The sequence below is a fragment of the Muntiacus reevesi genome, chromosome 10 (genome assembly GCF_963930625.1).
Source record: "Muntiacus reevesi chromosome 10, mMunRee1.1, whole genome shotgun sequence".
Classification (NCBI taxonomy): Eukaryota; Metazoa; Chordata; class Mammalia; order Artiodactyla; family Cervidae; genus Muntiacus; species Muntiacus reevesi.
This window is the reverse complement of record NC_089258.1, coordinates 21776073-21917940: the sequence shown is the minus strand read 5'-3', so window position 1 is coordinate 21917940 and position 141868 is coordinate 21776073. Positions and strand designations below refer to the sequence as shown.

Genomic DNA, 141868 nt, shown 5'->3' with positions numbered 1-141868 from the left:
TCTTTCTGGCCCAGGAATTGAACCCATGTGTCTTATGTCTCCTGCGTTGGCAGGTGGGTTCTTCACCACTAGCGCCACCTGGAAAGATCACCTGAAACCTTATTATATGTGCTTCCAGCTCTTGTTGAATATAAGGATTTGAATATAAGAGCTTCATGGGAGGTGTTCATGGAGGTTTCCCTACCCTGAGAGGAGTCTGGATTTTCTGTTTCCTTATGAACATTTGAGTCTCCAGGAAAATCTAATACATGGATTTCAGCAAGCTTCCTACAGCGGACATTCCACAGGGATCCGACCCTCTGGATCTCTTGTGCCTTCCTGCCCATAAGAACTCCTGAGACTTCTTCTGGATGCTTCCTGCCTGGGCACAGCTCTCTTTCTGACTCAGGGTGCCAACTCGACAGGCCTGAAATGGCACAGCTTGAACACACAGGGCCTGAGATGGCTGGTCTCCAAGGGGAGTGTGGAGATGAGCTGCGTGGAATGGTACCCAGTGGGAGTGCCATGGGGTCACCCTGAGTAAGACTCAGCATGGAGTCTCATCAGGAGAGCATGGCGGGGAAAGGGAAGAGCAAGTGGCCAGGATGAAAGGCTGTCCAGGGGAAGGAAAGTTTCTGGTGTTGGAGAGGCACTCAGGGATTAACGTGATTGAACAGAAACAGAGGTCCCTGGGCCTGGAGAACAGGTGGAGGCCCGAGTTAGAGGCTTCTTGGTCCGAGGAGCTGGGGACATGGTGGGAGGAGCCTCTTCCCTGCATGGCTGGTGGGCTGTAGTAGGTGTTGCTTTACACTCTTGCAAGGGGGGATTTGACAAGAGTTGATGAAAGCTGCCTTTCTGAAGGAACCTCCCCAGGTGGCTGCAGGAGACATGAGGAACAAGCTGCAACCAGGAGCCTCCAGTGCCGCCAGGAGGGCTGGGCAGGCCAGGCTGAGGTGGGCACCTGCAGCTCACAGCCCTCCCCGGCCCCCATGATGACTTTACAATGCTGCTGCTGTCCTTACCCCAGGGCTTTATCAATACCCCACCCCCCGGGCTCTCCCTCCCAGCTCAGCCCCACGCGGCCTGTATAGGATCTGGGAAGAAGAAGAACCCGGGAGAGAAGGGGAAGATACTTTACCTTTGCAGAGGTGAAGTCAGGTCCCAGATCTCTTCCAGCTCTTCCTGGTAGTGTCTACAAGCTAGAAATCAGCAGACCGGGTCATGGTGCTGAAGGCAGGGGTCTAGGGGTCTCACGGGAGGTTAAGTGCAGTGTCCCTTTAAGGGGACACCATTGAGAGATTGGAACCCAAGGCCACATGATCCCTGACAGTGATGGTAAAGTTGATGAAAGGGTTTATCATTTACAAAGTGCTTCCATATCCATTACCCTTTGCTGTCCTTACAACCCTGATATGGAGGAGAGTGGGCAGGAGTCACATTGCAGATGAATCTTAGCAGAGTTAAACACCTTGTCTCTTTTTATGCGGAGTAATATTCCATTGTATATAAGTACCTCATCTTCTTTATCCACTCATCTGTTCATGAACACAGTTGTTTCCATGACCTGGCTATAGCAAACAGTGCTGCAATGAACACGGGGTACTTGTGTCTTTTTTGAATTGTGCTTTTCTTAGGTTATATGTCCAGTAGTGGTATTCCTGAGTTATGCGGTAGTTCTGTTTTTAGTTTTTTAAGGTACCTCCATGCTGTTCTCCGAAGTGGCTGTATCACTTTACATTCTCACCAAAAGTGCAAAAGGGTTCCTTTTTTTCCCCACACCTTCTTCTTCACTTATTATTTGTAGATTTTTTGATGATGGCCAATCTAGAAAAAATGTTACAGATGAACCTAGTTCCAGGGCAGGGATGCAGATGCAGAAGTAGAGAATGAGCCATGTGCACACAGGGGGCCGTGAAGGGGAAGGTGGGATGATTTGGGAGATTAGGTCTGATGTAAGCACACTGCCATGTGCAGAATAGATGGTAGTGGGAACCTGCGTAGAGCACAGAGAGCCCTGTGTGACCCAGGTGGGTGTGATGGGGATGGAGTGGGAGAGGAGTCCAAGAGGGAGGTTCTGTATGTTTATATGTAGCTGATTCACTTCCTTGTGCAGCGGAAATTCACACAGCATTGTAAAGCAATCATACTCCAATTAAAAAACAACAGGAGCAATTTGTCCACTGTTGGACCCGGAGTCCCACCTCCCAATCTAGGCGCTATTGGTTCAGTGCCGCCCACAGGCTCCTGCTCGGCCACACCCTTTTCCAGGCCCCTCGTGGCTTCATTCTCCACATGGAATTTCAGAAGTATCTGTGTTCTGCTCTTCATCCCAGGAGTCTCCCTGAGGCTTCTGTTTCCTGAGTGACAGGTACTGCCACTGGCCTCCTCAGAGTCCATGGACCCGGGCCCTCAGGGTAGGGAGCCATGGGGGCTAGTGCTTGGGGCACGCAGGGCTGAATGGCAGAACTCCTCTTTCAAAGCTCTGTTTCTTTTCCTGCTCCTGCTTCTCCCCTTCCGCTCTATTTGATGCTGAGAGAGAAAAAAATGAGGACCTGGGACCAATTCTCACTCTCCCCTCTCGAGACAAGCATCGCTCAGAAGCCATACATAATATAACTTCCTGCATTTTACTAACAGCTCTGTGGGTTTTTCTTCCTTTCACTCATTTTGAAAGAAGATACAAGTGTTTTCTGTTTTCCTTCTTTGAAGAACATAAAGGATTTTCAGTGTGGGATTCACCCTGAATTTCTTTTGTCACGGTTCCTCTGCTGAAGACACACACACATTCTCAGACATGTGGGTGAATCTGAGCTCCATCAGGTAGGTCTCTGCTTCCTGAGACCAGGCCCTCCTCCAGCCCCTGCTCTGAGGCCCTGGGGGCCTGAGCAGTGCGCTTAGACTAGTCCTGGTCTGAGATACCTGGTCAGGTCTGATGAACCGATGTTCAAGGGCCTCTCCTCTGGCTGAGAATGAACTCAGTATCCAGTCCTCAGACCCTGGTCACTATCTTAGGGACTAGTCCTGGAGCCCTCTGCCACACCTGGCCGACTGGTCTGAGAACTTCGGATAGAAATCCTAGTGTTCACTGTATCCCCTGCCCCGCCTGGCTTGTCCCTAGAGGGATGATGTTCTGTTCTTCCTTGAGAATAGTTATCCTGTTTTTTTCCATCCCAGGAGTCTCTCCAGTTGATATAGAAAATGGAAATACATATGTAAAACAGATAGCCAATGGGAATTTGCTGTATGGCGCAGGAAACCCAAACAGGGGCTCTGTATCAACTTAGGAGGGGGGATGGGGAGGCAGATGGGAGGAGGTTCACAGGGAAGGGATATATATATACCCAGGGCTGATTCATGTTGAGGTTTGACAGAAAGCAATTATTCTTCAATAAAAAATAAATTAATTTAAAAAAAAGAAAGTGGAAATAATAATAGAAAAGAAGAGGGAATCATGTGCTTGTGAGTCTGGGCCAAGGGTTTCTTACCCTCCTGATCAATCATTAATCACTTCCACAGTAGAACTGGAGTTCAGCCAAGCATCAAAAGTGCTTTGCGGAGAACAGAGAGGGTTCTCCAGCATCTGAATCACAGTGCTGCCCTCCGGCAATTGAGCACAGGGTGTGCCTCGGGGAGGAAAGTCCCAGATCCCCATCTTAGAGCTGTGGTCTGGTCACAATGGGCTCCTGAGGGTGGGGAGGGGGTCCTAGAGGAGGGGGCTGGACCACGGCCCCTCCCTAACCATCCAGACCCACAGCTCCATTCATCTCCCTCCCCTGAGCCTTCCCATCCTGCCTTTTCTGCTAGAGAGACACAAGTCAAGTTTCAGTTAATTCCTCTTAGAACTCAGACAATACTTGATTCCTTTGAGATCTCCACTTGAGCCCCATCAGTTGCTCTGAAAAATCTGGAGATGTCCCTGTAGTTTTGGTTAATCCCAGGAATTTTTATTCCCAGGATGCCCTTGACTGTAATTGCAAGTTTCCCACATAGTATGTTTATGCCTTGGATCAACCCAGGCACAGAACTTAAAGTTATCTCATACTTAGCCATGTGAATTTTGAAAGCATTAAAGAAAAATTTTAAACATTATGTTAATCTTAACTGTATTCAGCTACAAGGGTTGAAATAATTATTTGAAATTTACAAAGTTATGAAGTATAAAACAAGTTGAAATAGTTAAACCTCACAAATAAATATAAGTAACACTAATACATTTTATACATATAAGTCTTAATAGTAAATCTTTTTTTTTTTTTTTAGGAGTTTTCTTTTTTGTTTGTTTTGCCTCTTTTTTTTTAAACTTTATTTTTATTTATTATTATTTTTTTAAATTTTATTTTATTAGTTGGAGGCCAATTACTTCACAACATTTCAGTGGGTTTTGTCATACATTGACACGAATCAGCCATAGAGTTACACATATTCCCCATCCCAATCCCCCCTCCCACCTCCCTCTCCACCCGACTCCTCTGGGTCCTCCCAGTGCACCAGGCCTGAGCACTCATCTCATGCATCTCACCTGGGCTAGTGATCTGTTTCACCATAGATAATATACATGCTGTTCTTTTGAAACATCCCACCCTCACCTTCTCCCACAGAGTTCAAAAGTCTGTTCTGTACTTCTGTGTCTCTTTTTCTGTTTTGCATATAGGGTTATCATTACCATCTTTCTAAATTCCATATATATGTGTTAGTATGCTGTAATGTTCTTTATCTTTCTGGCTTACTTCACTCTGTATAATGGGCTCCAGTTTCGTCCATCTCATTAGAACTGATTCAAATGCATTCTTTTTAACGGCTGAGTAATATTCCATGGTGTATATGTACCACAGCTTCCTTATCCATTCATCTGCTGATGGGCATCTAGGCTGCTTCCGTGTCCTGGCTATTATAAACAGTGCTGCGATGAACATTGGGGTGCACGTGTCTCTTTCAGATCTGGTTTCCTCAGTGTGTATGCGCAGAAGTGGTATTGCTGGGTCATATGGCAGTTCTATTTCCAGTTTTTTAAGAAATCTCCACACTGTTTTCCATAGTGGCTGTACTAGTTTGCATTCCCACCAACAGTGTAAGAGGGTTCCCTTTTCTCCACACCCTCTCCAGCATTTATTGCTTGTAGACTTTTGGATAGCAGCCATCCTGACTGGCGTGTAATGGTACCTCATTGTGGTTTTGATTTGCATTTCTCTAATAATGAGTGATGTTGAGCATCTTTTCATGTGTTTGTTAGCCATCTGTATGTCTTCTTTGGAGAAATGTCTGTTTAGTTCTTTGGCCCATTTTTTGATTGGGTCATTTATTTTTCTGGAATTGGGCTGCAGGAGTTGCTTGTATATTTTTGAGATTAATCCTTTGTCTGTTTCTTCATTTGCTATTATTTTCTCCCAATCTGAGGGCTGTCTTTTCACCTTACTTATAGTTTCCTTTGTAGTGCAGAAGCTTTTAAGTTTCATTAGGTCCCATTTGTTTAGTTTTGCTTTTATTTCCAATATTCTGGAAGGTGGGTCATAGAGGACCCTGCTGAGATTTATGTCGGAGAGTGTTTTGCCTATGTTCTCCTCTAGGAGTTTTATAGTTTCTGGTCTTACATTTAGATCTTTAATCCATTTTGAGTTTATTTTTGTGTATGGTGTTAGAAAGTGATCTAGTTTCATTCTTTTACAAGTGGTTGACCAGTTTTCCCAGCACCACTTGTTAAAGAGGTTGTCTTTTTTCCATTGTATATCCTTGCCTCCTTTGTCAAAGATAAGGTGTCCATAGGTTCGTGGATTTATCTCTGGGCTTTCTATTCTGTTCCATTGATCTATATTTCTGTCTTTGTGCCAGTACCATACTGTCTTGATGACTGTGGCTTTGTAGTACAGTCTGAAGTCAGGCAGGTTGATTCCTCCAGTTCCATTCTTCTTTCTCAAGATTACTTTGGTTATTCGAGGTTTTTTGTTTTTCCATACAAATTTTGAAATTATTTGTTCTAGTTCTGTGAAATATACCGTTGGTAGCTTAATAGGGATTGCATTGAATCTATAGATTGCTTTGGGTAGAATAGCCATTTTGACAATATTGATTCTTCCAATCCATGAACACGGTATGTTTCTCCATCTGTTTGTGTCCTCTTTGATTTCTTTCATCAGTGTTTTATAGTTTTCTATGTACAGGTCTTTTGTTTCTTTAGGTAGATATACTCCTAAGTACTTTATTCTTTTTGTTGCAATGGTGAATGGTATTGTTTCCTTAATTTCTCTTTCTGTTTTTTCATTGTTAGTATATAGGAATGCAAGGGATTTCTGTGTGTTAATTTTATATCCTGCAACTTTACTATATTCATTGATTAGCTCTAGTAACTTTCTGGAAGAGTCTTTAGGGTTTTCTATGTAGAGGATCATGTCATCTGCAAACAGCGAGAGTTTCACTTCTTCTTTTCCTATCTGGATTCCTTTTACTTCTTTTTCTGCTCTGATTGCTGTGGCCAAAACTTCCAACACTATGTTGAATAGTAGTGGTGAGAGTGGGCACCCTTGTCTTGTTCCTGATTTCAGGGGAAATGCTTTCAATTTTTCACCATTGAGGGTGATGCTTGCTGTGGGTTTGTCATATATAGTTTTTATTATGTTGAGGTATGTTCCCTCTATTCCTGCTTTCTGGAGAGTTTTAATCATAAATGAGTGCTGAATTTTGTCAAAGGCTTTCTCTGCATCTATTGAGATAATCATATGGTTTTTATCTTTCAATTTGTTAATGTGGTGTATTACATTGATTGACTTGCGGATATTAAAGAATCCTTGCATTCCTGGGATAAAGCCCACTTGGTCATGGTGTATGATTTTTTTAATATGTTGTTGGATTCTGTTTGCTAGAATTTTGTTAAGGATTTTTGCATCTATGTTCATCAGTGATATTGGCCTGTAGTTTTCTTTTTTTGTGGCATCTTTGTCTGGTTTTGGAATTAGGGTGATGGTGGCCTCATAGAATGAGTTTGGAAGTTTACCTTCTGCAATTTTCTGGAAGAGTTTGAGTAAGATAGGTGTTAGCTCTTCTCTAAATTTTTGGTAGAATTCAGCTGTGAAGCCATCTGGTCCTGGGCTTTTGTTTCCTGGAAGATTTTTGATTACAGTTTCGATTTCCTTGCTTGTGATGGTTCTGTTAAGATCGTCTATTTCTTCCTGGTTCAGTTTTGGAAAGTTATACTTTTCTAAGAATTTGTCCATTTCATCCAAGTTGTCCATTTTATTGGCATAGAGCTGCTGGTAGTAGTCTCTTATGATCCTTTGTATTTCAGTGTTGTCTTAACAGTAAATCTTAAGAGTTCTCATCACACAAAGTTTTTCTGTTTCTCTAGTTATATGTAACACAAAAGGTGAGAATGTTCACTAAACTTTTATCGTAATCATTTCATGATGTATGTAAGTCTAATCACCTTAAACTTATACAGTGCTGTATGTTCATTATATCCCAATAAAACTGGAAGAAAAAAAAAGAAACATAAGTAAATATACTAAAAAAAAAAAAGAAAGAAAAAAAGAGCCATTATGCCTGGAAACTTCAGAATAATAATATTTGGCAGAATATTTGGGCAGAGATATCGATGGTAAATTATCTAAAATGTCTAGTGTTCAAAAGTAAGTTATAAGACATAAAAAGAAGCATGAAAATATGTTCATACTAGGGTGGAAATAAATCAGTAAAAATTGTCTTTAAGTATTCTCATATATTTTTCAAACTTAAAATTCAAAGCACTTATTTAAGTATGATTAAGATTTGGACTCTGTGGGAGAAGGCAAGGGTGGGATGTTTCGAGAGAACAGCATCGAAACATGTATATTATCTAGGGTGAAACAGATCACCAGCCCAGGCTGGATGCATGAGACAAGTGCTCAGGGCTGGTACACTGGGAAGACCCAGAGGGATCAGGTGGAGAGGGAGGTGGGAGGGGGGATCGGGATGGGGAATACATGTAAATCCATGGCTGATTCATGTCAATGTATGACAAAAACCACTACAATATTGTAAAGTAATTAACCTCCAACTAATAAAAATAAATGAAAAAAAAAAGAATAATAAAAAATAAATAAAAACTCATACCTCCCACCCCCAAAAGAACCAAAATTGGTCTCCTCCAGCTTATCCCTCTAATTGACTCCAATCATGTTATGTCTCTGGACAAAGCTTGTGCACAGGTTTATGTCCTAGCTTCAGCGGCTGCTGCTGAGGGATGGGTCCTTGGATTACCTGGCTCAGATAGCCATCAGGATTTGCATTCACTGGTCCCGTAGGACAGTAGCAAACAAAGAAGCAGTTGTCCCAGGCTGTCCTCCTGGGACTCAGGGAGCAAACAGAAATACGCATCTTTTAGTCTTTTCCTGAAAAAGGTCTATTTGTGTACTTTAAAATTCACTGCAAGCATCAAGTTTCTAACTTAGCATCCTTCTAAGGGCTGAATGAGTGCCTCCCCAGAATTCCAAGAGCCTCTGTCCTACCCTTTGCCCTCTTCCTCAAGCCTACTGGAAGTTGCTAGTATCTCCTACAAGAAGCTTGTACATGTATCCCCCAGCTTTTGCGGCTACTGCCCAAGTCACAGGCCACTGGATTTTTTGATAGCCAGTGGGGTTTGCTTCCATAAACCCCACAGAACCGGAGCAAATGAAGAAGTAGTTCTGAATGGGCACGGGACAGCCCCTCCTTCCTCCTCACAACTATACAAGCGCGGAAGGAAGAGGCAGAAATGTCAGGCTTCCAGTTTATCACTGGAAGGGGCTTAACTACATACTTGGCCAGCTTCCAAGCAGCCTACGTCCAGGTCCTGACGTGATCCTCCCCTCTGGGACGCTGATGGGCCCTGAACATCCTCAATGACTGAGAAGCATCATGGACAAAGAGTGTGGCTTAAACAGTCAAAGGTGTGAGAGGCAATCAAGAGCCCAGGGTGAGCTGATTGATAAGTTTCATCTTCTATGCGAAACCACTCTGTCAAGACTGGGAAAGGTGGCTGTCTTTTCTAATGTTTAAAACCAACAGACAGTGAAGGAAACCAAAGAAACAAAGGACTGTGTTCCAAACAAAAAGGTAAGGTAGGAGGGTTCAAGCTAATGGAGTAGAAGGATGTGTGTTCATCTCCCCTTGCGAGAGCCTTCCAGCATGGATCAAGAGTAACAAGTGTCCCAGGCTATCCACTATCTAAGGCTCTGTTGCCTTCAGAAATACACCTCTTCTGGTCAATCGGAACATGCTTGTCACAGATTTCCTGGTAGGAAAACTCTTCTCCAAGAAAAAAAAAATTGCATATCGTGCAGAGAAAAACTTTTTCTTTCATGTTAACACATCTTCTGTGTCCTAATGACTTCTTCCTATCACAAATTTTATTGTTTCCTGAAATAAATGTTTTTTCTCATGAGAATTGGTGGTCTGTACCCTGCTGGGGGGAAGGGAAGGGATCAGGGTCTACTCTTCCCAGGCGCCTGCTTTGTTTTCCAGATGGGACGGGGCCATGGAGGGAGGATGTGACCCCAGGGTGGATACTCACCTTCGCCCCATTTCCTCACTGCACCTTCAGTTTCCACGACCACAGCATTACAGAAACAAGCAACAGCATTCAGTACGTGTCAAGGTGAACTAAACCTCAAGACCTCCCACATTTTAGGATCCGACTCAGTCCTCTCTCTCTCTCTCTCTCTACCTTGAGCTTGTGGGGCTATAGAGCAGAGGCGTTTGCAGAGGCTGAAATTCCCCTCGGACCCCAGAAAGTGTCAGAGACAAGTTCACATGTCAGAATAAGGAGGGGAGTTTAGGGGCAGTGCTGGCCCCAAGTCCAGAGGTGGGAGAAATCTGGTCCCCACGTCTTGGTGGGATTAGATGACACTGTCCTGGAAGCCCCTTCTCTCCCTGATGGAGCTGAATTGAGATGAACCAGGAGCATCACCCTCCCTCTGCCTTTCTCATGCTCTGGAGCAGAGGCGACGATGAGGACCACATTCCCAGCCCTGAGGATGTGTGGTGTAGAGTGTGGAGGCCCCTGAGGGCCTGTCCACCCCTGCCCTAGGGAAGGAGCAGGGATGTGCAGTCACCTCACTCTCTGAGGGTGGGATGCTGTGCCCCTAGGGTGGGATGCAGGGGAAAGGAGGCAGGTGGCAGAGGTGTCCATAGATGGTGCAGTGATCAAGGAGCCCCTGGCATCCCACCACCAACTACAGGCCCAGAAGAAAGAAATTAGGGGTCCAGTGGTTTCTTGTGGCTCCACCCCTGAGTCTCTCCCACTCCAGCTCCCAGAGCCCAGACAGAGGGAGGCCACCTGGAGCTCCTCCACAGAGGGCCAGGCTCCCAGAGACAGTGGAGCCTCCGAGAATGGAAGCTTCACTTCTCCACAGTGTAAATAATCAGCTTTCACAGGACTGGAAGCTCGGGACAGACTCGCGGTCCGTGACCTCTACCTACATGTGTGGCCCAAGGAGGCTCCCAGAGGACTGGTGGGACTCAACAGGCCCAGGGGCTGTGCAGGGGTCATAGCAAGCCTCACGTGCCCTCAGCCTTGCTGACCTGAGCCCGGGGCCGGGGAGGGGACAGACTGGCAGACAGGATGTGTCACCCAGTGGGCGGGAAGTGAGCTGTGGGGAACAAGTATGCTGTCAGCTTCCCTCCTGGAACCCAGCCACAGGGGACAGTGGGGCGACGGGAGCAGTTCTCTGGAGCAGCTTGGGGCCCGTGTCACAGTCACTCCCGCAGTGGAGAGACCTGCTCCGGGGGGCCCCGATCCGGGCGACAGGAGGAATAGTCCTGCCCCACGGCTGTCAGGACTCCCAGTGGGACCAGGATCAGGCCTGCTGGGGCTGGGTTTTCTCCCTGAAGACAGGTGCCCTCTGGGCCCCATCCTCTGGGGTGAGCATAGGACTGGGGGGCTTATCCAGGGCTGAGGGAGGAGCTGGGACCCAGGACAGAGAGTGACCTCTGGAGTACAGCAGAAGGGAGTACAGAGAGCTGAGACCCCAAGGCTGGCTGCTGCCTGGTCCTCTCAGAGGCACCAAGAGGTGGGTATGAGGGATGGGGGCACCTCTCCAGAGGAATGAACCAGAACGGACACAAGAGACAAGAAGCTGCAAGTGACCAGTGGCTGTGTCCTGACCTCCCCCTACCCCTTGCCCAGAACTCTAAGACATCCAGATATTGTCAGCATGTCCCCAGATGGGCTTCTCTGCTCGGAGAAATGCTGCTGCTTTCTTGTGCTTTTGTAAACATTGCCTCTGAACAGAAGAATTATAACTTTCCACATGCAGACTTACAAATGTCTTTCCTCCACAGATCTTCATTACCTTGAGCTCTGCCACATTGCTTAGAGAATCACAAATTTTAAACATCAGTCAAATGCTGCCAACCTCTAATGAGAGAAAGTATAAAAATTTGCCCCATTTTAGTTATCTTCCAGTCAGATGGTGTCAATATCAAATTAATTTCCTTGTGGAGAAGATGAGAACTCAAGATGTCAGGTTTCCTTACTTTGAAAACAAGGTAACAAATGGGCTCAAGGAATAAACCAGCAGAAAAGCATGTGAAGTCTCACCCACCTCCCAGGGGGCTGTGCAACTAACACATTATTTTGTGCATACAACTTGTGTCAGGTTTGTGGGTTTGGTTTTATTTTTAAATGAAACAAGCTAAATATTATGTGAAGTTTTTCAGGTGAATTATATATCTGGCAATATTCCTTTTTTGTCCATTGGGAAATTTTTTTTTCCTTAAAATCTGGTAATGCACTCAAATGGTATCATACATATTTCCAAGATATGACAAAGTCCTAATGTCCAGGTAACATAGCTGAAACTAAGGAATATTTAGGAGGAATCATTTTTTAAATAATTCTTTAAAAATGTACAATTTCCAAGATTCAGGTAGGCTCCATTTTTATTCATTATATCATTCTAGGGCTTAAAGGGGGCTTCCCTGGTAGCTCAGCTGGTAAGGAATCCGTCTGCAATGCAAGAGATCCCAGTTCAATTCCTGGGTCGGGAAGTTCCCCTGGAGAAGGGATAGGCTACCCAGTCCAGTTTCCTTGGGCTTCCCTGGAGGCTCAGATGGTAAAGAATCTGCCTGCAATGAGGGAGACCTGGGTTTGATCCCTGGGTTGGGAAGATCCGCTGGTGAAGGGAATGGCTACCCCTTCCGGTATTCTTGCCTGGAGAATCGCCCTGGACAGAGGAACCTGGTGGGCTGCAGTCCATGGGGCAGCAAAGAGTCAGGCATGACTAAGCAAGGAAGCACAGGGATAAAAAAGGCCTCTGCTTTAACTAGTGTGGAGTTTTACAAAAGATCATTTAATCTATGCCTGATATACACACATGGCATAATAAAATGACCAGAAGGGATTTCTTCACATCTGAATTGAAGATAGGGTTACATAAATAAAGAATGTACTAATGTACATTCTGTACAAAATGTACATCAATCATCAAAATCCTCACATTGTATATTCAGCCCTTTCCAAAGGTGGCACTTTCGTGAAACTACATATTTCTTGTTGCTCATAAGCAGCTACGTTTCCTTGCCTTGTTAAAATCTACTTTAATGACAGCTGTCAAGCGTTAGTCATTGGTTAAGTCAGATTATCCCTCAGGATGACAGTTTCACAGTCTTTCCTCTAAGAGAAGCAGAGCTGATGTGAGGGTTCTTTTGGCCTATTTATTTCAACAAAAATTCCCTTCTTGTATTTTTTTATAATTACAGATTTATAACTAATTTTCTACCTTACTTCTTACAATCTTACTGAATCACAACATGATGGAATATGGTTGTGGATGTCCTGTTGTATTCTATTATGTGATTTTTTTTTTTTTTTTTTGTAGTGAAAGTTAACGCAGGTAGGTTTCATGATCATAACAAAATGGGGCCAACTGAGAAAAATTCCATACAGGAAATACTTTACAAAATGTATTATTTCCTTTTCAAGTTGACTGTCTTAGACTGATTATTATTCAGTCCTTTGAATTTAAGTTGAACAAACTGAACACATAAACATACATAATAAATAGTTTATTGCAATGTGTGATTGCATTGCCCCTCATTAGTAATGCATAGTGCAATAAACTGTGCAAAACTACAATGAACAATGAGCACTAAAGCAATGTTCCCATCAGTCACTGCACCTGCATCTTCATATGTTGTCTCAGATGATTTATGTATCCAAATTCCACAGCATAAACTTGCACCTTTACCCTAGATGAAGCAATCAAGGGGATTCTATTTTAAAAATATTATTGATATTTCCCCATGTTTTAGCAGGATTCACCTACTGTAAATCTTATAAATGTTTTACCATTTATATATACAAAACAGAAATGGATATAAAAAATAAGATAATGGAGAACATAACAAAACAAGTCCTTTGTTTTTACATTTTTCACATGAAAACATGCGATTTTTAAAAAAATTTATTTATTTTAATTGGAGGCTAATTACTTTACAATATTGTAGTGGTTTTTGCCATGCATTGACATGAATCAGCCATGGGCATACATGTGTTCTCCATCCAGAACCCCCTTCCCACCTCCCTCCCCATCCCATCCTCCAGGGTCATCCCAGTGTACCACCAGCCCTGAGCACCCTCTCTCATGCATTGAACCTGGACCGGCGATCCACTTCACATATGATAATATACACGTTTCAACGCCACCCTCTCAAGTCATCCCACCCTCACCTTTTCCCACAGAGTCCAAAAGACTGTTCTTTACATCTGTGTCTCTTTTGCTGTCTCACATGTAGGGTCATCATTAGCATCTTTCTAAATTCCATATATATGCGTTAGTATACTGTATTGGTGTTTTTCTTTCTGACTTACTTCATTCTGTATAATAGGCTCCAGTTTCATCCACCTCATTAGAACTGATTCAAATGCCTTCTCTTTAATGGCTGAGTAATATTCCATTGTGTATATGTACCACAGCTTTCTTATCCATTCGTCTGCTGATGGTCATCTAGGTTGCTTCCATGTCCTGGCTATTGTAGACAGTGCTGCAGTGAAGATTGGGGTACACGTGTCTCTTTCAGTTCTGGTTTCCTTGGTGTGTATGCCCAGCAGTGGGATTGCTGGGTCATATGGCAGTTCTATTTCCAGTTTTTTAAGGAATCTCCACACTGTTCTCCATAGTGACTGTACTAGTTTGCATTCCCACCAACAGGGTAAGAGGGTTCCTTTTTCTCCACACCCTCTCCAGCATTTATTAAAACATGCAACTTTTAATGCACAGATAAAAGGTTTTCTCCACAATATTCAGTATCTAAAAGAACGTTGGGTTTTTTTTTTTTCATTTATTAGTTGGAGACTAATTGCTTTACAATATTGTAGTGGTTTTTGCCATACATTGACATGAATCAGTCATGGATTTACATGTGTTCCCCATCCCGATCCCCTCTCCCGCCCCCCTCCCCATCTGATCCCTCTGGGTCTTCCCAGTGCACCAGCCCTGAGATTGATTTAAGACAATTTAAGACAATTCTGCCTGGTGGCTCAAGACAGTATAAGAATCTGCCTGTAATGTGGGAGAGACAGGTTTGATCCCTGGGTCAAGAAGATCCCCAGAGGAGGGTGTGGCAACTCACTCCAGTATTCTTGCCTGTAGAATCCCAAGGACAGAGGAGCCTGGCGGGCTACAGTCCATAGCGTTGCAAAGAGTCAAACATGACTGAGGAGACTTAGCATCAAAGCAGCAACACACTGATTGAAATGAACCAGGAAAAACGTGGAAACTAAAATGCTTTTGCACAGCCAAAGAAGCAGTGAACAAAATGAAAAGGCAGCCTACACAATGAGAGAAAATATTTGCAAACCATCTATCTGATAAGGAGTTGATATCTAAAATATATAAGGAACTCATACAACTAGCAAAAAGAAGTAATCTGATTTAAAAATGCACAGAAACCTGAATAGTTTCCCAAAGAAGACATACAAATCATCAAGAGAGACATTAAAGGATGCTCAACATCATTAATTACTAGGAAAGTATGAAAAACTCCAAAGATATCACCCCATACCTATTAGAATGGCTAGTATGAGGTGTTGACAAGAATGTGGAGAAAAGGGACTCTTTGTGCATGTTGGTAGGAATGCAGATTGGTACAACAACTATGGAAAACAGTATGGGGGTCCCTCAAAAAAATTAAGTAGAGAACTGATAATTCCACTTCTGGGTATTTTTCTGAAGACAGTGAACTCACTATTCCAAAGAGATATCTGCATCCCCATGTTCATTGCAATGGTATTCACAGTTGCTAGGACATGGAAACAAGTGTCCCTCAACAGATGAATGGATAAAGAAAATGATGTATGCGTGTATATATATAATACAGATATTATTAAGCCATGAAAAGAAGAAAATCATGCCATTTGAGGAAATCATCCTAAAAGATGATCCTGTTAAAGTGCTGCACTCAATATGCCAGCAAATTTGGAAAACTCAGCAGTGGCCACAAGACTGGAAAAGGTCCGTTTTCATTTCAATCCCGAAGAAAAGCAATGGCAAACAATGTTCAAACTCCTGCACAATGCACTCACCTCACACGCTAGCAAAGTAATGCTCAAAATTCTCCAATGGAGGCTTCAACAGTATGTGAACTGTGAACTTCCAGATGTTCAGCTGGATTTAGAAAAGGCAGAGGAACCAGAGATCAAACTGCCAACATCCACTGGATCATAGAAAAAGCAACAGAATTCCAGAAAAACATCTACTTCTGCCTTATTGATTACAACAAAGCCTTTGACTGTCTGGATCACAACAAACTGGAAAATTCTTAAAGAGATGGGAATATCAGACCACCTGACTTGCCTCCTGAGAAATCTGTATGCAGGTCAAGAGATAACAGTTAGAACCGGACATGAAACAACATACTGGTTCCAGATCAGGAAAGGAGTACGTCAAGGCTGTATATTGTCACCCTGCTTATTTAACTTCTATCCAGAGTACATCATGAGAAATGCTGGGCTGGATGAAACACAAGCTGGGATCAAGATTGCCAGGAGAAATATCAATAACCTCAGATATGCAGATGACACCACCCTTATGGCAGAAAGCAAAGAGGAATTAAAGAGCCTCTTGATGAAAGTGAAAGAGGAAAGTGAAAAAGCTGGCTGAAAACTCAGCATTCAAAAAGCAAAGATCATGGCAGCCAGTCCCAACACTTTATGGCAAATAGATGGGGAAACAATGGAAACAGTGAGAGACTTTATTTTGGGGGGCTCCAAAATCACTGTAGCCATGAAATTAAAAGACGCTTGCTCCTTGGAAGAAAAGCTATGACCAACCTAGACAGCATGCTAAAAAGCAGAGACATTGCTTTGCCAACAAAAATTGGTCTCATCAAAGCTATGGTTTTTCCAGTAGTCATGTATGGATGTGAGAGTTGGACCTTAAACAAAGCTGAGTGCTAAAGAACTGATGCTTTTGAACTGTGGTGTTGGAGAAGACTCTTTTTTTTTTTTTTTTCAGTTATATTTATATTTTTGGAGTGCCTTGGGCTGCCAGGAGATCCAACCAGTCCATCCTAAGGGAGATCAGTCCCAGGTGTTCATTGGAAGGACTGATGCTGAAGCTGAAACTCCAATATTTTGGCCACCTAATGTGAAGAACTGACTCATTGGAAAAGACCCTTATGCTGGGCAAGACTGAGGGCAGGAGGAGAAGGGGGTGACAGAGGATGAGATGGTTGGATGGCATCACCAACTGAATGGACATGAGTTTGAGCAAGCTCCAGAAGTTGGTGATGGACAGGGAAGCCTGGCATGCTGCAGTCCATGGGGTTACAAATAGTCAGACACAACTAAGCAACTGAACTGAACTGAAGCCATTTGAGACTACTGAATGGACCTTAAAGACATTTTGCTAAATGAACTAAGTCAGAGAAAGACAAATACTATAAAATGCCACTTATATGTGGAATCTAAAAATGAAACAATACAAAACCAAAAACTGAGCAGATAAATTCAATTCACTTCAGTTCAGTCGTTCAGTCATGTCTGACTCTTTCTGACCCCGTGAACTGCAGCACACCAGGCTTTCTGTCCTTCACCATTTCCCAGAGCTTGCTCAAACTCATGTTCATTCAGTTGGTGATGCCATCCAACCATCTCATCCTCTGTCACCCCCTTCTCCTGCCCGCAATCTTTCCCAGTGTCAGGATGACCCAAGTACTGCAGCTTCAGCTTCAGCATCAGTCCTTCCAATGAACACCCAGGACTGACCTCCTTTAGGATGGACTGGCTGGATCTCCTTGCAGCCCAAGGGACTCTCAAGAGTCTTCTTCAATACTACAGTTCAAAAGCATCAGTTCTTTGGCACTCAGCTTTGTTTAAGGTCCAACTCTCACATCCATACATGACTACTGGAAAAACCATAGCTTTGACGAGACCAATTTTTGTTGGCAAAGCAATGTCTCTGCTTTTTAGCATGCTGTCTAGGTTGGTCATAGCTTTTCTTCCAAGGAGCAAGCGTCTTTTAATTTCATGGCTACAGTGATTTTGGAGCCCCCCAAAATAAAGTCTCTCACTGTTTCCATTGTTTCCCCATCTATTTGCCATAAAGTGTTGGGACTGGCTGCCATGATCTTTGCTTTTTGAATGCTGAGTTTTCAGCCAGCTTTTTCACTTTCCTCTTTCACTTTCATCAAGAGGCTCTTTAATTCCTCTTTGCTTTCTGCCATAAGGGTGGTGTCATCTGCATATCTGAGGTTATTGATATTTCTCCTGGCAATCTTGATCCCAGCTTGTGTTTCATCCAGCCCAGCATTTCTCATGATGTACTCTGGATAGAAGTTAAATAAGCAGGGTGACAATATACAGCCTTGACGTACTCCTTTCCTGATCTGGAACCAGTTTGTTGTTTCATGTCCGGTTCTAACTGTTATCTCTTGACCTGCATACAGATTTCTCAGGAGGCAAGTCAGGTGGTCTGGTATTCCCATCTCTTTAAGAATTTTCCACAGTTTGTTATGATCCACAGTCAAAGAACTTGGTGTAATCAATAAAAGCAAAAATAGATATTTTTCTGGAATTCTGTTGCTTTTTCTATGATCCAATGGATGTTGGCAGTTTGATCTCTGGTTCCTCTGCCTTTTCTAAATTCAACTTGACCATCTGGAAGTTCTCGGTTCATGTACTGTTGAAGCCTCTATTGGAGAATTTTGAGCATTACTTTGCTAGCGTGTGAGGTGAGTGCAATTGTGCAGTAGTTTGAACACTGTTTGCCATTGCTTTTCTTTGGGATTGGAGTGAAAACGGACCTTTTTCAGTCCTGTAGCCACTGCTGAATCTTCCAAATTGCTGGCATATTGACTGCAGCACCTTAACAGCATCATCTTTTAGGATTTGAAATAGATCAACTGGAATTCCATCACCTCCACTAGCTTTGTTCATAGTGGTGCTTCCTAAGGCCACTTGACTTCACATTCCAGGATGTCTGGCTCTGCGTGAGTGGTCACACCATCGTGGTTATCTAAGTCCTTAAGATATTTTTTGCACATAAATACAGACAAAAAGATGGTGGCTGGCAGAGTCAGGAAGTTATAGGAGTGAAATTGGTGAAGGGGATCAGAATGTGCAAACCACAGTTATTTAATAAATCATGGGCTTGTGATGTTCAGCATGGTTGACTATAGTTAATACTGTATTACATATTGGAAAGTTGGTCAGAGAGTAGGTCTTAAAAGTCCTCATCACAAGAGAAAAATATTGTAACTAGTAGGGGGATGGATATTAACTAGACTTTTATTGTGTTTTAATATACACCAATATGAAGTCATTATGTTGTACATCTGAAACTAGTATAATGTTATATGTCAATTTTACCTCAACTTAACAAAGAAAACTAGTAAAATTTTCCTGTTAGGAAAAAATGTGCTTTCTTACTGAGGAACATTCCACATTGTTCAGGTTTTCTGCCTTGACTAAACAAGTCTGGAAGAATTATGCATGAGTCTGCTCATAACAAGGTTAAAAAGAATAAAATAGCATATTAAGTCTTAGGTAAAAATCGTAGCTAAAACCGAAAGAGGGGGGGGACATGTAACCTGTAATCTGCAAATTCCAGAATTTTGAGGCTAGGAATAAATGAGGCTCAAGTCATTTTGGAAAGGGTCACGAAGTCCCAAGTCTCTTAAGACATGTTTGGAGACCAGAGGTTTTCTAGGGGGCTAGTCTTCATAAGAATTCATACTGATTCATAGAACCATGAATTCAGCTAATTCATAGAATCATAAATTCAAACTGAGTGATAGAACCATAATTTTATACTGCCACCTCTAATTCTTAATCCATCACCACTGAGTACATTATAGCCTTCTGCCTTTATTTTTAGTTTCTTTCTCCTACAGAGAGAATGAGGGTTTCTTTATCCATAACATATTCACTTCTTACTCAGTCCTAGAATATACATATGTTGGCACCACCCCCGATCCTTTTTTAATTATTTTTGAACACATAAAGTTAACACATTTCTAAATGTTAAGAACAATTAAACTTATATTCAAAGTGCCTCTCTTCCTATTCCTCTGTTACCATTTCCCCATCCTTTCTGCTTACCCCTCCCTATCTCTGTCACTTTATTCACTTTTAGTTTATATTATCTGTGGGGTTTTTTTGTGACACATATGTATATTTTGCTGTTTCCTGTCCTTATGTTAAGAGTAGACAGTTCGTGAGGAAGTTCTTAACTTTAAGTCTAATCTAATACCTAAACAAATGACAAAATCTCAATTATTTAGCAACTTCAAGTGGGTATATATAGAAATGACAAATAGCTTCAGAAACTAAACTGAATTATTGAGTTTTCCTCTTTTTCTTTGTCCATGAACAGTCTGGTCCTGATGGCGTGTGTGCTAAGTCGCTTCAGTCATGTCTGACTCTTTGCGACTCTATGGACTGTAGCCCTCCAGGCTCCTTTGTCTGTGGGATTCTCCAGGCAAGAATATTATAGTAGGTTGCCATGCCCTCCTCGAGGGACTCTTCCTGATCGAACACATGTCTCCTGCAGCTCCTGCATTGCAGAAGGGTTCTTTACCACTGAGCTACTGGGGAAGTCCTAAAGTCCTAATTAGGAAACACCTAAAGAGATGGTTGGATGGCATCACGACTCAATAGACATGAATTTGGGTAAACTCTGGGAGTGGTGATGGACAGGGAAGCCTGGTGTGCTGCAGTCCATGGGATCGCAAAGAGTCAGACATGACTGAGCGACTGAACTGAACTGAACTGAAACGCACTTACCATTCAAGTGTAAGCGCAAAATGACAGCCGCCACTCTGGTCTATTGAAGTATTCATTTGTATTTCTAAACTAAGAATATATGCAAGCTTAAAAACTTCTAATAAATAAATATAAGGGTTTGAGCTAAGTGTATCCCTGATGCCACTCAGCTCCAAGATTCTGTGAGCCTCTGTTCCCATGGTGCCATGGTTCTAATATTCCAAACCAGAGGAGAATCATTTGACTGAGACATTAACAGGCAGTCCTACTCTCTTGTTTTGGACTTCTACCGAAGTTTGAACATGGGTGGAATGGGCTATACAGTGAAGAAGCGCACAATAAAAGCAGGAGATCCTCTATACCTGCGGAAGGCCCTTGTGTACAACCTTGGAGAGGAGAAGAGAACCAGGATTCACATTCAAAAACTCCAGCAGGCTCTAAATATGCGATTCAGGGAGATTGATAAAGAGAAAGCAGCCTTGAAGAAGTTTTTGGTTAAGCTTCAAAGGACAACTGGGTATTTTCCTCAAATGCCCTTCTGGTGACCAATGCCACTGTGCGCGAGGAGTTCCGTGAGAGGTCCAATACAAAACACATCTGTGTCTCCTTCTGTTATTGCTGTGATCCAAGAAAGCATTATAAAAAACCATTGGGACAAGTTAAAAAAAAAAAGACTATACAATTGAACATAAAGATGAAATGTCTAGAAGAAAATCAACAAATATCTCCTACAAAAAAGAGACTAGAGCATTATTTTTTCCAGATGATTCCATATATTTACAACTTGAAGTGGTAATATGCAGTGCATATATTATTTCCATTCAGAATTTTCCTTGAGACCAGAATAAAGCTTAGCCATTGTAGAGCTCTTTGTGATATTGATAGTAGCATGCATATATTTGTCTTAATTCTGTTTTTTTTAATCACTGATGTCATTTTCAATTGTTTTTCTGTAGTTTTAATAGCATGAATAAAAGTTAGTTTGAGAAACTTCCCTGATGGTCTGGTGGTTAAGACTGCATGCTTCCAATGCAGGGGATGCAGGTTTGATCCCTGGTCAGGGAACTAAGATCCCACATACCATGTGGCAGGGTCACAAAATAAAAAGAAATAAAATATGAATAATAAAATAATCTTTTAAAAAGTTAGTTTGAAAATAATGATATAGTAGGAGAAACTTAGAATCTTGATTCTTTAGTTGTTTGTTGTTGTTCAGTGACTCCGTCATGTTCGGCTCTTTGTGACCCCGGGGACTGCAGCACACCAGGCTTTCTGTCCTTCACCGTTTCCCAGAGCTGGCTCAAACTTATGTCCATTCAATTGGTGATGCCATCCAACCATCTCATTCTCTTTTACCCGCTTCTCCTCCTGCCTTCAATCTTTCCCAGCATCAGGGTCTGCTCTTTGCATCAGGTGCCCAAAGTATTGGAACTTCTGCTTCAGCATCAATCTTTCCAGTGAATATTCAGGACTGATTTCCTTTAGGATTGACTGGTTTGATCTACTTGCAGTCCAAGGGACTCTCAAGAGTCTCCTCCAACACCACAGTTCGAAAGCATCAATTCTTCAGCACTAAGCCTTCTTTATGGTCCAACTCTCACATCCATACATGACTACTGGAAAAATCATAACTTTGACTATATGGATCTTTGTTGGCAAAATAATGATTCTTTAAGGGAACTTGATCAAATCTAGGTCTGGCCATGCATTGCCTGTGTAATCCTGGATTTAGAAACTCTTCTTTTACCCAAGATAGAGATAATAACACTTATATCAAAACACTGCTTTAACAAGACAATCTATATAGAGATTAAATAAGACAATATATGTACAGGGGATGTTGCAGACACCCCCAAGTGGTAATAGTTGGCATTGTAGTTAATTTTGTTTTAAATATTATTTTATGACTATATAATAATTAAATTTGTTTGAATTATTACTCAGATTTTCTTCTTAGCTCTTCTACTAACATCCTAGGTCTCCAAACAAGTCTGTTTCCATTCCTAGACCTTGGTTTTTGCAAGGCCATAATGTGAAAACTGGACTAAATCATCTCTAAGGTCCTTTTCAACTTTAAATTCTTTGAAACTAAAACTCCATAGTTCTACTTTGAAATGTGCTTGTGGGACAGAAAAAGGATCCAGCAATCAGAAAACATATCAAGGTGACTTCATGGGCTTGGATATATTACCCTATTTAACCATGACATATCTACCAATCCTATGTTTAAAGATACATGCTATTCAAATATGATATATTCTCATGATATATTTGCTGGGTGATGGCAGAGCAAATGCACCTCACTTCTTGAAAGCCCTTGGGATTAAGTTGCATGTATTTATTACTTCTTTAGGCTCTACAGTGAAATAGACACAGATTCTGGAGATTTTACTGTTTAATACTAGGCAAGTTCAGTTCAGTTTAGTTGCTCAGTTGTGTCCAACTCTTTGCGACCCCATGAACTGGGCACGCCAGGCCTCCCTGTCCACCGCCAACTGCTCGAGTCTACCCAAACCCATGTCCATTGAGTTGGTGATGCCATCCAACCATTTCATCCTCTGTCATCCCCTTCTCCTCCTGCCCCCAATCCCTCCCAGCATCAGGGTCTTTTCCAATGAGTCAGCTCTTCGCATCAGGTGACCAAAGTATTGGAGTTTCAGCTTCAACATCAGTCCTTCCAATGAACACCTGGGACTGATCTCCCTTAGGATGGACTGGTTGGATCTCCTTGCAGTCCAAGGGACTCTCAAGAGTCTTCTCCAACACCACAGTTCAAAATCATCAATTCTTTGGCGCTCAGCCTTCTTTATAGTCCAGCTCTCACGTCCATATTGGAAAAACCATAGCTTTGACTAGACAGACCTTTGTTGAGAAAGTAATGTCTCTGCTTTTTAATATGCTGTCTAGGTTGGTTGTAACTTTCCTTCCAAGGAGTAAGCATCTTTTAATTTCATGGCTGCAATCACCATCTGTAGTGTTTTTGGAGCCCCCAAAAATAAAAACACTGTTTCCCCATCTGTTTGCCATGAAGTGATGGGACCAGATGCCATGATCTTAGTTTTCTGAATGTTGAGCTTTAAGCCAACTTTTTCACTCTCCTCTTTCACTTTCATCAAGAGGCTCTTTAATTCTTCTTCATTTTCTGCCATAAGGATGGTGGTATCTGCGTATCTGAGGTTATTGATATTTCTCCCGGCAATCTTGATTCCAACCTGTGCTTCCTCCAGCCCAGCGTTTCTCATGATGTTCTCTGCATAAAAGTTAAATAAGCAGGGTGACAATATACAGCCTTGACATACTCCTTTACCAATTTGGAACCAGTCTGTTGTTCCATGTCCAGTTCTAACTGTTGCTTCTTGACCTGCATACAGGTTTCTCAAGAGGCAGGTCAGGTGGTCTGGTATTCCCATCTCTTGAATTTTCCACAATTTATTGTGATCCACACAGTCAAAGTCTTTGGCATAGTCAATAAAGCAGAAATAGATATTTTTCTGGAACTCTCTTGATTTTTCAATGATCCAGTGGATGTTGGCAATTTGTTCTCTGGTTCCTCTGCCTTTTCTAAAACCACCTTGAACATCTGGAAGTTCACGGTTCATATATTGCTGAAGCCCGGCTTGGAGAATTTTGAGCATTACCTTACTAGCGTGTGAGATGAGTGCAACTGTGTGGGAGTTTGAGCATTCTTTGGGATTGCTTTCTTTGGGATTGGAATGAAAACTGACCTTTTCCAGCCCTGTGGCCACTGCTGAGTTTTCCAAATTTGCTGGCATATTGAGTGCAGCACTTTCACAGCATCATCTTTCAGGATTTAAGTAGCTCAACTGGAATTCCATCACCTCCACTAGCTTTGTTCATAGTGATGTTTCTAAGGCCCACTTGACTTCACATTCCAGGATGTCTGGCTCTAGGTGAGTGATCACACCATCATGATTATTTGGGTCGTGAAGATCTTTTTTGTACAGTTCTTCTGTGTATTCTTGCCAGCTCTTCTTAATATCTTCTGCTTCTGTTAGGTCCATACCATTTCTGTCCTTTATTGTGCTCATCTTTGCATGAAATATTCCCTTGGTATCTCTAAATTTTCTTGAAGGGATTCTCTAGCCTTTCCCATTCTGTTGTTTTCCTCTATTTCTTTGCATTGATCACTGAGGAAGGCTTTCTTATCTCTCCTTGCTATTCTTTGGTACTTTGCATTCAAATGAGTATATCTTTCCTTTTCTCCTTTGCTTTTCACTTCTCTTCTTTTCACAGTTATTTGTAAGGCCTCCTCAGACAGTCATTTTGCTTTTTTGCATTTCTTTTTCTTGGGGATGGTCTTGATTCCTGTCTCCTGTACAATGTCATGAACCTGCGTCCATAGTTCATCAGGCACTCTGTCTATCAGATCTAATCCCTTAAATCTATTTCTCACTTCCACTGTATAGTCATAAGGGATTTGATTTAGGTCATACCTGAATGGTCTAGTGGTTTTCCCCACTATCTTCAATTTAAGTCTGAATTTGGCAATAAGGAGTTCATGATCTGATCCACAGTCAGCTATTTGTTATACCTTCATGTATACTTTAAGTTGCTTATATTTTTAAATTGTACATATGTCCATGGGGTCGTAAAGAGTTGGACACGACTGAAGTGACTTAGCACACATCTTTCCTCCATTTTACTGCCTTTGTATTTCATCAAGATCAGTGATATTTTCACAGAAATACAGTGATATTTATGTGAGTCTCTTTCAAGGTTCTTTATTCTGTTCCAATTATCTATGACTGTTTTTCCATCCAATACCACACTTGGTTACTGGAGCTTTAAGTTGTGAAGTCGGGCAGTGTCAGTACTCCAACGTCAGTACTGGTGATTCTGGGTCTTTTGCCACTTCAGATATACTTTAGTATCACCTAGCTGACATCCACAAAAGAACATGCTGGCATTTTAATAGGAATTGCATTGAACCTATAAACCGCTGTGAACAATGAACATCTTGACAAAATTGAATTTTCCCATCCATTAACATATCTCTACCTGTATTTCCTTTTAAACTTCTTTCATCAGAGTTTTGTAGTTTTCCCCATATAGATCTTATATGCATTTTCTTAGATTTACATATAATTGAATTTTTTGAGTGTTAATGTAAATGGTAACACATTCTAAATTTAAAATTCTACGTTTATTGCTGGTATAATAAATGTGTTAATAACCTTTTGTACATTAACCTTGTATCCTGTAAACTTGCTGTAATAACTTTATTAGTTCCAGAAATTTTTTGTTTATTCTATATAGACAATCATGTAATAAATGAATGTTTTATTTCCTCTTTTCCACGCTGTATAACTTTTATTTCCCTTTTTTGTTGTTACCACATGACCTAGATCTTCTGGTATGATGTTGAAAAGGAATGGTGAGAGGACATCAGCCTTGTTCCTGCTCTTAGTGGAAAAGCTTCTAGTTTATTGCCATTAAGTATGATGTTAGCTGTAGATGTTATCAAGTTGAGAGTTCCCCTCTATTCCTAGTTTCCTAATTTTATAAAAAAATGAGTGCTGGATTTTGTCAAATAGTTTTTATCTATTGATATAGTCATGTGATTTTTCTTTGTTAGCCTGTTGATGTGGTAGATTAATGGATTTCCAGATGGTAAACCAAATTTGCATACCTGGAATAAATTCTTTCCATACATTTCGGTTTTGATTTGCTAATATTTTGTTGAGAACTTTTGCATTTGTATTCATGAGAGAGACTGGTCTATAGTTTTAAAGACAATCTGGTTTTGGTTTTAGAATAATGCTGGCCTCATATAGAGCAAGGAGGTTCTGTTCTGCATCTTATATTCTGGAAGAGATTGTAGAGAATTGGCATAAATTCTTCCTTTAATTCACCAGTGAACCTATCTGGGCCTGCTGCTGTTCTGAAAGCTTTTTAATTATTGATTCAATTTATTAGATACAGGCCTATTCAGTCTTTTTCTTCTTGTGTAAGTTATGGCAGACGCATTTTTCAAGGAATTGCTCCATTTAATCTAGGTTACCAAATTTTGTGGACATATGGTTGTTCACAGTATTTCCTGATTATCCTTCTAATATCCATGGGATCTGTAGTAATGTCCCTCTTTTATTTTGGATCTTACTAATTTGTATTTTCTTTCAGTTAGCTTGGCTAGAGGCTTATCAATTCTATTGATCTTTTCAAAGAACTTTTTCTTTTATTTAACTGAAGCATAATTGACCTATAATACTATGTTAATTCTAGGAGCACAACACAGTGATTCAGTATTTCTACAAAATGTTTCCTATGGTAAGTCTCGTTATCTGTCACCATACAAAGATATTAGTTTTACTGAGTATATTCCACATGTTGTATATTTCATCCTCATGACTCATCTATATTGTAACTGGAAGTCTGTACCTCTTACACTCCACCTATTGCACTCAACCTACCACTCCCTCCCTTACGGCAATCACTATTTCTTCTCTGTATGTATTGTTTTCCTTTTTTCATTTGCTGTTTTTTAGATTCCACATATAAGTTAAAATCACTTCTTTTTTCTTTCTGATTTATTTCACTTAGTGCAATCACCTCTAGGACCTTTCATGCTGTCACACTGAAACCACAAAAGATTTTTCTTTTTATGGCTAATATTCCACTACGTATAATATACCACATCTTCATCCATTCATCTATTGCTGGACATTCAGGTGGTTTCCATATGTTGCCCATTGTTAATGCTGCAATAAACATAAGGGTGCATACATCTTTTCTAATCAGTGTTTTTTTTTCCCATATTTTTTCCATATTTTGGAAAAAATATGCACAATGGAATTGCTAGATCTTATGGTAGTTCTACTTTTAAGGAAACTCCATACTGTTTTCCATAATGCTTGAGCCAATTTGTACCACCAAGAGTGCACAAGGGTTTTCTCCGTATCCTCACCAACACTTGTTATTTCTTATCTTTCTGTAATAGCTATTCTGACATGTGTGAGGTGTTATCTCATTGGGATTTTCAGTTGCATTCCCCTGATGTTTAGTAATGGGAGCTTTTTTTATGTTGAGCATCTTTTCATGTGTCTTAGTCGTATGTATCTATATCTTTGGAAAAATGTCTATTCAGGTCCTTGGTGGGATTGTTAGTCCTTTTGATGTTGAGTTCTATGAGTTCTTTGTATATTTTGCATATTAACCCCTTATCTGTTGTATTATTTGCAAATAAATACCTTCTCCCATTCAACATGCTGTTTTTCCATTTTGCTAAGTTTCCTTTGCAGTACAAAAGCTTTTTGCTTTGATGTAGTCCTGTTTATTTTTACTTTTTTCTTGCCTAATGACACATATAAAAAAAAATATTGCAGAGACCAATGTCAAAGAAGGTACTATGCTTTTCTAGAAGTTTTATGTTTTCGAGTCTTAGACTTAAGCTTTAATCCATTTTGAGGATTTTAGTGATGTGGGAAAGTAGTTGTTTCTTTGGCATGAAACTGTCCAGTTTACCCAACACCCATTATTGAAGACACTGTCTTTTCCTCATTGTGTATTCTTGCCTACTTTGTCATCATAACTGCCCACAGTTCTGTCAGCATCATCTCCCAAACTTGTTGAATGGCTTATTCAGACATCCTGCACAACAGTGCCTCAGAACGAAGAACCCATTTTACAACAGAGGGGTGACGATGAGCTCATGACTGTGCAATGCGTTGATCTTGTCATGTATCCATCATCCGGAAGTAACTGGCCTGATACAATATGGGATGGCCTACTGAAAGCTCAGCTAAGACGCTGGCTGGGCAGACAATACTTAGTGAGGTTTGGATACAATCTTCCAATACAAGACATGGTGTGTGCTCTGAACCAATGACCAATAGTGTGACTACAGCGAAAATACATGGTTAGCAATTAGTATTTTGCAGTTTAAGACTTGACTTGTAACCAATGACTACAGAACTTTATGACTGACAGTGTCACTATAACCAAGAATACAGTTACCAGTCACTATTTTGCAGTCTGTTAAGACTTGACCTGTAGCCAATGACTAGGGACATTTAAAAACAATTAATACAGAATACATATGCCTACACCAGGAGTTAATGGAAGGTCTCACAGGACCTGCATGCTTCTGCAGGACTCGAGGAGGACCACTTAGGTCCTTACGCTCCTTGACTGGAACAGTGCCCATTGCGCCTTGTAAATCAAGCCTTCAGGACTTTGACTTAGAGGACTTTAGCGCATGACATGCCAAGTGCCTATTCCTGGGGCCACAGCACCACACCCCGGCAGACCATGTTTTCCTGACAAAAGCCCATCTGCCAGACTCAGGACATACCCTTGCCAAGACTCACAGAAATCCCCAGAGCTCCCTATGTCCCCATAGACTCTCTTACAAACCTCCTACACACACCCAAAGCAAGGGACCCCTAGAAATGCATTTGTTCTTGGGTAGGGCTGCCATTCCCCGACATGATACTTAATGTGGCAGCTGTTCCCCGACATGATACCTAATGTGGCAGCTGAAGACTCAGTGCCTGGACCTGATTAGCTGGCCTCCCCTAAGAAATGACCAGAACTGCTTTCCCAGCCATCACGTGTCCAAGTTTCTTAGGTGGGTCCACACACTCAGGAGTTCCCTTGTCTGATCTCCAATCTCTTGCTGACACCCCAACCCCTTTCCCTGTGTCTTCAGAAAACCTTCCTATATCTCAATTTATCTGAAGTTTCCCTTCATCTCCGAACAGCTGTTTCCTTTCCTGCTGTGTCACATGTGTGTGTATGTATATTTATTTCAGCTAATTTCTCATCTCCTCTCCCTTTCCCCACTGCTGCATATACAATGCATTAGTACTTAGTTCATGAGTTTTGGAACATCAAGCAAAACTGTGATTGAACTAAGAGAGAGATTCACACCCCTAAGAGTTATCACTTGAAACCAGTTCCCACAGCTAACAAAGACCTTGGGTTTTTAAGTGTACCAGTTATGCAAGATTTAATGCATTAGGGAAGCTGGGTAAAGGGCACATGGGAACCCTCTGTACTATCTCTGCAAATGTTCTGTAAGTTTAAAATAACTCCAAAATAAACCTTAAGATTAAACGAGAGAAAAACCTTAGATTTTCTCCTCTGGGTAAAACAATTACATGTGGGCTTGGCTACATAGTATATAGGTGCTGTGTCAGGCCAAAAAACTATTGCTAAAAGGCAAATATAGGCAGTAGGGTATATTGGGTACTGGGCAGCTACAGCAGCAGAATGTAGTAGAGAGCTTTTTAATGTCTACTTTCTATTTTTGAGGAGTTTTTCACTGTATGAATCTTGGTTGTGAGTACCTACTATTAAAGCTGAATGGGCCAGACTCTCCCATCCTGAACTTGATGGTGTGGGCATGTGATCCAGGCCAGTAAATCACATATGCACACTCCACTGAGTCTCAAAGAGTCGCACTTCCTTAGGGGCAGATGGGAAGTTTTCAGATAATGGCAGTGATGCCTGTTCAGTGACCGTCATGGGAGCATGGTGGCAGCGGTGTGGTGGAGCTGGAGGGGAAATAGGAACGTGAGCAGCAGAGCCGGGCAGCCAGGCCTTGCTGGAGCCGGCCCTGGCTGTCACCTGCTGCCAGCTTCCCATGGTGCCAGGCCCACTTCTCAAGCCTGCACACTGCCCCTCTACGCTACCCTATTTCTTTCTAATAAATTCATTTTTTGGTGTTAGTGATCCAGCCTGCTGTTCCTGTTGCCTGCAGTTAAGAACTCTAAGGACAGACCTGCTAACCCAGTCGGGGCTTCCACGTGGACCAACTCCAGCGGCGTCCTCTCACAGGGCACAGGACGGCGCCCTGCAGCCATGCAAGGCTGTGCGCAGAGTCACCCAGAGGACAGCCAGAGCTATTTACTGATGTGCGTCTAATGTGTGGAGAAGGCACTGGCAGCCCACTCCAGTGCTCCTGCCTGGAGACTCCCATGGGTGGAGGAGCCTGGTAGGCTGCAGTCCATGGGGTCGTAAAGAGTCGGACACGACTGAGCGACTTCACTCTCACTTTTCACTTTCATGCATTGGAGAAGGCAATGGCAACCCACTCCAGTGTTCTTGCCTGGAGACTCCCAGGGACGGGGAGCCTGGTGGGCTGCCGTCTATGGGGTCGCACAGGGTCAGACACGACTGAAGTGACTTAGCAGCAGCAAAGCAAAGTAACACAGACTAGGAAGATGAAAAAAATATTTACTTCATTAATAACATATTTGGAAAACAAAACAATTATGTTACAATCTGAGTACTTTAAACCTGGGTTTTCTAGCACCCAGGTCTGCATTCACTCCTCTTGGCTACTTACTATCCAAATAACCTTGGACAGTTTGTTTGATAGCTGAAAAATGGGCTAACAGTGGGTTAACTACTCTTCTGTTACATCTCAACTTCTTTGAAAAATACAGACAGTAATATCTACACTTCATTGGCTTCTGGTGAGGATTTAAAAATAAAGTCACCTCACACACCTGTGTGGCCCACAGTAGGTATTTGAAAATCATCATTCTTTTTCCGATGTTGATACAATAATTACTTTAGTCTCTGTATGCAGACAAGCACCTCACCAACTGTGGTGACAATCTTCAGTTGATGCTGTCATCTTAGCCACACTGCACTTGGAAGTAATATGACCTCAGAATACTAGTACCGATGTTTCTGGCTTCCACGCCTACAATGCTCATACCGTCACACTCCACATGAGTAAATCCACTGTGAAGGAAGCGACATGCTACATGTTAACTTTGGAAAAGGACAAATGTTTAAGTCATAAAGCTTTTACACGAAGATGGAGCTGAATCTTGTACGCTCTCCACCCAGTCCACCCCATCTGTGAGTATACTGGGCTTTGACTTGAGGCTTTGATTTGAGGACCTATGTTCATTTGTATCAAGTAGCAAAAATCTTCACATTCTTGAGTGTGATCAGTTCGAGGTCCTCCTGATGGTAGCTGCCTGAATCACAATGATTCCAGCTACTCTGGAAACTTCTCCTGATAGAGTGGTGGGTACCTCATCCAATCTGGGCAGGTTAGAGTCATTTCTCCAAAATTTAGAATTACTATCAATTCCTAACCAGTCTCAGTGAAGGAGATGTAACCGCAGGAGCCAATGGGGCCTTCCGTTTCCACAAACATACAATGCTGCTCTGCTGCACCACAGAAAAATGGGGCAAGTGTGCAAAGAACCAAACCAACAAACAAAAAAAAAGCACTAACAAACCAACCAACAAACACAGAACTGCCTGAGTTTCCTACAGAAGCCCACTTTTTGTCTATAGATTGCTTCTGAAACTAGCTTTGGCTTTCATAAACTACCTTTCAGCTTAGAGTAAATCCCATGTTGACTTACTCAGCTTAAGAGATTAATAAACCACTACAATACTATAAAGTAATTAGCCTCCAATTAAAATAAATTAATATTAAAAAACACATCTTGTGCAAACAACCACCAAAAAAAGAGATTAACAAGAGTGGAATGTGGCAGTTTGCAGACCGTGTCAGAAAACTGCAGGAATGGGTTGGAAAATTGCAGGACTGGCTGGTCTACGGTGGGGCTGGGCAGGGCAACTGCTCCCTGATACAAGCAGTCAGTCAGCAGTCTCCTTGGTTTGTTAGCAAATAAGGCTGAACTAGCACCTATCTTCTTTTTCTCTTTATAGACTTTCTCTTCATCTTCCCCCACCCCCTCAACTCATCTTTAGTAAATTTTCAGAACTCTGTAACTATCCCTAAAACCCAGTTTTAAGAACATTTTCATTGGCCCAAAAAGATCTGTTGTAGCCATCTGCAGTAAATTCCATCTTACCCCCAACCCTGGGCAGCAGTAATTAACCTTCTGTTCCTATAGATTTGTCTTTTCTATATGTACCACATTAAAGGAATCATTCAATATGTGACCTCACACATTTGGCTTCTTTCACCAGCACAATATGTTGGCAGTTCACCTACATGTATGTCATATGCCATTCCTCTTTATGGCCGAATAAAACTCCCCTGTATGGATGCACCATAGTGGATTTATCCATTTACCAGCTGATGGGCATCTGCACTGTTTGCACTTTTAGAGTGTTCTGAATAAATCTGCTAACAGCATTCAAGTACAAGTCTTTGTAGACATGTTTTATTTCTCCTAGGGGTATGCTGCTAGGTTTGCTATTAAATTTATGTTTAACACACCTGTTTTCTTTGGAAAATCAGAGTATGTATTCACAGATCATAACATTTTGGGAAACTGAAAAGCTCCTAAAAAGTAATGAAAAGATAGAGAAATGCAGTCCATAGTTGCCCATCTTGTGGCGATCAGCATAGAGCTAGGTTGCTGGGTTTATGATCGCCAAGTGAAGCCCTCAAAGAGAAATTACCACTTGCATCAACTAAGGATTTCTGAAGAATCTGTTATGAATTGGGAAAGAGCAGAATTCAAGGTTGTAATACATTCCAGGGTTCTGATTAAAGCACATTTATGTTTCTAAGTGTGCTATGCTCATTGAGAACAGTGTCATTTCAGTGAATGGATGTGTTTACCATCCTATAAAATGAGTGTGTTAGTCACTCAGTCGTGTCTGACTCTTGCGACCTCATGGACTGTAGCCCGCCAGGGTCCTCTATCCATGGAATCCTCCAGGCAAGAATAGCCATTCCCTTCTCCAGGGAATCTTCCTGATCCAGGGATCAAACCTGGGTCTCCTGTACTGCAGGTGAATTCTTTACCATCTGAGCCACCAGGGAAGCCTCTGAATAGCACAACTTAAAAACACATATAGAACAGCAGTTTCTGGAACTTCCCTGGTGGCTCAGTGGCTGAGAATATGCCTGCCGACAATATAGGGGACACACGTTTGATCCCTGGTTCAGGAAGATCCAACATGCCACAGGGCAACAAAGCCCATGCACCACAATTACTAGGCCCATACTCTGGAGCCTGAGCTCTCAACAAGAGAAGCCACTGCAACTGGAACAAGCCCGCATGCAGCAATGAAGACCCAGCACAGAGGTAAGTAAATAAATAGTAATTAAAAAAATAAGAAGTTTCTAATTGTGCACAATTAATATTTCAGTGAATGAATGTGTTCTCCTTTGTGTGATGCACGTAGAGCAGTGTTTAAAAACGTGTAAAAAAGAAGTTTCTAGAAGTGCTACTTGCTTACTAAGTTGACAACAGTGTTATTTCAGTGAAAAGATGTTCTAACCATTCAGTAATGATATAGAGAATTCTTTAAAGGCACATATAAAAAAGGGAAGGAAAAAAAAGCACATCTTGGGAGACCAACATCACTGGCAAGCTCTTCAGTGGCCTCCTTCCAGTGGCAACAAGTATTTGTTCGCACATATGTCTCCTGCCACTGGAGGGAAAAAATCATTACTGAGGGGTCATGAGTGGATGTGGGGCATGTAATCAGGGCCTCCACTGGCCTGAGGGGCTTGCTTCACTAAGGCTGGCCTGCAGCCTAGGTACAGACAGAACAGAGCAAGGCCACCTCTCCTGAGGACAAGGGAGGGTAGATAGCAACATATTAGGGTCTTTAGTAGGAAATATACAGTCCCTCATGGCCTGCAGTGTGGAGATGGAATGTTATGGCTCTCAAATTCAGCAACTAGGTAGGTTTGTTATACTGGAGTGGGTTGCCATTTCCTTCTCCAGGGGATCTTCCTGACCCAGGGATCAAACCTGGGTCTCCTGCATTGCAGGCAGAAGCTTTACCATCTGAGCTAATAGGGAGGCAGGTTTGTTATAGGAATCTTTAATTGCAAAAATATTTAGTTGGGGGCATTGTATTTTTTTTTTTTTTTTATTAATACTGTAAGATGTTTGCCACAGGAGGCTGAATTAATCCCATAACTCATAACAAATCACTGATGGTTATGAAGTAGGAGGTGTTACCATAAGTAACCCAGTGAAACTGACAGTCTGGAAGCCCTGTCCTTACTTTGCAGGACTTACTCTGATAAGAAAAAACATGTCATCCCCAAATTCTGGGCTACCCTGGTAGGTCAGCTGGTGAAGAATCCACCTGCAATGCAGGAGATCCCGGTTCCACTCCTGGGTCTGGAAGATCTCCTGGGGAAGGGGTAGGCTACCCACTCCAGTATTCTTGGGCTTCCCTGGTGGCTCAGGCAGTGAAGAATTCACCTGCAATGCAGGAGATCTGGGTTTGATCCCTGGGTTGAAAGATCCCCTGGAGGAGGGCATGGTAACCCACTCCAGTATTCTTGCCTGGAGAATCCCCAGGGACAGAGGAGCCTGGTGGGCTACAGTCCATGGGGTTGCAAAGAGTCAGACATGACTGAGCAACTAAGCACTGCATCCCCAATTCTAATTGTAAACCACAGCACAAAAATCACATTCTCTCCAACTTTTACAGTCTTGCCCCTACAGCCACCTAGGTTTGGTAAACAGACCTGGCGTTGTGCAGGTTACAGAGGTAGGCTAAGGGCTGCATCCAGGCTGACCCTGGCTTCACTGTTCACCCCTGTGGGCCTTTGGGCAAAAACCACATTGCTGATTTCATCTGGGAAATGTGGGTGATGCTAACTGCAGGTGGTGGCTTTGTATATTAAAGGAGATAATGCAAATGATGCATAGTGTAGCATCTTTTTTTAAAAACAGAGGCTAAATATGAACAGTGACTTGCCTCAGGTCGCCATATAGGGAGAGGCAGGCTGGGCTAAGACCCCAAGTCCCATTCACATTCTTGCCAATGGTATCCTCCTGCTGAGGGGCCAGGAGAGGCCAATTTGTAGGTAACATTTAAAAAGTTAGAAGCAATTACCTGGCCCATCTGTGAGACCCACCCAGTAAATGATAGCAGCTCTTGAGGACGGGAAATTTATTCTCCTTGTTCCACATGTAGACTCGCAGGGAGAGGTCGAAGGAAGAGGTGATGACTCGAGTCTGGTCCTTGAAACGAAAAACCAAGTGAGGCAGGGATGCAGGCTCCAAGGCATGGAGCCACGAGGCTGGCAGCAGGCGGGCAAGGGGCCACACTCACCACCCATATGGACGTGATGGGCCTCTGGTGGTCCTGAAAGGCCACCAGCTGCAGGCCGTGAATGGTGAAGAGCACCAGCTCCGAGCCAGACACCAGCAGGATCACCTGGGAGCCGTGGCTCTTCATGAGGTGAGGAGGCATCATGGTGTCTGGCAGCAGGAAGCTCGCGATCTGTTGTGCTTTTTGAAATAAAGGCACAGAGATTGTCACGTCTTAGTAGCAGCTGGGGTTCCGGAATAGACATGCCTCACCTACGAGGATGTGGAATAATGAAAAGAGCAACGGCTTTGTGTCACATCTGCAGTCAATCCTGACCCATGCATTTACTCCCCTAGTCTACTGGTCATCAGCTCTCAAACGTGGATTGTGCTGCTTCACAGGGGGACTGTGAGATTCAAGGCCATATGTACGTGGGAGTGACAGTATCGGCCCATGGTACTATCCAGGGGTGAGGCTTCCACCCTGCTCTCTACCCTTCCCCACCTAAGACAGGGAGATGCAAGACATGACCACATGAGAACTATGACATTTATGACATCTGCTGAAAACTACTGTTTTATACTGTACAGCATTCCTTGTTAAAAAAAAAATTAATTTGATCGTTTCCTTATGGAGTTTAGTTAGCACCAGGAAAATAAAATTACCTCTTTTGAAGAGTTCATGCGTTTTCTCGTATCAGACAAGGGATTATATTACACATCCTGTTTCCCTTTTTTTCCTCGGCTGCCAGGAAGCTCAGAGTAAAATTTATGGTCAAATGATGATAGGAAAACAAACGAATATAATACAAAGGAAAAAATGCTAAGGAACAAAGAAAAGGCCTCTCAGGGTGATGTGGGGTTTGGAAAACAGAGGAGACAGGAAAGGAGATAGATGCGGGTCTTATTTTCCTATTGGACTAGGAGCTCCTTAGGGAAGAGACAGTTGTGGCTTATATTCATCTCTGTGTGCACTCAGTGCTGAGAGTGGTGACTCTGACACAGTTGTAAAAGGAGAGGTGGGGATGAATGGAAGCAGAGAAGGGAGAAGAGTGGACAGCAGTTAACATCTGAATCCCACGGCCATGAAGAGGGCCCCAACATACAGCAAGTGTTCAACCACTCCACCAGCCCACAAAATCACAACTAGAAAACATTTGTGGGGTCACTATGATGAAAGGAAAGAAAAAGTGCCCCAAAGGAAACTTGAGGAATCTGTGCTTGAAGCATTGTAAGGTAGTGGTGGTGACATGGGGATCCTTACCGAGAATGTCCGCTCTATCCCTGGGCTTTCTGGTCCCTAGCTCATAGGTGGTGATGACCAACTGCATGCCGTTGTCATTTCTGTGCATCACCATCAGCCTGGCTGCCTCGTCGGGGGCCCAGCAGGCTTTGGACGTCAGCCAGATGGGGAGAGTGGCGGAGGCAGGAGTCTCTTCTTCCGACTGGCACAGCAAGGACTGAGTGTAGAACACCTGGGGAAACAGCGCCGCACGTCTCATCGCTGGTGAGGGAGACTTCTCCAGCCAGGAGCACTCCAAAAGCCCCCACTAGACCACATCCACGGTGACTGTAATGGGTCTCACAGGGTGCCTCATGTGGACCCGCCTTTCTCAAACGCCCTTCCCAGGGAAAAGAGGTTAACCCCACCCCATGTCTGGCCCTGCTGGAAAGATCTTGGCACACCAGTCCCAGTGAGGTCAGCATAATGGGTGAATCAAATAAATGGATTTTCTTTTCCTGAGCGCCTGTCATCATCTTGCTTCTGCCTTCAATGTCTTCCTCCATACTCCTTTCCTATCTTCTTGCAGTCTGGCTCCAAATCCCTTCTTGGTTCCTGGAACTGATGTGAGGCTGCCCACCAATCCTATGGCCTCTCTCCTTTGGCTGCCGTCCCTGACCCCTGGCCTCCCCTGACTCCAAGGTCCCGGTTCCGTCCAGCTCGGCCACTGCTTCTCTTTCTCTGTCCTTCCTTGCTCACCGACCCCGGTATGTCTCAAGACCCTCTCCAGCTGCCTGCTTTTTACTCCAGTCTAATTTTCCAATTCAGGCTTTCCGGGTGGCTCAGTGGTAAAGAATCCACCTACCAAGGTAGGAGACACAGAAGATGCAGGTTTGACCCCTGGGTTGGGTAAATCCTCTGGGGTAGGAAATTACAACCCACTCCAGTATTCTTGCCTGGGAAATCTCATGAACAGAGGAGCCCAGCAGTCACAAAGAGTTGGACACGAGTGAAGGACAAAGTTTATGGGCGTACCTGCGCTCACGCATGCAAAAACATACACACACACACACACACACACACACACACACACACACTTTTCCAATTCAGACCTTGGCACTCAGCCTGAGCATCTCTGAGCCCATGAATCACAGGCATAGGCAGCCATTCTCACAGGCAAGCTGTGATTGGGCCTCCAGGTAATGGATACAGTCCCCACGCTGTCAGCATCTCCTCCATGCTGGCCCACTGTCTTCCTTACTCTTGTTGAAGCCTGTTCTCAGGTCACTAATACCTCATAAGCATTTCCACCAGGACATCCCAAACCTTTTCAAAACTGAATTCTGTCATCTCCAGTCAGGTAGCTGACCCCCTCCAGCCTGTGCGCAACACGGGAGCGTGGAAAGAACAGAGGCTCCGGGGCGAGGCCGCCATGGCCATCAGCTCAGCTGTTGGCCCTGAGAAGGCAGTCACGGCTGTGAAAGGTCAGAGGTGACTCATCATCACCCATGCAGGCTGTGCGGTTTGGTCCTACATGAGAAGCTGCCCCCCCAGATGCACCCCAAAAGCCCAAGGCACAGGACCCACCACGCTTGTGCACAAAGCCAGCCCCCTGAGGCAAGGGACACAGCCCGCCACTGACCTCGGGGCTCAAGTCTGAGTTCTGGGTTGACGCGAACACCCACTGCCGGTCGGGCGAGCAGAGGAGAGTGGTGGGGTTGCCGGGAAACACGCTGACTCTGGAGAGCAGCTGCAGCCAGGGCACTGTGAGTGTGTAGACTGCCCCCTCAGCACAGGTGGCCTGCAAGCGACAGGACAAGAGCGGGATCAAGGCCACAAGGCACCAGCAAGTGTCCAAGGAGAGAAGCAAAGGTCTGAGCAACACAGAAACGCAGTTCCTACAGAAGAACAGTCAGGTAATTAACAGACTAACACTGAAATCCATGTACAAGGACTTCCCTGCTGGTCCAGTGGTAAAGAACCCGCCTTCCAATCCGCAGGGGACGTGGGTGTGAACCCTGACCGGGGAACCATGATCCCACATGCCACTGAGCAACTAAGCCTGAGCACCGAACCTACTGAGTCCATGTGCTGCAACAAGCACATGGCGCAGTCAAAAAACAAACAGAATTCATGTCCAGTGAAACTTTCTGGAAACAAATCCTGGGGAAGCTGAGCTGGGGTGGTCACCACAGACACATCACAATACAGCTAACTACTAGGCTTTAAATATTTCAAAAAATCCTTTAGGCCTTTGATTTTTAAAACTCCAGTATCTAACAAGAGAAGTAAGGGTGGCAGTAGCCTTTGCAACAGAAACACTGTGGCATAATATTTTCACAAAATTCAAGGAAAGCATAAGCCAGGGATTCAGTGTCCAGCCCGGTCACTCTTTAAGCCCCTAGACTACAGAACCACAATGCTAAAGCAAGAACTGCATTCGTGGGCCCTTCCTGGGGCCCTGACCAGGGGATGCGCTTCATCAAATCACAACATACAATGCAAATGTTACCAAAAGAACTGGTGGTGTTATGAAATACATTAAACTGTAAATCAACGAGCTAATTAAAAAAAGGTAGACACAAGGAAGAACAGGTTTAAATATTTTATGTTCTCAAAAAGTTGGAAATAATACATCTTTAAAAAGTGAGAAGGAAAAAAAAAAGTGAGAAGGATCAAAATAGAATAACTCACTGACTGCCATGGGAGTAAAGATAACAAATAAAACAGGTGACAGGCCTAAATAAAGAAAAAGGAGAAAGAAAGTGTTAAGGTGCAGAAAACCGGGGCTTCCTTGGTGGTCCAGTGGCTAAGAATCCCCATTCCCAATGCAGAGGGCCTGGGTTTGATCCCTGTTCAGGGAACTAGATCCCGCATGCCTCAACTAGGAGTCCACATGCTACAACTAGAGATCTGAAGTGCCACAACTAAGACTTGGTGCGGCCAAGTAAGGGCTTCCCAGGTGGTGCAGGGGTAAAGAATCCGTTTGCCAATGCAGGAGACACAAGAGATTTGAGTTTGATCCCTGGGTTGGGAAGATCCCTTGGAATAGGAAGTGGCAACCCGCTCCAGTATTCCTGCCTGAGAATCCCATGGACAGAGGAGCCTGGCAGGCTACTGTCCACGGGGGTCACAAAGAGTTGGACATGACTGAACATATGCAGCCAAATAAAAGAAAAAATTGCATTCTGCTGATGACATGATGGTGTGGAACGTCTCTCCATGTGCTAGTGACCATCTGATTGTATTCTTTTGAGAATGCTCAAACTACCGCACAACTGCACTCATCACACACACTAGCAAAGTAATGCTCAAAATTCTCCAACCCAGATTTCAGCAGTACATGAACCGAGAACTTCCAGATGGTCAAGCTGGATTTAGAAAAGGCAGAGGAACCAGAGATCAAATTGCCAACATCCGCTGGATCATTGAGAAAGCAAGAGTTTCAGAAAAACATCTACTTCTGTTTTATTGACTATGCCAAAGTCTCTGTGTGGATCACAACAAATTGTGGAAAATTCTTAAACAGATAGGAAAACCAGACCACCTGACCTGCCTCCTGAGAAATCTGTATGCAGGTCAAGAAGTAACAGTTAAAACTGGACATGGAACAACACACTCGTTCCAAATAGGGAAAGGAGTATGTCAAGGCTGTATATTGTCACCTTGCTTATTTAACTTATATGCAGAGTACATCATGTGAAATGCTGGGCTGGATGAGCAGAAGCTGGAATCAAGACTGCTGGGAGAAATATCAGTAACTTCAGATACGTAAATGATACCACCTTTATGGCAGAAAGTGAAAAAAAACTAAAGAGCCTTTGGATGAAAGTGAAAGAAGAGAGTGAAAAAGTTGGCTTAAAATTCAACATTCAGAAAACTAAGATCTTGACATCCAGTTCCATCACTTCCTGGCGGATAGATGGGGAACAATGGAAACAGTAAGAGACTTTATTTTGGGGGCTCAAAAATCACTGCAGATGGTGACTGCAGCCATGAAATTAAAAGACGCTTGCTCCTTAGAATAAAAGCTATGACCAATCTAGACAGCATGCTAAAAAGCAGAGACATTACTTTGCCAACAAAGGTCCGTCTAGTCAAAGCTATGGTTTTCCCAGTAGTCATGTATGGTTGTGAGAGTTGGACTATAAAGAAAGCTCAATGCTGAAGAATTGATTCTTTTGAACTGTGGTATTGGAGAAGACTCTTGAGAGTCCCCTGGACAGCAAGGAGATCCAACCAGTCCATCCTAAAGGAAATAAGTCCTGAATATTCATTGGAAGGACTGATGCTGAAGCTGAAATTCCAATACTATGGCCACATGATGTGAAGAACTGACTCACTGAAAAAGACCCTGATGCTGGAAAAGATTGAAGGCGGGAGGAGAAGGGGATGACAGAGGATGAGATGGTTGGATGGCATCACTGACTTGATGGACATGAGTTTGAATAAGCTCCAGGAGTTTGTGATGGACAGGGAAGCCTGGTGTCCTGCAGTCCATGGGGTCGCAAAGAGTTAGACACGACTGAGCGACTGAACTGAACTGAGGAGTGTTCAGATCCTTTGCATAATTTAAAAGCTGTCTTGTGTCCCTTTTCCTGATTGGTACCAATTCTTTATATATTCTGGACACAGTCCTGTGTCTTATTTATATGTAAGAGTGAAGTCGCTCAGTCGTGTCCGACTCTTTGTGACCCCATGAACTGTAGCCTACCAGGCTCTTCCGTCCATGGGATTTTTCAGGCAAGAATATTGGAGTGGGTTGCCACTTCCTTCTCCAGTTTATACACGGGAAATACATTATTCCAGTCTGAAGCTTTTTTGTTTTTCTTAACATCTTCTAAAGAGCAAAAGTTGTAAACTTGATGAAATCGAATTTGTTCATTTTTTATTACACAGCTAGTCCCTTGTGTGTCTTAAGAAATCGTTACTTTTGAAAATTTCCTGCTAATCTACTCCCACCAAAACCAGTTAGAATTAATAGGCTGAACTTCCCTGGTGAGCCAGTGGTTAAGATCTGCACTGCTAGTACAAGGGGCACAGGTTTAACCCCTAGTTGGGGAAGGTCCCGCAAGCCGCACAGTGCGAGCAAAAAATAATAAAAAAATTTTTCTTTTTTACCAAAGAATTAACAGGCAAATTTAGCAAGGCTGTTAGATACAGGTAACTATACAAAAGCCAAATGCACTTCTATGTATATTTACACAGAAATTATTTCTATGTATGCCACCTAGAGCATGCATGGCAATTTCTATACATTCTCCTATTACTCTAGGTCTGCACCCTACCCACTTACGCAGCCTCAAGACAGAAGAGTCTGGAGTCAACAATGGTTTAATGGATCGGGGAGCTTATATCTGAAGCAAGGCCCTTAAGTGACAGTCTACCACAGCAGCAGGGAGCAGGCAGGACATAGGAGCAGCCTTCACTATTGAGTGGGCAGTTGCTATTGTTCAGTCGCTCAATTGTGTCCAACTCTTTGCAACCCCAAGTATGCCAGGCTTCCCTGTCCTTCACCATCTCCTGGAGTTTGCTCAAACTCACGTCCACTGAATCAATGATGCAATCCAACCATCTTGTCCTCTGTCGTCCCCTTCTCTTCCTGTCTTCAATCTTTCCCAGCATCAGGGTTTTTTCTAATGAGTCAGTTCTTTGCATCAGGTGGCCAGACTATTGGAGCTTCAGCTTTAGCATCAGTCCTTCTAATGAATATTCAAGATTAATGTCCTTTAGGACTAACTGGTTTGATCCCCTTGCAGTCCAAGGGACTCTCAAGAGTCTTTTCCAACACCACAGTTCCAAAGCATCAATCTTTGGAGTTCAGCCTTTATGGTTCAACTCTCACATGACATGGCTACTGGAAAAAAACATTCCTTTGATTACACGGATCATTGTTAGCAAAGTAATGTCTCTGCTGTCAAGGTTCGTCACAGCTTTTCTTCCAAGGAGCAAGTGTCTCCTAATTTCATGGCTTCAGTCACTATCTGCAGTGATTTTGGAGCCCAAGAAACTAAAATCTCTCACTGTTTCCCCATCTATTTTCCATGAAGTTATGGGACAGGATGCCATGATCTTATTTTTTTGAATGTTGAGTTTTAAGTCAGCTTTTCCACTCTCCTCTTTCACCTTCAACAAGAGGTTCTTTAACTTTAGCTCCTCTTCACTTTCTGCCATTAACAGTGGTGTCATCTGCATATCTGAGGTTATTGATATTTCTCCCAGCAATCTTGATTCCAGCTTTTTCTTCATCTAGCCTGGCATTTCGCATGATATACTCTGCCTGTAAGTTAAATAAGCAAGGAGACAATATACAGCCTTGATGTACTCCTTTTCCCATTTGGAACCAGTCTGTTGTTCCATGTCCAGTTCTAACTGTTGCTTCTTGACCTGCATACAGATTTCTCAGGAGGCAGGTCAGGTGGTTTGGTATTCTCATCTCTGGAAGAATTTTCCACAGTTTTTTGTGATCCACACAAAGACTTTGGCATAGTCAATAAAGCAGAAGTAGATGTTTTTCTGGGACTCTCTTGCTTTCTCGATGATCCAGCGGATGTTGGCAATTTGATCTCTGGTTCCTCTGCCTTTTCTAAATCCAGCTTGACCATCTGGAAGTTCATGTACTGCTGAAATCTGAGTTGGAGAATTTTGAGCATTACTTTGCTAGCATGTGAGACGAGTGCAATTGTGGGGTAGTTTGAACATTCTTTGACATTACCCTTCTTTGGGACTGGAATGAAAACTGATCTTTTCCAGTCCTGTGGCCATTGCTGTGTTTTCCATATTTGCTGGCATAATGAATGCAGTTCTTTAACATTATCATCTTTTAGGATTTTAAATAGCTTAGCTGGAATTCCATCACGTCCACTAGCTTTGTTCACAGTGATGATTCCTAAGGCCCACTTGACTTCACACTCCAGGATGCCTAGATCTAGGTAAGTGACCACACCATCATGGTTATCTGGGTCATTAAGATGTTTTTTATATAGTTCTTCTGTGTATTCTTGCCACCTCTTCTTGGTATCTTTAGCTTCTGCAAGGTTCATACCATTTCTGTCCTTTACTGTGCCCATCTTTGCATGAAATAGTCCATTGATATCTCTTAATTTTCTTGAAGAGATCTCTAGTCTGTCCCATTTTATTGTTTTCCTCTATTTCTTTGCAATGTTCACATAGGAAGGCTTTCTTATCACTCCTTGCTATTGTTTGAAACTCTGCATTCAGATGGGTACATCTTCCCTTTTCTCCTTTGCTTTTTGCTTTTGTTCTTTTTTCAGCTATTTGTAAAGCCTCCTCGGACAACCATTGTGCCTTTTTGCATTTCTTTTTCTTGGGGATGGTGTTGATCGCTGCTTCCTTGTACAATGTTACAAACCTCTGTCCATAGTTCTTCAGGCACTCTATTAGCTCTAATCCCCTGAATTTATTTGTCACTTCCCACTGTATAACCATAAGGCATTTGATTTAAAGTGTGTTAGTTGCTCAGTCATGTCAGACTCTTTGGGACCTCATGGACTGTAGCCCTCCAGACTCCTCTCTCCATGGGATTCTCCAGGCAAGAATACTAGAGTGAATTGCTATTTCCTACTCCAGGGGATCTTCCCGACCCAGGGATCGAACTCACATCTCCCACACTGAAGGCAGATTTTTTACTGTCTGAGCCACCAGGGAAGCCCAGGATTGTCTTTATTCAGACTTAATAATACAGTTTACTCATTTCTCTGCTTTCAGCCCTCTTGCGTCACTTCTTGCTCTTTCCTTCCCCTTTCTTCTTCTCTCCCGGCTGAAGACTGCTTTCCCAGGAAGGGCTTTATCATCAGCCTGTGTGCTCTCTGCTCTGGAGGCTCACGCTTCACTCAAGCCTGTTTCTGTCCCTCGAAACTCCTGCAACCCCTCCTGTCTGTGGTCCAATTTATGGTTAGAGTTATGGAACTGATTTAGAGTATACCTTTATGGCCTAGTGGTTTTCCCTACTTTCTTCTATTTAAGTCTGAATTTTGCAATTACACCTTCACAATCTGAGCCACAGTCAGCTCCCAGTCTTGTTTTTACTGACTACATAGAGTTTCTCCATCTTTGACTGCAAAGAATATAATCAATCTGATTTGATCAGATTGATCAATCAATTAATCAGTACTGACCATCTGGTGATGTCCATGTATAGGAGGGGGACCAAATACAGAGATAACTGACATCAGGTTGGCTTGTCGGTTACCAGGGAAACCAGCAGAGGAGCCCGTCCCTCACCACCCGTTTGATAAGCTATCATGGAGAAGATGGTCTGATCTAAAGATTAGAATAATCACTAACTAGAGGTGGGGGCGAGTATGTATTGGGGGGAGGGTTGGTCATGTGAGTAGGGTGTAGGTGAAGAAGGGACTGGTTGAGCGAAGGATACAGACAGCAAGAGAAGAGTCATCTTGGGTAGCATGATCATACAATAATTTATGTTCTACATATACTGTATACTAGCAATGAAAAAAACTGGAAAAGTAAATTCTAAAATAACATTAAGGGACTTGCCTCATGGTCCAGTCATTAAAACTCTGCCTCCCCATGCAGGGGATGTGAGTTCGACCCCTGGTTGGGGAAGATCTTCAGATCCCACACACGAGTGCTCAGTAACATCCAACTCTTTGGGAAGCGTTAAGACTATAGCCTGCCAGTTTCCTCTGTCATAGAATTTCCCAGGCAGTAATACTCGAGTGCCCCATTTCCTGCGCCAGAGGATCTTCCTGAACCTAGGATTGAACCCAGGATTGAACCCATGTCTCCTGCATTGGGAGGTGGATTCTTAACCACCGCATCACCAGGGAAGCCATAAGACCCCACATGCCTCGGGGCAGCTAAGTCCGTGCCCCACAACTAACGAGCTGGCAGACTCTGGAGTCTGTGCGCCCCAAGTCCTAACAGAGAGCAGTCCCTGTGCTACGACAAAGAGCCTGTGCACCGCAATGACGATCCACCCCGAGTGCGGCAACCAAGGCCTGATGCGGTCAAAATAAATGAATGTTTTAAAATAATATTTAAGTATGACAAAACCCACTGAAAAACTAAAAAAAAAAATAAAAAAAATAAATAAAATAATATTTAAACAGTATAAAAATGCTTCTAACAGACTATGTGCAAGTCCTGTTCACGTAAAACCACAAAACTTTGTTGAGAAAAATAAATGAAGGCCTATATATATATATAGGGACATATATGCCGTATTCGTGGCTTAGAAGACTGAATACTAAGGGGTCAGTTGTCCCCAAATCAATCTACAGATTCAAAGTAACCAAAAACCCAGGAAACAGCGTTATAGAAATTGACGAGCTCACTGGAAAAATTTTATGGAAATAGATATATTTTCAAAAAAAGGAAATATGGGAGATCGTGACTTAACTAAAATCTGTGGCAAATAAGACCCCATGTGACTGACACTAGGACACACATACAAGATCAGTGGAGACTGACCCACAAGTTTGACATAGAACACCCATGACACGTTTGGTCAGTGGATATTTTGACAAAACAAAGGTGATGATGTAATTCGATGAAGAAAGTATGGTCTTTCCTGTAAGTTTTGGATGACCATTTGAAAGTAAAAATGAACCCTGATGCTGACCTTGCACACAAATGTAATTTAACTTGAAATGAGCCACTGACCTAACAACTTCCAAATAACCCGTGGAATGTATAAGAAGTCACACAAAGCTGAGTCAAGGTGTTAGGGTGCTGGGTTCTCATTTGAGAGCCCATTCAGGTCACTGTGGCTGTAGGACTGAGGTTTCCCTGCCCACTGGCTGGCCACAGAGACCATCCCCATTCCAGGCCCACCAACAACCTGGCAGCCAGCACGGGAGGCCCGCATGCCCTCTCCCTGTGCCTCTGACTTCCTCTTCTGTGACCGGCCAGAGAAAATGCTCTGCCTTTAAAGCGCCCATGGAACTAGTGGGGCCGCCCAGAGCATCTCTCTTTAACCAGGTAACAGAAATGTCTCATGATGCATGTAGCTTTGGCCATTTCTCCTTGAAATTCTATACATTATTTTTCAATATATATTTTAGACCATATTCTAAAATGCATTCAAAATTAGCCCTGGGATTTTCCTGGTGGTCTAGTAGTTAAGATTCTGCACTCCTAATGCAGGGGGTACAGGTTTGATCCCTGGTTAGGGAACTAAGATCCTGAAAGTCACACCAAAAAAATGAGGCCACCCTCCCCCAAAAAATTAAGCCTTGTTTTATCTTCCTGGGAGGCTTACCTAATTATTATTCTGATATGAAATGACCCTAAGATCCAGGAAAGACTTTCATCTTCCAGTCTTCTCATCTAACATTACTAGCTGTATCAGCTTGCTTCTGGTTAACATCTCTAATGCCTATCATTTTCCCATCATTTTAATTCCAACCCTTCCTTAAGTGTTCTGTTTTAGAGGAGTCTTGTATTAGTTTCCTTTGGCTATAGTAATAAGACAGGGTGGCTTATAAAAACAAAAATGTATTCTCTCACAGCTCTGGAGGGCAGAGGCCCCAAATCAAGATGCCAGCAGGGTTCTGCTTCCTGTGAAGGAAGACCAGAGCCAGTCACTCCTCCCTACTCCCTCAAGCCATTTCCAGGGTTGACTCCTAGAAGCCCGCCCAGGGAAGTCTGAAAATGAAACCAATGAATCTTCACATCCCCTCAGAGCACATGTGGCATCATGAGTTTTGATAATGAGAACTAAAAATGCTGCCTGCCATATCTGTAAACAAAGGATGTTGCAGCCATCAAGCCATCACATTACTGCCACCCCCAATGGTGAGCCCTGAGGGGACTCAGGATGTGAAAACACAGGATACTGACCCCAGACAGTGAAGGTTCATAAAATGAAAGTGAAACTCGCTCAGTCGTGTCCCGACTCTTGCGACCCCATGGACTGTACAGTTCATGGAATTCTCCAGGCTAGAATACTGGAGTGGGTTGCCTTTCCCTTCTCCAGGGAATCTTCCCAACCCAGGGATCGAACCCAGGTCTCCCACATTGCAGGCGGATTCTTTACCAGCTGAGCCACAAGGGAAGCCCACATCAAAGGAAGGTGTATATCAAAGGAACAATTCAGTAAGCCTAGACTCTTGCATTTTCCCATCCATAGAAGAGTGTTAAATTCCTTGAGATATCATATCTGGTTTTCTTTAATTAACAGTAATAGTAATCTTTTGATCCAACCACCTGGTCATTTGTTGCAAAAAAATCCTATATATTCTGGGTCCCCACCCTTGCCTCTTTGGAACCGTTTTCTTAAGGTCATCAGAGATGCAAAAACCTCAGAAAGTCTGCTAAATAAAACAAAACTCTCAACTTCTAGGTTGTGCTTTTTGTTTTTTTTTTTTAAGTTGACAACAACCAAGCCAAACTTTGGGTCAGGGTTGATCCTGCCCCTAGAGGGAAACCACAAGACACAGTGATCTTCCTCTTATGATTTAGAAGCTACCTGCTGTATACTATTTTGGGAGTTAGGTGAGAGATAACTGTTTGCAAACTGCCTCATAAAGTATATGACTAACTGGTACATTTAATCTTGGACACTTCAAGGAGCTTAGTAGATCTAGTTCCTCATAACCTTCTCCTAACCTAAATGGTGAAGTCATTCATTTTATTTCTACATATAAAATCCACAAGGCATTGTTGCTGCTGCTTTATACAGGTGATATTCGTTTAGATTTCCTAAGATTTACCATGGCTCTTGCTCAACAATCTTTCCTGCTTCTTCTGAAAATTCACCTGTGATCATTCTCCCACTGCGTGAAGTAGTCTCATTACTATTACATTTAAGGTAGTTTTATTTCCCCTCACTGCTATTGAATAGATCTGTCTTAGTCTTCAATTATCTCAGTTCACTCTGACGGGTCTATGTGCAGATTTACTTTTATTTACCTTGCTCAGGGTTTGCAGGACCTTCTTGACCTTCACGGATTAACGTCCCTAAGTCTACTTTGGAAAAATATCTACCATCTTGTCAAACGTTTCTTATGCCCCCACCCCCACCCCCCCCAGCTTGACAGGGAAAGAGTAAAGGGACAAAGTAGGTCATAAAATAGTTAATTCCCACTAGGGGATTGTAAGTTTAAAAAATTGGGGAGACCCCTGGGAGTTAATGATCACTCAAGAAAGCAAATTTGGTTAACCTCAAAACCAAGCTGGCTTGCTTACCGACAGAAGCAGGAGACATGCCCCCCAAACTGCAAATCAATGGTGGCATGAGACCACATCCTGCCCAGGGAGCTCAGTCAGCTGATGATCCCTAGGACATGCTCTCTGGACACATGAAAACAGTAACTTGTGGACCTTGCTGGACCATGTAGGGACAAGAAAACTCCCCTGCTCAACCTGGAGGAGGAACTGACGATGGAAGCGTGACATCTATTCAAGAAAGACAAAGAAGACCTCCTCCTCCTCCTTACTTTTCCTTTGATTATAAAACTGTAGCCCACTAAGTGCTCAGGACACAGCGCTCTCTCGCCCATTTGCTTGTAAGCCTCATAAGCACCCTATTCTAATAAATCACTTATCTATCACTTTACCTTTTGCTGGATTCTTTCTGCGAGGAGACATAAAAGATCAGGGCTCTTTGGAACCCCATGAAATGTCACTAAACAGTTTCACCCTGACTCATCTACTCTTAAGATATAAATAAACAAATACTAAAATTTTTCATGGGTCCTTTGTGGCCTTGGTACTCCAAGTGTGGTCTGTGACCTGAATCCAAAAGGATCTTGCAGCATCAATATCCTCAAGAAGTTCCTAAAAAACTCAGAATCTCAGGTATTCCCAAGGACCCACTGAATCAGAATCTCCATTTAAACGAGGTCCACAGGCAAATAACATCCCATTCAAGTCTGAGAAGCACTGGTCTCTGTCTCAGCCTCTCTTTCACATTTACCACTCCTGATATCTCCATTGCATTCTACAGAATTACTTCTATCTTCCAGCTCACTAATTCTTCTATATGCTTAACTTCTTAATTGATGTATATAACACACAGAAAATGGCACAAAACGTAAACATAAGAGCTCAGTAAATTATTACAAAGTAAACACTCATATCACCACCCATGGCTTCCATGTCTTGGCTATTGTAAATAGTGCTGCAGTGAACATTAGAATACATGTATTCTTTTGGATAATGGTTTTCTCCAGGTGTATGCCCAAGAGTGGAATTGCTTGGTCATATTTTAAGTTGTATTTTTAAGTTTTTTAAGGAACCTCCATACTGTTCTCCATAGTGGTTGTGCCAATTTACATTCCCGCCAATAGTGTAGGAGGGTTTCTTTTCCTCCACACCCTCTCCAGCATTTACTGTTGGTAGACTTTTTCATGACGGCTATTTTGACTGGTTTGAGGTGGTATCTCACTGTACTTTTGATTCATATTTCTCTGATAATTGGTGATGCTGAGTACCTTATCATGTGCTTTTTGATCTTTAGAATGTCTTCTTTGGAGAAATGTCTATTTAGGTCTTCCGTTCATGTTTTGATTGCTTTATATATATATATTGTTTATATATATATATGAGAGAGAGAGACAGAGAGCAAGCTCCATGAGCTGTTTGCATACTTTGGGGATTATTCTCCCATTCTGTGGGCTGTCTGTTCATTTTGTTGATGATTTTTCCTTTGTTGTGCAGAAGCTTTTAATTACATCCCATTTGTTTATTGTTGTTTTTGTTTTCATTACTCTAGAAGGTGAATCCAAAAGGATCTTGCTGCGATTTATGTCAGAGTATTCTGCCTGTGCTTTCCTCTTAGGAATTTTATAGGGTCTAGCCTTACATTTAGGTCTTTGATTCATTTTCAGTTTATTTTTGTGTATGGTGTTAGGGAGTGTTCTAATTTCATTATTTTACATGTAGCAGTCTAGTTTTCCCAACACCACTTTATTGAAGAGACTGTCTTTTTTCCACTGTATATTCTTGCCTCCTTTGTCATAGATTAATTGAGTACTGGTGCATGGGTTTATCTCTGGGCTTTCTATTTTGTTCCATTAATCAATATTCCTGTTTCTGTGCAAGTCACATACTACTTTGATTACTGTTGCTTTGCAGTATAGTCTAACGTCAGGGAATCTGATTCCTCCAGCTCCCTTTTTCTTTTTCAAGATTACTTTGGCTATTCCAGGGTCTTCTGTGTTTCTATATAAATTAAAAAAATTTTGCCCTAGTTTTGTGAAAACCTGGTAGTCTGGTAAGGATTGCACCTGCATCTGTAGATTGCCTTGGGTAGGTCATATTATCTTATCTCTACTTATCTCTGAAAGTGAAAGTGACAGTTTCTCAGTGTCCCACTCTTTGCGACCCCATGGACTATCCAGTCCATGGAATTCTCCAGGCCAGAATGCTGGAATGGGTAGCCTTTCCCTTCTCCAGGGGATCTTCCCAACCCAGGGATAGAACCCAGGTCTCCTGCATTGCAGGTGGATTCTTTACCAGCTGAGCCACAAGGAAAGCCCAAGAATATACACCACTGGTAGTTTGGTAAGGACTGCACTGAATCTGTAGATTGCCTTGGGTAGGTCATGTTATCTTATGGCTACTTATTTCTAAGGGAGTGCTAAACACTGTATTTGAAAAGAGAGGCATGGGGAGTCTTATCTTTCTCTAGAAAGAATTTTCATTTACTACCACCAGGTAACTGGGCAGCTGCAGTCATTGCAGGGACTGTTTTATTTTCAGACCCTCCCCCACAACTCTCAGGTTCCAACATTCGATAACACACCCAATGTAAGAGGATTCACAGGGCTCCAATCCTTGATGGCCCTGCACGCCAACCTTTATCTACTTGGCTATCTCCCTACTCAGCTCCTTGGCCTTGGAGTAAATATCTCCAGAACAAAAGCAGCCCCAGCGTTAGGCTCAGCACTGTGCTTTCTGCCATCTTCTGAATCTTGGCCTAGAAACTATTTGCTATTTTTAGCTCTCTGACTTGATATATATTCTAACTTTCCTAACTGTCCTTCACCAGTAAGGAAGTGTGAATCATGTGGTCTATCATTCCCCAGAGAGCAACTACACTAGCTTCCTCTTCCTCTATACAGTATATTCTCAATTGCTCTGGAGGTACTAATTACACTTATTCCAAAGTCTTCTTTAAACAACTACAGAGTTATTTACATAAAATATGTTTCATCAAGTCTTACTGTTTTGGTTCATGAGCTTAGTTCCTTTATAGAATTAGTCCTGTTTACTTATGAAACTGTTCCTGGGGGTCTGCTCATCTTTGTATTTGGGAGGCCAGCTTGTCCACACTCTCAAAGACCTCCTTTCCTCCAGGAGGAGGATACTCCCGCCAGGTGAGAGCCACAGCCTTGACCTGCCAACTTACACCCATTTTCACCGTTTCTCTCTGGTCAAATGCTCCCTCACGATACCCAAGAATCACCTCCAAACCAAATGTCCCTGCAACAGAAGGCCTTCATCATCTCAGGCAAATGCTTGCATTCTATTAAACATGCCTCAGTTTTCCTTTGGGTTGGACCCTTGTTGAGACTTGAAAGGGGGAGAGAAGGGTGAGAATGCAGTAGTGAGAAGTAACCAGATGCGGAAGAAAGACTATGAACGGGGCCAGGAGACAGGAAAGCAGGGGCATGCGGACAGGAACACACCGGCAGCCCATGGGGCTGGACCTCACTGTGAGAGGGTGAGAGGTTGCAGAGACAGGTCCAGGGAGCAGGCTGTGGCATGTCAGAACTGAAGGGCGAGGTGGAGTCTGCCCTCCACACGGCAGGCGAGGAGGAGCAGGGGGGACCAAGCAGAATAGCGAGGTCACCCGGTCTGCCCCATGGAGGGCCTGGTTTGAGGTGCCACTGACACGTGGTCTGGTGCCAGGTCCACAGGTGCTGGGAAACAGGAGAGGCTCCTAGGAGCCAGGTTACTCACCAGCAAGAGGGGGCCCTCTGGAACGTCACAGGCCTCCAATGTAGATGAATACATGGGCAGCAAGAAGGCGGCTTGCTCACACCCATTCTCTGCTTCCCATGCTTTGATCAGCCCCCGCTCATCCACAGTGACAACCAGCTGCAGCCGAGGGTAGGTCACCAGATGCACCAGAGGAGCAGACTGTACAGGGCTCGACCACAGCTCCATGCCCTGGGCAAGAACAAAAAGAATGTAACAACTCACACAGGGCTCATTTATCTCCTAAACACTTACTAGTTTCATTCATTCAACCATCACCCAGGGCACAATGGGGACATGCAGGATGAGGGGTGTGATCCCCATCCTCACAGGATGTACAGCACGATATGGGATACTACACAAAAGTAATGTTCCCCTGGACTTCCCTGGTGGCCCACTGGTTAAGAATCTGCCTGCCAATGCAGAGGAGATGGGTTTGATCCCTGGTCCAGAAAGATCCACATGCCGTAGGGAAATTAAGCTCTCGTGCCACAACTACGGAAGCCTGCGCACCCTTAGAGCCTGATTGGCAACAAGAGATCATGCAGCAATGAAGACCCAGCATAGCCAAAAACTTAAATAAATAATAAATAAAATTCATTAAAAAAAAAAAAAGTAACGTTCTACCACAAAGGAGACAATTGTCCTAGAGGAGAGCAGTGGCTGAGCGTGGGTGCAGACACTGCCTGGGGCTAGAGCCATGGCCAGGAGGACTGGAGGAGGGGCCTGGGGTGCACACTGGGATGTCTGAAGCACTCCCAGTGGTCAACTATGGCTTAACTGAGGAAGGCCAGGCAGGGAGGGAGGACCAACACTACCCTCCACCCCGCCCTGGACTGGAGCTGTACTCAGGACATGAGTTCCAGAGGGCTGCATACAGAGAACTTCCACACAGAGCATCTCACTTGGTCCCCAGGAAGCCCAAGTTTACAGATAAGCTAATTTAGACTCATGGATGCAAACAGTTTCTGTTGGATAACTGCAGGTGCCCTGCTCAGAACACACCCTTCCCATCGGGGTGCCCAGTGGTGCTACCACGGGCCAGGCCTGGCTAAGATCCATGCCCCGTCATGGCCATCAGCATAGAGGAGAACAAATGGTCTGAGATGGGCTGACTCCCAGCTCCATGGTCTGTCCCAGGATTCTGAAAGCTAGAAGAGTGAGGTAAAGAGCAGGCCCACGGCACATTAATAATGGGCATCAGAGAATCAATGCTCTAGCTCTTGTTTCAGTTTTCCAGTGCTGCGACAAGGTTTTTTTCCTTCCAATTTGTAGTTATTATGGTCCTTTTTGTATCAGGTGTTATCTTGTTAGCACAATTTTTTCCCAGTCATGATATCCCAGTATTCTTCCTTTCTTTTCTTTCTTTCCCCTCTCGTCAACATATCAACAGTTGATTTCTGTTGCTGGAACAGCTAACAAGACCATCACTAGTAGAAACTCTGCACCGGTGACTGGCTCCTGTCAAGTCGGTCTCGGAGACCACACATTACCCCCCAGTGGCCAGGGGTATGGAAGTAGGCAGAGTAGCAGTGAAACGCCCCTTCTCAAGTGAGAATCGAAAGCAGTGATCAGGGGAACAGAGCATGGAAATAGGCTACATATTGCATGACTCCAGCCGAATGACTGAACTTTTTAAAAATAAAGTAAGATTGGCGATGTGCTCACAAGAGGGATTAAGATCGGGAAGCAAGGAGAATGGATGCAGATTGGTCTAGCCCTGTAATAAACAGACCACAGCAGAGTTCAACCACGGCCTGCACCCAAACCCAGCCTACTGTCCGTTTCTGAATTTTAGTTAAAGGAAAAAAGCAAAGCATTTCATGACACTTGAAAACAACATGAAACTCACGTTTGAGTGGCCACAGTTATACTGGAACACAACCACTGCCTTTTGTTTCCCTGTTATCTATAGCTGTTTTTGCATTACAGCCACAGAGTTAGGTTGTTGCAGAATCACATGGTTTACAATGCTTGAAATATTTGCTCTCTGGTCTGCTGACTAGAGAAAGAAAAGGTCTTATTGAAAGGTCTCCTGACCCCTGCACCAAAGCTCTTTCTATTCAAGTTAAGATCTTTTTGTTTTGGCAACTATGGAACCTCCCAGACTTTGGGTCTCATTCCTGCCCAAGATCCCTAAGCTACTGAGCCTGCAAGGTCTCATGTCCACAGCCCGAGGCAGGTCTCTTTCAGGACAACACAACTGCAATGAGACAGAAACCAGCTACATGCACCCGTGGTCACCAGAGACGTTCCCTTAGAATTATGTCAAACATCATGGCATATACATGAGGAAAACAAAGCACATGGAAGAGAAAAATCCGTGATAAACAACTGAAAAACTGACTATGGAGGAAAGACATACAATGCAAATAACTGTATCCTTTAAACAAAGAAAAATAATAATAATAACCAGAGAATACGAAAGGGTTCCTAGTAATTACAAATGTAATTTTTAAAGCAGTCAACAGATATTCTCTAAAGTATACAGACCAAGAAACAGAATCTATTAATAAAATATAAAATTTAATAAGACCAGAAATGAATAAAAAAGTGGTTACCTCTGGAAATATAACTTAGGAAAGTGGAAGGAAAGGCAATTTTTTTTTTACTTCTTACGAATTACCTTTTAGTCCCATTTTTCCTTTTATATAAAAGCCTTGATAATGTTTTACGATTGAAAATCAAAGCAAATTATAACTATCCAAAACTCACTCCAAAATTGCCCTGCCCCTTTGCCCTCTCACTGCTCCCATCCTGTGCCCCCAACCTTCCTCCCCTTCTGAGTTTCTATCCCAGTTTCTAGAGTCCCTCAGACGGCCTGGTGTGTCATTTGGCATCTGTCGGAATCCTGGGCTGGAGCCCAGGTAGGGCTTTCGGACTCACTCATTCACTGGCAGCCAAGCGCCTCCATCACCTAACATGGCTCACACCATTCTCGCTCATGGCGTCTACCATGAAGTCTGGGCAGAGGAGCAACCCCCAAGGCAGGCACGGGGACTCAGGAATGCAGCTTCCACACGGACGGAGAAGTCAAGAGGTCCCTGACCACAGTGCCCTGTTCACGGCGGCAATCTGCGGGAAGTTAGGGAGGGCCTCCTGGTGCCCTACTCAGGAGTTCACGTGGAAGTAAACTGCCACGTCCAGCAAACCTGAACATCGCAAGATGAGCGACAACCTCACCGAGTCTGTCTACTTAATAATACAAGGCCCTAGAGGGACCTCTCCTTGTCTAGCGTGTTTGAAAACATCAAGCTATCTAGTTTTCCAGGAAAAGATCCATGGGCCCAGGCAGAAGCCCTGGATCTATCTGCAAGTGACCGCGTGGTTCAACTCAGATGCCTTTCCTTTCTGTCTCAGTCTAAACCTGTATAAAATTAGGATGATAATAATAATGAATACTGTGAACAATAATGGCTATCATGGGAATCAAATGAGAAAATGGATAGGAAAACTTTTTAACTATCAGTGCCAACCAAGTCTGAAATTACTAATAAGTTATCGAAGTTTTTAACACTTAGTTTGCAAATGGGTGAGTAAAAGTTGCATTATCTGGGCAAAACCACCCAGAGGCCGGCATCAGCTCCAATGTGGACATCACAAAACTGGGCAAGCCAGCTGCCATCCCCTTGCATGAACAGCCTCCATCAGGCACTATAAAAATGCCCATCTCCCTGAGGCAGGGCAGCGGACAGTCAAGGGCATTTGCGATCGATCAGACTCAAGCTTGAAGAGTGACCTGGCACAGTGACTGAGCCTCCTGCAGCTCACTCTTTTCACTGCACAATTGGTCTCCCACACCTCACAAGGTGACTGTGATGGTTAAGGAGAATAAAAGGCAAAGGGCCGCAAGGCTGAGGGCACAGCAGAATCCAGAGCACTCATCCTGGCCCCTCCCAGGCAGCTCACCTCATGCAGATCCCAGGCACGCACGGTGCCATCCGAGGAGATGGTGCACACCACGGACTTCTCCCGACCATCAAACCGGTACTCGTTGATTGAGACGAGATTAGGCCAGATTATCTATCTCTCCTGAAAGAGAACACAGACTTGCCTTGAGCACACATGTGGGTGCTCAGGATACGAACATTCAGCTTGGGAGGTGGGACGGTCCCCCCTCTTTCTCTCTGAGAAGCAGTGTGATTCAGGGCACAGTGGTGGACACACAGAATTAAGGCTTCAGACTTACAACCTGGGTATCTGCCCAGGACTGCCTGCCATCCCACTGGTCATGTAATTGGGAACAACTTCCTTATGTTAGTTTCTTTCTACTCTGAAACAGATGTCATGATCTCTGTGAGGATCAAATTACACAGAACAAGGATAGAGCCCAGCAAGGGCATATCCTCGTAATGTGGCACTTTCCAACTAACTGGCTCAAAGACTAAATCCCTGGAGACGTGACCACGGACGCAGTGGGAATGTACAGAGTTACCACTTTGTCACCCCATACCTTTGTGCCCAGCAAGGGCTCTGCAGGTAAAGTCCTCTGGCCGCCCAGATGCCATTCGGAACTCGAGCTCAGATCGGCGGAGATAGTACTGTTTCCATGTCTGTGTGCCCAGGGTCAATTGGGAGGCTTTACAGGAGGACCAGCGTCTCAGACACAGCTGCCTAAAACACAGGCCCCAGTCCCAGGCAGAAAAGGAGTCATTAGAAGGTGTTTTGACATCCGTAGGCCTAGCTTCAATTCCCAGTTTCAGCACCTATTAACATTAGCCTGGACAACTCACTTTGCCTACATAGGCCTCAATTTCCTTTGAGGGATCCAGTGCTGAGGTGGGATGCAGGTTTCCCTGTACTCACTGAAACTCTGCTTATTCTACCAGAAGTAGCATACTCACAGCCTGTGGGCAGAATGGACATCCAGATTACCTTGTCTGGTCTGCTTAGGACTGAGAGCAAAAGTGAAGTCACTCAGTCATGTCCAATTCTCTGTAACCCCATGGACTGCCAAGCTCCTCTGTATGAGATTTTCCAGGCAAAAGTACTGGAGTGGGTTGCCATTTCCTTCTCCAAGGGATCTTTCCAACCCAGAGATCGAACCCGGGTCTTCTGCATTGCAGGCAGACTCTTTACCATCTGAGCCACTAGGGAATACCTTTGCATAGGACTAGCCTATATGAAGTGGTTGCACACACTTAAAAATCAAATTTCACACACAAATCAGGTAAAAGAAGATTTAGCTATATTGAAATCAAATTACCACCTGATAAAACTTGTCTGGGGCCACAGAGAACTGTCCCCTTCAGACAAGAATGGGCTTTCAGGAAACTCCCTGGCAGTTCAGTGGTTAGGACTCTGAATTTTCACTGCTGAGGTCCTTAGTTCAGTCTCTGGTTGGGGAACGAGGATCCCGCAAGCTGAATGGCATGGTCAAAAAACAATATTAGCTGCCTCACATCATCACTCTCTTGTTGTTGATTTTCATTTAGGTGAAATAAGCAGAAAGGGGAATTTCTTGTACACATATGTCAACTTAAACAGTTTGAAAAGAAAAACTAGACCAAGAAGACAAGGTAGTTTTAAGAAAAAAAGGGAGCAGGCATCTTTCTTTGTGGAAGTGAAGCCTGTTTCTACATCTTTAAGGCCATTATACATCAAACCATAAGTAGGAACCATGATGAATATTCAGAAGAAATAAAACCAAATGATCTGACCAAAAAAGGGCAGACTGTCAATATGGCTGAAGTGTGCATATGAGTAAAGGATATACATCTCTGAAATACAAAGATGTATCAAGTGAAAAAATCAAAACCCTTGGCATCAAAACCTTTCAGACAGCAACTGATAGCAAAACAATCTAATGTACACAACAGAAATTACGTACCTTAAACAAAAGGAAATGTTTGCAGTTTTACTTTTAACCAAAAAACTAATGCTTAGTGTATTAAAGAAATGGCACAATTTCATTAAAAGGTCAAAGGGGAAAAACAGGACATGAAGTATTTTTAAAGAACTAACATTAAGTATTTTAAATGAGAATTAGAGTACCTATTAAAACACATGATCAGTTAATCACGTTCATTTACTGTGTCCATAAGAATTTCAATGGGCCTGAGGAACTTTTGGGTCTGGTACCCACGTAGGCACAGCATCAGAAATGCTATGTGCATGTGACAATGCTCCTGGAATGTGTTGTCCCAGAAACAAAAACCCAGTGTTTTTATATGAACATAGGTACAATCTTAAGCAATGACTTTATGCTAAAAAGAGTTAACACCAGATACTGTAAAATAATAATCAACTGAAAACCCATCTGTGGCTTGGTTTGCAGACAGCTAAACAATCTGCTTCAGGAACCTGGAAGTGCATACAATATGGTGACACACAACACATATGTGGGGGTTAGGTGATAAGCTGCTGCAGAGATTTTTTGAACTGTTGCAAGAAATATATTTACTTGTGTTACTCAAAGAGAAATTCCTACCCCAGCTTATCAGTAAAAATGAAAACAAAATCTAGGGCTTAGGGGTGGCATTCTACCCATTTCAATTGTGAGCACTGTACTACAAGTTCAGTTCAGCTCAGTCTCTCAGTCTTGTCCGACTCTTTGCGACCCCATGGGCTGCAGCACGCCAGGCCTCCCTATCCATCACCAACTCCTGGAGTTTACCCAAATTCATGTCCATTGAGTCGGCGACGCCTTCCAACCATCTCATCCTCTGTCGTCCCCTTCTCCTCCCACCTTCAATCTTTCCCAGCATCAGGATCTTCTCAAATGAGTCAATTCTTCGCATCAGATGGCCAAAGTACTGGAGTTTCAGTTTCAGCATCAGTCCTTCCAATGAATATTCAGGACTGATTTTCTTTAGGATGGACTGGCTGGATCGAGTTGCAGTCCAAGGGACTCTCAAGAGTCTTCTCCAACACCACAGTTCAAAAGCATCAATTTCTCGGCACTCAGCTTTCATTATGGTCCAATTCTTACATCCATACATGACTACTGGAAAAACCATAGCCTTGACTAGACGGACCTTTGTTGACAAAGTAATGTCTCTGCTTTTTAATATGCTGTCTAGGTTGGTCCTAACTTTCCTTCCAAGGAGTAAGCTGCAGTTAAGTAAATTTACTTAATTAAAGCTTAATTTCATGGCTACAATCACCATCTGCAGTGATTCTGGAGCCCAAAAAAATAAAGTCAGCCACTGTTTCCCCATCTATTTGCCATGAAATGATGGGACCAGATGCCATGATCTTAGTTTTCTGAACGTTGAGCTTTAAGTCAACATTTTCACTCTTCTCTTTCACTTTCATCAAGAGACTCCTTAGTTCCTCTTCACTTTCTGCCATAAGGGTAGTGTCACCTGCATATGTGAGGTTATTGATATTTCTCCCGACAATCTTGATTCCAGCTTGTGCTTCTTCCAGCCCAGCGTTTCTCATGATGTACTCTGTATATAAGTTAAATAAACAGGGTGAATACAGCCTTGACGTACTCCTTTTCCTATTTGGAACCAGTCTGTTGTTCCATGTCCAGTTCTAACTGTTGCTTCGTGACCCACATACAGGTTTCTCAAGAGGCACGTCAGGTGGTCTGGTATTCCCGTATCTTTCAGAATTTTCCACAGGTTATTTTGATCCACACACAATAAACCCACACACAATTCTGGCCTTGGAGTACAGAATGAAGCAGGGTAAAGGCTAATACAGTTTTGCCAAGAGAACACACTGGTCATAGCAAACACCCACTTCCAACAAAACAAGAGAAGACTCTACCCATGGACATCACCAGATGGTCAACACCGAAATCAGAGTGATTATATTCTTTGCAGCCAAAGATAAGAGAAGTTTTATACAGTCAGCAAAGACAAGACTGGGAGCTGGCTGTGGCTCAGATCATGAACTCCTTATTGCCAAATTCAGACTTAAATGAAGAAAGTGGGAAAACCACTAGACCATTTAGGTATGACCTAAATCAAATCCCTTTTGACTATACAGTGGAAGTGAGAAATAGATTTGTGGGACTAGATCTGATCGACAGAGTGCCTGATGAATTAAGTGTGGAGACTCGTGACACTGTACAGGAGACAGGGAGCAAGACCATCCCCGAAAAAAGAAATGCAAAAAAGCAAAATGGCTATCTGAGGAGGCCTTACAAATAGCTATGAAAAGAAGAGAAGCAAAGGAGAAAAGGAAAGATATACCCACTTGAACAATGCCGTTAGAGCAAAGATGAAATCAAAATGGTTTATCTGTCCATCAGTTTGTCTATCAGCCAGCTGCATTCAATCTGCTATACACTTCTGCCCTTGAGTTTGGTACCCCCGCCTGCAAGATCAACCTCCACTTGATTAACAAAGTCTCTTTTATTTCAATATACTATTAAAGAAAAGTCTTATTCCTCCAAGTAGGGAGGAGTTTCCTGCTGGTAGGGGATGTGGATTGTCTGTTCCTGTCTCAACAGAAATTCAGTGAGTGCTAAAAAGGGCCACCCCTCTCCCCTTCAAGGCATACTCTCTCCTGAGAGCCCTGGTTTTTCCTTCACTCACCTCCACAGTTCCTTGGTCCTTGAAGCCTCATTCCAGACCTAGAAAACGAGGGGAGAGAAGACAGTCATCTGTTCAGTCAGCAAGAAACCAATGCCCAGCCTGCCAGGCCCCGTGCAGGCGACAGAGTGCTGAATGAGATCCAGTGCTGGCATTCAAGAACACTCACCCTGAGGTGACATATTCAGACAATCAAATAAAACCCACCAAACAACGAACGAGGAAGGAAAGAATGACCAACTCAACTGGGGCCAAGAGGTTCAGAAGAAATGATGGATCAAGCCCTGAAGGATGAGTGGCTGTCCTCTAAGAAAATGCCTGAAGCAATTTCAGGGAGAGACATCCACCTCGGCAAAGATTCACAAGTGTGAAAAAGATGATGAGCAGATGAGTCAGAACAGAGAAAGGAGCTGGAGACAGACTTAGACCAACTTTGGAAGGGCAAAAGCAATGAGAAGTCACTTGAGAATTGTGAACGGCAGAGTGACAAGCCAAACTGTGTTTCAGAAAGGTCACTAGATGCTATGAGAATGCTATGAGAAGGAAGAACTGAAGAAGGCAGAGCAGCAGGGCCCATAAGAAGGTTGCTTCAGTGGAGTAAATCAAGGCCCTGGCTAAAGAGATGTCCCAGAGATGTCAAGGTGGCGGAACAGAACTCCTATACGGGGAGGGTACACAGGCCCTATTCCCACAAACTGCTCTCTGCAGAGATGTCTGGAAGAGGCTCAGGTGGCCCTGGGACAGGAGCCATGCCTCCCTCTCCCTCAGGCCACACCTGCATCCTGGAACCTCTTGGCCTCTCTAGCTGGGCCACCCTGGATTCACAGCCCACCCATCCTCATGGAAACCACTCAGGAGCTTTCTGTGGCCCAGACCTACTGAGGCCCCCATCCAGATGTGTGGCTCACAGGCCCTGGGAGAAGTAACAACCATCCTGTCTGAGCCTAGGCTCCTACTTCTGCAGCCCTCACTCATCCAAGTTTAAAATGTTTCAGCCCTTAAGAAGTCTTTTTGGAGACTTCCCTGGTAGTCCAGGCGCTAAGACACTGGACTGCCGATGCAGGGGCCTGGGTTTGATCCCTGATCAGGGAACTAGATCCCGCATGCTGCAATGAAAACTGAAGATTCTGTGTGTGACAAGTGAGAACCAGCAGAGCCAAATTAAAAAAAAAAAAAAAAAAAGGAAGTCTTTTTGGCTGGAAGGAATGTAAAGTTGATATTTTGCAAAGATCAAACCTGGCAAGATTACCCATTCTCCTTTTACACAGTTCCCAGTTCAAAACCCAAGCAAGATCTTATTTCCCTAATACTTGTAATCCCTAATAATTATAATATGTAATGAAACCTACAAATAGATGCTACCCAACTTTGGGCTTCCCTGGTGGCTCAGACGGTAAAGAATCTACCTGCAATGCAGGAGACCTGGGTTTGATCCCTGGCTCAGGAAGACTCCCTGGAGAAGGGAATGGCTACCCACTCCAGTATTCGTGCCTGGAGAATGCCACGGACGGAGGAGCCTGGCGGGCTGCAGTCCATGGGGTCGCAAGAGAGTAGACACTACTGATCGACTAATACTTTCACTTTCAGGTCCTCTGAGAATCTCTCTGTTAGAACCCGACCTTCATGATGACTCTGTGAGGCAGGGTTTACTGATCTCATTCTACCTAACAGGGGAACCAGAACCTAGAGAATCTGCTGCTATCAAAGGGTAAAAGGCACCTCCCTTTCTAAATCTGTTGGGGGACTACCTGGGTGACCTCAGCCAACGTGCTCACTACCTGATACTCATCTCCCTTACTGGTGTGCGAGCATGCTTAGTCGCTTCAGTCGCGTCTGACTCTTTCTTACCCCATGGACTATATAGCCCACGAGGCTCCTTCCTCCATGGCATTCTCCCCGCAAGAATACCGGAGTGGGTCGCCATTTCCTCCTCCAGGGGCTCTTCCTGACCCAGGGATGAAACCTTCATTCCTGACCAGGTACAGTTACCTGCACTGTTAGGCGGGTTCTTTACCACTAGCGCCACCTGGGAAGCCCTAATACCTTACTGGTACAACTGGGGATAACAACCCAGTATTTTACTCTACACAATTAAATTATAATTACACAAAGCAGGTGAAGGTCTGTCTGTTTACCTTTTGTAAAGTGATATAATAATGTATTTTTAAAAATGAAAAAATTCTTTCACTCGACAAACATTTACTGAGGACCCAAAATATCAAGGGGGTTGAGATGGTTGGATGGCATCACCGATTCAATCGACATGAATTTAGGTAAACTCTAGGAGATGGTAAGCAACAGAGAGGCCTGGCGTGCTGCACTCCATGGGGTCGCAGAGACACGACTTGGCGACTGAGAAACAAATATCAAGCCATATACTGAGTGTATACAATGATTATACAGTGATTTTAAACACAGTGATGCAAGAAACAAATTCCCCACTCTTAGGAATGAGTCTAGCGAGGGAGGGGGGTGAGGAGCAGATATTTAACAAACACACAACACTGTACGATAATTTGGTTACAGCTGTGCTGAGGGAGCGCACAGAGGAGAAAGCGCTCAGAACACCGGTAACATGCGCAGAAGCGCAGACCAGACTACCGCATTCAACAGGCACTCATGGAACACAGCCAGTACGCAGTTCGACTGGCTGAGGAGGGGTAGCCCGAGCCTGCAGGAGGAGATGCCACTCACAGGCTGAGCAAGGATTTCCGGGCAGGCCCCAGAAGGGAACTTCCAGAACATTCCAGAAGAGGTGGGATCTCCAAGTCAATCTTAGGGGTGAACTCTGTCACAGGTACCCAGTGCAGGTCAACCCGGCAGGAGCTCTGGACACACTACAGACAGATGGAGGGACAGAGTAAGAGGTTTTCTGACTGAACCCTTCAAACGCTGAGGAGGTCACCACCCCGGGGGCCACGAGCGTCCTCTGCTGATTCCCGGCGGATTCAGGGCTGCCGCATGCCCCCTCCCAGATTTGGGAAACTGAGGCCTAGAGGGAACGGACCAACCGTGGACACGCCAGTGACCATGAACCCAGCCCTGCCTCCCACCTGGGACAGGACGCCCTACCTTGTTCACTTGGGCGGCGCAGAGCAGGTCGCGGGCCTCCAAGAAGGAAAAGACGTGCAGCAGTTCATGCAAACCCAACTGCGGTTCCATGGCGCCCGCCGCCCAGGACGCCGGGGTCTGGCCACGCCTTCGCTGCGCTTCCGCCCCGTAGGCCGAGCCCCGCCCCCTTAGGGTAAGCCCCGCCCCTCAAGCCGAACCTCTTTCCGCAGGCCGCGCCCCTCCGGGCCGCCGGCTTCCGCCCGGCTGGCACAATTCTTGCCCAGCCGTGGCGCTGTTGCTCCTTGCCGTAAAGGCACGCCGGCTCCGCTTCTGTTAGTCTTCAACAGGCTTTTGAGCTGCCCCTTGGCACTTGCTCTTGTCCTGACAGTAGCCCAGAACCTCGCTCACCGCCTGATACTGACATTTACCCTCGTTCTGACCTTCGCCCTTGCACTGACCCTCACACTGGAACCTCTTGAGCCCTTGCCCTGGTCCTGGCTCTTACCCAGACCCTGACCCTTTTCTTAGCTTCACCCTAGTCATCGCCCTTGACCTCATTAGCGTCTGACATCTACCCCACGCCTATTCTTACCTGCACTTGCCCCTGACACACCCTGACATTCTTTCACTCCGAATTTTGCCCTAGCCATGACTCCCGCCTTCACAATCACCTTCACAGAGACCCCCCAGCCTCCCTCTTACCCTGGCACTGGCCCTCACCTAGTGTCTCCTTTGTCATGACCCCTGCCTTGGCCCTGACCCCAGACCTCACTCTGGACTTGGTCATGACCATGTCAAAGATCAGAGTTAGTGTAAGGATGAGGATCATGATCTAGCTCAGTGTCAGAGCAGTTAGGGTCACAGGATGAGGGTAAGATCAGGGACAGATTGATGAAGATCAGAAATTGGGGTGAGTGTCCAGTTTGAGGTAAAATTCTATGTCAGGTTAAGGGTTAAGATAAGAGAAAGGTCAGGGTCATGTCATTGGAATCAGTTTCAAGGACAAGATCAGTGTGAGGGAAATTTTAGATCCAGGCTTAGGTTCAAGATCCAGTTCAAAAAAAAAAAAAATCCAGTTCAAGTTTGAGATAAGTGTGAGAGTCAAGATCACGATCAAGTTGTGCCTCCACTGCAGAGGGTCAGTGAGAGGATGAATGTCAGGATAAGAAAGATGGTATTTTGGGGATGAAAGTAAAAGTTGGGTTCAAGATGACGTGCATGTGCAGTTCTGAGTAGGATTCAGGGTCAAGTTGAGGGTGAGGTTGATGTTCAGAATTAGAATCAGTGTCAGATTCAGGGTCAAGATCAATGTGAGGATAATGTCAGTGTCAGGGTGAGCACGACATTATGAAAGTCGAGGTCAATTAAAAGTCAAGGTGGGGTTCCATTTCTGTTCCTGCTGGCAGGAATTTAGTTGTCCTCCAACTCTCCCTCCCCTACCCCCATTACATTGGCCCAATCTGCATAATCCAGGACACTCTTTATATCTCACTCCTTTAATTACATTTGCAAAATCCCTTGTGTGTAAGATAGCATATTCATAGCTTAGGACGTGGGCATTTTTAGGGGAACATTAGTCTGCCTACCACAGAGGGTCAGAGTTTGGCTTATAGTCAAAATCAGGCTTAAGTTTCAACATGAGGATAGGTCAAGATGGAGGTGATGATCAGGTTGAGGATCAGAGTCACCACAATCATGAAGGGCTATGTCACCATAAAGTTCAATTTCAGAGTTAAGGTCTAGGTCAAGTTCAAGGTCATGATGGGATTAGGGTGTCAGTAGTAGTCAGCCAAGTGAGTCCATGTCAAGATGAGTGTCAGAACCAAAGTCATGATCAGGTTTGTGGTGCAGACTAGTTTCAGTTTCAGCTTGAGTACAGTGGCTCAGACAGTAAAGTATCTGCATGCAGTGCAGGAGACCCGAGTTCAATCCCTGGGTCAGAAAGTTCCCTGGAGAAGAGCATGGTAACCCACTCCAGTATTCTTGCCTGGAGAATTCCACCATGAGAGGAGTCTGGCAGCTATAGACCATGGAGTCGCAAAGAGTTGGACATGACTGAGCGACTAACACACATACAGTGTAGCTCCGCATCAAGATACAAGTTCAAGGGCAGGGTGGGTCAGCATGAGGGTCCTTGTCTAGGTAAGGATTCAGTCTAGGGGCAGAGTGAAGTTGAGGGTTAGAATCAGATTGAGGGTGCTGAGTGTCTCATCACAGTATTCATGATCAGTGTGAGAGAAACTATCATTGTCAGAGATGTCAAGATCAGGATGAATGTGAAGGACATGTTAATGGTCAGCATTAGGAACAAGGTCAACATGAGAAACAAAGTAAGATAATTATCAATTAGATAGTCATGGTTAAGGTGAAAATGAGAGCCAAGTTCAAGGACAAGGTTAAGTTCTAGGTCAAATGAGGTCAGAGTTTGGATGAGGGTCAGAGTCAATGCTAAGATCAAAGCCAGGCCAGTGGCCGGGGGTGGGGTGGTGGGGGGGGAAGGGGCTGCTAAAGAACTGAATGAAGGTGAGAGTGAGGGTATATGCCAGGGTCAGGGTAATAAGGTCAGGTTAAATGTAAGGCTCAAGGTCAAGGCTACAGTCTATGTCAGGGTTGGGGGTAAGGTTTATAGTCTTTGTGAGCAGAACTGGCTGAGTGTCAGTGATCAGGGTTTGGGTCCAGATCCACATTCATATGGAGGTGAGAGATACCAGAAATTGACCTAGACTGAAACTTAGTCTTCAGATGTGGCTGGACAAACAGGCAGAGGCCAGATCCTTAAAACACCTTTAAAGTCAAGAGACACTTAAACATCCCTGCAAGCAACAACCGAGTTTACTGTGCTTTACCCTCAAAGAGCCCAGAAGGCAGTGATGGTGGCAGTTAGTCACCTCTGTAACCTCAGCGCTTGCAGAAGTTTATACATATGAGCACAAAATGTATATTTTGAATAAAAGACTGCTAGTAAGTTTCTCTCACTTGTCTGTTTTTAATCTATCCATGAACAAATAGCACACTGTCTTATTTACTATAGCCCTATGATATGTCTTGGTATGTGTCTGATACAGTAAATCCTTTCATTGCTTTTCTCCTTTTCTTCTGCTTCTCCCTCCTCTTAACCTTTTCATTTCCACATATGTATTTTCGGATTGGCTTACCAAATTATTAAATAAGAAAGACAAGAGCAAGTTTGGATTGTTTTGGTATTTACTGAGTTAACAAATGAATTCCAGGAATGTCTGTCTTATTTGCAAGATATCTGAGTGAAGAGGAGGTTCATGTGGTCCCAGCCTACCCTTATCCTGAGGGTGATGCTGGTAAACCAGTTTAAGGTGTGGAGGGTCACTACTGGGTCCCCCACTTGAGCCATCCCTGGGCCCTGACTTCTGTCACCTCACCTCTAATGGGAGCTCTGTTACATGAAGAACCTAGGAAGCCCCCAAGACTAAAGTAGCCATGAATGGGGCCACTTTCCAAAGGACCAGAGAGAAGCAAGGGCCAAGAGATGATGCCATCTGGGCCACTTCTCTCATATGAACTTCTTCTCTCTCCTCTATGGAAGAGGGGCGTATATCACATAGAACTACTCAGGGTTTTTATAATCAATCTCAAAATTGAACTAGTGTTTAATGTCTGAGAATAAAGTCAAACCAAACTTTCCTTCTCACTTGGGTTTCCAACATGAGGACATCTTAAACTTAGGGCTCCCTTAGATGGTTCTCCTGGGACAATGCCTGATGATGGCAGGCACGGGAGTGGAACTCTGCCCTCTTCTGATGGATCCCCCAGCAGCACACAGGTGGGAGGCGAACAGCACAGGTTGAGGGCGCCCTCTGCTGGGGCTGGATGGCCTCATCATCTGGCCAGGACCAGGGCCACTGTGGTCGAAATCAGGCTGGAGCAGAGGAACCAGTGGCTTGGGTTGTCCTTGGGAGGGGTGGGAAGTGGGGCGCGGGGGACAAGCCAACCGGGCCTGGCCCTGCATCTCAGCCCTCCGGGATGAAAGGCCGAATCAGCTCCGGGTTCAACAGTGACTCCTCGAGAGGCCGGTCCACGTGGAAGTCATGGACGTGGGGAGGTCCCGGGTGGGCCTTGGGGGCAGGTCCCCCTGGACGCTGGGGAATCGGCAGCTCCGAGGGGTGGACAGGCAGGGGAGCTGTGAAGAAGTAGTGATGCAGGAGGGCCTGAGGGGAGCGAGCAAGAGACAGCAAAAGGAAACCGGTCACTGCAGTTTTCCAGGTTCAGCTCACTTCCCCCTGGGGGGACAGCGGGGGATGTGAATACTGCCCGGAAGAAATTTTCTCATTCATGCATTCTCCATTCAAGATGATCCCAACACTCTGAGTGTTCACTGTTACAGCACTGCTCCAAAGACAGCAGATGCAGCAGTGAACAGGACAAAGAGCTCTGCCTTCAAGTCTTCCATAAAGTCAGGGGTTGGACACGACTGAACTACTAAGCACGGCACAGGACAGGCGGCGATAAACAAGATAAAGTGAGATGAACAGCACATCAGATCGGGGCCTACCCTCCCGTTCTTCAGGCCTGCAGCCGCCCCGGTTTTCCTTGTCCACGCTCTGACTTTCTCTTTCCCACAGCACCAATCATCTGATGCAGTTGAGCAGAGATCTGAAAGCTGAATGAGTGAGGCTCTGGGACAGAAGTGCACAGACCTTAGGACCTGAAGGAGGCCTGCGGTCCCAGGGAGTGAGCAAGGGGAAGGGAGCTGCAGGGTCACAGATGTGACGGCCCCACGTGTGTGATGCCCGTGGGCCACTAGGACCTGGACTTCTCTGCTGAGGAGACAGCCCTGCAAGGGAAGATGTGAGAGCCTGACTGGACAAGGCCCCTCTCTCTGCCGGGTGGAGGAGAGACTGAATGGGCAGGAGGAGAAGCAGGCTCTGCGAGGCAACTGGGCACGTGCGGGGAGGCAGGGGGCGCTTAGACGGGAGGCAGCAGCACGGGGCTGAGAAGAGGTCGGTTGGCTTTGTGCACGCGTGCTAAGTCACTTCAGTCGTGTCCAACTCTTTGCCCGCCCGGTTCCTCTGTCCTTAGGATTTCCCAGGCAAGAATACGGGAGTGAGGTACCATTCCCTTCTCCAGAGGATCTTCCTGACCCAGGGATCGAACCCGCGTCTTTTTTTTAATGTCTCCTGCATTGGCAGGCAGATTCTTTATCCCTGGTGCTACCTGGGAAGCCTCGGTTGGCTTCAGTACATCCTAAAGGCCTTGCTGACATTGGAACTCGCAGAGGGTGTATGTAAACACACACTGCTTATTCCAAGGGCAGGGAGGTGAGGCTGCCATGAGGTCAGATGGACAGGTACATATGACAGAGGCCTGACACCATTAGCCATCAGCCCATGGTTCTCCCCGCCTCCCTCGCCTGCAGCCACAGCCTACCCCTTCTGGGTCCTCCTCTCCAGGCCTCTGCTCATCATTTCTCTTGGGATGAAAGACTCCCCTGCCCTTCTCCAGAAGACTTGCACGAGCCCAGTGTCAGTCCCAACATCCCTCCCCTTGATGCCCAGAGACCGGCTGCCCTGCCCCACCACAGGGTGGAGAGCGCAGAGGAACAAGTCACGTCTGTTCACGTGGGATCAGGACCCAAGATGATGCTGGGCACATGCCAGATGCCAGTAAATTCTTCTTGAAGGAGTAAAGGGATGAAGAAGCAAGATGAACTCTTCAGCAAGGTGGGCATGCCCTTTTAATATGCCCACCTCTAGCCATCTGCTGACTCTCCAGGGTCTGCTCAGGAGAGGCACACCTTCTCCACGCCATCCCTCCCCTGTCTCCGGGGGTGCTGTTCCCGGCCCATCACAGGTTCCGAGGACCTCAACCTGCTGGGTCACAGGGGCCCAAACAAGGAGGGTAAGGGCAATGGGTGTCTCCCTACCTGGGAGGCAGAGATGCGCTGTTGTGGTGGGTAGAGGAGGAACCGCCCTAGCAGGTCCAAGGCCTGGGGAGAGGCGTCGGGCAGCACCTCCTCCAGGGGCACGGGTGCCTGCTCCTTGAAGGAGATCTTGTTGTAGTCGGGCAGCTCAGTGATCTCCTGGAGGAGAAGGGGGCTCATCAGGGCTGGCGCCCACCCCGCCAGCCCCCCCAGGAGTCAGTTCTTGCTTCCTGTCACCCACCTGCTGCCACTCACTCACAGATCCCCCATCCACCTGCCCCTGCTCGCACCACATCACTCATGACATCATGAGCTCACAGCACGATGTGAGTGAACATGTGCACATCTCAGGTGCCTGCTCCATGCCCAGCTTGGTAAGGGCTGTGTGTGTGCTGGGGATTAGCAGGAAGGAGTAGGGGCTGGTCCTACTCCTGGTCCTCCCCACTCCAGCAGATCAGGGATGGAGGAGATCCCATGCTGGGCCAGGACCAAGGTCTGGGAGGGTCTAGGAGGTGTGGGGCCATGAGACAGAAGACAGAAGATGCAGGGCGGTGGAGTTACGAGCTGGTGGGGGAAGAGAGGACACCCACGCCCACCCCTCCAAATGCTACCAAATGCCCCTACAAACCGGCCAGACTTGAGGACTGGGGGTGCCCAAGATTCGAAGCACACAGCAAAGCTGTTCGATGTCATTCTCTCCTGGGAAAAGGGGGGACCCGTTCAATAGCTCCCCCAGGATGCAGCCCACGGCCCTGCAGGTACAGAAGCCAAACATCTCAGAGATCTCACACCAGGGACACAGGTTTCCCCACTCCAGCACCCACACCTCCCCCTGCGGTCAAGACACCCACAAAGTAGCCTACAGATCTCCAGCTTCACACAGTCCAAAGCTTCAGCCCAGAATACAGAGCACAGCCCCTTCTCTAAATAGGTCTCAGGCCTCAACTCTGAAATATACATCAACCCAGTAGTTTGGAGAACTTCTCAGAACCTCATACTCTGGGACACACAGCCACCCCCTCCCATTCTGGGGCAGATCTCCAAAACAGCCCCAGACCTCGAACTCTTGTGAAGTCAAAGTCACTCAGTCGTGTCTGATTCTTTGCGACTCCAAGAACTGTAGCCTGCCAGGCTCCTCTGTCCATGGAATTCTCCAGGCAAGAATACTGCAGTGAGTAGCCTTTCCCTTCTCCAGGGGATCTTCCCAACCCAGGGATCGAACCCAGGTCTCCCACACTGCAGGAGGATTCTTTACCATCTAAGTCACCAGGGAAGCCCAAGAATTCTGGAATGGGTAGCCTATCCCTTTCTCCAGCGGATCTTCCTGACCCAGGAACCAAACCAGGGTCTCCTGCATTGCAGGTGGATTCTACCAACTGAGCTACCAGGTAAGTCAGTCATGTCCGACTCTGTGATCCTAAGGCCTGTAGCCCACAAGGCTCCTATGTTCATGGAATTCTCCAGGCAAGAATACTAGAGTGAGTTGCCATGCATCCGACTCCAAATAAAGGTTCAGGGCCTTCATATCCAGCGACCCAGGCCTCTGCATAACTCAGGGACATTACATCCTGGGATGTCAGCCCCTGCATACCGGCTTAGCCTCGGACTGCCTTCCCAGCCTCAGCCCAGAAACTTCCTACAGGGACAATCACTCCAATCCCACTTGACCCCTTCCAACTCAAAACTGTCATGGGGAGGATCACTGACTCCAAACTCCTCAGAGATACTCTAACCAGAGGAGACACTCCCAAGGCAACCTAGAGCGCACAGCAGGGAAAACCCCCAAACAGCTTAGAGACCTCAATGTCCAGGAGGAAAGGTGACTCAGCTACCCACGTCCCCCCGTCTAGCCCACGGGAGTCTCACCAGAGGTCGACACCCTGATCGTACTGGCGGGCACCATACAGGAGCTCGGGAGCTCGATACCACCTATGAGGGGAGGGCAGGGGGTCACAGGTAGGTCACTGGTCTGTCAGAAAGCTGCCCTGGAAGGCCACCCTGACCCCCACACCAGCCCCAGTAGCACTTGTTTGGACAGAACATCTCTGTCCAAAATCACCTCTTCCCCAGTAGGAAGGTTGGGGGCCTATCCTTTGCCATATCCCGCCCAGAAACTGGTCCTCCCTACCTGGTAGCCACCTGGTGCGTGTAGAGGCGGTTGCTGTCTGGGGAAAAGACCCGGGCCAGGCCAAAATCCGCTATCTTGAGCTGGCCTGAGGCACTGATAAGCAGGTTGGCTGGTTTCAGGTCCTGAGGGCACCAAAAGAAGCATCAGTCCCTCCAGATCCCCCAGTGGACCTCGGGACAGGAGGGCTTGGCAGGCTGGACACCCGGGTGAGCCCAGGAACCGGTCTCCTCCAGGGCTACAACCCCGATCACTTGCCCCTAGGCCCTGCCCCTTCTGTCCCCTCCCAAACCATGCCCTTTATCAAGGGCTGGCCTATTCCCAGCCCAGCCATCCACAGGCCCACCCCAGCCCACGGTGGCACTGACCCGATGCACAATGTTGTTGGCATGGCAGAAGGCGACGCCCTTGAGCAGCATCTGTAAGTAGCTCTTGACCTGCGCCTGGGCCAGTGGCCTCTGGGTGTGGCGCACCACCTCAGCCAGATCGGACAGCATGAACTCGAAGGCCAGCACGAAGCCTGCGCCATGTGGGAACACGGCCTTCAGCTGCACAACCTGCAATGCGGTACCCCGTCAGCCTCCAGACTCAGACGTGGCTCAGACTCTCCCGGACCCTCAGCCCCTGCGCTGACAGAGGACCAGGCAGGCAGAGAAGGTGACGAGAGACCTGAGCTCAGGATCAGGGAGCTGGGTGCTCTCTTGCTCCCTTCTCCCAGAAGAAGGCCAGTCCCTACTGGAATCCCGTGGTAAACACTCAGGTCTAGTGGTAAAGAACTCGCCTGCCAATGCGAGAGACCTAAGAGATGTGGGTTTGATCCCTGAGTTGAGAAGACATGGCAGCCCACTCCAGTATGCTTGCCTGGAGAATTCCATGGACAAGAATGGATTGGTGGGTCACAGTCCATGAGGTCGCAAAGTGTCAGACACGACTGAAATGATTTAGCTCTAGCAAACCCTCAGGGGAAAGGAGGTCTAAGAAAGGCCAACAGAGGGCAGTGTCTGATCCCCCACCCAGCCCACAAACTGGAAAATCATCTGGAAACACACATACACATTAGTGATCACAGCTCCCAGCACTGGGACAGCAGGAGACATGCCATATAAACTGGGGGCCCACAAGGTCACAGGGCTGGCTACACAGCAGTGAGCCGGAGGGAGGGCCAGTAGGTTCTCAAGGGCTTTAAGGAGCTTGGGGGACAAATGACTGAGAAACTAACAAACCTATAGGGTATTCTGATGAAAACAGAAGAGGACAGATGGGGTGAGGTCTGTTATACAGGGATCTGGGAAGGAGCTGTGGGCAGGGGAACAGCAAACACAAGGCCCCAAGGCAAGAATAGGAAGGAGGCTGCTCTGTTCTATACTCCTGGAGTCTCAACAGTGCTGTTTTTCGGAGAGACATGTAAGAAATTTTGCTGAATGAATGAAGAGGCTGGCATGAGCCGGAGCAGATAGAGATAGTTCTTTTGGAGTGAAGAGAAGCTGCTGGAGCTTTTCAAGCTGGGGAGTGGATTCATCTACATTTTTTTGACTGTGGAGTGGGAGTAGCGGCAGGGAAGGTAGAGGAGTGAAGGGGGAGCTGTTGCAGTTGTTCTGATGAGAGGTGAGGATGGCCTGGGCCAGGGGAATATCTGGAGTGTTTTAAAGACAGACCCTTCAGGCCTGCTACACAGGACATAGGAGTGTATCACCAACTTCCCATGGGCCCTCCAACCAGCTCACACAAGCTGTTGGCAAGCCCTTTTACTGTCCTCAAAAAACAAGAATGGCTGTAGTGCTGTTTTTCTGATTTTGATGGTAGCAGACAGTCATTTTACAAATTGGGACAAACATATAGATTCAGATAATACACAAAATTATAACAAAAAAACCCCCAGCAAAAGTAAAATCCTACCACCTATAGTCAACAGTAGGAGTCTATCCCACCAGACTTTACAAGAGACATGGTATACACAGACACATACTCATATGTGTGAGTGTGTGTTGTGTGTGTTAGTTGCTCAGTCATGTCTGACTCTTTGTGAACCCATGGACTGTAGCCCACCAGGCTCCTCTGTCCATGGGATTCTCCAGGCAAGAATACTGGAGTGGGTTGCCATGCCCTTCTCCAGCGGATCTTCCAGATCCAGTGATCAAACTCGGGTCTCAGGTATTGCAGGCAGATTCTTTGCCATCTTAGCCACCTGGGAAGCCTATATATATCTACGTATGTAAATATATATATATATATATACACATGAAATATTCTTACACAAAACCAGGATGACACATGCAGTTCTAAAACATGCTTTTTTCACCAAAATATCATGGACATCTCTAGAGAATAAGAAGCAAGTCAGAGTGTTGCCTACTCTTGGGAGGGTGGGCCTAGCCTTGTCACTCCCCAGGAAGTTAAGTACCTTCTCTACTCAGGATATGGACAAGAGAGAAAACCACATAATGAGCCTGGGTGTGTGGTGTCTCTCCCCATGTGCCCACAGCCCCTCTCATGCCTGTCACATACAAGTCACACCAAGTGGACCCTGTAGCCTTTGTTTGTCTCCCCTGCCACACTTCAGTTCTCAAGAGCAGGTTAGGGGCCACTTTCTGTGTCCCCAGTGCCCGGCAAAGGGCAGAGCCTGTGGGAGACCCTAATGTTAAAACGCTGATTCTGCAATCAGGCCAAAGCCTCCACAGACAGGCTGAGCCAGCTGAGTGCCCATGAGTAGGCCCTGGCCTGAGAGAGAGAGAGCCTGAAACCTGCCTTGCAGGATGGAGGAGAAAACTCAGAAGGACCGTGTACATAAAGCAGTTAACCCAGCCTGCAGAACGTAACAGGAGCTCAAAAGGTGGCAATAATCATTATCATTAGAAATCACTATATGCTTTGAGAGAAAGGATAAATGAGTCAATGAATAAACAAGTAGGCAAGAAATAAATGGGTGAACAAGAGGGAATGAGTGAGGAATGAAATAACTGGGTGAATGAATGTGGACAAGAAAGGCAGTGAGTTGAGGGGTGAGGATGCAAACAAGGCAACACAGTGACCGCAGGCCCTCAGAGTGGGAGTGAGCAAGGAGGGCGGACAGCCCCTCAGAACAGCAGCCCCACTCACATACTGACTGTCCTCAATCTCCTGCAGGGCCTTGATCTCCCGCAGGACCTGGTTGGGGATGCCATCCTCCAGCCGCCGCAGGGCCACCTTCTTGAGGGCAACGATCTCTCCAGTCTGTTTGGGACAGAACGCAGACACTGCCAGCCCGTCCCGGCTGGGAAAACGGGTGCGACGCCTAGGGTTGAGGTCCTCGTGGGGGTGAAACGCGCCCCCCAACCCGTGCTGGAGGGAAATCAGGGCCAACCGGCGCAGAGATGGGCAAACAACTCAAGAGATATCCACGCCAGGGTCCTAGGGGAACTCGCTGAAAGCACGGTTGGTAGCTGGCCGCAACTTGGAAGCCCTCCCCTCCGCGGGCAAAAGAGGCGGGCGCACGCCAGGACGAACTACCGGGAGGCAGAAGCTATGGCCCAAGCATGGGTCAGGAAGGCGGGGAGATCTCAATGGAACCGAAGGAGGAAGGGGCTGGATGCTCACCTCCACGTGCTTGGCTTTGAAGACGATGCCGTGCGCACCCTCCCCTATGCGCCCCAAGATGCAGTACTGCTCCATGGCCCTCTGTCTGCCCTGCACCCAGACCCGTCGCAATCATAGACCCTTCCCTGGCACCGGACCCTGCCGCGTTAGCCCGCCCCGGCTCCCGCCCCAGACGCGGCTGCCTAGCAACGGCGCGGAAACTAGCGCCCGGGCCAGGAGGCCGAGGGCAACTAGGGATGGTGTCCGGGCCTCTCAGTGCCTTTCCCTAGGACCTCGCCATCGCGCCTCAGTGCGCTTCACTCAGAGGAAGTCATCCGTGCGCAGGCCGTGCGGGCGGGAACGATGGTCACCACTGATCCCTCTCGGCTCTGCCGAGTACCACGTGACCAGTGATGCCATGTTACGCAAAAGGGCGGGGCCACGCAGCCCGAGGGCAAAGCCGAGAGGTGGTGGGAAGGCGCTAAACTGGCGGGAGGGCGGAGCCGCTCTTCCGGGAGGAGGCGAGCACCGCGCGGGGAGGGGCGGGGCCGTCCACCCGGGGGCGTGGCTGCGGCGCCGAGGGCGTGGCCGAAAAGTTACAGGGAGGGGCGGGCTCCTCCCCCAGAAGGCCGGGATCCCTCCGCCCCCTTACCGAGAGGTGGCCGCTTCCACCTAGGAAAACACACAGGTGCCGTTTTCCGCCTTTAAGCCCCAGAGCCAGTGATGGTTGAAGCGAGACGGGTTCCGGTCTGCGTTGTGGAGGGAGCGTCAAATGGCAGCATTTAAGACAGCTTTTAAAAAGTGCAAACTCTGACGCACAATGTCTGGGGACTTCTAATAAGGAAACACTGGAGGAATTTGCAGACTGAGGGATTTTTAAGAAGTGCATGCCGTCAAAGGATGTTGACAAAAGCAAGTAGCTTTTTAAAACTTCTGAAGAGGTGTTTAATCTCAGACACGATGAGATAAACCGTAAAATAACCCAATCACAACTAAAATAATAATAAAATAATCACATCACAGGTGTATATCCTCTTTGACCCACTTCTAGAACCTCCTCCAACAGATGCATCGCACACATGTGAAATGACACGTGAAAAGTCAGTCATTGAATCGCAGATGAATTGCAAAAACTTAGAAACAGCATAGATGTCCATCGATAGGAGACTGTCTAAATTGTGATACACGCATCAATTACGCTACCTTAAAAATGAACCAGGATGCTTTTCTATGTACAGTAACGGGAAGATTTCTAAGATAAGTTAAGTGAAAAGGACAAGACGAAGAAAAAGTATATAGAGTGCCACTAGCTGTGTAAAAAGAAAATAAAAGAATATAAATAATGCTTGTTCATGTATTACAAGGTGTCTGGGAAATACTCAAGATTTCATTATTGTGTTTACCTGGTGAAGGGACCAGAAGGATTGGGGACAAGGTAGGAGGCGGTCTTTTCACTGGGCCTCTTTGGATTTTTTGAAATGTGAACCGTATAATTTATTAATTCTTCAAAAAATAAATATTTTTCTGGCTCAGAAATTGTACTCTGCTTTAACAATTTCAGAAGAAGGCCTTGATGTCCATACAGAGATAGTCACCCTGTTTGATGATGGCAGAGGCCAGAAAATAAGTCAAATATCCCATGGAAGAATCGTGAATAAGTTATGAGTGCCTTAGAATGGAATGCTCTACAGCTATTGCAGATGGTGTGGGTAAATACAGCAGTGAAATGGGAAAGGATGGTCTTCAAAAAATGGTACTGGGTCATTTGGAATGTCATATGAGGAAGAAATGTCTATTGATGCAAATCTCAAATTGTACACAAAAATTGATTCCAGATGGACTGCAGACCTAAATATAAAAGATAAACAATGAAGCTCTTAGAAGAAAACATGATATTTTAATGACTTTGGATTAGGTAAGGATTTTCTAAATGAGGTTACAGAAAATGTTAAAAGACAAATAAAAATGAAAAGTTGAACTTTGTCAATCGTAAGAACATCAGTCTATCATAAGAAACTACATTTAGAGAGTGAAGAACAAAGCCACAAAGAGGAGAAGATATCGTTAACACATGTATCTGACAAAGAACTCATATCCAGAACTTATTAAGAACTCTTGCAAAGTCGTAAGAAGCAAACTTTCAGAAAAATGGGCAAAATATAGGATAGACACTTCACAAGAGGAGATACACAAATGGCCCATAAACATTTGAAAAGTTCTGTGCGAATTCCACTAGTCATCAGGAAATTTTAGATCAAAACCATAGTATAATAGTCACCATAATATCATTCCACTCCTAGGAATTTAACTTGGCAGAAATGTGTATACATACATTTGTGGTTTTTTTTTGTTTGAGGAGGGTATGGCAACTCATTCCAGTATTCTTGCCTGGAGAGTCTCATGGACAGAGGAGCCTGGCAGGCTACAGTCCATAGGATGGCACAGAGTCGGACATGACTGAAGTGACTTACCACTCACGCACATATTTTCTTTAACACCAGAAACACAGAAGAATGTTGATAACAGCACTCTTTTAAATAGCTCAAACCTGGAAACAACCTCAAAGTCTATAGTAGAATAAATAATGGCAGGATTTTTCACCTAATGGAGTGCTACATAGTAATGAGAATAAACAAAGCCTTATTATTGGCAACAACATGGATGAATCTCAAGCACAATGCTCAAAGAAACTAGACATAAAATAATGTGAAATGGTGCAGCTGCTATGGAGAACAGTATGGCAGTTCCTCAAAAATTAAAAATAGAACTACTATGTGATCCAGCAATTCTACTTCTGAATATATATCAAAAGAATTAATAGCAAGACCTTAAAGAAATATTTGCACTTCCATATTCATAGTAGCACTGTTCACAGTAGGCAAGAGGAATAAGCAACCCAAGTGTCCATAGAGAGATAAATGGATAAACAAAATATAATATATACATACAATGGAATACTACTCTTCTTTTTTTTAACTGATCGGCGTGGTATGTGGGATCTTAGTTCCCTGACCAAGGATGGAACGAACCCGTGCCCCTAGCTTTGGAAAAACAGAGTCCTAACCACCGGACCACCAAGGAAGTCCTAGAATACTATTCATTCTTAAAAAGGAAGAAAATTCTGCCACATGGTACGATGTGAGTGAACCTTGAGGACATTATGCTAAGTGAAATAAGCTAGTCACAAAAACAAAAATACCGTATGATTCCACTTACATGAAGTATGTAGAGAAATCAAATTCATATCAACAGAAGGTAGGCTGATGGTTGCTGGTGGAGGAAGAAATGGGGTCCTGTTGTTTGCTGGTTATAGAGTTTGTTTTCCCATATGAAAACGTCTGGATATTGGTTTCACAGTACTGTAAATATGCTTCACACTACTGAACTGTACAGTTAGAAATTGTTCAGGTGGTAAATTGTTTAAATGGTAAATTTTATATATTGTTTTCCACAATTAACCCTTTTTAAATAAAAAAAAGAATTTTTAAATAAACATAATCTGAAAGACTGGTAAGACATTAAGAGTAGATCTAAAATTTAGGAGAGGTGGAAGAGGGCAGGGCTGAAAAAAATATTTGAATAGATAATGATTGAAACCTTCACAAATTTGGGAAAGGTATAACCTACAGTTTGAAGAAGTTGAGTCAATCTCAGAAAGAATAGGCCCCAAAATATCATCATGCCCCAAAACATCATAAATCAAATTACTGAAAACTAGAAGAAAAAAACAAAAAAGCAACTCTTGAATGCAGCCAGCAGTCATAGAAAAATGATACATTGCCTCCTGGGGCAGAATGCCTAATTTTTGTGATTTTTCATTAGAACCCATAGAGGCCAGAAGGAAACAGCACATTTTTCAAGTGCTAAGAGAAAGAAACTTTTAACATGATTCTACATCCAGTGAGAATATACTTCAGGAATGAAAATGAAATGAAGCCATCCTCAGATGAAGGAAAATTGAGTGAATGTGCTCTCAGTGAACTTAATAAAAAAATTGCTAAAGGAAGTTTTTGAAAGGAGAAGGGGAATGGTAACAGAAGGAAACATGGAGTGTCAGGAGCAAAAAAGAGGAATAGAAAGGCTTAATATTTGGACTTGACTTGTTGGTGAAGTGGATAAGAGTCCGCTGGCCAATGCAGGGGATTTAGGTTTGATCCCTAGCCAGGAAGATTCCACGTGAAGAGGAGCAATTAAGCCTGTGAGCCACAACTTCTGAGCCTGCATGCTGCAACTTCTGAAGCCCAAGTGCCCTAGAGCCCAAAGCCTGTGCACTGCAACAGAAAGTAGCTCCAGTTCGCCAAAGCTAGAGAAAAGCCCTCGCAGAAATGAAGACCCAGAGCAGCCAAAAATAAACAAATAAATACATAAATGTGTAAGAAAAAGGGTTACTTTTTGGTGAGGATAATAGATTATCCTCCCACTGGGGTTTTATCAAGAAATTATGCTTTATATTTAAAAACAAAAAAATTATAGTGCTATTTGAAGTGTTTCTCAAAGTATTCACAAATAATATTTAAAACAGAAAATAAGAAAATGCTAAAAAAAAAAGAAAAAATAAGGTGCACGTGAGCCAACAGAAAGAGCTTCCAATTTCCAAAGCTGAAACAATTTGACCAGGAAAATAAGATGTAGTATTGGGTTATAACCAAAAGTATAAAATAAATATCCATGAATCACTATTAATAAATAAATGATAAATAGATAAAGGGTAATAGAAAGTATCCTGTTCAAAAGAATTCCAGATTACTTATTCAAGTACTCTGCTCTCAGGAGATGCAGCATAACCCCCCACTATTTTTTTTGTAATCTAATTTTCAACTTATTAAATTATCTAAAAGATAATGAGCTATGAAAGCTCATTTTCTTAACCTTGTAAACATCAGTAATGATTGTGATTAATTTCAAATACCTTGGGCTTCCCTGGTGATTCAGATGGTTAAGACTCTGCCTGCAATACAGGAGACCTGGGTTTGATCCTTGGGTTGGAAAGATCCCCTGGAAAAAGGAATAGCAAACCACTCCAGCATTCTTGCCTGGAGAATCCCATGGGCAGAGGAGCCTGGCGGGTTATAGTCCATGGGGTAGCAAAGAGTTGGACTATGAAAGTTCATTTTCTTAAACATGTAAACATCAGTAATGATTCCAGTCAAATTCTCTCAAGTAACTTATATGGCAGCCACAAATTTACAATGACCTTAAACAACATATATAAGCAATTGCAATAATTATGAAATTTTATCATGAAATTTAAATTCATTCATGTTTAAATTCTATTCTAAAATAATCAATAGATTCACTCTATCAATAGAGTCACTCTATTCCTTATTTCTGTACAATTTGGTATACCTTCCTTCAGTTCAGTTCAGTTCAGTTCAGTTGCTCAGTCATGTCCGGCTCTTTTCTACCCCATGGACTGCAGCACACCAGGCTTCCCCATCCATCACCAACTTCCGGAGCTTGCTCAAACTCGTGTCCATTGAGTCGGTGATTCCACCCAACCATCTCACCCTCTGTCATCCCCTTCTCCTCCTGCCTTCAGTCTTTCCCAGCATCAGGGTCTTTTCCAATGAGTCGGTTCTTCGAATTGGGTGGCCAAAGTATTGGAGCTTCAACATCAACATCAGTCCTTCCAGTGAATATTCAGGACTGTTTTCCTTTAGAATTGATTGGTTGGATCTCCTTGCAGTCCAAGGGACTCTCAAGAGTCTTCTCCAACACCACAGTTCGAAAGCATCAATTCTTCGGCACTCAGCTTTCTTTGTGGTTTAACTCTCACATCCATACGTGACTACTGGAAAACCATAGCTTTGGCTAGATGAACCTTTGTTGGCAAAGTAATGTCTCTGATTTTTAATATGGTGTCTAGGTTGGTCATAACTTTTCTAGCAAGGAGCAAGTGTCTTTTAATTTCATGGCTGCAGTCACCATCTGTAGTGATTTTGGAGCACAAGAAAAGAAAGTTTCTCACTGTTTCCATTGTTTCTCCATCTATTTGCCATGAAGTGATAGGACCAGATGCCCTGATCTTAGTTTTTTGAATGCTGAATTTTAAGCCAGCCTTTCCACTCTCTTCTTTCACTTTCATCAAGAGGCTCTTTAGTTCTTCTTCACTTTCTGCCATAAGGCTGGTGTCATCTGCATATCTGAGGTTATTGGTATTTCTCCTGGCAATCTTGATCCCAGCCTGTGCTTCATCCAGCCCAGCGTTTCTCATGATGTACTCTGCATAGAAGTTAAATAAGCAGGGTGACAATATACAGCCTTGACATACTCCTTTTCCTATTTGGAACCAATCTGTTGTTCCATGTCGAGTACTAACTGTTCTTGACCTGCATACAGATTTCTCAGGAGGCAGTTAAGGTGGTCTGGTATTCCTATCTCTTTAAGAATTTCCCAGTTTGTTGTCATCCACACAGTCACAATATTAGTCACCCTAATATTAGTGTTATTAATTCCAGAAAAACATCTATTTCTGCTTTATTGACTATGCCAAAGCCTTTGACTGTGTGGATCACAATAAACTGTGGAAAATTCTGAAAGAGATGGGAATACCAGACCACCTGACCTGCCTCTTGAGAGACCTATATGCAGTTCCAGAAGCAACAGTTAGAACTGGACATGGAACAACAGACTGTTTCCAAATAGGAAGAGGAGTATGTCAAGGCTGTATACTGTCACCCTGCTTATTTAACTTCTATGCAGAGTACATCATGAGAAATGCTGGGCTGGATGAAACACAAGCTGGGATCAAGATTGCCAGGAGAAATACCAATAACCTCAGATATGCAGATAACACCACCCTTATGGCAGAAAGTGAAGAAGAACTAAACTAAAGAGCCTCTTGATGAAAGTGAAAGAGGAGAGTGAAAAAGTTGGCTTAAAGCTCAACATTCAGAAAACTAAGATCATGGCATCTGGTCCCATCACTTCATGGCGAATAGAAGGGGAAAGAGTGGAAACAGTGGCTGACTTTATTTTTCTGGGCTCCAAAATCACTGTAGATGGTGGTTGCAGCCATGAAATTAAAAGACGCTTACTCCTTGGAAGGAAAGTTATGACCAGCCTAGACAGCATATTAAAAAGCAGAGACATTCCTTTGTCAACAAATGTCCGTCTAGTCAAAGCTATGGTTTTTCCAGTGGTCATGTATGGATGTGAGAGTTGGACGATAAAGGAAACTGAATTGATGCTTTTGAACTGTGGCATTGGAGAAGACTCTTGAGAGTCCCTTGGACTGCAAGGAGATCCAACCAGTCCATCTTATAGGAGATCAGTCCTGGGTGTTCATTGGTAGGACTGATGTTGAAGCTGAAACTCCAATACTTTGGCCACCTCATGTGAAGAACTGACTCATTTGAAAAGACCCTGATGCTGGGAAAGATTGAGGGCAGGAGGAGAAGGGGACGACAGAGGATGAGATGGTTGGATGGCATCGCCTACTCAATGGACATGGGTTTGGGTGAATTTCGAGAGTTGGTGATGGCCAGGGAGGCCTGGCGTGCTGCAGTTCATGGGGTTGCAAAGAGTCGGACATGACTGAGCAACTGAACTGAATGCTTCTTTTGATGTTTTCCTGTGGCTTCAGAAAATTTTGCATTAATTCTTTCCAGGAGTTATATTCAAATTTACAGATGCCTCTTCCCCTCAGAACAGCAGGTTTTGCAGGATCTTGGCTATCAATCAATTTGTAAGTATCTTTTCTGACCCTACTATTAAAAGGAATTAAACTCTAGTGATATATTATGTGGCTGAGTCCCTGTAATATATTTGGACTTTTCTCTCCCTTCCCCCCTCCCTCTCTCTTACATATTTTCATTTCTGTAAGTTGTTGTCTTTCCAGTACATGAATAGCTCCCCACTTTTTAACTGCTGGCTGTATGTCGTGTCATACTGTCAAAGAGGACACTACGAAAAGTTAATAAAAAGACTATATTGTTGTTATTCAGTGGCCCAGTTGTGTTCAGTTTTTTGTGACCCCATGGACTGCAGCATGCCAGGCCTCCCTGTCCCTCACTGTCTCCCGAAGTTTGCCCAAGTTCATGTTCATTGCATTGGTGATGCCATTCATCCATCTTATCTGAAATGAAAATCAAGTGAAATCAAATGAAAAATACTCTACAGGGAAGAAATCTGACAAGACTCCACCTCAGTCAGGAGATAAGGTCATTACTAGTGATAAGCCGTGCTGATAGTATGTTCTACTGATATGTGGAGAGAGTGGCACTTTACCTCTGCTGTCTTCCTTCCCAAATCCCATAATCTCTATCAAATCATGAGAAAACGTCACGCAAATCCCGAACGTGGACCATCCTACAAAATAGGTGAACAACACTCCTCAAAACTGGCAAGGTCATCAAGAACAAGGAAAGTCTGAGAAACCGCCATAGCCAAGTGAAAATCACTCAGTTGTGTCCGATTCTCTGTGACCCCACGAACTGTACAGTCCATGGAATCCTCCCAGGGCAGAATACTGGAGTGGGAGCAGGGATCGAACCCAGGTCTCCAGTATTGCAGGCTGATTCTTTACCAGCTGAGCCACAAGGGAAGCCCATAACCAAGAGGAGCCTAAAGAGACATGACAACGAAATAGAACTTGATATCTTAGAATACCAGGACAGAAAAAACATATTTGGTAGAAACTAAGGAAATCTGAATAAAGTATGGACTTCAGTCAATAATAATGTGTCAACATTCATTTATTAATTATTGTAGATGTGCCATAACTAATACAAAATGTTAATAGAAGAAGCTGTGTTGTGAAGTATGTGTAAGCTGTATTATTGTTGTGATTTTTCTGTAAATCTAAAACTGTCCTAAAATTTTAAAATTTCCTCTAAAAAAATCATTAAAACAGTAATCACAGGGACTTCCCTGGTGGTCCAGTGGTTAAGAACCTGCCTCGCAGTGCCGGGGACACGGGTTCAATCTGTGGTCCAGGAAGAGACCACATGCTTTCTACAGATGTCTGTTGGATTTAATTGTGTTTAAGTGTTGTTCTAGTCTTTTATTTCCTGGCTTTTCTTTTGCTTAGTTGTTCTATTATCGAAAGTGGGACGTGATGTCTTCAACTTTTATTGTTGAATTATGTATTTCTCCTTTCAGTCAAGTCTGGTTTCGTTCCACTGTATTTTAGGACTCTATTGTTAAGTGAATATGTGTGTATAATCTTTTTTCTTGCTGAATTGTCCTATTTATTTCCTTAAATACCTCTACAAAGTGTCTTTTGTTTCCAGTAACAGTTTTTATCTTAAAGTCTATGTTGACTCCTACCAGTATAACCACTTGACTCCTTTGGTTACTATTTGCATTCTGTATCTTTTCTCATCTTTTAACTTTCTAAAGAGAGTCCCTTGTATACAGCTTATAACTGGATCATGTTTTTGGGAAAATCCATTCTGTCAATCTCTCTCTTTTGATTGGAATGTCTAATTCATTAGCATTTGTTGTAGTGATTTCTGAAGTAGGATTTACATCTACCAATTCATATTTATTTTCTATGTCTTTTTCAATTCTCTGTTCCTCTATTATCAGCTTCTTTTGTATTAAATAGATGTTTTCTAGTGTGTTCAGTTTCAATTCTCTTGTCATTTTTGTTTACGATGTTTAGAAAAATTTTTTTTCTTAATGTTTCTCTGGGTGGTAAAATTAACATATTAACTTAAAACAATCTAACATTTTGTTTTTGTTTTGCCTTGCATGTGACTTGCAGAGTCTTAGTTCCCCAACCAGGGATCAAACCTGTGCCCTCAGCAATGAAAGTGTGGATCCTAACCATTGGACAGCCAGGGAATTCCCAACAATCAATTATTTTAATTAATACTAAATTTCAGTCACATGGAAAAACTTTGTTCCTATATATCTCTGTTCCTTCCCCTCTCCTTTATATTGTTATTATTATACAAATCAATCTTTATACACAGTGTGACCATCAATACAGATTTATAATTATTGCTTTATGCACTTGTCTTTTAAATCAAATGGGAAAAATAGAATTACACAGAGCATATATATTTATGTTGTTATTTGCAGTTACTTATGTAGTTATCTTTACTGGTGCCATGTCGACTCCAGTTACTCTCAAGAGTCCTTTTATTTCAACCCAAATAACTCCTTTTAGAATTTTTCGTGGGGCAGATCTAATTCCTCCTTCATTTGTGAAGTATAGTTATGCCAGATGTAGAATTCTTGGTTGACAGTTTTTATTTTCAGCACTTTCAGTGTCACCCCACCACCTTCTGGCTGTCCTGGTTTCTAAGGTGAAATTAGCACTTAATCCCATGGACAGAGGAGTCTGGCGGGCTACAGTCCATAGGGTTGCAAAGAGTTGGGGACGACTGAATCGACAACGTGAACGCATATGAGGATCTCTTGTAAATAGGGAGTGACTCCTCCTGCTGCTTTCGGGAGTCTCTTTTTCTTTGGCTTTCAGAATTTAACAGTGATCTCATTCTCAGGAAATGGAAAGTCTCTTTTCATCATAGGGAGCTTCGTGGGAGCTTAGGCTATTCTGTGTACTCACTTTCTGAGACAATTTTCGAGCTTGCTGCGATGTAGATGCCCAGCAGCACCCTAGACCTACTGAATCAGACTCTGTATTTTTAATAGGGTCTCAAGATGACTCAGTGGTAAAGAATCTGCCTGACAATGCAGGAATTGCATGTTCGATCCCTAGGTCATGAAAATCCTCTGGAAGAGGAAATGGCAACCCACTTTAGTATTCTTGCCTGGGAAATCCCATGGACAGAGGAGGCTGGTGGGCTGCAGTCCATGGGATCGCAGAGTCAGACAAGACTGAGAAACTGAGCCAGATGACTCGGGTGCACTCTATAAATTCCTCTTTGTGAAGAGGAGAAATGCCTACTCCAGAGCCTGCTGCGTTCCCTCAGCTGAACGAGGTGGCTGGTCTCATACACGGCCTTTTGAGGATGAAGCACATAGCAGCTAATGCTTTAAGATACTACTGGGAATCTTCCAGTTCCCCTCCATAGCTGCCTATCTCAGAAAATTCAGTATTTTCTCAAGTACTAAAGTGAATCAGTGGCTCTCTACCACTTTTTAATTTATTTATTTTTGGCTGTACTGGGTCTTTGTTGCTCTGTACAGGTTTTCAATGAGCAGGGGCTTCTCTTCTTGCAGAGGATGGGCTCTAGAGCTCTCAGGCTTCAGCAGTTGTGGCACATGGGCTCAGCTGCCCCAAGGCATGTGGAATCTTCCCAAACCAGGGATCAAACCCGTGTCCCCTGCATTGGCAGGCAGATTCTTAACATTGGACCAATAGGGAAGTCCTTTCCACCACTCGTAGCATCATCAAGCAATAAGTCGATAAAGCTCTATGAGTGTCCACTTCTAGGGACACTAGAAGTGATGTGCACTTCTAGGGAGAGGGCCATGGACCAAGGCTCCAACTTAGGGAAGCTGCAATTGCTTCTGGAATATTAACATTAGAGGCCTAGCGCAGGGGATAAAACCAAAGCAGTTGCAGTGGATTTCTCAAAGTGCTCTTCATCAGCTGAAGACTGCAACAATTGCTGAGTGTTTTTCTCTTCCAATGAGATACTGCTAGTACCCACTGAAGAGTGTTGCTCCAATGGTTTAATGAGAGTGTAATAAGTCATTAAGTCCTCAATAAATGTTCATCATTATTAAGTCATTACAAGCATAGTGGGTTTTACCAGTGGTGTCGTGAGAATTATATGTGAAGATACCTAGATTCAGAGAAGTTAAATCATAAGGTATTTAGGGACCCAGAATGTTGCATATAATAAGTGCTGGAGCATGAATTTGACTCCAGATTTTCTAAGTCTTTTTTTTTTGGGGGGGGGGGTCTTTGTGTACAGTCTTTGTTAATTAAATTATTCCTCAGGACAAGAACAAAGATCATCCCCTGACAAAACTTAGAAACTATGTATGTGTGCTAAGTTGCTTCAGCTGTGTCCAACTCTTTGCAATGCTATGGACTGCAGCCTGCCAGGATCCTCTGTCCATGGGATTCTCCAGGCAAGAATACTGGAGTGGGTTGCTGTGCCCTCCTCCAGGGGATCTTCCCAACCCAGGGATCAAACCCTTTCTGTATAGAACTTTACAGGACAGAGAACAACATTTTAACTGAGCCTGCCTGCTGACCTGCAAAGGGTGTCCTGAGTGGACTCAACCAAGAAAAGTAAATCAGGTAGGGAAGGAAAAGTACCCATCTGAATAAAACGTCAGCTGCCATCAGGGCAAGTCTTGTGATGGTCACAGATTGAAGGCTCTGGTTTTGGAAGGTTCCAGTACAGCACAGGGGTTCCATGTGTCTTTATGGTTACACTCCAGGCTGAGATGCTATTTGGTCAATGTAACTCAAATTCTTGGCCAGCCAAATTCTGGCAGAAAAGTCCCAAATGGAAGATCAAGTTCCTCTGGAAGTCATTCTTATTGGTGCTAAAGCGGTAGATGCCCCAAAGCCACTTCGTCTGGAATTTCGGTAGCTTCTTCGTTGGCAGAGCCTGCAGCAGTCCCGTCAGCCCCACTGGAAGGCATAACAGCACCTTCGCCCAAATCTACTAAATCTTTTTTTTTTTCTACTAAATCTGTTAATCTCAGATTTCTTTGTGCTACAAATCAGCTCCATCCTGTGCTGTCTTTTCCCTTAATTAGCCCTAGCACAGCTAAGTGCCCTGTAGTCATTTTCAATGAGTTAAATTAAGTAACACCTGAATCCTTTGCTTAGCCTAGAACCGACATGTCTAAAAGCCCCTGGAGTGCCTCAGGATATCATTCATAATCCTTTGTCTGCTCAGGCTGCTCTTTCTCCCCTGTGAGCTCTGAATCAGGGAAATTTCAGGCATAAAATAAGAGCATTGATTCATTGGTCCTCATATTTTAGAAGAAAATAAAATAGCTAATGTTTAATAAGCATGTAACACATGCCAGAACCTACTGAGAGGCACTTTATATGAAAACCCAGTGAGGCAGCAAATTTAGTTACTTCTGTTGTTCACATAAGAAAAATGAAGTTTAGAGAAATTTTCTAAGTCTTTCCAGTTCAGGGAGCTAGGGAAGGGAGGAGCCAGATTCACAGCAAAATCTATCTGACCTTCCCTGGTGGCTCAGAGGGTAAAGAATCCGCCTGCAGTGTAGGAGCTTCCACTGGATCCCTGGGCTGGGAAGATCCCCTGAAGAAGGAAATGGCCACCCACTCCAGTATTCTTGCCAGGAGGATCCCATGGACAGAGGAGCCTGGTGGGCTACAGATCTATGGGGTCACAAAGAGTCAGACATGACGAAGCAACTAACACTAATGTCACAGGGATTGGAAGGACAGGGAGATCAGAGGGGTGGGGGAGAAGGGGAGAGAGACAAAATAAAAGTTGATGGCGTTCATTTTATAGTTTTTAGTTATTATTATAAGGGTGGGGGTGAAGGGGGTGGGGTGGGGGGTGGGGGTTGGGGGAAGGGGCTTGGGGATGATTTCCAGATGATTCAAGTGCATTACATTTATTGTGCCCTTAATTTCTATTGTTATCACATCAGCTCCACCTGAGATTATCAGGCATTAGATCCCGGGGGTTGGGGCCTCTGCTCTAAAGGAATCTGAAGCTTTGGCTTTCTCCCATGAGGAACGTGGAAGTTTCTTGAAGCCACAGAGGAATGTTATTTGTCTTGTTCATAAATTATCTTTAGGATTTTGCCCATTATCTGGCACCTCATAGGTGCAGAGGGACTGCACAGCAATTAAGGGCACAGACTCTTAATATAATGTGAGCCACATAGGTGATTTTAAATTTTATAATAACCACATTAAAAAGGTAAGAAGAAATGGGTGACATTGATTTTACTAACACGTTTTATTTTGCCCAGTATGTAAAAAATGCTATTTTGACTGTGCAATGCATATAAAAATCACTGAGCTGATGAAACAAAATTATTTTAAGGCAGGACAAGAAAAATTGAACCTAAAATTTTATCTGCTGTTTGAGTCACTCTTCCCTCCCCTTCATATGCATTGTGCATCTGCACTGTACACAGACTAGATCTCCTTAGAAGCTCTAAAAGACACAGGAATGCCTGCTCACCAACAAAATAACTAACTAACTAAAAACCGCACCAATTTTCTGTCAGTGCCAGCAAGGTAACCCCTTAGGAGATAACATTCCTTTTTCAATTCTGTAAGGAGTCACGATGACTCACTACTTGCCTTGTTAAATCATGTAAACTATCAATATGTTTCTCTTACCTATAACCCTTTGTCTCAAAAGCTTATATAACTGTGCTTTGACCTCTAATGGATCTTTGAGCTCTAAAGGGTGGAACAGTCCTCAGTGCTTTCTGAGAGACTGTCTTCCTGGGTTGTAATCCTCGGATTGGCTTGAATAAAATTTTCTGCTTATTTCTTAGATTGGCTATTGAGTATTTTTTTCTTGGACAGAGCTGTTTCACATCGTGTGTTTTGCGCTGAGCGTCCAAAATGCAGTGTACCGGGGCTTCCCTGGAAGTCTGGTAGTTAAGACTCCAAGCTTCCACTGCAGGAAGCATGGGTTCAGTCTCTGGTTGGGAAATGAAGATCCTGCATGCCACACCATGGGGCAAAAAAAGAATAAATAAATAAACAAGCAAACAAAACAACCCCACAATTCAGGGTGTGTTTTATAGTCACAGCACCCCTCAGTTTGGACTTGGCACGTTCAAGTGCCCAATAGCACATGTGGCTCAGCCACTCTATTGGTTATAAACATCCTAAGAGCCTGTTTCAGAGGAGGAAAAAGGGCAGCAGTTTACTGCCCAAACTGCCTTGGATTCCAGGACTGTGCCTTTAAAGGGATTTTTGGGCTTGGCCTCCACTCTTGAAGAAATGGGGGTGAGAGCAGTTATGGGGACCAATTAATACAAGGGCAGGGCTTGACCCAGAACAAAGATCCAGATCCTCTGAGCTTTGGATGCATCCTTCTGTGGCATTGAACCATTGATCACCTCATTTCTGCTCTGATGCACACTTTCCTATAATAACACTTGAGTGTCTCCCATTTTAAAGTATTTCTCCAAAAATCCACATCCACACGCGTATAGAGTTCCCTCTGGTCCCCTGCAAATTCTCAGAGTTTTCCCACCCCTGCACTTCCTGTCCATCTCTCTCCTCACTGCACAGAGCTTGACACTCACCATCCCCTGCGAGTGCACTAGTCTTCTCACACTTAGGGACAAGAAATGAAGTGAGAGGGTCAAGTGTTAAAGAGGTGGTGGTGGGTTTGGGGTATTATGTGGGATAGCATGGTGTGGAGTGTTGTTGGGTTGTTGTGCGGTCATTTGGGGTCATTTTGGGGTGGTTGTGGGATCTTGTGGGGCTGAGGGGGAGTCTTGTGGGGTCTTATGGGGCTGTGTGGGGGTGGGGAAGTACAACTGCTTGGAGCTGATGTAGCTGTTCCCTGGTGAAGGAGTGGCAACTATCACACCCATAAGGTGGTTCCTTCAGGCCGAGGTGGACACTCTGATGCTAAACTTTTTCAAACAGATTACATCCTTCACGGACACACAGCTGTGAAGATCATTTCTAACAGGAACTGGTGCAGATGGAGAGCCTTTCAGGATTGGAAGCATTCTGAGTTTTCAGTCTGCTACCCCTCTCTGCAGGAGCGAGATGGGTCAGCAGAACCATCCTCAGAGCAGAATAGGAGGCCAGTGCCCATGTATTTCTGAGTGTCCTGGAATGCAGAGCAGAAAGCAGTTTTCTGAAATGGAATTCTCCATGGGAGACCATCAGGAAAGCTTCATATGGCATTTTGAGGTTGTCTTTTTGACAATTTTCAACTATACTTTTCACTCTACTTTTCAACACTTGGATCTTTCCAAGTTTGCTCTTGCTATTTAAATCTTTCAGCTCAGGACAGACTTTGGTGGAAATAATCTCTTTTTTTCTGAGGCAATCCCAAATTAATTGAACAAGTTGCAAATTAATCCAGCCAGGAGAAAAACAAAACAAATCAAATCAAAATTATGGAGCTTGAAAGAAAACATTGGATAGTGGTCAAAATGTGATCAAAATCCTCTGGTTTGGATCACAACAAACTGTGGAAAATTTTTAAAAAGATGGGAATTTACCAGCCTCCTGAAAAACTTTACTTGCCTCCTAAGAAACCTTATGCAGGTCAAGAAATAACAGTCAGAACTCAACATGGAACAATGGACTGGTTCAAAACTGGGAAAGGAATACTTGAAAGCTATATATTGTAGCTTTATATAGGTAGAAAAGATTTTTAACACTGAGTCCCCAGGGAAGCTCATCATGGGAAAGGCTGGGTTGGGTGAATTACAAGCTGGAATCAAGACTGCTGGGAGAAATATGAACAACTTCAAATATGAAGATGATATCATTCTAATGCAGAAAGTGAAGAGGAGCCTAAGAACTTCTTGATAAAGATCAAAGAGGATAGTGAAAAAGCTGGCTTAAAACTCAGCATTCAAAAAACTAAGGCCATGGCATCTGGTTGCATCACTTCATAGCAAATAGAAGGGGAAAAGGTGGAAACAGCGACAGAGTTTCTTTTCTTGGGCTCCCAAATAACTGCAGATGGTGACTAGCCATGAAATTAAAAGATGCTTTCTCCTTGGAAGGAAAACTACGACAAACTTAAGACAGTACATTGAAAAGCAGAGACATCACTCTGCCAACAAAGGTCCATCTAGTCAAAACTAGGGTTTTTCCAGTAGTCATGTATGGATGTGAACTGGGGCTTCCCAGGTGGCACAGTGGTAAAGAATCTGCCTGTCAAGGCAGGATATGCAAGAGACACAGTTTTGATCTCTGGGTCAGGAAGATCCCCTGGAGTAGAAAATGGCAACCCACTCCAGTATTCTTGCCTGGGAAATTCCATGGACAGAGGAACCTGGCAGGCTACAGTCCATAGCATCACAAAGAGTTGGACATGACTGAGTACACATCCACCCACATGGATGTGAGACTTGGACCATAACGAAAGCTGAGTGCCAAAGAGTTGATGCTTTCTAACTGCTGGAGAACACTCTTGAGAGTCCCTTGGACTGCAAGGAGATCAAACCAGTCAATCCTGAAGGAAATCAACCCTGAATATTCATTGCAAGGACTGATGCTGAGGCTGAAGCTACAATACTTTGGCCACCTGATGTGAAGAGGTGGAAAAGACCCTAATGCTGAGAAAGACTGAGGGCAGGAGAAGAGGGGACAGCAGAGGTTGAGGTGGTTATAAATAGCATCACGGACTCAATTGACAAGAAGAGTTTGAGCAAAATCCTGGAGATAGTGAAGGACAGGGAAGCCTGGTGTGCTGCAGTCCAACGGGTTGCAAAGAGTAGGATGCAACTGAGTGATTGAACAATAGCAACAACAAAATGTGATCACATCTAGTGCCCCACCCTGCTTGTTAATCACTGCAATGAGATAAGCCAAAGGTCATGCAGCTTCCCACCCCTTTCTCTCCTGGTACCTGCACCTTGGGGGCAGTTTGCAACTTATTTTCTTTCTATTTTCTTTTTTTTTTTTTTAATATTATTTTATTTTATTTTTATTTTTTTTTAAATTTTATTTTATTAGTTGGAGGTTTCTTTCTATTTTCATGGAATTATAGTCTACTAAAATTCCCTTGAGATTTGCTCAGTCCATTGGAATTCAAGAAAAGTGGGCCCTGATAAACAGCATAAATGTTTAAATCTTGACTCATCACCTATGTACTAGGTAGGCACAGCAGCAGCTTTTATAATAACATAGTTCATGATTTAAAAAATATTTTTTTCGTGATTGAAATGTCGATCAGAGGAAATGGATGAGGAAATTTCAGTAGCAAGTTCTGTAGTAACGGGGTAGGAAAGTGTGATTCAATCTGGCCCTGTGTTTGCTACTGGGGGACGTTTGCTGTTGGGCGACGCTTGCTGCCCTGAACCTGGGCGTATTGTGGGTGTAGAAGAGTTGCCTTTCATTCCTCAACTAATTCATCTGCCGTCGTACCCCTCCAAACCAACCACCTTGATGACGCCGTGCGGCCTGGTCTACGCTATTCTGCGACGGGGTCGGGGCAACCTCCAGTCAGGTTTCCTAAATCCTGACCCAGGGCTCAATGTCTCAGTAGCTGCGCAAAGCCCGGAAGTTGGACGCACCGGAAACTAGTGCTCGGCCGAGTGCGCCTGGCCACTCCCGGAACTACTTTCAGAGAAGATTGCATTAAGAGGGGGCCTTGGAAGGGGTTTAAAAGGGGCTTGACTGGGTGGGTCCCTCCAGTGCCTCCACAGGACTCCAGGAGACAGGGAGGCCGTTCTCGCTGAAGTTCCTTGCTCGTCTGGAGGCCCATCCTCATCATGTCTTCGGAGGGTGAGTCCTTGGGAGGAGGGCTCTTGTGGGCTAATGCGGGAGAGTCTGGGCCCTGGGGTATCGGCGGGGCTCACCTGGAGTGGTTTGGTTTTCTGTTCACTGGGCCATTTAGTGCTGAGACTTGGAAAGGGGGAGGCTAACTGGACCAGGCCCTGAAAAAGCCTCCTTAGAGAAGGAGCTCAAGATGGTAGTGGGCACCCATCATTGCACGGTGTTATTGTGTTTTTATTTTTCTTAAATTCAGAAATGTGGAAAGTTCGCTTTGCAGGATGCAGTGGTTCTAGATTGCTTTGAGGAGGGCTTAAAGGGGAAAGGGAGCCTAGCTTCTCCGGGGCCTTTTGCCCATTTTTCCTCCGGGAGTGAATTCGGTTTAGAACTGAGTCAGTGGTGAGCCCAGTTCTAATGGACTGGGGAGCTTGCCCTGGTTACAATCAGAAATGCAAATATTAATGTGTAGAATTCCACCATGTTTGGTTTTTCTCAGATGAGATTTCCTCGTTTTAAATTTTGACATCTCCTAATAGCTGTGTATCTTGAGTCCTCTCATAGATGGTGGGTACATTTTAGTGAGGGTCTTGACAGACACATCTGGGCATTCCCAGGCCAGTGTCTGGACCTGTGCATTGCGTTGTCATTATAATTTATACGGCAGATGCCCCAAGAATTGTTTGGGGTGCACTGATGTTTTCGGTATGGGTAAGTTGTGCAGGTGGAATCCCTGAGTTGGGAGTTGAGGGAGAGTTGGAAGCTGAGGGAGTGTCCATATTTCATGGGATTCCTCAGAGGGTGCCAGGCCAGAAGCAGAATCCCAGGAATGGGCTTGCGAGAGCTCTCAAGGGGGCCTAAGCTTCCTGCCCAGAAACAAAATTCCTTCTCTTTGGAAGGTTGCAGATTCTCAGTTTTCACAAAGAGATGGCGGGGTTACAAGTGAAACTAAATGTGAGGCCTGAGGCTAAAGTCTGTTTCTCTTTCTGGATCTGTTCTAGAGTCTCTTTCTGGACCTGCTCCAGAGTGTGAAGAAGGCCAGAGGCGCAGGAGAACCAAGTACGACAAAAACCAGTACAAGGTTCTTTTCGAGGCTTTCAAAAGTGACGCTTACCCCGATATTAATGTCAGAATGGCTCTGGCTGAGCGAATCAAGATTCCTGAGCCAAGAATCCAGGTAAAAATGTAAATCCTTGACAGGAGGGTGGGGCTGGGTGAGGAACCAGCCCACGTATTAACTGCCTGTTTTTATTTTTTATTTATTTATTTATTTTTTGTAGGAAAGAAACAGTTTTATTTTTTTCATTTAACATGTTTCCCTGCTAAGTATTTATATTCATATGTTTTTTTTTTCTTTTTTCTTTTTTTGGGTTTTGTCATACATTGACATGAATCAGCCATGGAGTTACTAACTGCCTGTTTTTAATACTGGTTTAAAAAGCCCTGCTTTGAGTTAATCCTCTTAATATTGCTGTGAGGTAGACATTATCCCCATTTATAGGAAAATAAAGGTTAGCGGTTAGTAATTTAGGTTACTACTCTGGCATGGGGTAGAGTCTAAACTGGCTTCTGTGGGTTCTATCTGTCAAATATTTACCATGTTAGAAATTGAAAACTGAGAATTTAAAAAAACAGGGGAGAAGAAAGAAATTGAAATGGAGGAATTTCAAAATATTCACTAATTCAGTAAAAATAATAAACCTAATAATAACCTAAAAATAATAAATAGACATAATAAACCTGTGCTGCAGTCCATGAGGTCGCAAAGAGTCTTCACGACTGAACAACAATAAACTCGTTACATTACTTGTTAACTTTGAAGTATTTTTTAAGAAAAGCAACCATAGTCTCAAAACCTGAAAACTGTCTTAGAGGAATGACAGAACAAGACCTAGAAGCTGGTTTCTTAGTTCTTTGCATTCCCTTTGATGTACCAGGTCTCTGGGCCTCTGGGAATCAGAGAGAATATAGGAAGTAAGCAAAAGAGCAGAGGTAAATCACATCTGGGTGTTGTAAAGAAAATGGATTTCACAGGGACCCCCCCGCCCCCTCCATAGGGGGCTGGAGGTCCCAGGGATCTTGGATCTTTTGGATCTCTGGATTACAGCCTTGGGGATACACTGTAGTCTGTCTGATTCCTCCTCCAGGAAGTCTACTGGGATGAGACTGGGTCCAGCCTGGGAATTTAAATTTAAATAACACCCCCTCCTCTGCCCTCTAGGTGATTGAAGTGTGAGGTCAAGTCTGAAAACTGCTGCTGCTGCTCTTAATGAAATTCAGGTCTCTGAGAGCGGAGCTGGAATATACACAGGCCGTTTAGAAAGCCTCCCAGGTGATTCTGATGTGTAGCTAGGATTGAAATCTCTGTCTTGACCAGTGGTTTTCAGTCCTAGATTAATTAATTAATCTCCTGCACTGGCAGGCAGATTCTTTATCACTAGTGCTATCTGGGAAGCCCAAACACCTTTAGAGGTGACGTAAGAGACTTGGGTTCGATCCCTGGGTTGGGAAGATCCCCTGGAGAAGAGAATGGCAACCTACTTCACAATTCTTGCCTGGAGAATCCTATGGACAGAGGAGCCTGGTGGGTTTTGGTCCATAGGGTCACACAGAGTCGTACATGACTGAAGCGACTTGGCAGGCAGCAGGTACAACTTCACGACCACTTATGGGCAGAAGCACTGGGTTCAGAAGTTCAGTAAAAAGTTCTGGGGTTCCGTTTATACTTCAGGTAGCATCTGGAGCCAGATGGGAAACTTTGAAGTTTAAAAGCTCAGCTATGGGACATCCCTCTGGGGGCACCTGGTAGACACCCTATTAGGGCCAGAAAGTGAAAGTCGTGTCCAGCTCTTTGGACCCAGTGCCTGCCAGACTCTTCTGTTCATGGGATTTCCCAAAGGGATGACAGTACTGGAGTGGATTGCCATTTGCTTCTCCAGGGGATCTTTCCTGACCCAGGGATTGAGCCCAGGTCTCTTGCAATTTACCATCTGAGCCACCTGGGAAACCCAATTAGGGGCCAGAGAGACTGGGAAAGTTTGCTGGTTGGAGATCAGTTTAGCATTTGCAAAGGTGCCTGCCTGGAGCTGGGCTTGCCTTGGGGCCAGGGTGTGTACAGGAGAGTGCAGGGTTGGAACTTTGGGAATGTCCCTCCTCCCTCACCCCTTCGCAGTAAGTTTGGCCCTTGTCCTGCAGTTTCCCTGGGGGAATTGTTTTTCCTAAGGGAAAAGAAAATGCGTGGGAATTGCCTGTGAAGTCCCTTTATTGCTCGGTTCCATCTTCAGGGCTTGCCCAGTGGCTGGGCCTATAAAGAGGTCTCTGTTGTGTTCCTGGAAGGCAAAGGGGAGGCCTGGCAGAGCTGGACCAGGGTGAGGGGTGAAGAGGAGCCTCCAGGAGGAGTAGCCCTGGGGGAAGTAGAACCGCATCTCAAATCTAGAGGAGGCAGAGAGGAGGCCTGCCTGGGAATGGGAAGAGAAGAGGACTGCTTGTGTTGGGCAAAAGAGAGGACATGGGACTAACAAGTGTCTTGCTCCCAGGCCTCACCTGTCCAAGGTGAGGTCCTGGAAGGACCCAGAGAGGAACTGACACTGAACTGGGGCTTGGGGTGAAAAGGGGTTTTACTCAGAGGGGTTCTGTCTTATAAACTGCAAAATGATTACCACTGTTGCCTACCTAACACCTCCATTCTATCACATAGTTAACATTTCATTTTTATGTCAAGAGCATTAAAGATCTACTTTCTTGGCAACTTTAAAGTATTATTTACAGTTTTATTACCTGTAATCACCATGCTGTAATTAGATCTCCAGAACTTGTTAATCTTATGACCTAGTCCCGTCCCCGGCCTCTCTCTGCCTACCCCTGCCATGGGAGGAGGCTTCTTTCAAAGATAATCTGGATAAGGGGTGAATTGCAGTTGGCAGAGAAGAGAAGAGCCAGGAGTGAAAGTGCAGACAAAGATTGGAAAACAGAATGGGAGAGAAAGGGTGTGCCACTGTGGCGGCCTCCACACTGCAGCCTGGGTTGTGGGACACATGCGCACATGATGCTTTGGGGAGCTTTGCCCGGAAGGTTAAGGTCAAGGTCGGGCCACACCTTGAACAGTTTGAATCAACTTACCACGAATTTTACTTTTATTCTGAATTCTACCTTAAGTCACATGCTTCTTGGTGGTGATAATTATGGGACTGGGCTTAACTGGAAAATGTCTTTTGTCTCCCCATCCCTTTGACTCAGTGTCTTTTCCTTTCCCCATCTCCCTGCCCCTCTAGGTGTGGTTTCAGAACAGAAGAGCTCGAGATCCTCGCAAGAAAACAAAGAAGGAAAAGGCATGCCCCCCGGTTCCAGAACCCATTCATGGAAGAGTTGGCGCCGCAGCTCCAAGACCCAGTCACGGAGGTCTCTGTGCCCCCAACCACCCTTGCCAGCAGTGTCTTCTGGAGGCCCAGAGGGATGCAAGTTTATTTTCCTCGAAGCCAGAGAATGCTTCTGGTCAAGCTGGTTTTGGGGGGTATGTTGGTAACTTGGGCATGAATATGGCCTCGCATAACCTGCCGACTGCCGCTGATGAGCCTTCTGGAGACCTGCGCTACTCTTTCTCCTCCAGCTTCAACCTCCACTATTTCTCCTCAGGCTTCAGCCCCCCAGTTCTCACGGCTTCCCCACAGTCCTCTCCACAACCGGAAGCTGGCCGTGCAGAGACTTATGTGGCGGGCCCTGAACAGCTCCTGGCTCACGGGAACGAGGCCCCGCAGGGATACGGGCAGTGTCCTCCCTCTGGCGAGCAGCAGCCATGGTGGAGCTGGCAGCCTTCGCCGGCTCCGAAGCCAGAGATGGAATTCGAGCGGCCACCGTCCCAGAGGCTGGAGGCCGCTGTGCCCCCGTGGTCTTGTTGGTCACTTCCGCCTACTCCAGCCTCTTCACCCGCTCAGCCCCCTCTGCCCCAGGAGCCGTGTTCCCACCCTGCTCCTCAGTCCTCTCCGATGAAGGCACCTGCCAACATCAGTAGCCGGTTCCATCCCTACCTCTGAGAAGGACCTTGGTGGGAGGCCCTGGTCACCCCAGCCCTCAGCCACTGCCCCTGGGGAGCAGCACTTAAACTCCTGCTACAACAAAACAGTGGACGTAACCTAAGCAAGTGTGAGTCAGGTCACAGATGAAATCAGCTAGGGCTCATCTGTATGTTTTAATAGTATGCAAAATTGAAAAAGGATTTGAAGATTTGTGTATCTACGCTGGAGAGATCTCCTAGACGCAATTTCTAAAGAAATGAAGTTGTCAGGATGGAAGGGCATAAAGTGCAGGGGATATGGGCAGGCAGAGGACCTAAGGGGTTTCCTTAGATGGGAGGAAAAGGGATCTTTGGAAGTCCATCTGTCCTGCCTTTTTATGGTTGATCAATATGAAGCACTTAAACGTTCTGTAAACCTTAGAAGGGATTGAGGGGTAGGGTGAGGGCTGATTTGTAGAAATAAACTCAGTACTCACAGAATGGGACTCACTGTGGTATTTCTGTGGCCTGGAATGGATCCCCCCTCTTCTCCGCGTGCACACTGCCCACTTCCCTTGTCCAGCCAAGTGTGTTTTCCCTCTGGACTTTGAACACATCTCTGCTTCTAGGCAAACAATTGCCTGAAAGCAAGTCCCCCTCTCCCAACTCACTCTGTATGGCCAAATGCAAACTGTAGTGTAGAATGAATGGGTTTGAGTAGAGAGAGAAATTGGAAGGTGAATGCAAATGCATCTCTTCTCTTCAGTTTACACAGTGTAGCATGGGTCCCTCTGGTACCTACCCATCCATGCCAAGAGGGAGAGGGTGGGAAGCACACTTGTGTGGAAGAAATCTGCTTAGCCAAGGGGACTGAGCCCTCAAAGTTGGAGAAATTGTATAAAGATGCTTCTTGTTCATGTGGCAGACTACCTTCAAGGTTACAGAGTAGCAAAAGTTAGCTTTACCCAGTTTATAAATAAGAATCTGGTGTACATCAGAGATGAACTCCAGCAGCCTTAAATTGCTCCGCACAGACTGACTTTAAGGAAAACGAGGGTTTGAGCACAGGCTGCTTGACCACAGAAATGTCCAATTACATATTTCACCTTCCTTGCTACCTTGCCAGTCTATGAAGTTACACTACCAGCACACAAACTGTCAGGATAACTTGTAACAGTGCAGTGGCTTCAAATTCAAAGACTCATCCCCTTTGTCAATAAGGCGCAGGAAGGTCTCATAGCCTGAAAAACTTTAAGTTGGATCTACATGGTCAGCACCCTGGGTTTTGACGCCAGACTACGCAGGTTTCATCAGTAGACATCTTTCTAGCCTCCAACCCCATCCTTCACCCCCATTTTCCTTCCCAAAGGGCAGTACCAGGTGAAGAGAGGTACTCCACCAGACCTTGCTGAAGGGCAGAGCCGCAGGCCGCTCTGTGCCCACAGAGGGAAGCTGCTCCTGTGTGTCTTCATCAGGGGATATGCTGAGTTTCCCAGGTCTGGGCCCCAGTGGGACAGAAGCATAGCTGCATGGTAGGAGACTGGATGGCTGTCCTCTGTTCAAATGGAGCAGAAGCCTTGACTGAACGCTGACCTGAAACATAAGGCTTCTCTCTGGACCCCTGTCTTTCTGCCCCTATAGTGCTTTACAATGTGTGAAATCCACATTGGAATGGATTAATAAGCATTAGTTGGCCCTTATTTTTATCAAGTTGTAGTATAGAAGACACTGACTCATGAACTATTTACTCATATATGCCGTGGCAAAGCTGGCCATGGAATCTGCCTATGCTAAGATGACTGGTGAGTGATGGTCTTTCTCTGAAATTAGATTTCAGCATTTCCAAGTTTCTTGCAGGTGCAAAAGAAATAAAAGATGCTATCTCTTGCTTTTTGTCTCTAGTTTTCTCACATTCTTTGCAGGAAGCTGGTCCTCAACAAGGGCAAGTTCTTGGGAATTCCCTGGAGGTCCATTTTTTTAGGATTCAGTGCTTTAACTTCCCAGGCCTGAGTTCAGTTTTTAGTTAGGGTTCTAAAATCCAGCAAGTCACACAATATGGCCAAAACAAAACCAAAAGCCAAACAAAAAACAACTAAAAAAACAAACAAATGAAAAACATGAATAAGGCCTTTGTTGTTCAGTCACTAAGCCGTGTCTGACTCTTTGAGACTCCATGAACTTTAGCACGCCAGACTCCTCTATCCTCCACTGTCTCCTGGAGTTCGCTCAAATTCATGTCCATTGAGTCAGTGATGCTATCTAACCATCTCATCCTCCACTGCCTCCTTCTCTTTTTGCTTTCAATCTTTCCTAGCATCAGGGTCTTTTCTAATCAGTCAGCTCTTCACATAAGGTGGCCAAAGTATTGGAGCTTCAGCAAGACCTTTAGGGAATCAGTATTTGGAAGGAAATGATTTAGGATATATAACCAGGGTTCCATGCTCCTGTTCTCAGACGAGAACTCCCTACCTCCCTTCCTTGCCCCAGGCTCTTGCGTGCTTGTCTGCCAGGCGGCTGATCAGAGAAAGCCTGAGGAATAAGGGAAGAGCCTGAGGTAAGACTGAGATTCATTTCCGGCCCCACACTCTCTAGATGTAGGGCCTGGGCAACATTTCTTCTCTTAGAGCCTAGTTTTCTTAATTACCAGGCAGCATATGAATGCCACTCAGGCTAAGATGATGGTTCTAAGCATAAAAATAAACACAGAAAAGAGACTGTTCTGCCATTAATACAGGATAGTTACCATGGACAAAACTCAAAATGCAAATGACATGTTGGGGGAAAAAGTGAGAGCATATATAGTGGCAGGGAAATTAATAAATTCAGATAACGATGAATGATACCTCTCAAAATAAAAGTGTTCAACTTATTTAAAAAGTCATTCTAAATTTAAAAAAAAAGCAAAACTAAAATTAGAATTGTCGTGGTATCCTGCGGTACCACTCCTGGGCATATATCCAGAGAAAACTTGCACCTCTCTGTTCATAGCGGCACTACTTCCAATGGTTACGACATGGAAACAAATGTCCGTCCACAGAGGAATAGATAAAGAAGATGTGGGGACTTCCCTGGTGATCCAGTGGCTAAGACTCCGTGCATCTAATGCTGGGGCCCAGGTTTGATCCCTGGTCAGGGAACTGGATCCCACATACCACAACTAAGAGTTCTCATGCTGCAACTAAGACCTGGTATAGCCAAATAAATAAATATTAAAAAAAAAAAGATATGGTACATATATATAATGGAATACTACTTAGTCATAAAAAAGAATGAAGTAATGCTATTTGCAGCAACATGGATGGATGTAGAGATTATCATCCTAAGTGAAGTAAATCAGAAAGACAAACACCATAATGATATCATCCATGTGAAATCTAAAATATGATACAAATGGGAATTCCCTGGTGGTTCAGTGGTTAAGACTTGGGTGCTTTCACTGCCCTGGGCCTGCATTTGATCCTTCATCTCATCAGAGAACTAAGATCTCACAAGCTATGTGTTGTGTCATGGCCAAAATAAAAAAGCTTGTCTATGAAAGAAACAGACTCACATAGAGAACAAATTTGTGGTTGCTAAGGGGAAGGGGGGTGGTAGGCAACGGATGGAGATTTTGGGATTAGCAGATACAAACTATACTATATACAAACTATATAGAATGAATAAACAATAAAGTCTTACTGTATAGCACAAGGAACTACATTCAATATCCTGTGATAAACCATAATAGGAAAGAATATGCAAAAAAGTATATATATATATATATATACACACACATATAACTGAATCCCTTTACTGTACAGGAAAAATTAACCCAACATTGTAAGTCAATTATACTTCAATAAAATAATTTTTTAAAAAGCAATACAACTTAAATTAGTGAAAAGCTATATTTTACCTCTTATATTGAATTAAAAATGAAAATATTTGCCATATATGGTCAAATATTTAAGGATATGCATAATAGAGCTTTATCTATAATAGTAAAAATTAAAGGAATGAAAAAATAGAAAGGTTAATTATATGGATCTTCTAGTACATGAACTATTGTGAACTCATTTCAGTGTCCTAAATGAAACATTTTCAACATCTGAGCTAGAACCATTTAGCTAATTAAATCTCCTATTTTACAGGGGAAGAATCTGAGCAGATAATTAGCTAAATCCCAATCTTTCTCCATTTCACCAAATCCCTCCAGCTAATTATAAATGCCTTTAAAGGCACATCAACACTGTTCAGATATATCATAGGAAACTTCTAAATGCTATTGGGCCTGGTTTGGTTCAGTATGCATTATGTGTGTGCAGGCTCGCTCAGTAGCTCAGTCATGTCTGACTCTTTGGAACCCCAAAGACTGTAGCCCACCAGGCTGCTCTGTCCAAGGGATTCTTCCAGCAAGAATACTGGAGTGGATTGCCATTTCCTCCTCCAGGGGATCTTCCTGACCCAGGGATGGAACTCGAGTCTCCTACATCTCCTGCATTGGCCAGCGGAATCTTTATCACTGAGCCACCTGGGAAGCCCCTCAGTACCCACTGGGGGTGGCCAAAGACATTTGCTGAGAAATGGCATCTTTGGGTTTTGTGGGCCAAACAAGACCAAGGGTGCCTCCCTCTCCTACCCCTAGGAAACACTCAGCCCCTAGAATACGTTTCACTTCTGGGAATTTCCTCTTATCTTTGCATCTTTGCAGCAGCTCTTCATCGCCTTTCAGGCCCCCTTCCTGGACAGTGGGCGAGGATGACAGAGCAAAGGTAGAAGGTTGGAGGCCTGGGGCTCACACCTGCATTTGTTTCCAAGGGAGACAAGAAAGGGAACAGAAAAGAAGATGAAAACTGACCCCTAAGAAACTGACCCACAAAACTAAGCTGTGGGGACTGCGGGTTTTCTGGGGAACGTACATGGCAGCTGAGAGCCGTAAACACAACCCTGTAACTCCATCTGAAGTCTTAGTTTTGCATTCTGGGTCTGCCAAGTGAGACAATCTCATGAATAAAGAAAACCATTCCTGCCTACCTCACAAAGTAGAGTGTTTGAAAGAAGCTTGTGATGTAGTAAGTACTTTGGAAATGTAGGACACCTGTGCTTTTGTGCGGTGGGCTGGGAATGCCAGTTCAGAATTTGCAGAATGTTTGCAGACAACTGAGAAGTCAGCAAATAGAAAGAGTGAAGAAACATTTGCCCATAAACACAATAGCTCTCCATTTCAGAGTTCTTTCCAAGAGTTGATCCCAACCTTTTCTATCTGCTAAACCCAGACTGAAAATACATATTCCCCTTGAAGTGTTTCCTTGCTTCCAATTTCTCAACTTCTTGGAGACCTCGCGTCTGCCTGCTTCCTTTCCTCCATTCCTGGGGATCCAGATACCTCCGTGGGTTTGACCTGGAGAAGCGAGTAGAGTGTCCTCCCCGTCCCTGGCTTTTAAGTTCTTTCCTTTATTTCTTTGTCTTACAGCAAAGTTCCCCACCTCACCTTCTCCCCTCGCCCTTATCTCCTCTGAGTAAAGGCTCATGCTCATGGGATTATAATTGCCATCATCTCTTCTCATTTCCACGGCTTCCCCAGTGGCTCAGTGGTAAAGAATCCATCTGTCAATGCAGGAGACTCCAGAGATTGTCAGTTTGATCCCTGGGTGGGGAAGATCCCCTTGAGGAGGAAATGGTACACTGTTCCAGTATTCTTGCCCGGAGAATCCCAAGGACAAAGCAGTCTGGCAGGCTACAGTCCATAGCATCGCAGAGTCAGACCGCCCAAGCAGCTGGGCACACACTTCTCATTCCCAGAGATAGTGGGGAAGGGAACCTGGAATGGACGGATGATCAAAGTCATTGTTGTTCAGTCACTCAGTCATGTGTGACTTTTTGTGACCCCATGTGCAGCACGCCAGGCTTCCCTGTTCTTCACCATCTCCTGGAGCTTACTCAAACTCATGTCCATTGAGACAGTGATGCCATCCAACCATCTCATCCTCTGTCACCCCCTTCTCCTCCTGCCTTCAATCTTTCCCTGAATCAGGGTCTTTTCTAATGAGTGGGCTCATCACATCAGGTGGCCAAAGTATTGGAGCTTCAGTTTCAGCATCAATCCTTGCGATGAATATTCAGGGTTGATTTTCATTAGGGTTGACTGGTTTGATCTCCTTGCAGTCCAAGGGACTCTCAAGAGTCTTCTCCAACACCACAGTTCAAAAGCATCAGCACTCAGTCTTATTTATGGTCCAACTCTCACATCCATACATGACTACTGGAAAAAAACCATAGCTTTGACTAGATGGACCTTTGTTGGTAAAGTAACGTCTCTACTTTTTAATATGCTGTCTAGGTTTATCATAGCTTTCCTTCCAAGGAGCAAGCATCTTTTAATTTTATGCCCCAAATCTCAGTAATCAGCCTGAATAATATTTTAATGTGATATTCAAAAACTATTAGTACTAATTTAAAAAAGAGATGGAAAAAGATGAAAAAAAAAAAGATGAAAGAATAGTAAATAAAGGTAAGCTCTCACAGTACTACTCTGAGTCACATCAGAGCCTGAGGCAAATGGGAAAATGTGCCTCCCTATCTATGTGTTTTCTTGTGTTTCCATTAATTTTTTTTTCAGAATGTTAAAACGGTTGAAAAAATATTGAGGAATTGCAAAGTAGGTTTGTTCAATATCTAGCTGAGAAGTTAGTGAACAGCAGTCCTGGGGTGACATTAAAGGCAAATGTCAAAATGCTCCTGAGTGAGGATATTCTGAAAAATGAGATGAGCTTAAAAATAAAGGCATGATACCTCACACCTGTCAAAGCAGCTATTATTAAAACCTCTACAAATAACAAATGTTGGTCCAGATATGGAGAAAAGAGAATACTGTTACATTGTTGGTGGGAATGCAGATTGGTGCAGCCACTGTGGAAAACAGTATGGAGGTTTCCCAAAAAACTAAAAATAGAACTACCAAAGGACCCAGAAATTCCACTCCTGGGTATATATTCAAAAACAAAAGCACTAATTTGAAAAGAGCACGGGCACCCAAATGTTCATAGAAGTGTTATTTATAGTTGCCAAGACCTAAGGGTTCATCAACAGATGAATGGATAAAGAAAATGTTGTTTCATATATATACACTGTAATACTATTCAGCCATTAAAAAAGTACTAAATTTTGCCATTTGTAGCAACATGGATGGACTTGGAGGGCATTATGCTAAGTGAAATAAGTCAGACAGAGAAACAGATATATTGTATGATATCACTTATATGTATAATCTAAAAAATACAACAAACAAGTGAAAATAAGATACAGGAAGCAGACTCACAGGTACAGAGAACAAACTGGTGGTTACCAGTGGAGGGGAGAAGGTCAATAAGAGGTGGGGAAGAGAAGATACAAACTATTGGATGTAAAAGATAGGCTCAAAGATGTGTTATAAAACACAGGGAATATAGCCAACATTTTGGCCATAGTAACTTTGGGAAAGTAACTTTTAAAAGTTGTATAAAAATTAAGAAACAAATTAGGAAATTCTCTGGTGGTCCAGGGGTTAGGACTTGGTGCTTTCACTGGCCCAGGGCCTGGGTTCAGTTCCTGGTGGAGGAACTAGGTCCCTCAAGCCTCACAGTGCAGCCAAAAGGGTAAAATAAAAGTATAAATAAAAATAAGGGCATGAGACACATGCCTTTAGGAACATGATTTGCTTTGAGCAAGACTTAGCAGACACAACAATAAAGTTTTCCCATGTCGAGAACTTAATACAAAAGAGAAATCCGGAAGACTGTTGATTTAAAAAGAACAAACCTCAAACTCTACTTAAGATGATTAACCATAACTAGCTTCTTGTTGTTGTTTAGTCAGTCAGTGGTGTCTGACTCTTTTGTGACCCCACGGACTTAGCCCCCCAGGTACTGCTGTTCATGGGATTTCCCAGCAAGAATACCGGAGTGGGTTGCCTTCTCCAGGGGCTCTTCCCCTCCCAGGGATGGCACCCGTGGCTCCTGCATTGCGGGCTGACTCACTCAACCTCTGAGCCAGCAGGGAAGCCCCAGTTAGCCGCTTAGATTAGCCGCTTAGAGGCAATTGTGGAAATGCTCACCTCCCAGGAGACCGAAGCCTCTAGAAGGCGCTACGAATGATGATAAGACACGAGCGAAAGAGGCAGGTATTTAAAAACAGTCAACAGGGCAACGAGGGAACAATGGGAAAAATGTATAAAACGCCCACGGGGATGTGTGTGGGGTGTGGAGCCTCAGGGTGCAAAGCTCAAGATTTGGGTTCTGAGAACCCAGGTCAGAACCCTGCGAGTACTCTTGATTACCTTTCACATGAAGTTCATTTATCCCACAGTCTGGTTTTCCCACCTCCTCAACGTCTCTCAGAGCTCTCAGCGGCCTGAGAGACGTGACCGGCCTCTGGTCAGCATCCTTTCTGAACCCCTTCCTCTTCTATGGGGACCACGACATCAGCTCCCTAAGCGAGCAGATGCCCCCTGTATCGTCAGACACAATATCATGTCGTTTAGGACGACTTGGCCCAGACGCACGTGTGATAGAGGGTCGCCTCTGCCCAACAAGGCCAAACCCAGTATCTCAATAAATAGGACTTTTCTATACACCATTACTAAAGTGAATTCAACACGGATAAGATTTAGGAAAATATTCTAAAACGTGTGTGGCGCTTTTTCTCCATAATACTTAAGAATCACGTGATAAAAATACATTCTAAGCATGATTTTTGAATTTAAATGCCATACACTACATGTCAGGCAGATCTGAGTCTTTCGTTTTCGTTTTCATTTTACCACATGTTGCATGTACTCATTTTGAAAAGTGTAGTGTTTTTTCAATACTTATGAAGAGACACAGCGCTCTCCTGCTGCACCCTTCCACACAACTGATTCTTATTCCTTAAATACAAGAAGATATAAATTTTTTAGGGGCTTATCACGGTTTTATACCCACATTGATATGTGACAAGCTTGCAAGAGTACTTCTTGATTTCTAGTCTTCTGATTGTCTGCTTTCTCACTATGGTAGATGAGAATTTAATTCTTTAAAAAAGTTATTTTATTTTATTTTATTTACACTTTATATATATATTTATTTAGGCTGCACTGAGTAGCTTTTGGGAATCTTAGTTCCTTAATCAGGGATTCAACCCTAGGTCCCAGAAGTGAAAGTGACCGAATCCTAACCACTGGACTGCCAGGGAATTCCTGAGAATTTAATTCTTTTGGCACCTCAATGTTTACTGCCCCCCACCCCATTCTCTCTTCATAAAACGTAATTTCTGGGTAAATTACAGTGTTTACATTATCATGATCACAATTTTCACAGTATGTTAGTCATATTCATAGTGTGTCTGATTATGCTCTTCCTGGTACAACTTCTCTTCTTCTAGACTCAATTTCGTTGCATTTATTTCAATCATTAGTTATTCATTAATTCCCCACACCTCTGATGACCATGCATGGTCACTTCAGATGTGTCTGACTCTTTGCAGCCCCATGGAGGGTAGCTCACGAGGCTCCTCTGTCCATGGGATTGTCCAGGCAAGGATGGAGTGGGTTTCCATGCCCCCCTCCAGGCTCTGATGACCATATAAACCAAAAATAAACCAGATATTCTCAGTTTTCTTTTCCCCTGGAGGCCTCAGTTTCCCTCCTCCAATCTGTGTCAGCTGTTCTCTAGGCTTCTCTTCCTACTGTTATCCTGGAATTTTCCTTCTCCATCATCTTGGGACTTTCCTCCCCCTCTTTCCTCTGTTGGAGCTCTCATTTTCTGGACCCCATATTGTTCTTTTTCTTGGGTTTTTCTATCGTTTTGTGGATCTTAATTTCGAGTAACTTCATGAGAATAGGTTGTCAACGCTGATTTTTTTTGAGATTGCATGTTTGGCTGGATATATACTGGCTGTAATATTCCTTCCAAATTTCAAAGGTAATTCTTGTGATCATTTATGCTTTGGCAATGTGAATTTCAGTGTCATACTGATCCCCAATGCTTCGTAGGTAAATAGTTTATTTTTCTATCTGAAGAAAATAAATGAGTTTTCTCTTCATTCTTTATGTTTCTGTGTGTGTGCATGTTAAATTACATTTATCTGGCTGTGGATTTGGTAGCTATTGTTTTTTTGATAGCTATTTTAAATTTGATAGTTAATGTCTTTCCATGTTAGAAAATGTTCTTATACTTCTTTGCTGATAACTCTATCTATATTTTATCTTGCCTTCTTTTTGAAGATTTCATTATTTTGATTTTGGCCATCCAAGCAAATCTCTTAAATTCTATTTCCCCCCATCTTTTTGTTCTACTTTCTATAAGAAATAAATGAAATAGAAATGAAGAGAACAATAGCAAAAATCAATAAAACTAAAAGCTGTTCCTTCAAAATGATAAACAAAATTGATAACCTTTTGCCAGACTCTTCAAGAAAAAATGGGAGAGGACTGCAATAAAATTAGAAATGAAAAGGAAGAAGTTACAACTGATACAGCAAAAACACAGAGGATCATAAGATACTACAACAAACAACTGTGGGCTTCCATGGAGACTCAGACAGTAAAGAATCTGCTTGCAACGTAGGAGACCTGGGTTTGATCCCTAGGTCCAGACAATCCCCTGGAGAAGGGAATGGCTACCTACTCCAGTATTCTTGCCTGGAAAATTCCATGGACAAACGAGCCTTTATTTTCTTGGACACCAAAATCACTGCAGATAGTGACTGCAGCCATAGAATTAAAAGACACTTGCTCCTTGGAAGAAAAGCTGTGACCAACCCGGACACTGTACTAAAAAGCAGAGACATTACTTTACCAACAAAGGTTTGTCTTGTCAGAGCTATTGTTTTTCCAGTAGTTATGTATGAATGTGATAGTTGGACTATAAAAAAAGCTGAGTGCCCAAGAATTGACGCTTTTGAACTGTGGTGTTGGAGAAGACTCTTGAAAGTCCCTTGGACTGCAAGGAGATCCAACCAGTCCATCCTAAAGGAAATCAGTCCTGGATATTCATTGGAAGGACTGATGCTGAAGCTGAAACTCCAATACTTTGGCCACCCAATTCGAAGAACTGACTCATTGGAAAAGACCCTGATGCTGGGAAAGATTGAAAGCAGGAGGAGAAGAGGATGACAGAGGATGAGATGGCTGGATGGCATCACTGACTTGATTTACATGTGTTTGAGCAAGCTCTGGGAGTTGGTGATGGACAGGAAAGCCTGGCGTGTTGCACTCCATGGGGTTGCAAAGAGTCGGACCCAAATGAGTAACTGAGCTGAACTGAGGAGTCCAGTAGACTACAGACCATGGGGTCGCAAAGAGTTGGACGTGACTGAGTGACTAACTCTTCACTTTAATTTCACTTCACAAGCAACTATATTCTAATAAAATGGACAACCTGGAAAAAAATGGACTAACTCTTAGAAAAGTCAACCTTCCAAGACTGATCCAGGAAGAAATAGAAATTATGAACAGATCAGTCACAGATTATAAAGGTGAAATTGATTAAAAATCTTCCTACAAATAAAAGTCCAGGATCAGATGGTTTCACAGTGAATTCTATCAAATATTTAGAGAAGAAATAACACCTATCCATCTCAAACTCTTCCAAAAATTTAGGGAGGAACACTCCCAAGCTTATTCTATGAGGTTACCATCGTCCTGATATCAAAACCAGAAAAAGATATCATAAAAAAAGAAAACTACAGACCAACATCACTGATGAACATAGATCGTGGCCAGAATGATTTTTCCCTTAAAAAGATCAGTACACCTACCCTTGAGGGTAGTTCAAATTTTGAAATCATCTTTATGTATATATATACATGTTGGTTGTGCCCATGTTTGAAATAGTTCAGTGGTTCTCGAGTTCAAGTTTCAACAGAATAAGCGATTGTAAAATTGAGATCACTGGGATCCACCCCCAGAGTTTCTGACCGAGTGTGTCTGAATGAAGCCTGAGAACCTGAATTCTGACAAGCTCCTAGGTAGTGTAGAGGCTGCCCTTGGGGGATGTGCTTTCAAACCAGCCCTAGAGCCGCTCACTCAGCTATTTCAGAATCACTCCACAAGGTGGCGCAGTGGGAGCGCTTCTGGATAGGCTATTAGCCAGCTCTTCCACTAGGTGGTCAGCGGGCATCTGTACCAGGGACCCTCCCCACCACCTGCTGATCCCCTCATCCTCTTTTACTTTAAATTGTTAGGACCCAGCTTTCACTGCGGCATTCAGACCTCAAAAGTAATACAGTTTTAAATGAAACAAACTAGTAATGAATAAAGCAGTAATGAATTATGTCTTTATTTAACATAGGACCATATGCAAAAATAAAATGAGTAAAGACTTAAATATAAGACCTGCAACCATAAAACTCCTATAAGAAATCATAGGCAGTGAAATGTTTTACTTTGGTCTTAGCAAGGTGTTTTGGGGTTTGTCTAAGGCACGGTCAACAAAAGTAAAAATAAACAAATGCGACTACATCAAAGTAAAAACCTTTTGTATGGAGAATGGAATCATTAATAAAATAAAAAGACAACCTATTGAATGGAAGAAGATATTGGCTTGGAGGATGAGCAGTGGGCATTGATTCTCATAGAGAGGCAAGTGAGTTGGCAAAACAGGAACAGAGGCTTAAAATCTTTATTTAAATGTATAAAGATAAGCAATAAGAGAATAAAAATGAATTGGGAGCTTATAGCATAGTAATTAGTAAAAATTGTGATGTAAGATTTTGAAGAAGAGTAACAGAGTTAACCACCTGAAAAGCATTAGCGAAACAGTTCCTAGTGTGGGAGGGAAAGTTTTCTTCTACCAATGTAGGTCCCGGGGGTCAGGGGCCTGTTTAACAGGAGAGAGGTTTATTTCAAACGCGTGCAGGACAACTCAAAAATGAGTGGCTCCTTGAAAAGGGAGGGTGAGGGGTATACACTGCTCTAACAAAAGCAGAGGGTGGAGGGGAGCACGGGCGGGGCTCCTGCAGGAAGTGTGAAGGTTTTGATAGTTTGATATCAATGAGTTATTGCAGTTACTTATGATGTTGCAATGTTGTGATGATGAATGGATTGATGAGTTACTAGCTAACCAAGTTATGAAACATTGTCTAATTCTAGTTCTTGTAGTCCCCATTCAAGTTTCTAAAAATAACAAAGTGGGGTTAACTTTGAGATGTTTTTGTTGCTCAGTGGTGGTGTTCAGTCATGCCAGACTCTTTGCGACCCCAGGGACTGCAGCATGTTAGAAGGACAGATTTCTCTGTCCTTCACCACCTCCCTGAGCTTGCTCAAACTCGTGTCCATTGAGTCAGTGATGCCATCCAACCATCTCGTCCTCTGTCTTCCCCTTCTGCTCCTGCCCTTAATCTTTCCCAGCATCAGGGTCTTTTCCAGTGAGTTGGCTCTTCGCTTCAGGTGGCCAAAGTACTGGAGCCTCAGCCTCAGCATCAGTCTCTCCAATGAACATTTAGGATTGATTTCCTTTAGGATTGACTGGTTTGATCTCCTTGCAGTCAAGGGCCTCCCAGGAGTCTTCTTCAGCACCACAGTTCAAAAGCATCAGTTTTGAGAAATTATTAGACTTTAAAAATGTATTGATTAATCCTCATAGTTACTTCAAAAAAGATACGTAATTAAAATGTTTAGAATATGTGGCATCCACTGTTCATTCAGCTGGTGTTCTGTGCTTGCATGGGTCTGTGCAGTGAGAGCCCACTAAGGCTGCTGGCTTCCCAGAGCCTTCAACATTCCTGCTCAGAGTCCTCAGACCTTGAGACAGCTAGGGAGCAAGTGCACAGCAATCAAGGTTAGGGAAATGCCCATGATGCACTTCAAGAAAGCCACGGTGGCAGCCTCCGTCTTTAGATGAGGTGGTTGAGGAAAACTGTCTGACTGTAATAGTCAGGGTTCTCCTGAAAAATGGAACTGATAGCATGTGGATATACGTATGTAGATAAGATGTATGTGTGTGTATGTGTATATGTATGTATGTATGTGTGTGCGTGAGAGAGAGAGAGACTGATTTTGAGGAACTGGCTCCCGTGATTGTAGGGGTTGGCAAGTCTGAGATCTGAAGGGCAGGTTGGCAGACTGGAGACCCAGGGAAGGACTGATGCTGCCGCTTGAGTCCATAGGCTCTTTGGATTCACAATTTCCTCTCCCTTGGGAGACCTCAATCTTTTTCTGAAGACCTTTCACTGATTGAAGGAGGCTTATCCACATTATGGAGGGCAATTGTGTGTGCGTTCATGCATGCATTCTAAGTCACTTCAATCAGTCCGACTCTTTGTGACCCCATGGACTATAGCCTGCCAGGCTCCACTGTCCATGGGATTCTGCAGGCAAGGATACTGGAGTGCATTGCTGTGTGATGGAGGGCCGTCAGCTTGGCTCAAAGTCTACTGAGTTAAGTGTTAATTTCTATACTAAATACCTTCACAGAACATCTAGAATAATATTTGGCCAAATATCCAAACTTTGTGGCCCAGTCACATAAACACATGAAATTAACCATCACATTGGAACTGGTGAAAATACTGAAGCATGACCGAGCCATGGTTGGAACATTCCGAAAAAGAAGACAAGCAGCTCTGGTCTGGATGGGAAGGAGGTTGTTGGCACCACACTGTTGCAAGAAAAATTCTGGGAACATCAGGCTAAGGCCACATCATACAGGGCTCTGAGGGGTAAGGCAGGGGGTTTGAATTTATTCTGAGAGCAATGGAGAACACATCTGTGCAGTGATAAGTGTCAGGGTTACTTTTGAGAAGATCTTCCAGTTCTATGTACCAAGTGTAAAACAGGGTGCCTTCAGACAAAATGCCTTGCTGAATAATGAATCCCAGATAATGGCTCAAATGGAGAAGATAGATATTAAATATGTAAAGTAGCCTTTTTCTTACACTCTCACTCTAAAGGATACTTTTACAGTCACTGACACCCTAACTACAACTTTCCAACGTTTTAGTATTATATATGTATATTTCTATTTTGCATTTTAAATGACATTGTACTGTATTGCGTTACAGGCCTCTAAAAATGCTCAGGGGCTTCCCTGGTGGCAGCAAAGAACCCACCTGCAATGCAAGAGACACAAGTTCGATCCCTGGGCTGGGAAGATCCCCTTGAGAAGGAAATGGCAACCCACTCCAGTATTCTTGCCTGGCTGGGAAATCCCATGGACTACAGTCTATGGAATCACAGAGTCGGATGCAACTGAGCGACTAAAGACCAACAAAAGTACTGAGACTAATATAGACAAATTTTCATTTAGAACACAGCTGGAGTGCATTTTTTTTTTTTTTTTTTTTTTTTTTTTGGTGATGAGGAAGTCAGTTCCTTTTTCATAATGATGACTATTACAAACATTTCTGGGAACTTCTGCAATGTTTTCTTCAGAATGCTTCATACAGCAGTTATCTAATTTCAAAGCAGTCTCAATTTCATACTTTGAACAGAGTGCGAAATAATTGACCTCTGGCTATCACAAAAGGCACACAGCTTAGTAATGGAGAAGTCAAACCTTCTATATTTATTCAGAATCCCCTCAAAGGACTATGAAGCAACACTTAAAAGAGTCTTTTAAAAAAACTCAGCCCATGAAGCAGGGAGTGTGAGAAGCAGGGCCCTCAGCCGGTGTATGTGGGATCTGCAGTCAGAGAGCCTCCATCAAGAATCAGGCGGGTTTCCTGAGAGGTTTCTATTTCTAGCTCCTTTTACAAAATGCATCTCAAGGCAGCTTGATTACCAGGGAAGTACTTGAGAAAACAAAAGCAAATGGTTCAATAAGTGGGATGAGAGTCTGAGGCTAGTGCTTTCTGGGCATACTCCCCCCACCTACCACAGCTCCTTCAGCTGAAATGCCCACCCTCCCCTTGCCCTGGGGAAGGGTGGGGCCTCTCCGCCTGGACCTGGGAAGTGGCTAAAGCGGCCAGTACCAGGCTCAGGGCAAGGACATCTTCCCAGAATGCCCTGCCTTCAGCCTCTTTTTGCTTCCTCTGCTATGGAGACGCCCACCCAATTCTGGCAGTGACAGGTAACATTGAGAAAATAAAATGAGATCCTAACTTGTTCCCCTGACATTGTTTTTTTTTTTTTTTAAATTTTATTCTGACATGTGCACACAGCTATATGTATTACTTTATACTTATTTATTGTTTATTTGGGGCTGCAGTGCATCTTCATTGCTGCACGTGGGCTTTCTCTGGTTGCAGAGAGGGGGCTCTCCTCTCTAGTTGCACAGTTTCTCACTGTGTGGCTTCTCTTGTCAGGGTACACAGTCTCTAGGCACACAGGCTTCCGTAGTTGTGGCGCAGGCGCTCATTAGTTGTGGCTCAAGGGATTAGTTGGCCCTTAGCAGGTGGAATCTTCCCAGATCAGGGATTGAACCTGTGTCCCCTGCATTGGAAGGCAGTTTCTTATCTACTGCGCCACCAGGGAAGTCCTCCCAGGTGGTTTTGATAGCATTCCTGTTCATTTCAGGCAGCTTTTCCTCCTCGCTTCCCTGGTAGCTCAGTTGGTAAAGAATCCGCCTGCAATGCAGCAGACCCTGGTTCGATTCCTGGGTCGGGAAGATCCACTGGAGAAGGGATAGGCTACCCACTCCAGTAGTCTTGGGCTTCCCTTGTGGCTCAGCTGGTAAAGAATCCGCCTGCAATGCAGGAGACCTGGGTTAGATCCCTGGGTTGGGAAGATCCCCTGGAGAAGGGAAAGGCTACCTACTCTAGTTTTCTGGCCTGGTCACAGAGTCAGACACAACTGAGTGACTTCCACTTTCACTTTCTCCTCCTTGCTCTATCTGGAACCCCGGAGGGTATGATTTTTCAATGAAAAGGGAGAAAAATACACTTAGTATTTGGGAAGGCAACACTGATACAGCATTGGAGGGCTTGAAGAAAGATAACAAGAAATGTCTTAAATTCTAAAATTGAGGCATAAATTGTACCCCAGAGTGCGTCTAATGCTATGTTGCAGTTTGATCTTACAGTATACCAAGTGGCAAAGTCAGCTGAATTCACAATAACACGTTATCACTCTATCAAAGTGAGGGGATTGATTGGAACTCTAAGAATTAGAATGGGAATACACGAGAGAATCCAAAATATCTGGACAGCTATGAGTCCTGCCTTTTCCTTCCCCTCGGTTTTCCTTACTCCCCCGAGTCCTTCCTTGCATACAAGACCCTGAAACTCTCTTGCCTGAGTTCTGTTGCAAGGGGAAACCACTCTTCACATCCCAGTCCTTGCATGCTATTCTGGCTGTCTGATGGTCTGTAATTAGACTCGGAGCTCTACATGTCCAGGAAGTCAACTACAAAGTCAAACCCCGGAATAGAAAATAAGCTGTTTGTAATTAGCAAAATCATCAGAACGTGTGTGAGAATAGATTTTTTTTTAACCTGGCTTCTAGTTGCTTTCCAATGCTGTGTTAGTTTCTGTTGTACAACAAAGTAAATCAGCGAAATGTATCCATATATTCCCTCCCTCTTGGACCTCCCTCCCCACCCCAATCCCATCCACCCAGATCAAAACTACAAAGAGGTATCACCTTACAGATCAGAATGGCCATCATCAAAGAATGTGCAAATAATAAATGCTGGAGAGGGTGTGGAGAAAAGGGAACTGTCTTGTACCATGTGTGGGGATGTAAATTGATACAACTACTATGGAGAACAGTGTGGAGATGCCTCAAAAAACTAAAAATAGAACTACCATATGACCCACCAATCCCACCCGCAGGCACATACCCTGAGAAAAAACAAAAAATTCTAAATGACACATGCTCCCCAGTGTTCATTGCAGCACTATTTATAATAGCCAGGGCAGAAGCAACCTAGATGTCCACAGATAGATGAATGGCTCAAGAAGATGTGGTGCATGGATATTAATGAGTATTAATATTAGCATTAGCATTAATTAATACTAAATAATTAATTAAATATTAATTAGTATTAATATTAATGAGTATTAATGGGATATTACTCAGCCATAACAAGGAACAATGTAGGGTCACTTGTAGAAACATGGATGGACTTAGGGACTGTCATAAAAAATGAAGTAAGTCAGAATGGGAATGGATTATGGTGGTCTAAGACCAAGGAAAAAGAGAATATATTTTTATGTTGGGTTGAAGTGTCTATATGAGTGAACTACTTGAAGGCTGGATTCTGAGTTGTTTTGCTACCTCTAGGAGCACTAACACTGCTCAATGTTAGGCTGAGGATAATGTGGATTAAAGACTTGGTTTACATGGACTCTTTGATTTCAATGTTGGTTCTGGGGAGGTGGAAGCCCCATAAGCACACACAAATCTAATTTGATCACCATAATAGGCTCCAGGTCAGTTTGGGTGTTCTCACTCCCAGGGCCCTAGGAATGAAATTGGCAAGCAGTTTACTGAGATTCTGTTTGATTTTTAAAATGGAGAACTTTCAGCGCTGGGAAATAGAGGCCTGGATTGAACATCATGATGAGGAATCAAAGCCTCTCAATGTCTAGATTGGAACTCATCCACAAGCCATGATCTCCTGTAGTCTTTCAAGCAGGACTATATGAAATTCTCACAAAATGTGCTGTGAGTTTACTTCCTCACCTTCTCCTAAAGCCTATAGCCACTTAACAAAATAACTTTGCATGGGAAAATACACAAGGAATGCTCTCTGAGGCTAATACCCATAGACCAACTCAGTTACTGTGGTCCATTGGCCAGTCTGGGAGTATATAGAGGGGCTTATTAATATGATATATGGAATAGGGTCCAAGTCTACTACTTAGCTAAGTAGTCTACTAAGTCTACTTAGCTATTTTCTGTATACATCTACCCTGTACTTACTTTCCCAGTTCCTGAACAGAGCATTGGTTAGGTGACCTCACCAACTGGTACAATTTTACCACTGGTCTCCTGGTCCAGGGGGTGAAGTTGTTATGGTAGTAAGCCCCACATAGACAGAACAAGATGGCAGAGGAGTAGGTGGACGTTGAGTTTATCTCTCTCCATGGATAAATCAGGATTACACCTTCAGACACAGAAGGCCTTGCAGAATTCCAGCTGAGAGTGGACAGGAGTATCTGACCAGCAGAAAAGAATATATAGAATCACTCAAAACTCAGTAGGATGAAGGAACTAGGGGGAAAAACCTGAGGGTTCATAGGACTGGATCTGCACTCAGTGGGTAGGGGCATTGAAGAATGGTCTGATCCCCACATGTGGTCAAGTGTCTGAATCAGAGGAGAAACATTTAAGGCTGAGAGTGAACAGCTAATCTGTGTCAGCCTTAATGGAATGAGAATCAGACAGTCCTTTCCATAGCCACACCTATCAATCGCTTCTTGGCCTTTTGGCTAAGATCAAGTGTAGTATAGCCACACATACAGCAGAAAGGGACACAGGTCCCCTGGAAGGAGCAGTGGCTGGGAGCTGGAGTTTAGGGATTGTGGAGCAATCCCTAAAGATTAACAAATTGAAAGTTAAAAACCATATGATCATCTCAAGAGATACAGAAGTGTTTGACAAAATTCTGCACTCATTTATGATTAAAACTAATTAAAAAAAATGAGCATAGAAGGAACCTACCTTAACATAGTAAAGGCCATATATGATAAGCCTACAACAAACATTATTCTCAGTGGTTGAAAAACTGAAAGCATTCCCTCTAAGATCAGGAATAAGACAAGGGTGTCCACTGTCACCACTATTACTCAACATAGTTCTGGAAGTCCTAAGTACAGCAATCAGAAAAGAAAAAGAAATAAAAGGAATCCAGATTGGAAAAGAAGAAGTGAAGCTCTCACCATTTGCAGATGACATGATACTGTACCTAAGAAACCCTAAAGATAGTATCAGAAAATTGCTAGAGCTAATCAGTGAATTTAGCAAAGTTGCAGGGTACAAAATCAATACAGAGAAATCACTTGCATTTCTATATACTAACAATGAAAAATCAGAAAGAGAAATTAAGGAATCAATCCCATTCACCATTGCATCAAAAAGAATTAAATACCTAGGAATCAACTTACCTAAGGAGACAAAAGAATTGTACACAGAAAATTATAAGATACTAATGAAATTAATCAAAGATGACATAAACAGATGGAGAGATATTCCATATTTCTGGGTAGGAAGAATCAACATTGTGAAAATGACTATACTATCAAACACAACGTACAGATTCAATGTGATCCCTATCAAATGACATTTTTTCACAGAACTAGAACAAAAAATTTCACAATTCATATGGAAACAAAAAAGACCCTGAATAGCCAAAGCAGTCTTGAGAAGGAAAAATGCAGCTGGGAATCAACCTTCCTGACTTCAGATTTTACTACAAAGTTACAGTCATCAAGAAAGTATGGTACTGGCACAAAAACAGAAATACAGACCAATGGAGCAAGATAGAAAGCCAAGAAATAAACCCATGCACCTATGGGTAACTTATTTTTGATGAAGGAGACAAGAATATACAATGGGGCAAAGACAGCCTCTTCCATAAATTGTTCTGGGAAAACTGGACAGCTACATGTAAAAGAATGAAATTAGAACACTTCCTAACACCATCCACAAAGATAAACTCAAAACGGATTAAAGAGCTCAATGTAAGACCAGAGACTATTAAAGTCTTAGAGGAAAACATAGGCAGAACACTCGATGACATAAATCAAAGCAAGACTCTCTATGATCCACCTCCTAGAGTAATATAAACAAAAACCAAAGTAAATAAGTGGGACCTGATTAAACTTAAAAGCTTTTGCACAAAGGAAACTAAGCAAGGTGAAAAGACAACCCTCAGAACAGGAGAAAATAGTAGCAAATGAAACAACTGACAAAGGATTAATTTCCAAAATATACAAGCAGCTCATACAACTCAATACCAGGTAAGCAAACAACCCAGTCAAAAAGTGGGAAACAGACCTAAACAGACATTTCTCCAAAGAAGACACACAGATGGCTAACAAGCACATGAAAAGATGCTCAACATCACTCATTATTAGAGAAACTCACATCGAAACTACAATGAGATATCACCTCACACTGGTTAGAATGGCCCTCATCAAAAAGTCTACCAACAATAAGTGCTGGAGAGGGTGAGGAGAAAAGGGAACGCTCTTGCACTGTTGATGGGAATGTAAATTGATATAGTCACTATGGAAGGTGAAAAAACTAGGAATGAAGCCAGCATACGACCCAGCAATCCAATTCTAGGCATATACCCTGAGGAAACCAAAATTGAAAAAGACCCATGTATCCCATTGTTCATTGCAGCACCATTTACAGTAGCTAGAACATGGAAGCAACTTAGATGTCCATCGACAGATGAATAGATAAAGAAGTGGTGGTATATATACACAATGGAATATTACTCAGCCATAAAAAGGAATGCTTTTGAGTCAGTTCTGATGAGGTAGATGAGCCTAGAATCTATTATACAGAGTGAAGTGAGTCAGAAAGAGAAAGATAAATATATTCTAACACATATATACGGAATCTAGAAAAATGATACTGAAGAATTTATTTTACAGGGCAGCAATGGAGAGACAGACATAGAGAATAGACTTACAGACATGGGGAGAGAGGAGGAGAGGGTGAGATGTATGGAAAGAGTAACATGGAAACTTACCTTACCATATGTAAAATAAACAGCCAACAGGAATTTACCATGTGGCTCAGGAAACTCAAACAGGGGCTCTGTATCAATCTAGAGGTGTGGGATTGGGAAGGAGATGGGAGGGAGTTTCAAAAGGGAGGGGATATATGCAGACCTATGGCTGATTCATGTTGAGGTTTGACAGAAAACAACACAAGTCTGTAAAGCAATTATCCTTCTATTAAAAAAAATAAATTAATTAAAAAAAGGAGAAAGCCCCACATAGCCTTCCTCACTGTTGACAAAGAGCCAAAAGCAATGGCAAATGCCCAAGGGAAGTTCACGGGATATTGACACTGTTCATGACTAAAGATGCAAGGATGTAGACTCCCACCATGGTCCATTTAGCTCTCTAATATAGCCAGGGCAAAAGGCAGATGAAAACTGGATAATGACAGTGGATAATTCCAGGTGATGTCTCTAATTGCAGTTGCTTTTCGAGATACAGCCTCCTTAGTGGAGCAAATCAAAAGACCTCCAGTCATCAAGGATGCAGCTAAAGATAAGGAATTTTTTCCTGCTTATATTACTTTGCCTTATTATCCTGCCTTATTATTTCCTGCTTATATTGTCCTGCTTTGTTATTCCTGCCAAATAACAAAGGAAATGAGAACTTTCTTTGGCTAAGAAGAACATCTTCAGTGTCTTGCCTCAGGGGTATTTCAATGCTCTGGCTCTTTCCCACACTTTTCCCGTTTCACTGACCTGCAGGACAATATTCGGAGTCATTCACAGCATTGATAGCATCATGCTGACAGGACTCCAAGAGCTGACGGTGGGACACATGTGTTGGTGAGACACACATGCAAAAGAATGAAAGACGAACATTTTCCAGCCCAAACCACCAAGGTCTGTCTCCTTGGTGGAGTTTCTGGAGTCCAGAGTCACAGGACATTTGGGGATGTTGTCTCTAATTTGAAAGAATGTTGCTGTAAATTGTGTTCTTTACTTCTCAGAAAGATATACAATGCTTGGTGTGCCTCTGTGGGATTTGGAAGTAGTCTATATCAAAGTTAAGTGTGCTGCTCTGAGTGACCTGAAAGGTTTCCAGTTTTGTATAGAGCAGTAAAGCTGCATGAGAAGGCAATAAGGCAATAAGATGGTCTACATTGCCTAGAAGGAGATAGGACCAGAGGTAAAGATCTATATTGATTTATGGGCAGAGCCTAGTCCCTTCCCAGGGACTGGGAAGGATGGGTGATAATGAGTGAGTAGTGTGACAAGGTATGAATAGTACTGATTGAGTGTCCAGCAAAAATGCGTATTTTTATCACTGACATTGTTTAGGACATCTAGAACATGGTGATAATAAATAGTAGATTTTCAGTTAGATTGATCCTTATTTTAAAATTGTACCCCCTTACTACCTCATATTTGTTGAGAACATTTTGGGTTTGTCAATAGATAGATAAATTGATAAATACCCGTGTGGTGCCCCACTGTGCATGGAGCTTTTAAGAATCTGGTAGACACCTAGAGATGGTCAGACAGAGTGAAGTAAGTCAGAAAGAGAAAAACAAATGTTGTGTATTAATGCATATGTGTGGAATCTAGAAAAAAATGGCATGGATGATCTCATTTGCAAAACAGAAATATACACAGACGTAGAGAACAAACATATGGGCACCAATGGGGACAAGTGGGGGTAGAATGGATTGGGAGGTTGGGGTTGGCACATACACACAATTGATCGTACGCATGAAACAGACAACAAAAGAGAACCTGCTGTGTAGCACAGGGAATGCTACTCCGTGTGCTGAGATGGCCTAAATGAGAAAGAAATCCAAACACAGAGGGAATATATGCATATGTAAAACTGATTCACTTTGTTGGCCAGCAGAAACTAATTCAACATTGTAAAGCAACTATACTCCAAAAAAAATTAATTAAAAAGAAAAGAGTCTGGTAGAGAAGATAGCCAACACGCTGAAATGAGTCAGTCTTTCCCATTACTCTGATGTGTGCCTACTGAACTCACAAATAAAGTGACAAAAGCCAGCACTGCCATGCGTGGGTGTTACCGATGACTAACCCTATAACTGGCCCTGTGGGTTACAATCTGAGGCAGACTGGTAAAACTAGCGAGAGAATGGACTTCAGCCAGAGATCTGGAGGTGAGTGCAATAATTCACAAGGCATTAACTTTTCTTCCTAGGTGCATGGAGGGCATAAAAGGTAAATACAAGCTTTTGTTTTATTTCATTTCATTTAGGAGGATAGATATGAAGTGAGTACGGTCGTCATTGTCATCTCCCCACCAACTGTGCATTGCAGACACAGCCTGTCTCCCCACCCGCACCCTGTGGGTTCCACCTGCCTCTTCCAACCCGTATACTGGCATCTTTCCACCTCCTGTCTTCTAGAAATCTGTCAGAGTCTTCAAAGTCTCCATCGTCCACTCTGCTCCCTTTCCTTGGTTTCCATGGATTTACTCCCACTTGTACCTCTCTTGGATGATTTTAGTGAGGGAGACAAGGAAACCTTGTATCTCATTCTACCATCTTGAACCAGATGACTGGGCTTTTACATACGGTTTCCCTTTGGTTTAATTACCACAGACATCTGTAGCAGTATAGGGGAAATGCTGCATGCTGGCAGTAGTACAGTTAAGTCCCCTACATACAAACCTTCAAGTTGTGAACTTTCAAAGATGAGAACGTGTGTTCACATGTCCAATTATGTAAGTTAGTTCACCGTCTGGCATACATTGTCATGTGTGTGGACCCTCTACAAGTGGTACACTGTACTGTGAGATTAAAAAAAAAGTTTTCTTTATTTTTTGTATTTGTGTTTTAGGTATTATTTGTGAGAAAAATATTATAAGCCTATTACAGTACAGTACTACGTAACTGGTTGTATTAGTTGAGTACCTAGGCTAACTTTGTTGATCTTATGAATAAATCTGACTTATGAATGCATTCTCGAAACAGAACTTTTTTGTACATAGGGTACTTACTGTAGTATATCCCTTTCCTCTTGGATGGCAAAATCCCTGCTTTTCTATGAAAAATCAGGAAGAAATGTGCTGGAAAGAGCTGAGCAACCATAGGAAAGAAAGAGGATGTCATTGTGAGTTCCACAAATAAGTTTTAAAAAACTCATGTAGAAAGGTATTTCTGCTCATCTTGAAAACAACACCAGAGCCTTATGACTGTCCCTTGGGGCATTTCCAGGATAAAACTAAGACAGGAAAGTAACCTGAGAGCATTCCATTTTCGGTATCAATCAATATAGTGAAATTACACCCCTGAGTTGCAGCCTGCTGGCCCCATGATGGGTTGTGTGATGCCCACAAGGAGATGCTGGGGAAGAGATGTTTAGAAAGAAATGTTGGCTAAATTGCTCTGGGAACAGCAAGGGAGAGTGGCAGCTCCCAGCCTCCTGGATCACTAATGTGCTGTTCAGAGGAAAATGAAATTCCAATCATTTGCCCTCTTCTTTCTCTAGATAACACCAACGGCTCTTTTTTTAAATTATTTTTTATTTTAAAAATTTATTTGCTTTAATTGGAGGCTAATTACAATATTGTGATGGATTTTGCCACATATCAGTATAAATTGGCCATCGGTATACATGTATCCCCTCTACCCTGAACCTCCCTCCCACCTCCCTTCCCATCCTCTCCCTCCAGGTTATCACAGAGCACCAGCTTTGGGTGACCTGTGTCATACATCAAACTCACAGTGGTCATCAGTTTTACATAGGGTAATGCATATGTTTCACTGCTGTTCTCTTAAATCATCCCAGCCTCTTCTTCTCCCACTGAGTCCAAAAGTTAGTTCTTTGTGTCTCTTTTGCTGCCCTGCACATAGGATTGTTGGTACCATCTTTCTGGATTCCATATATATGTGTTGCTGCTGCTAAGTCACACCAGTCGTGTCCGATTCTGTGTGACCCCACAGATAGCAGCCCACCAGGCTCCTCTGTCCCTGGGATTCTCCAGGCAAGAACACTGGAGTGGGTTGCCATTTCCTTCTCCAATGCATGCATGCATGCTAAGTCGTTTCAGTCGTGGCCGACTCTGTGCGACCCCATAGATGGCAGCCCACCAGGCTCCTCTGTCCATAGGATTCTCTAGGCAAGAACACTGGAGTGGGTTGCCATTGCCTTCTTCTGTATATGTATTAAAATATGGTATTTGTCTTTCTGCTTCTGACTTTCTTCACTCTGTACGATAGGTTCTAGGTTCATCCATCTCATTAGAACAGACTCAAATGTGTTCCTTTTTATAGCTGAGTAGTATTCCATTGTGTATATGTACCACAATTTCCTTATCCATTCATCTGCCAATGGACATCTAGGTTGCTTCCAGGTCCTAGCTCATCAATGGCTCTTTAATCTAGGAGATGTGTAATGTCAAAGTAGACATCTGCTGGGTTCTCTGCAGATTTGTTTTTGTGATGTGGAGCTGCTTCAGCAACTGGATTCAACGATGGTGGCTGAGATGGGCTCTACACCCAGAGTGGCTTCTCCATTCCCCTCCCTGTGAAGGCAGCACCTTTCATTCCCCCCTCCCCTCAGTTCTCTTTTTCCCTACCTTGAAGCACTTTGCATGTTGGAAGTGTTGGGGGAGAATGATTTGCAGTAACTAGACTCATTCCTGTTTACTTTGCAGCACAGTGCTCAGACCAGTCAACCTTAAAGGAAGTTAACCCTGAATATTCATTGGAAGGATTGATGCTGAAACTGAAGCTCCAATACTTTGGCCACTTGATGTTAAGACCTGACTCACTGGAAAAAATCCTGATGCTAGGAAAAATTGAGGGCAAGAGGAGAAGCGGACAGCAGAGGATGAGATAATTATATGGCATCACAGACTCAATGGACATGAATAGGAACAAACGGGGAGATAGTGGAGGACAGAGAAGCCGGGTGTGCGACAGTCCATGGGGTCACAAAGAGTCGGAACAACTTATCAACTGAACAACAACAACAACAGCTTCCACGAGCCCCAGACCCCAGGAGTTTTTATTTCTTCTCCTAGGCCAAGCTAGAGAGGCCTGCTTGTTATGGCTCCAAGAATATCCGGCCCATCCCAGCCCCTGCAGCCCCTCCAGGCATCCTCTGAGATCATGGTTATTAGCCAGCGCACAAATCCTCCTCTGGTCCCAGTGAGCCTCCCTCCTGGTCCCTGGGAGACACCGTTTGCCATCCATCCCTTGCCCCTCTGCGCCTAGAAGGCAGGGTCCTCCCCTCCCCCTAGTGCTGCCCACTGCTCCCCCTCCAGGTCCAGGTGGGTCCTGTAAACGCAGTTGAGCAGGTCCTGTTCTGCTAAAAACCTCCCCACAGCTCCTGCTCCCTCTGCTGTCCCTGAAAAGCCTTGAACCTCGGGTCTTCTGCATGGGTCACTTCCTGTCTCAGTCAGCTTAGGCTACTGTAACCAAGTACAGTACCTGGGAGGCTTCAACAACAAACTTTCTCACAATTTTGGGGGCTGAGAGTCTGAGATCAGGGTGCCATCATGGCTGGGGGGTAAGCCCCCTTCCAGCCTTGCAGACCGTCACCTTCTTGCTGTGTCCTCGTGGCAGAGAGAGCGCTAGTGTCTTTTCCTCTTCTCCTCATCCATCAGTCCTAGCAGATCAGGGTTCCACACTTAGGACCTCGCTTAACCTTAATTAACTCCTTAACTGCTCTATCTCTGAAGAGGGTCACTTGGAGGCCTTAGGGCTTTAATGTATCCATCTGTGGGGGAACACAATTCAATCCATAAAGTCCCTCTGCCCGGAATGTTCTCCCATGGATATCTGCCAAGGCAATAGGAGCCTTACCGTTCAGACCAAGTTACATGCTGCATTCCTCTGTGGAGCTGTCTTTTCTGGAATCACCTGGACTGATTTGGAGAAATACTCATCACCAAAGCAAATTTAGGCTGCTATTATCTCAGGAATAGCTGGCAGAAGCTGGATGGTATAAAACAAAGGTACAATAGACAACAACCTCCAAACAAAAACCCAGTACAGTCATCATTTATAATAGGATGCCAACTTGGTTCCACATTCAGGTTTCCATGGAGCCTGAATTTCCCAACCAAATAGAAATTTACAAAGACACCACAGCAGGATTGGGACGGAAAAAGATACAGACTGAACAGTCTCACAACTGGACATATACCCAAGAAAACCATAATTCAAAAAGACACATGTACTCTAATGTTTATTGCAGCACTGTTTACGATAGCCAAGACATAACAGAAATCTAAATGTCCCTCAACAGATGAATAAAGATGTGGTGCATATATGCAATGGAATATTACTCAGCCATAAAAAGGAAAGAAATTGAGTTAGTTGTAGGGGTGTGGATGAACCTAGAACCTGTTATACAAAGTGAAATAAGTCAGAAAAACAAATATTATATATTAACACATATATATGGAATCTAGAAAAATGGTACTGAGGAACATATTTGCAGGCCAGGAATAGAGGTGCAGATATAAAGAATGGACTTCTGGGCACAGGGTGGGGAGGGAGGAAGGTGGGATGAACTGAGACAGTAGCTTTGACATATATACTCTACCATGAAATAGTTAGTGAGAACTTGCAGTTTAGCCCAGGGAGCTCAGCCCGGTGCTCTGTGATGACTTAGAGAGGTAGGATGGGGAGGGCTGGTAGGGAGGCTCGAGAAGCAGGGGGATATATGTATACATTTGACTGGCTCATGTTGTTGTATAGCAGAAACTAACACACCATTCTAAGGCAATTATATCCCAAAATTAAAAAGATGCAGAGTGTTGAGAGATAGACAACTGTGCCATGAGCCCCTCGCCATCCCCCCTAAGAGCTGGTGAGAGAAGGCTCTGCTGAGGCTCTGGAGTGTGGGGACACAGTGACCTGGGGACACTCCTGCCCCTGGAAGCAAGGAGGGCAGAACAGTCAGCTGCCAATTTGGAGGGTGGAGTTTCTAAAACTCCATCAAGAGTCGGCCATCTCTCATGCCCCTTCCCCTCATCTCTCTATGTGCTTCAACCCAGAGGGCCGTGGGCACAGGTGGAAGAGAAAGAGCTGGAAAGAGAGAAGGACCCCCCTTAGCCCTTTGGAAATCACCTTCATTGAGAATCTTTCATGTACAAGGAATCGTACCAATTCTAAGTTTTGACAAACCCGTGCCCTTGTGTCATCATCTCTGCTGTCAAGTTAGGGATGTTTCCATCCACTCAGAAAGTTCCAGTGATTAAGAATCCACCTTGCAATGCAAAGGACACCAGTTCGCTCCCTGATCTGGGAAGATCCTACATGCCTCGAGTAACTAAGTCCCAGTGCTACAACTCCTGAGCCTTAGAGCCTGTGCTCTGCAACAAGAGAAGCCACAGCAATGAGCTGTGCCTATACACTATGAAAAAGAGTGGTCTCTGCTCTCTGCAACCAGAGAAAGCCCGTGGGCAGCAATGATGACCCAGTGCAGCCAAGAAAATAGATCTTAAAAAAGAAAATCATTAGCGTGCATCTGGTATCAGCCTTGATGAGGTTTGAAGTCCAGTGAGGCTATTGACACCACAAAGTACTGATACAAGGACATGCATATCCATCAGCTTCCCCTAACATATGGTGGCTTCAAACCACAACTATCGGTTACTGTGCATCTGATTACACAGTCGTCCTGACTGGGCGTCCAGGATGGCTTGTCTCTGCTGGGCTGTCCCCTGTGTCTGGCCAGTGAAAGGGCAGGGGAGGCTGGCTGACGCAGGATGGCCTTGTGGTATGATGCAGGGAGCCCCAGTGCCATGTGACTCCAATGTACAGCCAGCTCGTTCATATCTGGTAGTCTTGGGGTCCAGTCATTGCAACAGAGCAGGTCCCAAGGCACATGCACCTTGCAAACCTCTTCTGGTGCTGTGTTTGTCAACGCCCTATTGGCCAAAGCAATTTCATAGCCAAGTCTCATGTATAGGTTCCACCTCTTTTAAAAAAATTAGTTAATTAATTGTTGGCTGTGCTGAATCTTTGTTGCTGTGTGTGGGCTTTCTCTACTTGTGGGGGAGCAGGGGCTACTCTTCATTGTGGTGCACAGGCTCTAGAGCACACGGGCTTTAGTATTAATAGTTGCAGAACACGGGTTCAGTCGTTGCAGCTTGTGGGCCTTAGAGTGAGGGCTCAGTAGTGGGGGCACACAGGCTTAGTTGCCCTGTGACATGTGGAATCTTCCCAGACTAGGGATTGAACCTGTGTCCACTGCATTGCAAGGCAGCTTCTTAACCTCTGGACCACCAGGAAAGTCCTAGATTTCACCTCTTGATGGGATCATCGAGAGCCTTATATCCTTAGGGCGTAGACTGAAGGAGGAGAGCACGATGTGGCCAATTGTATAATTTAACACAAGACAGTTATAGGCAATGCTGGGCCAGACAGGGGAAAAGTGCAGGGTGCCGTAAGAACACATCGCAGGGCACTCAGACTCACTGTGCGGGTGGAGAAGGGCCCTGTGTGGCCATGGTGTTGGGCAGAGAGCTGAATCATGAGTCAGGAGTCTTAGGGTGCAAGTGAATGGGGCCTACAAGGAAAAGCATTCAAGGCAGAGGGACCAGCGTGTGCAAAGGCCTTGAGGCATTCAGGACAGTCGCCCAACTCAGCGGCCCAGGATTGGGCAACGAGACAGGTCGTCAGGGAATAAACCACATTGGGCCTTGGGGGCTAAGCTAAGAGCTCTGAATCTCAATCTCAGAGGGGTTAGCGGCTGATGAGAAGCAGATTTGGGTTTTTACGATTATCCAGGTTGCAGGATGGAGAACAGACTGTGGCTGAGCAGAGCCTAAGAGTATGTGCAGGGAGATGAGAAAGAGGGGGTGGCCAAGTCATCTAGGTGGTGGGGAGAAGAAAAGAGCCTGAGATCCAGAAGCATGCAGAAGGTCAAACCCAGAACCCACATGAGATATAAATTGCCACAAACTCTTTGTAGCTCCTCCCCTCCAGTGGTGGAGATCTATGTCCTCCCTTTGTAGCTGGGCAGGCTTGGGACTGCTTTAACAGAAATTGGTGGAAGGATTCCTGTGTGACTTTTGAGGCTGGGACATAGACGCCCATGCATCTTCTGCCTCTCTTACAAGTCACTTGTGGGGGCCTCCATGTAAGAAGGCTGCTCCACCTGAAGCAGTTAAACTAAGAGAAAGCCAAGTTGCACAGAGGAGCCGCATGCAGGAGCTCCAGGCCCGGGGGAGCCCAACCTTCGAGTCATCTCAGTCCAGGCAGCAGATGGATGAGTAAAGATGCCTGGGAATGCCAGCCCTGGCATTTGAGCGCTCCTAGTTGGGACCCCAGATCCCACAGAGCAGACAAGCCATTGTCTCAGGGCCTGGTCTAACTTCCTGAACATAGCATCCACAGACAGAATAAAGTGGATGTTGTTTTATCAGACTGATACTAGGGTTTATTTTGCAGTAATCTGGGCTTCCCAAGTGGTGCTAGTGATAAAGAACCCACTTGCCAACGCAGGAGATGCAGGTTCGATCCCTGGATCGGGAAGATCCCCTGGAGGAGGGCCCAGCAACCCACTCTAGTTTTCTTGCCTGGAAAATCCCGTGGACAGAGGAGCCTGGTGGGCTACAGTCCTTGGGATCACAAAAGAGTCAGACACGACTTAGCGACTAAACAACAATAACTAGGACAAGGAGAAAGGGAGGGAGGCGTTGGGGGGACTCACAGAGAAGATGGTGCGTGTCTGCTGTCTTGTTTCTTTGTCAGTTAAAATTGTTTCTAGGGCAGAAGTGGGCTGTCAAAACGGAATGTGATGTACACACTGCTGTATTTAAAATGGATAACCAGCAAGAAGCTACTTATAGCACAGAAAGCTCTGATCACTGTTAGGTGGTGGCCTGGAAGGGAGGGAAGTTGGGAGAATGGATACACGTATACGTGTGGCTGAGTCACGCTGCTGCACCCCCGAAACTCTCACATTGTCAATCGGCTCTACTCCAATATAAAATAAAAAGTTTTTTAAAGAAAGAATGAATGTGAGAAACTGGGACGCATCCCTGGTATATGGCATTAAACAGCAGGTAATTAAATAAGCTGTGAATGACTTGGTCAAGTCAGTGATGAGTGAGGATGGGGGCCGTGGGGCAGGTGTGGGGGACCATCCCAGAGCAGCGGAGGGGTCTGAGGCTGCTGACAACTGTCCACACAACACTGGGATGGAACCCAAGTCTGCTCCAAGAGCGTAATAATACTGATTTCTAGATGAGAAAGTACTCTGAGCTCAGGACAATGAAAAAGCTCCTTTACCAAAAACTTGATTGTTTTTTTCTGGAATATTTATCCTTCATTTGTCTTTCCAAATGAGTAAAGAAAAATTCTCAACAATATTTATTGCTTTTAATAATTTTTCTCTTTGGAAACTCAGCGCTGAATTTCTAGGGGAATGAAAGGTACATGCCTGAAAGGGCTTTTCTCTTGTTAAAAAGCATGATTAGGGGATTACCCAGAATGCTCTGTTTTACATTTTCCCCATGGCTTTCATTATAGCTGCTTCTTTCTCAGCAGGTTCCATAATTATACAAATGTCTTAGCCTTTCAAGTGTTTCATTATTCATTTGTTACTCATCCAGAGCACCTAAGGCCTGTTCAGCGGTAGAGATAGCTTGCTCAATGCACTGGCCATGAATTAATTTTTGACTTGGGTCTTTTGTGTTTCCTAGGAAAGATGAAGTGGAAGATAGCATTTTATGTTGTGATTCTCCTTGCATGCTGACCTGCCTCTATTCTTTGCTGTCTCTATATGTGAGCCTACACATTGTTCAGTCCTTGATTCCCTAGTTGCATTTACTTGCAGGTTGTAGGTACCATCAATGAAAGCAATTTTGCCTACTTGAAATATTTCATTCACTGTCATCGCTTCATTTAGGCAACAGTTTCTTTCTCAACCTGTGGATCTCATTGCCTGTGAAACCATCTACTTCTCCTATTTAGTCATTCTATAATAAAAGGTTCAGCAAAACCATTTCAGAGTCCCAGTTCCCAATGATACATTTCACTTATATATAATTTTAGAAAAGGTTTTACAGAACTTTCTGCTGTATATCCTCAGTGATATGGATAAGGGGGAATAATTCAGTAATATGGAAAAGATAAAAACAATAAACTCTTTTGACAGAAAGCAACTAGTAACTTTTATATGGCTAATTATTTGGCCAATTTAAGTGTCTTTAGAAAGGTTTTCTTCCCTTGTGGCTCAGCTGGTAAAGAATCCACATGCAATGCAGGAGACCTAGGTTCAATCCCTGGGTTGGGAAGATCTCCTGGAGAGGGGAAAAGCTACCCACTCCAGTATTCTGGCCTGGAGAATTCCATAGACTGTACAGTCCATAGGGTTGCAAAGAGTCAGACACGACTGAATGACTTTCACTTTCACTTAGAAAAGTTCAGAGCTTCAAAAGTTTTTTGTATTGTTGTTGAGTCACTAAGTCATGTCTGACTCTTTGTGACCCCATAGACTGTAGCCCATCAGGCTCCTCTGTCCATGGGATTTCCCAGGCAAGAATACTGGAGTCGGTTGCCATTTTCTACTCCAGGGAATCTTCCTGACCCAGGAATCCTGCACTGGTGGGTGGGGCAGATTCTTAACCTCTGAGCCACCACGGAAGCCCCCTGTCCTCCTCACCCTATCCCTAATCCTGGGCCATCACTCATCTTCACTAGCCGACTCTTCATCTGTATAGTTTTGTCATCTCAAGAATGATGTATAAATAGAAGTATACAGTAATATAAACTTTGGGGATTGTTCATTCTCTTAGTAGAACTCCCTTGTAACTTGTTGCATACATCAGTAATTCTCTTAATTGCTGAGTAGCATTCTGTGATGGGGCTTCCCTGCTGGCTCAGTGGTAAAGAATCTGCCTGCCAATGCAGGAGATGCAGGTTTGATCCCTGGATTGGGAAGAGCCCCTGGAGAAGGAAATGGCAACCCACTCCAGTATTCTTGCCCAGAGAATCTCATAGACAGAGGAGCTTGGCGGGTCACGGCCCATGGGGTCACAGAAGGGTCAGACACGACTTGACAACTAAACAACAACACTCCATGGTATGGAGAGATAGGAGCTTGTGTGACTCAACCCACCGAAGGGTATCTGGGTAGTTTCTAGTTTTGGCTATTATAATAAAGCTCCTCTGAAAATTTGCATACAGGTTTCTGTGTGAACATATGTCTCCATTTCTCTGGGATGAATACCCAAAAGTTTACCTTGCTTGGTTGTACAGTAATTGTACGTTTAGCTTTGTAAACACTGCCAAACTTTTCCGATATGAAGATACAAATTTATATTCTTACCAGGATGTAAGAGTGATTCAGTTTTTCTGCATCTCCATCAGCATTTGGTGGTGTCAGTATTTGTTATTTCAGCCTTTCTATTAGGTCTGTAGTGATACCCCATTGTGGTTTAATTTTCATTTCCTTCATGACTAATGATGCTGAGTATCTTTTCATGTGCTCATTTGCCATCTGTGTGTCATCCTCAGGGAATCCCAGGTTCTAATTACACCCTATTTTAAAATACAGGACAGAAGAATGCAGTGCATCCTGGTTCATAGAGAGTCTGCTACATATCGACCATCCCCTAGAGACTAAAATCCACTAAATCTTCCCCCTTTCAAGTTTCCAATGCATTCAATTTAGCAATCACTGACATATGCCCAGAGAGAAAAGAAGTCCTTGTTCAGCAAATGGACTCTGAAATCTGGGGCCTGTATTTCTCATAACTAAGAAAGAGAAAACACATCTGTCTTTACCAAGATCTCTTTATGCTCTCCTTGCTATAAACAGACAGAGAGACAGCTAGGAGCATCAAGAGGCAGAGGGAGATGGGGTGGGGTAGAGCACATAGAACCCCACTTTCTTCTTGTACTTAGAACTGAAAATTTCACTTCGATCCAGAGTGGTCACCCAAGTGCAATTTCCCTTGTTTTGGCTCCACATCTGCATTCTCAGCGAGCATCAGGATCATTATTATCTTCTTCAGCACCTTCTCCTGTTGCATCTGTCACTCCCCTGTAACAAGGTAGGTTCTCAGGGAGATGAAATTTTAGGCCTTGAGAAGGTTTATGGAGTCATTTGGTGCAGACACCATCATGGCCTTGTCAACCTGAGGTTAATGGGAGCCACCAACGTTCATCAACGTTCATCAGTATCCCTGTTAAGACCACCCAGTTGGACTATTCATGTGCATGCGCAGAAGAGGGAAGCGTGTTTGGGTCCTTCAACTGTACACGTCCTATTTGTCTCATAGGATCTAACCGTATGTTTCTTACTTCCTTACCATATTATGCACATTTTATACGCACACATTCTTTGGCAGAGGGATATAATAGGATTTGTTAATACTAGAAATTACAGGTTATCTAAGAAAGCATTTCTAAAATAATCTGCCTAAGACATTCTCAAAAATCCCAGTTAGGGATCCCTGTGCCCCATACCTCAGGAATTAGGTTTCCAAAAGAAAGGTGAATGTTTTCCTGAAACCCTAATTGGCCAAAAGCACAATAAAACCCTCTTCAGCTAGATTACTCCTACTCTGTGGTCAATTTTAATTGCAGACAGTTTTAATCATGTCTTCTCTGAAAGGGGCCCCCGAAGCCCCACCAATTCCACCCCACCTCATGTTTTCACACCAGAGCCTGGAAAAGAGAAGCAGCCTGCTCTAAGGCCCCAGCTGCGGCAGAGCAAAACCAAGGACCACGTTCTCCTAATATTAAGCCTTGAGAGATTTTGAGTTGCCTTCTCCCTCTCACAGTTGCACAAACACTCAGATAAGAATTTGCTAGAATGGAGAGTTCAAGACAAGCCATAGGGTGGATTTGTCCAAAGATCTGTGTGTGTCATGGAGGGGCGTGGACCCCGGGTCAACAGGAACATCTCCAGGCAAATTCTTCAGTCCTTGGGAAGAAGGTCATCCTAGATAGATGCCTGTCCTCAGGCCTCAGGAGGCAAGAAAGAAACATTCAACACTTTTGTTTCTGGGTATGAGACTGGATTTCCCTTCTGTATTCCTTGTCACTCAGATCACTCGAAATGTGCATTTATTTATAACAACTTCAACAACACAGGCACATACACAGGGACTCCAGGGTCTATCAGAATCCCTTGTCTGAACTTCCGGTCAGTAGGCAGGGTTCCTGGCTTGGTGTGGGTGGCCCATGTCAGGACCCAGCCTAAAGGGGCATCCATCTCCAGTCGCGGCCCTTGTACTCTCCTGCTGTGTGTGGTAGCTGATGGCCATGTGTGGCCACTAAGCCCTTGCCCTGTGGGTGGCTGGCTGACTTTGAGATGTGCTGTAAGGGCAAAATACACACTGGAGTGTGAAGGCCTCTTACGAAAGAAATGTAAAATATCTCATCAAAGTGTTCTCTGTCATTTCATGTCAACATAATATTTAGTATATATTGGGGTAATTAAATTAAGTTTATCTGTTCCTTTTTAGTTTCATAAGGTGGTGACTAGGAAATTTAAACTCACAGGTACGATTTTGTTCTGTTTCTGTGGTCGTGCGGCTAAGATGGTCATACCACTCCCTCCTGCTCCTCCTTCACTGCTCAGGACTCACCTCCACTGATAATTGCACCTGACTCCTCTGTTGCCTTGCCTTTCTGTATTTTTGTTCATAACTTTTACCTTACCTGACTTTGCATTTGTTATTTTTTGTCTCTCCCACTGAAATGAGAGCAACGAAAGTCAGGGACCTTGAGAGATGCTGTAACCACAGCACTGAGAATGTTGCTGGCCAAAATCTTGGCTTTCTCCGGAGGAGAGGGGAAGATGGTAGGCTCACGCCTCAAAAACTGTACCCCACCCCGGCTTCATGAGGAGTCTAGGGGCGCATATAAAATGAGGGCTCCCTGGTAGGAGTCGGTGATGAGGAACAAAGGTGTTGGGATCTTGATTCCTTCCTCTTACATGGTTTCAAAGACAGTCATAGGCTGGCTTCAGTAACTCAGTAATTGAGTCTGGCGGTTTGATGGCTCTGTGGCCTTCTTTCTCATGTGTAAAAAGAAGAACTTAAAAGGGAAGAGTGTTGTAAGGGTAAACACCAAATGCAGGATGCATTTAGTATAGAGTCAGAGGAAAATAGATGTGAAGTATACCTCCTGCAGAGTCATGGGGCAAAAAAGCGCACTTCGGGCTTCGCTAGTAGCTCAGTTGTTTAAGAATCCGCCTGCAATGCAGGAGACCCAGGTTCGATTCTTGGATTAGGAAGATCCGCTGGAGAAGGAACAGATTATGCACTCCAGTATTCTTGGGCTTCCCTTGTGGCTCAGCTGGTAAAGAATCTGCCCACACTGTGGGAGGTCTGGGTTTGATCCCTGGGTTGGGAAGAGCCCCTGGAGAAGGGAAAGGCTACACTTTACTATTATGGCTTGGAGAACTCCATGGACTGTATAGTCCACGGGGTCACAAAGAGCCGACAGGACTGAGCGATTTTCACTTTCACTTTTCAAAGCACACTTTGCTATTGACATTCCAAGTTAGGAGCAGTTAGGAAGGTTCAGGCTGCTCACTGTTCTCTTTACTTCCTTTGTTCTCAGGAAAGGGAAAGAGAAAACTAATTCCTCTTTTTTTATTTCCTTTCAGTGCTACTTAAGAATAAGCGTTTGTTGAAAGAGTGAATTCATATAGTACAACTCTATAGGAAAAAGTTGCATTTGAGTTGATGTTTTTGCTTAGTCACTTCAGTTGTGTCCAACTCTTTGCAGCCTCATGGACAGTAGACCGCCAGGCTTCTCCGTCCATGGGATTTCCCAGTCAAGGATACTGGAGTGGGTTGCCATTTCTTCCTCCAGGGGATCTTCCCAGCCCAGGAATCAAACCTGGATCTCCTGCTTGGCAGATGGATTCTTTACCACTGAGCCACCTGGGAAGCCCTGAGTTGATGACCCAGGGCTATATTTTGCTAACAACTAGAAAAACAAAAATGGGAGTTGACTGTGGCTCAGACCATGAACTCCTTATTGGCAAACTCAGGCTTATTTTGAAGCAAGTAGGGAAAACCACTAGACCATTCAGGTATGACCTAAATAAAATCCCTTATGATTATAGAGTGGAAGTGAGAAATAGATTTAAGGGACTAGATCTGATAGATGGAGTGCCTGATGAACTATGGATGGAAGTTCATGACTTTGTACAGGAGACAGTGATCAAGATCATCCCAAGAAAAAGAAAAGCAAAAGGCAAAATGGCTGTCTGATAAGGCCTTACAAATAACTGTGAAAAGAAGAGAAGCAAAAATCAAAGGAGAAAAGGAAAGATATACCCATTTGAATGCGGAGTTCCAAAGAATAGCAAGGAGAGATAAGAAAGCCTTCCTCAGTTATCAATGCAAAGAAATAGAGGAAAACAATAGAATGGGAAAGACTAGAGATCTCTTCAAGAATATTAGAGATACCAAGGGAACATTTCATGCAAAGATGGGCACAATAAAGGACAGAAATTGTTTGGACCTAACAGAAGCAGAAGATATTAAGAAGAGGTGGCAAGAATACACAGAAGAACTGTACAAAAAGGATCTTCATGACCAAGATAACCAGTGATCACTCACCTAAAGCCAGACATCCTGAAATGTGAAGTCAAGTGGGCCTTTGGCAGCATCACTATGAACAAAGATACTGGAGGTGATGGAATTTCAGTTGAGCTATTTCAAATCCTGAAAGATGATGCTGTGAAAGTGCTGCACTCAATATGCCAGCAAATTTGGAAAACTCAGCAGTGGCCACAGGACTGGAAAAGGTCTGTTTTCATTCCAATCCCTAAGAAAGGCAATGCCAAAGAATGCTCAAACTACCGCACAATTGCACTCATCTTACACGCTAAAAATAATGCTCAAAATTCTCCAAGTCAGGCTTCAACAGTACATGAACCGTAAACTTCCAGATGTTCTAGCTGGATTTAGAAAAGGCAGAGGAACCGGAGATCAAATTGCCAACATCCGCTGGATCATTGAAAAAGCAAGAGAGTTCCAGAAAAACATCTATTTCTGCTTTATTGACTATCCCAAAGCCTTTGACTGTTTGGATTACAATAATCTATGGAAAATTCTGAAAGAGATGGGAATACTAGACCACCTGACCTGCCTCTTGAAAAATCTGTATGCATGTCTGGAAGTAACAGTTAGAACTGGACATGGAACAGACTGGTTCCGAATAGGAAAAGGAGTACGTCAAGGCTGTATATTGTCACCCTGCTTATTGAACTTATATGCAGAGTACATCATAAGAAATGCTGGGTTGGATGAAGCACAAACTGGAATCAAGATTGCCGGGAGAAATATCAATAACCTCAGATATGCAGATGACACCACCCTTATGGCAGAAAGTGAAGAGGAACTAAAGAGCCTCTTGATGAAAGTGAATGAGGAGAGTGAAAAAGTTGGCTTAAAGCTCAACATTCAGAAAACTAAGATCATGGCATCCGGCCCAATCACTTCATGGAAAATAGATAGGGAAACAGTGGAAACAGTGACTGACTTTATTTATTTTTTCAGACTTCAAAATCACTGCAGATAGTGACTGGAGCCATGAAATTAAAAGATGCTTATTCCTTGGAAGGGAAGTTATAACCAACCTAGACAACTTATTGAAAAGCAGAGACATTACTTTGCCAACAAATGTTCGTCTAGTCAAGGCTATAGTTTTCCAGTAGTCATGTATGGATGTGAGAGTTGCATTATAAAGAAAGCTGAGCACTGAAGAATTGATGCTTTTGAACTGTGGTGTTGGAGAAGACTCTTGAGAGACCTTTGTACTGCAAGGAGATCCAACTAGTCCATCCTAAAGGAAATAAATCCTGGGTGTTCATTGGAAGGACTGATGTTGAAGCTGAAACTCCAATACTTTTGCCACCTGATGCGAAGAGCTGACTCATTAGAAAAGACCCTGAAGCTGGGAAAGATTGAAGGTGGGAGGAGAAGGGGACGACAAAGGATAAGATGGTTGGATGGCATCACTGACTCAATGGACATGAGTTTGGGTAAACTCTGGGAGTTGGTGATGGACAGGGAGGCCTACTGTGCTGCGCTCCATGGGGTCGAAAAGAGTCTGACACGACTGAGTGACTAAACTGAACTGGATTAAGCATATATTAATTTTGGAATTAAAATGCATTTCTTCTTTTTGTCAGACTTCAGATGTTTTCACAAGCCCTAGAAAGACTTACAGCTCCTGGCACAGGCCCTTGAGACTAATGATCCATTGGGATCTATTCCCATTTTGTTTCTTTGGATTTTTGTGCCCAGTGACTATCAGGGATCTGAACCATGGTCATGAATGGAAATTCTGTATTTAAAGACTATATGTTTAAAATCAAGAGCTGGCAGTGGAGGGCTTGACGAGGACATGGGATGGTTGCCATTGATCTCTACACCTTAGCGTCACATTGCACATGACCAGGAAGTAACCCTACCAATGAATTAGTAGAAGAGGTTACCCCAATTCCTCTTCATCACTTTGCTGTTTGGTTAATTTGGCATCTCTACTCTCCTATCTTGGGGTTTAAATGCTAAAAATAGCAGCTTCCCAGGGAGAGGCCCAGAGGCCTGGGGTCCTGGAGAAGAATCAGGCTTCTACTTTAGTAGAAAGGGTTAAAGAAAAGTTGATAGGAAGACCAGGGATGATCCTACAGTGCTTTAACCCTCTGGTTAAAGCTGGTTAACCACCAGCACCCTGGCCTTCCATGTTGGATCAGAATATGAAATATTTGGACCTCAACACCCGTCATGAAAATCCATTCTGGGCCGTTTCCCCCTCTTGTTTGTATTGAAAGTCCATCTCCAATTGCTGACCTTCAGCTCTGCCATCTCCCACCTCCTCTCCTTCCTCCTGACAGTAACTCTGCTTGCCTGTGCATTCTCTGACAGTCCCCGCATGCCAACTGTTGTACTGTCCTTCTGTACTTTTCAAGGTACTGTACTGTAAGATTAAACATGTTTTATTTTTGTGTGTTTGTTTTTTATGTATTATTTGTGTGAATAGTGTACAGCACTATATAGCTGATTGTGTTCGTAGGCTAACTTTAGTGGACCTGGGAACAAATTGGATTTGTGATCATACTCCTGGGATGGAACTCGTTCGGATGTAGGGGGCTTGCTGTAGTCATCTGCTTTTATTTCCCTAATCATTTAAAAATGTAAAAATTATTCTTAGTTTGCAGACCACATGAAAAGAGATGGTGGGCTGCAGTTTGCTGCTTTCTATCCTAAAGTGTCAATGATTATGACCCCAAATTGGTAGGAATAGCTTTGGTGGTGGTGTTCACAGTTACCAAGTGCCCACAGAGAAAGGGTCTCAGCTCTAAGAACATTTCTTCTCAACAAAGCTAGACAAATGGAAAAAGCATGCATTTTGTTTAAAAATCTATTTCTGCCTGTTCCAGTTATATCCGTCTGCTGTCCGCTCCCGTTTTGCTTCCACTCAGTATCTCTCAAGGTGAACTTGAGCAATCACGTACCCTTCCCCCTTGTCTGGTGGGTGCCCCCCTCATCAGCCTCCTCTAGACTCACCCGGAGCCCACCTTTCCTCAGCAGGTCTCCCACCTGAGCATGGTCTGTGTTCACTGGTCTCCTGGCTGCTGCCTTCTACTTTCTGTCTGTCCTGTATTCCACTCCAAAGAGAGCATCTGGGCAGCATCCTGAGTTAACCTGGACCTCCCCATGGGTTGGAATGTCAATTTCCTCTTCTTGGCAGATATGCTTTGCTGTTAGGAGTCCAGGTGACTAATTTGTAGCCCATGGAATGTGAATTCTTTATCTTCTGTGCCTCAGTACCCATGTCTGTAAAATGGGGATGATTGTATGTGTCTGGGGGTGGGGTTTGCTGAGAAACCCTTGCAGGTACAACCAGGATGTGTGAGAAATGTTAGTTTCTTCTCCCACCTCTGCTTACTGGTTTCATCCTGAGCCTGAGAGTTCCAGAAGATCCTCTGTTCCTCTGTGACTAGTTCTCAAATGCGTGCATGAGTGCTCCATCCTGTCCCACTCTGCGGTCCAAAGGACTACATGGACCCCATGGACTGCAGCCCACCCACCAGGCTTCTCAGGGCATGGAATTTTCCAGGCAAGCATATTCGAGTGGGTTGCTATTTCCTTCTCCAGAAGATCTTCCTGACCCAGGGATTGAACCTGTGACTCCTGCTGTGTCTCCCGCATTACAGACTGATTCTTTACTGCTGAGCCACAGGGAAAGTCCAGTCTATTTCTGCCCGGTTTCACACTGGGAATCTTCAGCATGGTGAGGTGAATGTGATAACCACTACGTTATGGAAAGGAGGCAGGTAAAGGAAAGCAAATATATAACTCTTATTTTCATCACTCCTCGGATGTTGTGGCCCTGAGTTCCCATGCTGTGGTTGCCTTTTGCTCAGAGTGTCCACCTCTGTCTCTTTTAGGCAAATTATCTTCTCCCCTTTATGCAGCTTCATTTTCTAATAAAACTTTCAACATTTACACATTTAGAATGGAGAGATCTATGGTTTGCCAGTTTGGCATATTTTAAAAGAACTGAATGTGTAATAAAATCACTTTGAAAGAATAGTGTGTGGAAGAACTGTTTTGTAGCAAATGTTAAAAACTCAGTGATAAAAGCTTTTCAGACAAATAAAAGGAGGAGAGAGTTCCAGGAACTGTGATCCTCATTTAAAATAAGCTTTTCATTCCTTAAACTACTACTGATGCTGATGCTTATCTTGGTAGAGATTTATGAGGGATAAATCCACACTTTGTTTTCTCCTTGGTGCAGAACAGTTTTCAGTACTGCTACTGGCAACTTGAAATGAAAGAAACTATAATTTTGATAATTTTGAATAAACTATGTGACAGTTTCTTTCAAAGGGAATGAAGGTCTTCATGTTAGAAGATATCTAACTCTTTTTGATATCTAATTCTGGAGATATTTGTGCTGGAATGTGACCCCTAAAAGAGGCGGCAGGGAGAGGATGGTCTCCATCCTCACATTTCCAGTGGGGAGTGGCCAGAGCTCAGTCTGGCTTCCCAGTGAGGTGAGATCCCCCAGGCTGGTGTGATGGCTTCCCAGGCGTGAACCCGTGAACCTACCCTCTGTGAGGCTTTCTTCCAAGGCCCATGGACCTGCCTTTTTCCTTTTAGGAGTGGGGCTATACAGTGATTGGTGGTCTACAGAGAAAAACTTGCAAGGTCTGTTGCTCTGGCCACACCAGTGTCAAGAGGGGTTTGCTGCCCGTCTTCCCATAAACTAGAAAATTACCACTGCAAGATCTGAGCTGAGATTTCCAGTGAGAGGACGCTAGTGCAACCAGATCCAGGTGTAGAGGAACAGAGGTGAAAAGTCTGGTGAGATGCTAACCTTCAGACATGCTGAGCCCAGCATGAAATGCCCATCAGAACTTTTGGGTCAAGTGACTTTGGGTTGAAAATGAAATTTTATGGAATAAATTAAAGCAATTAAAATTTTTTTATAGGAAGTGCTGAAACTTTCATGAAATATCTATTTGATTAGGGAAAGATTTTAGGGAAGGCGAGACAAAAATTTACTCAGGAAATTTTCTCCTTGAAGAAAATGTTTTCCAATGGAAAATGATATGTAGAGAGGGTCGTTAGGTTTATTGCTGGAGGGCTGACCCCAGAATTTCCTGTCCT

At 44.0% G+C, this 141868-nt stretch overlaps 2 protein-coding genes and 1 pseudogene across 2 annotated transcripts; 1 reads left to right on the top strand and 2 right to left on the bottom strand.

The window, feature by feature from the left end:
• Window positions 1-30371: 30371 nt before the first annotated feature.
• On the bottom strand, window positions 30372-63994 carry FBXW12 (F-box and WD repeat domain containing 12). Its single transcript, XM_065947114.1, is given in 11 exon segments — window positions 30372-30901; window positions 34961-35088; window positions 35180-35358; window positions 36422-36632; window positions 38022-38180; window positions 52274-52483; window positions 56201-56302; window positions 56304-56323; window positions 56745-56905; window positions 60784-60821; window positions 63853-63994. Coding segments are annotated over 11 exon segments (1407 nt in total). The 5' UTR covers window positions 63943-63994; the 3' UTR covers window positions 30372-30792.
• A 2975-nt stretch (window positions 63995-66969) lies between these two features.
• Window positions 66970-75788, bottom strand: CDK20 (cyclin dependent kinase 20). The gene is made up of 8 exons (XM_065946698.1): window positions 75423-75788; window positions 74946-75059; window positions 72218-72406; window positions 71853-71974; window positions 71591-71653; window positions 70353-70476; window positions 69728-69883; window positions 66970-68012 (listed from the first exon to the last, which is right to left on the bottom strand). The coding sequence occupies exons 1-8, from the start codon at window positions 75495-75497 to the stop codon at window positions 67815-67817; spliced, it is 1041 nt and encodes a 346-aa protein (XP_065802770.1). The 5' UTR covers window positions 75498-75788; the 3' UTR covers window positions 66970-67814.
• Window positions 75789-117974: 42186 nt separating this feature from the next.
• LOC136143951 (U2 spliceosomal RNA) lies at window positions 117975-118201 on the top strand (annotated as a pseudogene).
• The last annotated feature ends 23667 nt before the right edge of the window (window positions 118202-141868 follow it).

Bases quoted from the DNA above. Each gene is read 5' to 3' on its own strand.
- CDK20 (XM_065946698.1), bottom strand. From the start codon at position 75,497: ATGGAGCAGTACTGCATCTTGGGGCGCATAGGGGAGGGTGCGCACGGC. The intron at 71,654-71,852 runs GTAGGGAGGACC...CTCCCCTCATAG, and splicing joins ACGCACCAGGTGGCTACCAG to GTGGTATCGAGCTCCCGAGC. The intron at 68,013-69,727 runs GTAGGGAGACAC...CGCTCCCCTCAG, and splicing joins AGCGCATCTCTGCCTCCCAG to GCCCTCCTGCATCACTACTT.